Source organism: Podarcis vaucheri (assembly GCF_965113315.1).
Source record: "Podarcis vaucheri genome assembly, chromosome: 12".
NCBI classification, from domain to species: Eukaryota; Metazoa; Chordata; class Lepidosauria; order Squamata; family Lacertidae; genus Podarcis; species Podarcis vaucheri.
Window position 1 is genome coordinate 13,932,703 of NC_138750.1, and position 142,316 is coordinate 14,075,018.

A 142,316-nucleotide genomic window follows, 5' to 3' on the forward strand; every position below is an offset into this window, starting at 1 on the left:
CCTGTGATAAAAAGCCTTCTGTTTCGAGTGCCAAACCTTTCAGGAGAGCATTTTCAAGCTTTTGGCACCATTTTTGAGTGAACTGCCAAAAGTCAGATTTTTGCTGAAATTGTGACCCCGGGGCTTAGGGATTTTTTAAAAAAAAAATTTTCTGCCGGTTAAGTTTTTTAGGGCTGATTTCTTGTCCTGTGATAAAAAGCCTTCTGTTTCGAGTGCCAAACCTTTCAGGAGAGCATTTTCAAGCTTTTGGCACCATTTTTGAGTGAACTGCCAAAAGTCAGATTTTTGCTGCAATTGTGATTTTTTCAAAAAAATATTTTCTACCGGTTAAGTTTTTGAGGGCATATTTCTTGTCCTCTGATAAAACTCCTTCTCTTTTGAGTGCCAAACCTTTCAGGGGAGCATTTTCAAGCTTTTGGCACCATTTTTGAGTGAATTGCCAAAAGTCAGATTTTTGCTGAAATTCTGTCCCCGGGGCTTACGGATTTTTTCAAAAAAATATTTTCTGCTGGTTAAGTTTTTGAGGGATGATTTCTTGTCCTGTGATAAAAAGCCTTCTGTTTCCATGGCCAAAGCTTTCAGCGAAGCATTTGCAACCGGTTGGCACCATTTTTGAGTGAACTGCCAAAAGTCAGATTTTTGCTGAAATTGTGACCCTGGGGCTTAGGGATTTTTTCAAAAGAATATTTTCTGCCGGTTAAGTTTTTGAGGGCTGATTTCTTGTTGTGTGATAAAAAGCCTTCTGTTTCCATCGCCAAAGCTTTCAGCGGAGCATTTTCAAGCTTTTGGCACCTTTTTTGAGTGAATTGCCAAAAGTCAGATTTTTGCTGAAATTGTGACCCCGGGGCTTAGGGATTTTTTTCAAAAAAATATTTTCTGCCGGTTAAGTTTTTGAGGGCTGATTTCTTGTCCTGTGATAAAAAGCCTTCTGTTTCGAGTGCCAAACCTTTCAGGAGAGCATTTTCAAGCTTTTGGCACCATTTTTGAGTGAACTGCCAAAAGTCAGATTTTTGCTGAAATTGTGACCCCGGGGCTTAGAGATTTTTTCAAAAAAAATATTTTCTGCCGGTTAAGTTTTTGAGGGATGATTTCTTTTCCTGTAATAAAAAGCCTTCTGTTTCCATCGCCAAGGCTTTCAGCGGAGCATTTTCAATTTTTTGGCACCATTTTTGAGTGTACTGCCAAAAGTCAGATTTTTGCTGAAATTCTGTCCCCGGGGCTTGCGGATTTTTTCAAAAAAAATATTTTCTGCCGGTTAAGTTTTTTAGGGCTGATTTCTTGTCCTGTGATAAAAAGCCTTCTGTTTCGAGTGCCAAACATTCAGGGGAGCATTTGCAACCGGTTGGCACCATTTTTAAGTGAATTGCCGAAAGTTAGATTTTTGCTGAAATTATGAAACCGGGGCTTAGGGATTATTTCAAAAAAAATATTTTCTGCCGGTTAAGTTTTTGAGGGCTGATTTCTTGTCCTGTGATAAAAAGCCTTCTGTTTCGAGTGCCAAACTTTCAGGGGAGCATTTGCAACCGGTTGGCACCATTTTTAAGTGAATTGCCGAAAGTTAGATTTTTGCTGAAATTCTGTCCCCGGGGCTTAGGGATTTTTTCAAAAAAAAATTTGCTGCCGGTTAAGTTTTTGAGGGCTGATTTCCTGTCCTGTGATAAAAAGCCTTCTGTTTCGAGTGCCAAACATTCAGGGGAGCCTTTGCAACCGGTTGGCACCATTTTTGAGTGAACTGCCAAAAGTCAGATTTTTGCTGAAATTGTGATCCTGGGGCTTAGGGATTTTTTAAAAAATATATATATTTTCTGCCGGTTAAGTTTTTGAGGGCTGATTTCTTGTCGTGTGATAAAAAGCCTTCTGTTTCCATCGCTAAAGCTTTCAACGGAGCATTTTCAAGCTTTTGGCACCTTTTTTGAGTGAATTGCCGAAAGTCAGATTTTTGCTGAAATAGGGATTTTTTCAAAAAAATATTTTCTGCCGGTTACGTTTTTGAGGGCTGATTTCTTGTCGTGTGATAAAAAGCCTTCTGTTTCCATCGCCAAAGCTTTCAGCGGAGCATTTTCAAGCTTTTGGCACCTTTTTTGAGTGAACTGCCAAAAGTCAGATTTTTGCTGAAATAGTGACCCCGGGGCTTAGGGATTTTTTCAAAAAAATATTTTCTGCCAGTTAAGTTTTTGAGGGATGATTTCTTGTCGTGTGATAAAAAGCCTTCTGTTTCCATCGCCAAAGCTTTCAGCGGAGCATTTTCAAGCTTTTGGCACCTTTTTTGAGTGAACTGCCAAAAGTCAGATTTTTGCTGAAATTGTGATCCTGGGGCTTAGGGATTTTTTTAAAAAAAAATATTTTCTGCCGGTTAAGTTTTTGAGGGCTGATTTCTTGTCGTGTGATAAAAAGCCTTCTGTTTCCATCGCTAAAGCTTTCAACGGAGCATTTTCAAGCTTTTGGCACCTTTTTTGAGTGAATTGCCGAAAGTCAGATTTTTGCTGAAATAGGGATTTTTTCAAAAAAATATTTTCTGCCGGTTACGTTTTTGAGGGCTGATTTCTTGTCCTGTGATAAAAAGCCTCCTGTTTCGAGTGTCAAACCTTTCAGGAGAGCATTTTCAAGCTTTTGGCACCATTTTTGAGTGAACTGCCAAAAGTCAGATTTTTGCTGAAATTGTGAACCCGGGGCTTAGGGATTTTCTCAAAAAAATATTTTCTGCCGGTTAAGTTTTTGAGGGATGATTTCTTGTCCTGTGATAAAAAGCCTTCTGTTTCGAGTGCCAAACTTTCAGGGGAGCATTTGCAACCGGTTGGCACCATTTTTGAGTGAACTGCCAAAAGTCAGATTTTTGCTGAAATTGTGACCCCGGGGCTTAGGGATTTTTTCAAAAAAATATTTTCTGCCGGTTAAGTTTTTGAGGGCTGATTTCTAGTCCTGTGATAAAAAGCCTTCTGTTTTGAGTGCCAAACCTTTCAGGGGAGCATTTTCAAGCTTTTTGCAGCATTTTTGAGTGAATTGCCAAAAGTCAGATTTTTGCTGAAATTGTGACCCCGGGGCTTAGGGATTTTTTCAAAAAAATATTTTCTGCCGGTTAAGTTTTTGAGGGATGATTTCTTGTCCTGTGATAAAAAGCCTTCTGTTTCGTTTGCCAAACCTTTCAGGAGAGCATTTTCAAGCTTTTGGCACCATTTTTGAGTGAACTGCCAAAAGTCAGATTTCTGCTGAAATTGTGACCCCGGGGCTTAGGGATTTTTTCAAAAAAATATTTTCTGCCGGTTAAGTTTTTGAGGGCTGATTTCTTGTCCTGTGATAAAAAGCCTTCTGTTTCGAGTGCCAAACCTTTCAGGAGAGCATTTTCAAGCTTTTGGCACCATTTTTGAGTGAACTGCCAAAAGTCAGATTTTTGCTGAAATTGTGACCCCGGGGCTTAGGGATTTTTTCAAAAAAAAATTTTCTGTCGGTTAAGTTTTTGAGGGCTAATTTCTTGTCCTGTGATAAAAAGCCTTCTGTTTCGAGTGCCAAACTTTCAGGGGAGCATTTGCAACCGGTTGGCACCATTTTTAAGTGAATTGCCGAAAGTTAGATTTTTTGCTGAAATTGTGACCCCGGGGCTTAGGGATTTTTTCAAAAAAATATTTTCTGCCGGTTAAGTTTTTTAGGGCTGATTTCTTGTCCTGTGATAAAAAGCCTTCTGTTTCGAGTGCCAAACCTTTCAGGAGAGCATTTTCAAGCTTTTGGCACCATTTTTGAGTGAACTGCCAAAAGTCAGATTTTTGCTGCAATTGTGATTTTTTCAAAAAAATATTTTCTACCGGTTAAGTTTTTGAGGGCATATTTCTTGTCCTCTGATAAAACTCCTTCTCTTTTGAGTGCCAAACCTTTCAGGGGAGCATTTTCAAGCTTTTGGCACCATTTTTGAGTGAATTGCCAAAAGTCAGATTTTTGCTGAAATTCTGTCCCCGGGGCTTACGGATTTTTTCAAAAAAATATTTTCTGCTGGTTAAGTTTTTGAGGGATGATTTCTTGTCCTGTGATAAAAAGCCTTCTGTTTCCATCGCCAAAGCTTTCAGCGAAGCATTTGCAACCGGTTGGCACCATTTTTGAGTGAACTGCCAAAAGTCAGATTTTTGCTGAAATTGTGACCCTGGGGCTTAGGGATTTTTTCAAAAGAATATTTTCTGCCGGTTAAGTTTTTGAGGGCTGATTTCTTGTTGTGTGATAAAAAGCCTTCTGTTTCCATCGCCAAAGCTTTCAGCGGAGCATTTTCAAGCTTTTGGCACCTTTTTTGAGTGAATTGCCAAAAGTCAGATTTTTGCTGAAATTGTGACCCCGGGGCTTAGGGATTTTTTTCAAAAAAATATTTTCTGCCGGTTAAGTTTTTGAGGGCTGATTTCTTGTCCTGTGATAAAAAGCCTTCTGTTTCGAGTGCCAAACCTTTCAGGAGAGCATTTTCAAGCTTTTGGCACCATTTTTGAGTGAACTGCCAAAAGTCAGATTTTTGCTGAAATTGTGACCCCGGGGCTTAGAGATTTTTTCAAAAAAAATATTTTCTGCCGGTTAAGTTTTTGAGGGATGATTTCTTTTCCTGTAATAAAAAGCCTTCTGTTTCCATCGCCAAGGCTTTCAGCGGAGCATTTTCAATTTTTTGGCACCATTTTTGAGTGTACTGCCAAAAGTCAGATTTTTGCTGAAATTCTGTCCCCGGGGCTTACGGATTTTTTCAAAAAAAATATTTTCTGCCGGTTAAGTTTTTTAGGGCTGATTTCTTGTCCTGTGATAAAAAGCCTTCTGTTTCGAGTGCCAAACATTCAGGGGAGCATTTGCAACCGGTTGGCACCATTTTTAAGTGAATTGCCGAAAGTTAGATTTTTGCTGAAATTATGAAACCGGGGCTTAGGGATTATTTCAAAAAAAATATTTTCTGCCGGTTAAGTTTTTGAGGGCTGATTTCTTGTCCTGTGATAAAAAGCCTTCTGTTTCGAGTGCCAAACTTTCAGGGGAGCATTTGCAACCGGTTGGCACCATTTTTAAGTGAATTGCCGAAAGTTAGATTTTTGCTGAAATTCTGTCCCCGGGGCTTAGGGATTTTTTCAAAAAAAAATTTGCTGCCGGTTAAGTTTTTGAGGGCTGATTTCCTGTCCTGTGATAAAAAGCCTTCTGTTTCGAGTGCCAAACATTCAGGGGAGCCTTTGCAACCGGTTGGCACCATTTTTGAGTGAACTGCCAAAAGTCAGATTTTTGCTGAAATTGTGATCCTGGGGCTTAGGGATTTTTTAAAAAATATATATATTTTCTGCCGGTTAAGTTTTTGAGGGCTGATTTCTTGTCGTGTGATAAAAAGCCTTCTGTTTCCATCGCTAAAGCTTTCAACGGAGCATTTTCAAGCTTTTGGCACCTTTTTTGAGTGAATTGCCGAAAGTCAGATTTTTGCTGAAATAGGGATTTTTTCAAAAAAATATTTTCTGCCGGTTACGTTTTTGAGGGCTGATTTCTTGTCGTGTGATAAAAAGCCTTCTGTTTCCATCGCCAAAGCTTTCAGCGGAGCATTTTCAAGCTTTTGGCACCTTTTTTGAGTGAACTGCCAAAAGTCAGATTTTTGCTGAAATAGTGACCCCGGGGCTTAGGGATTTTTTCAAAAAAATATTTTCTGCCAGTTAAGTTTTTGAGGGATGATTTCTTGTCGTGTGATAAAAAGCCTTCTGTTTCCATCGCCAAAGCTTTCAGCGGAGCATTTTCAAGCTTTTGGCACCTTTTTTGAGTGAATTGCCGAAAGTCAGATTTTTGCTGAAATAGGGATTTTTTCAAAAAAATATTTTCTGCCGGTTACGTTTTTGAGGGCTGATTTCTTGTCCTGTGATAAAAAGCCTTCTGTTTCGAGTGTCAAACCTTTCAGGAGAGCATTTTCAAGCTTTTGGCACCATTTTTGAGTGAACTGCCAAAAGTCAGATTTTTGCTGAAATTGTGACCCCGGGGCTTAGGGATTTTCTCAAAAAAATATTTTCTGCCGGTTAAGTTTTTGAGGGATGATTTCTTGTCCTGTGATAAAAAGCCTTCTGTTTCGAGTGCCAAACTTTCAGGGGAGCATTTGCAACCGGTTGGCACCATTTTTGAGTGAACTGCCAAAAGTCAGATTTTTGCTGAAATTGTGACCCCGGGGCTTAGGGATTTTTTCAAAAAAATATTTTCTGCCGGTTAAGTTTTTGAGGGCTGATTTCTAGTCCTGTGATAAAAAGCCTTCTGTTTTGAGTGCCAAACCTTTCAGGGGAGCATTTTCAAGCTTTTTGCAGCATTTTTGAGTGAATTGCCAAAAGTCAGATTTTTGCTGAAATTGTGACCCCGGGGCTTAGGGATTTTTTCAAAAAAATATTTTCTGCCGGTTAAGTTTTTGAGGGATGATTTCTTGTCCTGTGATAAAAAGCCTTCTGTTTCGTGTGCCAAACCTTTCAGGAGAGCATTTTCAAGCTTTTGGCACCATTTTTGAGTGAACTGCCAAAAGTCAGATTTCTGCTGAAATTGTGACCCCGGGGCTTAGGGATTTTTTCAAAAAAATATTTTCTGCCGGTTAAGTTTTTGAGGGCTGATTTCTTGTCCTGTGATAAAAAGCCTTCTGTTTCGAGTGCCAAACCTTTCAGGAGAGCATTTTCAAGCTTTTGGCACCATTTTTGAGTGAACTGCCAAAAGTCAGATTTCTGCTGAAATTGTGACCCCGGGGCTTAGGGATTTTTTCAAAAAAATATTTTCTGCCGGTTAAGTTTTTGAGGGCTGATTTCTTGTCCTGTGATAAAAAGCCTTCTGTTTCGAGTGCCAAACATTCAGGGGAGCCTTTGCAACCGGTTGGCACCATTTTTAAGTGAATTGCCGAAAGTTAGATTTTTGCTGAAATTCTGTCCCCGGGGCTTAGGGATTTTTTCAAAAAAATATTTTCTGCCGGTTAAGTTTTTGAGGGCTGATTTCTTGTCCTGTGATAAAAAGTCTTCTGTTTCGAGTGCCAAACATTCAGGGGAGCCTTTGCAACCGGTTGGCACCATTTTTAAGTGAATTGCCGAAAGTTAGATTTTTGCTGAAATTGTGACCCCGGGGCTTAGGGATTTTTTCAAAAAAATATTTTCTGCCGGTTAAGTTTTTGAGGGCTGATTTCTTGTCCTGTGATAAAAAGCCTTCTGTTTCGAGTGCCAAACCTTTCAGGAGAGCATTTTCAAGCTTTTGGCACCATTTTTGAGTGAACTGCCAAAAGTCAGATTTTTGCTGAAATTGTGACCCCGGGGCTTAGGGATTTTTTCAAAAAAATATTTTCTGCCGGTTAAGTTTTTGAGGGCTGATTTCTTGTCCTGTGATAAAAAGCCTTCTGTTTCGAGTGCCAAACCTTTCAGGAGAGCATTTTCAAGCTTTTGGCACCATTTTTGAGTGAACTGCCAAAAGTCAGATTTTTGCTGAAATTGTGACCCCGGGGCTTAGGGATTTTCTCAAAAAAATATTTTCTGCCGGTTAAGTTTTTGAGGGATGATTTCTTGTCCTGTGATAAAAAGCCTTCTGTTTCGAGTGCCAAACTTTCAGGGGAGCATTTGCAACCGGTTGGCACCATTTTTGAGTGAACTGCCAAAAGTCAGATTTTTGCTGAAATTGTGACCCCGGGGCTTAGGGATTTTTTCAAAAAAATTTTTTCTGCCGGTTAAGTTTTTGAGGGATGATTTCTTGTCCTGTGATAAAAAGCCTTCTGTTTCGAGTGCCAAACCTTTCAGGAGAGCATTTTCAAGCTTTTGGCACCATTTTTGAGTGAACTGCCAAAAGTCAGATTTCTGCTGAAATTGTGACCCCGGGGCTTAGGGATTTTTTCAAAAAAATATTTTCTGCCGGTTAAGTTTTTGAGGGCTGATTTCTTGTCCTGTGATAAAAAGCCTTCTGTTTCGAGTGCCAAACTTTCAGGGGAGCATTTGCAACCGGTTGGCACCATTTTTAAGTGAATTGCCGAAAGTCAGATTTTTGCTGAAATAGTGACCCCGGTGATTCGGGATTTTTTCAAAAAATTATTTTCTGCCGGTTAAGTTTTTGAGGGATGATTTCTTGTCCTGTGATAAAAAGCTTTCTGTTTCCATCGTCAAAGATTTAAGCGAAGCATTTTCAAGCTTTTGGCACCATTTTTGAGTGAACTGCCAAAAGTCAGATTTTTGCTGAAATTGTTTTCTGCCGGTTAAGTTTTTGAGGGCTGATTTCTTGTCGTGTGATAAAAAGCCTTCTGTTTCCATCGCCAAAGCTTTCAGCGGAGCATTTTCAAGCTTTTCGCACCATTTTTGAGTGAACTGCCAAAAGTCAGATTTTTGCTGAAATTGTGATCCTGGGGCTTAGGGATTTTTTTTAAAAAAAATATTTTCTGCCGGTTAAGTTTTTGAGGGCTGATTTCTTGTCGTGTGATAAAAAGCCTTCTGTTTCCATCGCTAAAGCTTTCAACGGAGCATTTTCAAGCTTTTGGCACCTTTTTTGAGTGAATTGCCGAAAGTCAGATTTTTGCTGAAATAGGGATTTTTTCAAAAAAATATTTTCTGCCGGTTACGTTTTTGAGGGCTGATTTCTTGTCCTGTGATAAAAAGCCTTCTGTTTCGAGTGTCAAACCTTTCAGGAGAGCATTTTCAAGCTTTTGGCACCATTTTTGAGTGAACTGCCAAAAGTCAGATTTTTGCTGAAATTGTGACCCCGGGGCTTAGGGATTTTTTCAAAAAAATATTTTCTGCCGGTTAAGTTTTTGAGGGCTGATTTCTTGTCCTGTGATAAAAAGCCTTCTGTTTCGAGTGCCAAACCTTTCAGGAGAGCATTTTCAAGCTTTTGGCACCATTTTTGAGTGAACTGCCAAAAGTCAGATTTTTGCTGAAATTGTGACCCCGGGGCTTAGGGATTTTTTCAAAAAAAATTTTTCTGCCGGTTAAGTTTTTGAGGGATGATTTCTTGTCCTGTGATAAAAAGCCTTCTGTTTCGAGTGCCAAACCTTTCAGGAGAGCATTTTCAAGCTTTTGGCACCATTTTTGAGTGAACTGCCAAAAGTCAGATTTCTGCTGAAATTGTGACCCCGGGGCTTAGGGATTTTTTCAAAAAAATATTTTCTGCCGGTTAAGTTTTTGAGGGCTGATTTCTTGTCCTGTGATAAAAAGCCTTCTGTTTCGAGTGCCAAACTTTCAGGGGAGCATTTGCAACCGGTTGGCACCATTTTTAAGTGAATTGCCGAAAGTCAGATTTTTGCTGAAATAGTGACCCCGGGGATTAGGGATTTTTTCAAAAAATTATTTTCTGCCGGTTAAGTTTTTGAGGGATGATTTCTTGTCCTGTGATAAAAAGCTTTCTGTTTCCATCGTCAAAGATTTAAGCGAAGCATTTTCAAGCTTTTGGCACCATTTTTGAGTGAACTGCCAAAAGTCAGATTTTTGCTGAAATTGTTTTCTGCCGGTTAAGTTTTTGAGGGCTGATTTCTTGTCGTGTGATAAAAAGCCTTCTGTTTCCATCGCCAAAGCTTTCAGCGGAGCATTTTCAAGCTTTTCGCACCATTTTTGAGTGAACTGCCAAAAGTCAGATTTTTGCTGAAATTGTGATCCTGGGGCTTAGGGATTTTTTTAAAAAAAAATATTTTCTGCCGGTTAAGTTTTTGAGGGCTGATTTCTTGTCGTGTGATAAAAAGCCTTCTGTTTCCATCGCTAAAGCTTTCAACGGAGCATTTTCAAGCTTTTGGCACCTTTTTTGAGTGAATTGCCGAAAGTCAGATTTTTGCTGAAATAGGGATTTTTTCAAAAAAATATTTTCTGCCGGTTACGTTTTTGAGGGCTGATTTCTTGTCCTGTGATAAAAAGCCTTCTGTTTCGAGTGTCAAACCTTTCAGGAGAGCATTTTCAAGCTTTTGGCACCATTTTTGAGTGAACTGCCAAAAGTCAGATTTTTGCTGAAATTGTGACCCCGGGGCTTAGGGATTTTCTCAAAAAAATATTTTCTGCCGGTTAAGTTTTTGAGGGATGATTTCTTGTCCTGTGATAAAAAGCCTTCTGTTTCGAGTGCCAAACTTTCAGGGGAGCATTTGCAACCGGTTGGCACCATTTTTGAGTGAACTGCCAAAAGTCAGATTTTTGCTGAAATTGTGACCCCGGGGCTTAGGGATTTTTTCAAAAAAATATTTTCTGCCGGTTAAGTTTTTGAGGGCTGATTTCTTGTCCTGTGATAAAAAGCCTTCTGTTTTGAGTGCCAAACCTTTCAGGGGAGCATTTTCAAGCTTTTTGCAGCATTTTTGAGTGAATTGCCAAAAGTCAGATTTTTGCTGAAATTGTGACCCCGGGGCTTAGGGATTTTTTCAAAAAAATATTTTCTGCCGGTTAAGTTTTTGAGGGATGATTTCTTGTCCTGTGATAAAAAGCCTTCTGTTTCGTGTGCCAAACCTTTCAGGAGAGCATTTTCAAGCTTTTGGCACCATTTTTGAGTGAACTGCCAAAAGTCAGATTTCTGCTGAAATTGTGACCCCGGGGCTTAGGGATTTTTTCAAAAAAATATTTTCTGCCGGTTAAGTTTTTGAGGGCTGATTTCTTGTCCTGTGATAAAAAGCCTTCTGTTTCGAGTGCCAAACCTTTCAGGAGAGCATTTTCAAGCTTTTGGCACCATTTTTGAGTGAACTGCCAAAAGTCAGATTTTTGCTGAAATTGTGACCCCGGGGCTTAGGGATTTTTTCAAAAAAATATTTTCTGCCGGTTAAGTTTTTGAGGGCTGATTTCTTGTCCTGTGATAAAAAGCCTTCTGTTTCGAGTGCCAAACTTTCAGGGGAGCATTTGCAACCGGTTGGCACCATTTTTAAGTGAATTGCCGAAAGTTAGATTTTTGCTGAAATTCTATCCCCGGGGCTTAGGGATTTTTTCAAAAAAATATTTTCTGCCGGTTAAGTTTTTGAGGGCTGATTTCTTGTCCTGTGATAAAAAGCCTTCTGTTTCGAGTGCCAAACATTCAGGGGAGCCTTTGCAACCGGTTGGCACCATTTTTAAGTGAATTGCCGAAAGTTAGATTTTTGCTGAAATTCTGTCCCCGGGGCTTAGGGATTTTTTCAAAAAAATATTTTCTGCCGGTTAAGTTTTTGAGGGCTGATTTCTTGTCCTGTGATAAAAAGTCTTCTGTTTCGAGTGCCAAACATTCAGGGGAGCCTTTGCAACCGGTTGGCACCATTTTTAAGTGAATTGCCGAAAGTTAGATTTTTGCTGAAATTGTGACCCCGGGGCTTAGGGATTTTTTCAAAAAAATATTTTCTGCCGGTTAAGTTTTTGAGGGCTGATTTCTTGTCCTGTGATAAAAAGCCTTCTGTTTCGAGTGCCAAACCTTTCAGGAGAGCATTTTCAAGCTTTTGGCACCATTTTTGAGTGAACTGCCAAAAGTCAGATTTTTGCTGAAATTGTGACCCCGGGGCTTAGGGATTTTTTCAAAAAAATATTTTCTGCCGGTTAAGTTTTTGAGGGCTGATTTCTTGTCCTGTGATAAAAAGCCTTCTGTTTCGAGTGCCAAACCTTTCAGGAGAGCATTTTCAAGCTTTTGGCACCATTTTTGAGTGAACTGCCAAAAGTCAGATTTTTGCTGAAATTGTGACCCCGGGGCTTAGGGATTTTCTCAAAAAAATATTTTCTGCCGGTTAAGTTTTTGAGGGATGATTTCTTGTCCTGTGATAAAAAGCCTTCTGTTTCGAGTGCCAAACTTTCAGGGGAGCATTTGCAACCGGTTGGCACCATTTTTGAGTGAACTGCCAAAAGTCAGATTTTTGCTGAAATTGTGACCCCGGGGCTTAGGGATTTTTTCAAAAAAAAATTTTCTGCCGGTTAAGTTTTTGAGGGATGATTTCTTGTCCTGTGATAAAAAGCCTTCTGTTTCGAGTGCCAAACCTTTCAGGAGAGCATTTTCAAGCTTTTGGCACCATTTTTGAGTGAACTGCCAAAAGTCAGATTTCTGCTGAAATTGTGACCCCGGGGCTTAGGGATTTTTTCAAAAAAATATTTTCTGCCGGTTAAGTTTTTGAGGGCTGATTTCTTGTCCTGTGATAAAAAGCCTTCTGTTTCGAGTGCCAAACTTTCAGGGGAGCATTTGCAACCGGTTGGCACCATTTTTAAGTGAATTGCCGAAAGTCAGATTTTTGCTGAAATAGTGACCCCGGGGATTAGGGATTTTTTCAAAAAATTATTTTCTGCCGGTTAAGTTTTTGAGGGATGATTTCTTGTCCTGTGATAAAAAGCTTTCTGTTTCCATCGTCAAAGATTTAAGCGAAGCATTTTCAAGCTTTTGGCACCATTTTTGAGTGAACTGCCAAAAGTCAGATTTTTGCTGAAATTGTTTTCTGCCGGTTAAGTTTTTGAGGGCTGATTTCTTGTCGTGTGATAAAAAGCCTTCTGTTTCCATCGCCAAAGCTTTCAGCGGAGCATTTTCAAGCTTTTCGCACCATTTTTGAGTGAACTGCCAAAAGTCAGATTTTTGCTGAAATTGTGATCCTGGGGCTTAGGGATTTTTTTAAAAAAAAATATTTTCTGCCGGTTAAGTTTTTGAGGGCTGATTTCTTGTCGTGTGATAAAAAGCCTTCTGTTTCCATCGCTAAAGCTTTCAACGGAGCATTTTCAAGCTTTTGGCACCTTTTTTGAGTGAATTGCCGAAAGTCAGATTTTTGCTGAAATAGGGATTTTTTCAAAAAAATATTTTCTGCCGGTTACGTTTTTGAGGGCTGATTTCTTGTCCTGTGATAAAAAGCCTTCTGTTTCGAGTGCCAAACCTTTCAGGGGAGCCTTTGCAACCGGTTGGCACCATTTTTGAGTGAACTGCCAAAAGTCAGATTTTTGCTGAAATTGTGACCCCGGGGCTTAGGGATTTTCTCAAAAAAATATTTTCTGCCGGTTAAGTTTTTGAGGGATGATTTCTTGTCCTGTGATAAAAAGCCTTCTGTTTCGAGTGCCAAACTTTCAGGGGAGCATTTGCAACCGGTTGGCACCATTTTTAAGTGAACTGCCAAAAGTCTGATTTTTGCTGAAATTGTGACCCCGGGGCTTAGGGATTTTTTAAAAAAAAAATTTTCTGCCGGTTAAGTTTTTGAGGGATGATTTCTTGTCCTGTGATAAAAAGCCTTCTGTTTCCATCGCCAAAGCTTTCAGCGGAGCATTTTCAAGCTTTTGGCACCATTTTTGAGTGAACTGCCAAAAGTCAGATTTTTGCTGAAATTGTGACCCTGGGGCTTAGGGATTTTTTCAAAAAAATATTTTCTGCCGGTTACGTTTTTGAGGGCTGACTTCTTGTCGTTTGATAAAAAGCCTTCAGTTTCCATCGCCAAAGCTTTCAACGGAGCATTTTCAAGCTTTTGGCTCCTTTTTTGAGTGAATTGCCAAAAGTCAGATTTTTGCTGAAATTCTGTCCCCGGGGCTTAGGGATTTTTTCAAAAAAATATTTTCTGCCGGTTAAGTTTTTGAGGGCTGATTTCTTGTCCTGTGATAAAAAGTCTTCTGTTTCGAGTGCCAAACATTCAGGGGAGCCTTTGCAACCGGTTGGCACCATTTTTAAGTGAATTGCCGAAAGTTAGATTTTTGCTGAAATTGTGACCCCGGGGCTTAGGGATTTTTTCAAAAAAATATTTTCTGTCGGATAAGTTTTTGAGGGCTGATTTCTTGTCCTGTGATAAAAAGTCTTCTGTTTCGAGTGCCAAACCTTTCAGGAGAGCATTTTCAAGCTTTTGGCACCATTTTTGAGTGAATTGCCGAAAGTCAGATTTTTGCTGAAATTCTGTCCCCGGGGCTTAGGGATTTTTTCAAAAAAATATTTTCTGCCGGTTAAGTTTTTGAGGGCTGATTTCTTGTCCTGTGATAAAAAGCCTTCTGTTTCCATCGCCAAAGCTTTCAGGGGAGCATTTGCAACCGGTTGGCACCATTTTTGAGTGAACTGCCAAAAGTCAGATTTTTGCTGAAATTGTGACCCCGGGGCTTCGGGATTTTTTCAAAAAAATATTTTCTGCCGGTTACGTTTTTGAGGGCTGATTTCTTGTCGTGTGATAAAAAGCCTTCAGTTTCCATCGCCAAAGCTTTAAACGGAGCATTTTCAAGCTTTTGGCTCCTTTTTTGAGTGAATTGCCGAAAGTCAGATTTTTGCTGAAATTGTGATCCTGGGGCTTAGGGATTTTTTTTAAAAAAAATATTTTCTGCCGGTTAAGTTTTTGAGGGCTGATTTCTTGTCATGTGATAAAAAGCCTTCTGTTTCCATCGCTAAAGCTTTCAACGGAGCATTTTCAAGCTTTTGGCACCTTTTTTGAGTGAATTGCCGAAAGTCAGATTTTTGCTGAAATAGGGATTTTTTCAAAAAAATATTTTCTGCCGGTTACGTTTTTGAGGGCTGATTTCTTGTCCTGTGATAAAAAGCCTTCTGTTTCGAGTGTCAAACCTTTCAGGAGAGCATTTTCAAGCTTTTGGCACCATTTTTGAGTGAACTGCCAAAAGTCAGATTTTTGCTGAAATTGTGACCCCGGGGCTTAGGGATTTTCTCAAAAAAATATTTTCTGCCGGTTAAGTTTTTGAGGGATGATTTCTTGTCCTGTGATAAAAAGCCTTCTGTTTCGAGTGCCAAACTTTCAGGGGAGCATTTGCAACCGGTTGGCACCATTTTTGAGTGAACTGCCAAAAGTCAGATTTTTGCTGAAATTGTGACCCCGGGGCTTAGGGATTTTTTCAAAAAAATATTTTCTGCCGGTTAAGTTTTTGAGGGCTGATTTCTTGTCCTGTGATAAAAAGCCTTCTGTTTCGAGTGCCAAACCTTTCAGGGGAGCATTTTCAAGCTTTTTGCAGCATTTTTGAGTGAACTGCCAAAAGTCAGATTTTTGCTGAAATTGTGACCCCGGGGCTTAGGGATTTTTTCAAAAAAATATTTTCTGCCGGTTAAGTTTTTGAGGGCTGATTTCTTGTCCTGTGATAAAAAGCCTTCTGTTTCGAGTGCCAAACTTTCAGGGGAGCATTTGCAACCGGTTGGCACCATTTTTAAGTGAATTGCCGAAAGTTAGATTTTTGCTGAAATTCTGTCCCCGGGGCTTAGGGATTTTTTCAAAAAAAATTTTGCTGCCGGTTAAGTTTTTGAGGGCTGATTTCCTGTCCTGTGATAAAAAGCCTTCTGTTTCGAGTGCCAAACATTCAGGGGAGCCTTTGCAACCGGTTGGCACCATTTTTGAGTGAACTGCCAAAAGTCAGATTTTTGCTGAAATTGTGATCCTGGGGCTTAGGGATTTTTTTAAAAAAATATATATTTTCTGCCGGTTAAGTTTTTGAGGGCTGATTTCTTGTCGTGTGATAAAAAGCCTTCTGTTTCCATCGCTAAAGCTTTCAACGGAGCATTTTCAAGCTTTTGGCACCTTTTTTGAGTGAATTGCCAAAAGTCAGATTTTTGCTGAAATTCTGTCCCCGGGGCTTAGGGATTTTTTCAAAAAAATATTTTCTGCCGGTTAAGTTTTTTAGGGCTGATTTCTTGTCCTGTGATAAAAAGCCTTCTGTTTCGAGTGCCAAACCTTTCAGGAGAGCATTTTCAAGCTTTTGGCACCATTTTTGAGTGAACTGCCAAAAGTCAGATTTTTGCTGAAATTGTGACCCCGGGGCTTAGGGATTTTCTCAAAAAAATATTTTCTGCCGGTTAAGTTTTTGAGGGATGATTTCTTGTCCTGTGATAAAAAGCCTTCTGTTTCGAGTGCCAAACTTTCAGGGGAGCATTTGCAACCGGTTGGCACCATTTTTAAGTGAACTGCCAAAAGTCTGATTTTTGCTGAAATTGTGACCCCGGGGCTTAGGAATTTTTTTAAAAAAATATTTTCTGCCGGTTAAGTTTTTGAGGGATGATTTCTTGTCCTGTGATAAAAAGCCTTCTGTTTCCATCGCCAAAGCTTTCAGCGGAGCATTTTCAAGCTTTTGGCACCATTTTTGAGTGAACTGCCAAAAGTCAGATTTTTGCTGAAATTGTGACCCTGGGGCTTAGGGATTTTTTCAAAAAAATATTTTCTGCCGGTTACGTTTTTGAGGGCTGACTTCTTGTCGTTTGATAAAAAGCCTTCAGTTTTGTCAGGGAACTGACATCAGAGGGAAAGGAGGTGATAGGGCTCCCAGAGACGGGGAGAGACTCAACAGCCAAAGCAGGGACCAGCAGGGGGAGCGCGGGGTCTCTGGAGGAGGATCTCAGTAATACTGAGAGAGACGCAGCAACGCAGGCAGGAAGCAGGGGAGAGAAAGGGGTGAGAGACACGTCCAGCGAAAATAGTGGGGAGGTGTCAGAAGCAACTGCAGGGAGACCCATGCTTCGTCGGAAGCTGTCACGTCGTGAGTCCAGGAGACGTGTTTCCGTTAAGGAACTTCGTTGTTGGAGGCGTTTCCGCAAACATCCACTGTCGGACTCTAATAGTGACTAGAGCAGACATGTCTGAGGAGCTCTGTTACACACAGAGGTTTGTGGGGCCGCACAAACTCTGAAGGGGCACCATTTTAAGCACAAGCAGCTAATCATCCCCTGATAGCAGTCCGACAGTCTCTGTACGCTGCCTGTGCAGGAGAAAGCATCATGAGCGACCCAGCCGGAGCCGGAGTAGCAGGGGGAGGAGCTGATCCAAGCTTGGAAGAAAGATACCGAGCATTGGAGGTCCAACTGGCGCTGCAGACGGCGAGGCTCGAGGAGAGGAGGGCTCAAGATGCAGACAAGAAGGGGAGAACCACTCAGTTCCCCAGAAAGGTACCAGGATTGGTGCAGAAGTTTGGGGGGGACCCCAAGGATTACCATGCCTTTAGGACTGAAATGCAATATGCCCTGAATGTCCAGTTTGATGAGTTCCCTGATGAGGAATCTCGAGTTGCTTTTGTAATTGGGCATCTTGAGAAGGGCGCGCGAGACTGGGTTCGACCCCTGATGGCAACGCACAACGATATCCTAAAGGACACTATGAAATTCTTTCGTGCAATGGATATCATGTTTTCCAGCGACATTGAGGAAGGGGCGGTGCGCAGACAGTTAATGGCTTGCAAGCAGGGAAGCAGATCTGTCCGTGAGTACTGGACTGAATTTACCATGCTGATTCACAGATTGGGGTGGGATTTATCGGCAGCACCCATTCAGATGCTATTTGAAGAAGGTCTTTCTTCAGCTGTGAAAGACGAGCTGGCCAGGAGCCCCAGGGCGGTGTCTATGGATCAGCTGACCAAATCTGCGCTGACCATTGGAGCGCGCCAGGAGGCAAGAGCCTTGGAGAGGCGGGAAGGGAGAGGGGAACGTTGGAAGGAGTTACGCATTCCAGACATTCCTGAGCCAGCTTTCCCGCCGGCAGAGCCGATGGAAATCGGAACAGCCCGCGCGCGCGCAGTTTCAAAGCCCAGTGAGGGGGCGAAGAAGGAGGGAAAGGGAGCCCGGAAATGCTATCTCTGCCAACAGCCAGGCCACTTTGCCAGAGTCTGCCCCCAGAGGAAGGAATGGCAAGGAATGGTGGGAGCTGTTGAGGGGGAAGAGCAGGGAGAAACGGAGCAGGTAAAAGCCAACGCCTGGTTGCCATCAGGGCACTGCAGCCAGGTCAGAGCAGTGAAAGTGCCCCTTCCCCAAGTGCCAGTGCCAGAAGCTCCTCGACCTGCTCTAGTGATTGAAGTGTCGCTAGAGCTGCAAAATGGACACCCCCTAAAAATAAAGGCACTGTTGGACTCAGGCAGCTCCTGCAATTTTATGAGCAAGGAGTTTGCTGCTGAACACCAGATACAGACTATCCCTTTAAGCAACCCCCTGCAGGTGACCACGATCGATGGCAGGGAACTGTTGGGAGGAGGAGTCAGCTTGCAGACCATCCCAATGATAATGAGGGTGGCAAGGCACACAGAACTGATAGCGTTTAATGTGGCCACCTTGGGAGGTGCTCCCATTATTTTGGGAATGAGCTGGCTAGCCCTACATGATCCGCTGGTGGGCTGGCATCAAAGAGTGGTTTCCTTCGGTTCCGCACATTGCTTAGAACACTGCAGGGGGGAAAAGGGGTCAGCAGGGGCCCAAGCCACCCTGGCAGGGACTGAAGTAATGGAGAAGGGGAAGGTGCCACCACAGTATGCTGATCTCAGCGACGTGTTCAGCGAGAAGGAAGCTGACCAACTACCTCCGCATAGACCCTTTGATTGCCAGATCAATTTACTCCCCGGAGCACAGCTTCCTGTAGGCAAGTTGTATGCCATGTCAGACAGGGAAATGCAGGAGTTGCGAGCGTTCATTGACAAGAACCTGAAGAGAGGCTTCATCAGAGAGTCCAAGGCAGCGGGGGGTAGCCCAGTGTTTTTTGTGGACAAAAAACACACGGACAAGCCGAGGCTGGTATGTGACTTTCGGGCCTTAAATGCAGTGACCGAGCCGGCGGCTTTTCCTATGCCCAGGATTGATGATATTTTGACCAGGGTGCGGAAGGGAAAGATTTTTACAAAGCTGGACCTAAGGGGGGCGTACAACCTGATACGTATAAGGAAAGGGGATGAATGGAAGACCACCATGTTCACCCCTTTGGGGGCATTTGAATACTTAGTTATGCCTTTTGGATTACAAACAGGCTCCGCGTGTTTTCAAGCTTTCATGAACCACGTACTGGGGCCTTTGCTCTACAAGAATTGCGTGGCCTTCTTAGATGACGTGTTGGTGTATTCGGAGAATGAGGAGCAACATGTGAGAGACGTCAGAGAAGTGTTGAGCAGGCTGCAAGCCAACAGACTGTGGGTGAAACTGGAGAAGTGTCAGTTTCATACCAAGGAGGTGGAATTCCTGGGGTACCGCTTGTCAGATAAGGGGTTGGCCATGGACCCCGGCAAGGTTCAAGCGGTGCTGGAATGGAAAACACCCAAGACCAAGAAGGATGTGCAGAGGTTCCTAGGGTTTGGAAACTTTTATCGTAAGTTCATCCGAAACTTCGCCCACCTGACGGCGCCCATCACGGACTGTCTCAGCAGCAAAAAGAAGTTTGTTTGGACGGGGGAGGCGGAGCGAGCGTTTGAGGAACTGAAAAGGGCCTTCGCCTCTGACGAACAACTTCTACATGTGGATTTACAAAAAAAGCTGAGGGTCGAAACAGACGCGTCGGACAGAGCCATAGGGGCGGTGCTTCTTCTGCAGCCGGGGAAGGAGGGGTCAGAGTGGCGACCGTGTGCCTTCTTTTCGCGAAAGCTGAACAAGTCTGAGAGGAACTACACGGTGTACGACCGGGAACTTCTTGCAATTTATGAGGCCTTCCGGAGATGGAGGCACCTACTAATTGGTGCACAACAGAAGGTGCAAGTGTGCACGGACCATAAGAATCTAGAGTATTGGAGAACTGCGCGAGTGCTCAACCAACGGCAGTTGAGATGGGCCCAGGAGTTCTCCAAATTTAACTTTGAGATTTGTTACGTACCAGGCCCGGAGAACGTTAGGGCGGACGCTCTCTCACGCAAACCTGAATATTTGGAGGGAGAGGGTGCACCCGAAGAGACCCATGTCATTCCCGAGGACCGCTGGGTGTGTGGGGCGGCATTGGTGGGGCAAAGGGAACTGGTAGAGGGAACGGGGCAGGATGAATACGCCCAGGACAAACTCAGGAGTCTTAGGAGGGAGGGAGACAAACCCGGGGGTTTTGAGGAGAGAAATGGGGCGTTGTACTACAAGGGAGCGTTATACATACCTGAAGGGGAATTGAGGGAAAAGGTACTCAAGCAACTGCACGATAACCCCACAGCAGGGCATTTTGGGCAACACAAAACCATGTGGCTGGTTACCAGGGAATTCTGGTGGCCCAAGGTTAGGGAAGATGTACGGGAGTATGTGAGAGGGTGTGACCGATGCCAACGAGCCAAGGGGGAGAGGCGGGCGCCGGCAGGTTTATTAGAACCACTACCCACGCCGGAAAGACCGTGGGAGGCAGTGGCAATAGATTTCATGACTGATCTGCCCAGGTCCAAAGGGAAAACAGCCATTATGGTGGTGGTAGATCTGTTAACCAAGATGGCCCACTTTATAGCCTGCTCACATGCGGTCACAGCAGAAGAAACCGCCAAATTGTTTGTGGAAAATGTGTTTAGGTTGCATGGCGCCCCCTTGAGGGTGGTTTCGGACCGAGGGAAACAATTTACTTCCAGGTTCTGGAGGAAGCTCATGAGCTTACTGCATGTAGAGGTTAATTTCTCTACTGCCCGTCATCCAGAAACCAACGGGCAGGCGGAAAGAGCTAATGGTGTCCTCCAGCAATATTTGAGGTGTTATGTTAATGACAGAGAGAATGATTGGGTGGAGAAGCTGGCGTTGGCAGAATTTGCTTACAACAATGCAGAGAACGTGTCCACGGGGATGAGCCCTTTTTTGGCCAATCACGGGTGTCATCCCCGAGCCTTCCCAGGGGGGGAGGGGGAGAACTGGAGCGTTCCAGCAGCAGAACAGTTCGTTGAAGAAATGGAAGCGATCCATCGCCAACTCCAACTTAATTTAAACCGGGCGAAGGAGGAATATAAGAGGCAGGCAGACAAAACCAGAAGGGAAGGGGAAAGCATTAGGGTGGGAGACCAGGTGTGGCTGTCCACCCAAGGGTTACCATTTAAAGGAGGTTGTAAGAAGTTAAGACCCAAAAGACTGGGCCCATTTGAAGTCACGCAACAGGTCAACCCAGTGGCTTTCAGACTCCGGTTACCGAACCACATGAAGTTGCACCCAGTGTTCCACAGATCGTTGCTGTCACCGTATATAGGGGACAGAGAGGGGAGGGTCAATAGGGGACCAGCGATGGAGGAAAAAGAACACAGCTACCATGTAGCGGAGATTCTAGATTCCAGGTGGAAGGGAGAGCAAGTAGAGTATTTGGTAATGTGGGAAGGGGAACCGGAGTCGGAAAACACCTGGGTCAGGGCAGAGGATGTAGATGACGAGGTTCTAATTGAAACTTTTCATCAGAGATTCCCTCGTAAACCCCAGCCAGTGGCGAGGTTCCGGAGGGAATACTTCGCCACCACCGACGAAGAAGAGGAGTTGGAGGGGTTCTCTGATTCCGAGGTGGAGGAGGATTCAGCGAGTCGGAACGAAGACCGATGGAGGGAAATGTTCGAGACGTCTGAAGATGAAGAGGATTCGTTTCGGGGTTTCAGCTCCTCACCGCCCAGAGGAGAGGGAGGGGGCGGGGGGGAAGGGGGCCCTGGAGGGGAGGTGGATGTCAGGGAACTGACATCAGAGGGAAAGGAGGTGATAGGGCTCCCAGAGACGGGGAGAGACTCAACAGCCAAAGCAGGGACCAGCAGGGGGAGCGCGGGGTCTCTGGAGGAGGATCTCAGTAATACTGAGAGAGACGCAGCAACGCAGGCAGGAAGCAGGGGAGAGAAAGGGGTGAGAGACACGTCCAGCGAAAATAGTGGGGAGGTGTCAGAAGCAACTGCAGGGAGACCCATGCTTCGTCGGAAGCTGTCACGTCGTGAGTCCAGGAGACGTGTTTCCGTTAAGGAACTTCTTTGTTGGAGGCGTTTCCGCAAACAGCCACTGTCGGACTCTAATAGTGACTAGAGCAGACATGTCTGAGGAGCTCTGTTACACACAGAGGTTTGTGGGGCCGCACAAACTCTGAAGGGGCACCATTTTAAGCACAAGCAGCTAATCATCCCCTGATAAGTTTCCATCGCCAAAGCTTTCAACGGAGCATTTTCAAGCTTTTGGCTCCTTTTTTGAGTGAATTGCCAAAAGTCAGATTTTTGCTGAAATTCTGTCCCCGGGGCTTAGGGATTTTTTCAAAAAAATATTTTCTGCCGGTTAAGTTTTTGAGGGCTGATTTCTTGTCCTGTGATAAAAAGTCTTCTGTTTCGAGTGCCAAACATTCAGGGGAGCCTTTGCAACCGGTTGGCACCATTTTTAAGTGAATTGCCGAAAGTTAGATTTTTGCTGAAATTGTGACCCCGGGGCTTAGGGATTTTTTCAAAAAAATATTTTCTGTCGGATAAGTTTTTGAGGGCTGATTTCTTGTCCTGTGATAAAAAGTCTTCTGTTTCGAGTGCCAAACCTTTCAGGAGAGCATTTTCAAGCTTTTGGCACCATTTTTGAGTGAACTGCCAAAAGTCAGATTTTTGCTGAAATTGTGACCCCGGGGCTTAGGGATTTTTTCAAAAAAATATTTTCTGCCGGTTACGTTTTTGAGGGCTGATTTCTTGTCGTGTGATAAAAAGCCTTCAGTTTCCATCGCCAAAGCTTTCAACGGAGCATTTTCAAGCTTTTGGCTCCTTTTTTGAGTGAATTGCCGAAAGTCAGATTTTTGCTGAAATTCTGTCCCCGGGGCTTAGGGATTTTTCAAAAAAAATATTTTCTGCCGGTTAAGTTTTTGAGGGCGGATTTCTTGTCCTGTGATAAAAAGCCTTCTGTTTCCATCGCCAAACTTTCAGGGGAGCATTTGCAACCGGTTGGCACCATTTTTGAGTGAATTGCCAAAAGTCAGATTTTTGCTGAAATTCTGTCCCCGGGGCTTACGGATTTTTTCAAAAAAATATTTTCTGCCGGTTAAGTTTTTGAGGGCTGATTTCTTGTCCTGTGATAAAAAGCCTTCTGTTTCCATCGCCAAAGCTTTCAGGGGAGCATTTGCAACCGGTTGGCACCATTTTTGAGTGAACTGCCAAAAGTCAGATTTTTGCTGAAATTGTGACCCCGGGGCTTAGTGATTTTTTCAAAAAAATATTTTCTGCCGGTTACGTTTTTGAGGGCTGATTTCTTGTCGTGTGATAAAAAGCCTTCAGTTTCCATCGCCAAAGCTTTCAACTGAGCATTTTCAAGCTTTTGGCTCCTTTTTTGAGTGAATTGCCGAAAGTCAGATTTTTGCTGAAATTCTGTCCCCGGGGCTTAGGGATTTTTTCAAAAAAATATTTTCTGCCGGTTAAGTTTTTGAGGGCTGATTTCTTGTCCTGTGATAAAAAGCCTTCTGTTTCCATCGCCAAAGCTTTCAGGGGAGCATTTGCAACCGGTTGGCACCATTTTTGAGTGAACTGCCAAAAGTCAGATTTTTGCTGAAATTGTGACCCCGGGGCTTAGGGATTTTTTCAAAAAAATATTTTCTGCCGGTTACGTTTTTGAGGGCTGATTTCTTGTCGTGTGATAAAAAGCCTTCAGTTTCCATCGCCAAAGCTTTCAACGGAGCATTTTCAAGCTTTTGGCTCCTTTTTTGAGTGAATTGCCGAAAGTCAGATTTTTGCTGAAATTCTGTCCCCGGGGCTTAGGGATTTTTTCAAAAAAATATTTTCTGCCGGTTAAGTTTTTTAGGGCTGATTTCTTGTCCTGTGATAAAAAGCCTTCTGTTTCGAGTGCCAAACCTTTCAGGAGAGCATTTTCAAGCTTTTGGCACCATTTTTGAGTGAACTGCCAAAAGTCAGATTTTTGCTGAAATTGTGACCCTGGGGCTTAGGGATTTTTTCAAAAAAATATTTTCTGCCGGTTTAGTTTTTGAGGGATGATTTCTTGTCCTTTGATAAAAATCCTTCTGTTTTGAGTACCAAACCTTTCAGGGGAGCATTTTCAAGCTTTTGGCAGCATTTTTGAGTGAATTGCCAAAAGTCAGATTTTTGCTGAAATTAGGGATTTTTTCAAAAATGTTGTTCAGACGTCGAGGTCTAATTCTGTTTCCAATGATAAAAACCCATCTGTTTCCACCGAAAAACATTTCAGGAGATCGTTTGCAACAGTTTAGCAACATTTTTGAGTGAATTGCAGAATGTCAGATTTTTGCTAAAATTGTGACCGCGCGCTTTTTCAAAAAAAGTTTTTCAGACATCGAGGGCTAATTCTGTTTCCAATGATAAAAACCCATCTGTTTCCACCGAAAGCTTTCAGGGAATCGTTTGCAACACTTTGCGACCATTTTGGAGTTAATTGCAGAACGTCAGATTTTTGCTGAAATTGTGAAAAATAGTTTTTCAGATGTCGAGGGCTAATTCTATTTCCGATGATCAAAACCCATCTGATTCCACCGAAAAACATTTCAGGGGATTGTTTGCAACAGTCTGCCAACATTTTTGAGTGAATTGCAGAACGTCAGGTTTCTGCTGAAATTGTGATCGCGCGGCTTAGGGATTTTTTCCAAAAAAGTTGTTCAGACGTCGCGGGCTAATTCTGTTTCCGATGATAAAAACCCATCTGTTTCTGCCGAAAAAAACATTTTAAGGGATCGTTTGCAACAGTTTGCCAACATTTTTGAGTGAATTGCAGAACGTCAGATTTTTGCTAAAATTGTGACCGCGCGCTTTTTCTAAAAAAGTTGTTCAGACGTCGAGGGCTAATTCTGTTTCCGATGATAAAAACCCATCTGTTTCCACCGGAAAACCTGTCAGGGGATCATTTGCAACACTTTGTCACCATTTTTGAGTGAATTGCAGAACGTCAGATTTTTGCTGAAATTGTGAAAAAAAGTTTTTCAGACGTCGAGGGCTAATTCTGTTTCCGATGATCAAAACCCAACTGATTCCACCGGAAAACATTTCAGGGGATCATTTGCAACAGTTTTCCAACATTTTTGAGTGAATTGCAGAACGTCAGATTTTGGTGAAATTGTGACCGCGCGGCTTAGGGATTTTTTCATAAAAGTTGTTCAGACGTCGAGGGCTAATTCTGTTTCCAATTATAAAAACCCATCTGTTTCCACCGGAAAACCTGTCAGGGGATCATTTGCAACACTTTGTCACCATTTTTGAGTAAATTGCAGAACAGATTTTTGCTGGAATTGTGAAAAAAAGTTGTTCAGACGTCGAGGGCTAATTGTGTTTCCGATGATAAAAACCCATCTGATTCCACCGAAAAAGCTTTCGGGGGATAGTTTGCAACAGTTTGGCACCATTTTTGAGTGAATTGCAGAACGTCAGATTTTTGCTAAAATTGTGACCGCGCGGCTTGGGGATTTTTTCAAAAAAAGTTGTTCAGACTTCGAGGGCTAATTCTGTTTCCAATGATAAAACCCCATCTGTTTCCACAGAAAAACATTTCAGGGGATCGTTTGCAACAGTTTGCCAACATTTCTGAGTGTATTGCAGAACGTCAGATTTTTGCTGAAATTGTGAAAAAAAGTTTTTCAGACGTCGAGGGCTAATTCTGTTTCCGATGATCAAAACCCATCTGATTCCACCGGAAAAACTTTCAGGGGATCATTTGCAACACTTTGTCGCCATTTTTGAGTGAATTGCAGAACGTCAGATTTTGCTGAAATTGTGACCGCGCGGCTTACGGATTTTTTCAAAAAAAGTTGTTCAGACGTCGAGGGCTAATTCTGTTTCCAATGATAAAAACCCATCTGTTTCCACCGAAAAACATTTCAGGGGATCATTTGCAACAGTTTGCCAACATTTATGAGTGAATTGCAGAATGTCAGATTTTTGCTAAAATTGTGACCGCGCGCTTTTTCAAAAAAAGTTTTTCAGACATCGAGGGCTAATTCTGTTTTCGATGATAAAAACCCATCTGTTTCCACCGAAAAACTTTCAGGGAATCGTTTGCAACACTTTGCGACCATTTTGGAGTTAATTGCAGAACGTCAGATTTTTGCTGAAATTGTGAAAAATAGTTTTTCAGATGTCGAGGGCTAATTCTATTTCCGATGATCAAAACCCATCTGATTCCACCGAAAAACATTTCAGGGGATCGTTTGCAACAGTTTGCCAACATTTTTGAGTGAATTGCAGAACGTCAGGTTTCTGCTGAAATTGTGACCGCGCGGCTTAGGGATTTTTTCAAAAAAAGTTGTTCAGACGTCAAGGGCTAATTCTGTTTCCCATGATAAAAACCCATCTGTTTCCACCGAAAAACCTTTCAGGGGATCGTTTGCAACAGTTTGGCACCATTTTTGAGTAAATTGCAGAACGTCAGATGTTTGCTGAAATTGATTGATTGATTTATTGATATTTATTAAGGCCATTGGTCCGTCACATGACAGTTTCCCATACCAACATAATGTACTTAAACCTCCAATTTTAAAACCGCCAAAACTTACAAAAAACAGACAAGAACCAAAGCAGAACAAAAACAAAAGACCAACATCATACATTACAATAAATTTGCAACATAAACATCGCCCTCTGCTCATAAATTAATAAAAGACATCAATGGTGATATCACCTAATTACATCCTAAAACATAGATCATGGTTTAAAAGGGTTATCCGAGCCGCACAGGAGTCCGTTTTTCTTCTTTAGGGATAGGACGCTGATCAAGAATCTCGCAACCGTGAGTGATCTTAGGGGGTCTTCATCATTTAATAGATATCTCAGTTTGGCTTCATTCGTATCATCGGTGATTCCCTTTAGATATTGAGCAAGAAACTTGCTCCTGGCCGATGAGTGAAAAGCACAATCAAGAATTATGTGATGCCCCACAATTACAATCACATAAGAGCGATATCTGTTCATTGGAAAATCTATTTCTCAGCACGTTCGATGGGAAGGTGTTGAATCTTGCCTTTATAAAGGCATATCTATGAGCCGAAGAAGTTAAGGAATTCAAATAATTTGGGGGCCTTAAGAGGGGTAATAAACCAAGGTTTAGAGGTGAGCAGGTACCATTGCCCACGGACATTTTCTGCTGCAAGTCCATCTCCTCTAGTTTACAGGTTACTGTTCTTTTATCTGGAACTATGTCCTGCTCTAGTAATTTGGATGGGGAGATTCCCATTGCCGTAATTTTCAGCTGTAAAATTTTTACCCATGGGCTCTGGAAATCATCTCTCCACATACATTGTATCAAGTACAAGTTTGGGAGATTGTGCCATAGAGATAACCAGTGACAAAGTATGTGCTTCCACAGGGCGTTTTCCAGGGATACAGTATTAAGTTCCATGTGTAACGCTGTATTACTTACACAGCTGGGCAGTTTCAATATCCCTCTTAAAAACTGATTTTGAATAACCTCTAGGTGAGATAGGTTGAGAAAAGTCCCCCAAGTTGAGATGGCATAAGCAATTGTCGGGATCACCTTGGCCTTGAACACTTTCAACGCCGATGGGATGTGAAGGGCCCCATCGGTGAAGAAGAATCGCAAGATCGCCAAGGAGATAGCTTTGGCTCTATTTGTAACATAAGCTACATGGGCCTTCCATCTAAGGTTATGTTGTAACCAAACTCCCAAGTATTGGAATCTATAGACTTGTTCGATGACTCTCCCATCAATTCTCCAATTATGGAGTTTCCGGCTCTTTGAGAAAATTAGGATCAGGGGCGCCGACTTATAAAAAATATTGGGGGGGGCCATACCGGGGTCCTGTCGCTGCTTCGCTCAGGTAGCCGGGAGAACGCAGTTCGAGGTGGCGGTGTTGGGGAGAGACCCTCGCTCAGGGCGCCACGAGACTTGGCGGCCGGCGGCCTATCTGGGGGGTTTTGGAGCGTATTTCGGCGGAGCGATTGGGGAGGAGGGGGCTTGTTGCCGGATTCTTCAGCTGGGCCGGAGATCCGCTGCTGGGGGGGGTCCCTGGGCCGAGTTGTGAGCACCGCCTGCTGAAGGGAGATCCAGCCGATTGCACGACGGGGACGGCCGGTGGCTCTCCGGCTAGGGCGCGCGGCTGGCTGGCTGGCTGGCAAGGGAGCAGGTGGGGAGGAGGCGGGGGTTCTGATACAGTCGGGGCGGAGGCAGACGGGGCCGAGGGGCGAAGAGGGCAGGCGGGGCACGGGGCGCTTGCTCAGGAGCTCAGCTAACCTGTCCCAAGAGACATAGCCTAAGTACTCCTTCCTTCCTTTTTTTCCTTCCTCTTCCCACTGCTCCCCTTTCTTTCTTTCTTTCTTTCTTTCTTTCTTTCTTTCTTTCTTTCTTTCTTTCCTTCCTTCCTTCCTTTGTCTCATTCCTTCTTATTTCATTCATTTTCTTCCTTTCCTCCAACCCTTCGATGCTCCTTCCTCCCTCCCTTCCTATTTCATTCCTTTCTTTCCTTTCCTGCAACTCTTCCCTGCTTTTTCTTTCCTTCCTTCCTTCCTTTGTCTAATTGCTTATTTCATTCATTTTCTTTCCTTCCTTCCTTCCTTCCTCTCATTGCTTCTTATTTCCTTCCCTTCCTTCCTTCCTTCCTTTTCCACCCCTCCCTCAATCTCCCCCTCCCTCCCTCCCTCCCTCCCTTTTTCCTTCCTTTCTTCCTTTCTTTGCTCCAACCCTTTCCTTCCTTCCTTCCTTCCTTCTCATTGCTTCCTGTTTCATTCATTCCTTTCCTTTCCTCCAACCCTTCCCTGCTCTTTATTTCTTTCCCTTCTTCCTTCCCTCTCTCTCTTTCCCTCCCTCCTTCCTTCCTTTTCCACCCCCTCCCTCAATCTCACCCCTCTCTCTCTCTTCCTTCCTTCCTTCCTTTCCTCCAACCCTTTCCATCCTTCCTTCTTCTCGTTGCTTCCTGTTTCATTCATTTCTTTCCTTTCCTCCAACCCTTCCTTCCTTCCTTCCCCACCCCTCCTCCCTCCCCCTCTCTCAATCTCACCCCTATCCCTCCCTCCTTCCTTCTCGCCTTCCCCACAGATTCACACTCTCCCCCCCCTCACTGCCCGCCCTACAGCCCAGCTGAAACTCTCGCTCACCCTCCAGCCGCAATTGATTTTATATCGCTATTCTCCCTTACTCCCTGCTGCTGCTGCCGCCTCACCCCCCCCCGCTCACCCCCGCCCACCTCCCAGCACTCGCCTTTCCCTGTGGTGTGTGTGTGAGAGAGAGAGAAAGGGGGGAGAGGGAGAGAGAAAGAAAGGGGGGCACACACCCTTGTCGATGCCTTCTATACACAGAGAGGCAGAAATCACATTCATAATAGGAACCAGAGAAGCCACACTGAGGCTGGCAGGTGGGCGCTCGTTAGGAGCACGCTGGGCAGGTTGTGTGTGTGTGTTTGGGGGTGGTGTCGGTGGAGGGGGGGCGGACAGACCGTAGCTGGGCGCCGTGATGTCAAGGTGAGAGGGAGGCTGAGCCGAGGAGCAGAGCCGTGCGATCGGTGGCGGCGCTTTGCTGGAGGGGTGCCCGAGATTATTGGGGGGGCAGAGCCCCCCCAAACAAATTTTTGAGGGGGCTCGGGCCCCCTCAGGCCCCATGGAGTCAGCGCCTATGATTAGGATCTTAGATTTTCCATAATTAATTGTAAGGGAATTTGCATTACAATATGATCCAAAAAATTTTAGGGCCCTCTTGAGACCTACTCTAGAAAAAGAAAGGATGACTGCGTCATCCGCATATAGTAACAAAGGGCAGTGTTAAAGTGCCAGGCGGGGTGCATGAATCCTTTCTTGAGCCTCTATTAGGAGAGTCCTCATGTCGCTTATGAACAAATTGAACAGGAATGGAGCCAATATACAACCCTGTCGGACACCTCTGTTAATGGGAATTGAATTGGTGAGATCACCCTCCGGGGTGAGTCTCACTCTAGCTGCTGAGTTCTCATGGAGTTTGATTATTAGCCAGAGAAGCCTTCTGTCGATGCCCCAACGGGTGAGTTTTTCCCAGAGGATGATCCTGGGGATACTATCGAATGCTGCCTTTAGGTCAATGAATGCCACACAGAGTTGGCCACCCTTTGGTGTGGAATATTTCCAGGCAAGATGCTGTAAAATTAGAATATGATTAATTGTTGACTGTTTTGGGCGGAATCCAGCTTGTTTGGGCCCAATTAATTTTTTCTCTTCGGCCCATTGGATAAGTCTGTTCAACAGGAGGCGGGCATACCGTTTCCCCACTATTGAGAGCAGACTGATATTTCTGTAATTCCCTGGGTCATCTGGTGAGCCCTTTTTGTGGATTGGAACGATAATAGCATCCTTCCATACTTCTGGGATCATTCCAGAGTTGTTAACGGCATCGAAGATGGTCGCCAGGACTTTGGCCCACCAGTCCGCATGGTATTTTATAGCTTCTGCCGGGATCAGGTCTGGCCCAGGCGCTTTCCCTGTTTTGAGTTTAACGATCAAGTTATGGATGTCTTCCAGATCGGTGGGGGGCCAGAGGGGAAGCTGTTCTTGAAATTCATCTCTTGTGTTAGCAATACAGTCAGTTGTGGCAAAGTAATTTTTTAAGTAAGATTCCCAAACCGGGGCAGGAATAATAGTTAAAGGGTATCTTTTAGTTCTTTTATTTACCAGGAGCCAAAATTGTCTGGAGTTCCGTGATGATGAGGCTTCTATGATTGCCCGCCATTGATTCACTTGCCATTCCTGTCTAGCTCCCTTTTGAATTTGCTTGTAGGCCGATTTTGCTTGGAAATATTCTTTTGGCAAGACCGTTGCCCCGGAGGCTTTATACTCTTTGTAGATGTTACCAAGAAGTTGTCTAGCCTGTTTACAAGCACTATTGAACCACAATGCACCTATCTTCCTTTGTGTTCGATTTATTTTATGCGTCGGGACAGAGAAAAAAAACGTTAGATCTTCCGACAGATTCGAGAATAGTCTTAGAGTTTGGTCATAATCGTAATAATCCTCGATTAAGCCTGAATATGCTTGTTTTAGCCCTTGTTGGAAATATGCTGAGTATTTTTGGGCCTGTAGTTCGGACCATTTTACACTTTTGATTTGCAATACTGAGTTTGTAATCAGATGTGTTGGGTGCCTGTCTCCATCTGGGGTCCAGTCTGTAGTCATTGTGGCGACCAACGGTAGGTGGTCGCTCAGTTGAATATTTTCAACTTTATAATGGAAAATTTGGGGAATATGTCATGAGATACTAACATATAATCCAGGACACTGTTTGCAGAGGAGCTTATGTGTGTAAAATCACCCGGTACGTCTGGCGGGCAGTTCCCGTTTCGAATCACTAAGTTTAGACGTAGTACCAATTGGTAAAGAAGGGTTCCTGCTTCATTTACCCTTTTGTCTTTGGAAAGTCTTTGATTATGGAGGGAGAGGTCATTAATGAATTCTGGGGTTATCCACCATTTGGCTTTGATTAAAGACTCCCAGTTTGTTGCAATGCGAGCATTGAAGTCCCCTGCTATAACATTGGGTATATTGGGGTATTTGGAGTGACAAAGAGTGAGATGTTCCTCCAAGATTCCCCATTTATTGTATAAGTCTGCAATGTTGCCTCCAGGAGGAAGATAGACATTTGTTATAACAAGTTCAAAGTTCTTCCTCGTAATCAGGGCTGTAATTGCAAAGGTGGAAGCATTTACAAGCGTGAGTTTTGCCTGTATTTTCAAGGAAATTGCTATAACTAATCCTCCACTGGACCGGCCTCCTTTAGTAGACGGGCATGCCGGTAATGATGTAACATCAAAACCATTAATATCTACTCTGCCCTCTTCCCATGTTTCCTGCAAGAGAATTACTTGGTGTAAGTTTATTAGTTTTACAAAGTCCGGGTCAGATTTTTTCCCCTTCCAACCTGCTATGTTCCAGCTTAAAAAGGAGAATGGGGGAAGATTTGACTGAGGTTTGGGTAGTCACAATGGAGAAGGGGGGAATACTGATCTTGGTGGGTTGTCAAATTTAAAGAAGTCAGTAATTTTCCTTTGACTAATAGATGACTTCTCTCCTTTTGACGCAGGTGTGCCTCTTGAGCTGTTTGTAATTATGCTCTGCTCGCCCGATCCTGTAGGGGTAGTGTCCTGGTTTGGTCTAGTCTCCTCTCTGAAATCCCTTGTTTTATCAGAGATCTTATCACCTAGGGGAGCAGAGATTAAGTCGGTACAAGTTTTAACTATTATTGGATTTTCCTTCCGTGGGTATATCATCTTATTTATATGGCCCAAGGGGTCTTCTGTCCAGTCCGTATCGATAACAGATTGAACTTCTAAATCATCAGCTAGAGATTCTGTCCAATAATGATGATTCCAGGTCAGGCATTGAGGAATGTGTCGAAATTTTGTTTACATTTTGCTGTTCTTTAGTAGGTATAACCATTCCGGCTGGTGCAGGAAGAACTGGTTCCAGATTAACTAATAAGGGTGGCAGGACGATTGTCTGTATCGTTGCCTTGGATTTTATAGACCTATTTTGGGGCTGTGGGCTAAATTTGAGAAGGTCCACTGAGCCTTCAATGGCCCTGTTGGTTTGAATTTCTTTGTTTCCTATTTTACTTTTTGCCTGAACCATCTTCTCTCTTAATTTATCTAATTTATTTATTGTTTTTTCTTTTTCTTGTGACTGTAATTCGTCAAATGAATTCATAAGGGCGCTTTCATCATTGGATATTCTGGAACCACCCAAGTTCGTTCCTGGTTGTGGACTGCAGGCGATCTCCTCCGTTCTCTGTGGGGAAAGCAACATCTCTTTGTCTGGCGATTTTGTAGAGCTTGTTTCTGAATCTAATATCTCTTTCTCTTTTTCCACAAGTAGTGGTTTTACTATGCTGTCCGCAAAAACCCTTGTGGGTATGATTTTTGTTTTTATAAATTTCCATTTTTGTCTTATTATTAATAAGGGTAATCTCAGCAAACGGAAGGCTAAAATAACTTTGTAAGGGCCATTTGATTGAGTTAGCGGAAGTAAAGCATTAAGATCAATATGAACTATACTTATTCTCAGGATTTTACTTAGGGCAATTTTAGCTCCTTCCAAGCTTGACCAGTCCCATATCTCAGACCTTATCGTTAGACACACCTTCTTTGGTTGCAATGTTAGATTTTGCTTACACATGAGATTGTTTAGTTTGTATTTTCTCATCCCCTTTGCCCCAGATTTTGGTGGGGCTATCACTGGAGGCCCCCTCTGGTAGTTATTTTTGAGGCAATTTTGGCATCCATATCCATCACTTTTTCAGTTAGCTTGGAAATTGAGCACGTCAGAAAGTCTATCTTTTTAAATATGCAGTCCAGTGTCCTAATGACTAGTTGTAAATGGGAGGACTCATTTCCCAGCTGGTTCTCTTTATCCCGGATCTTTTTCCCATCCACATCAGGCCCACCCTTGATGGGAGTGCTCATTAGATTAGTGTGTAAGATGGTATTTTGGGACTTGGGAATGTTATTAGCTACATCCAAGTCACTTAGTGGAAGAAATCTATTGTATGTGGTAACTGCTGCTTGAAAATTTGACTGGTCTCTTCTTTCTTTAGCTTGTAGCTTGGGGCTAGGGAGAAGCAGTAATTCCTCTGCTTCTCTGAGGCGTTTCCTCTTGCCCATAGCCACAGTAGATATGAGCTAAATAATGTAAATAATACAGGAGAGAAGAAGGGGACTTCCTACCACAGTAAATGATTTAGCTATACAGCTGAGTATTTAACTCCAGGGATTTCTCCACAGTTTGTTGAAGAGCTATAATAAGAGTAAAATTCCGATAGAGATTTACTCCTGTTGAGGGATCATCTCCAGCTCAGCCCTCTTCACGATTAATTGTTCAAGGGAAGGGCTCTCAATTTGAATCTTTATCCAGTCCCCCATCCCTCCCCTATTCGGTCTCCGGGAAAAGTGCAGGCAGGCTTTACTTAAAACAGAAAGGTCTCACCGCTTTGTGAACTTCCAGGCTTTTGTTTTGTTTAATTTAAACTGACAACTGGGAGAGGCCCTGTTCAGTTGGTAGTCTTTCCAAGCTCTGCTCTCTGAAATCCTTTAAATTAGAGATTCCAGGGGTTGAACCCGTAACTTTCTGTATGCAGATCCTATGCTAACACCCTACTGTAGGTGCAGCCTGACTAAAAGGAGGACTTGCCTGCAGCCCTGGCTTCTTGGTTTGCGTTGTTAGATGGTCATTTTTCAACAGCTCATGGCCTCCATACACACTGCCCAAGCTTGCACCTCAGAGAGCTGATTTCAGTGCTTCTAATGCAGCAAAACAATGCAGGAGGAGCTGTGATAAGTTACCGGTTTCTGCAGCCACAGCTGGCGCTGTGATTCTCCAGCAGTTTGACTTCATACCTAGAGATGCTCTCCACCGTCTCTCAAGAAAGACGGATGCCAATGACAGTCACCCAGAATAAAAAATGATCAGATAAATCACACCTCGTCATCAACACTCATACATTGCAGAAAAATGGCTGTTAAATAATTCTTTAAGGCACTTTATTGTTTCAGGAAGTAGCACTTGGGTTGCCCGAATCAAAATCAGGCACAAAATACAGCACCAATCTCACAAGGACCAAAACCAAAATGAAATGAAACAACATTCCTACTTTAGGCAACTCACAGTCTCTAGATAGCAGATGAAATGGAAGAGCAGAATGAGAGAAAGCCAGTTAATAATAAGGGGGGGGGGAATCACAGGCGTAGTACCGTATCTTCTGAAAAGACACACACCAAATATTTTGAAAGGTGAACCGAAATTAAGAAGAGTGTAAAAATATTTAGGAATCTCAGGGACTCTTCCCCTAGAGATCAAAGAGTCACAAGATCTTAAACACCCCCATTATTGAATTCATTTATATCATGCAGACCAAATGCTCTTCCCTTTCATCTTTCTGCAAGCTAGCAGTTAACAAACCAGTTTCCTCCCTGCAAATCTTTCATCTTTAACTGGCATATAATGAGCAGATATTCAACAGGTGAAGCTTGTCCCCCATCATTGTATTTACACATCAGGAATTTTTTTGGTTGAATTCTGCAGTAACCTCGGCCAGAATAACTGTTGGAAACTCTAGCGGGAGCCCTCAGCAGATTAAGCAAGATTAATGTGTCTTTGAGCAGTAACTAGAAATGATGTTTTACTGGAATGGGAGCTGAGCCCTTAATGCTACAGTGCCACACAGAGAAATGAGAATTACTTCTGCCTAGCTTAACATGTCTGATAGCTTGCATTCAAGGCTACTGTCAATATTAGTTCTACTTACAGCAGACCCACTGAAATCAATAGGTGTAAATGAATCTGTTAATTTCAATGGGTTCACGCTGTGTATTCCTTAGTTTCATTTCATCCTCAATCTCCAGCTCTAGTTGCACTCATCTTGTGGAGTAGTATTTCAGAACAGGTGCCAACAGTACTGATATTTCATCACCAGGTAAAAACTTACATTCATTCAGGCCTTCCTGGGCCTTTGATATTGCTTTATTGCTCCTTAGATATGGCAGGCATTTTATACTCTAAATGCCTACGGAAATTTGTTTTAGTGGATTGTCTTACGTTGTTATGCCTTACATCACCTTGGTAACCTCTGTTTGGAATGATTTATTTTAACAAATAATTAAGAAACAGACTCTACCAAAAGCACAGTTGCTGTTTCCTGAACCAGAGAATTCCATAAAGCACAGCAAAGTGATAATTTCACCAGCTGCAATTCAAAATATGTTAAATTGTTGTACTCTAATGCAACTTGTTTGCTGGGTTTTTGGTTTCTTTTTCTTTTCCACTTCCTCTTTAGCACATAAATTTGGGATAAAAAGGTAAAGGGACCCCTGACCATTAGGTCCAGTTGCGGACGACTCTGTGGTTGTGGCGCTCATCTCGCTTTATTGGCCGAGGGAGCAGGTGTACAGCTTCCGGGTCATGTGGCCAGCATGACTAAGCCGCTTCTGGTGAACCAGAGCAGCGCACAGAAATGCCGTTTACCTTCCCGCTGGAGTGGTACCTATTTATCTGCCTGCACTTTGACGTGATTTTGAACTGCTAGGTTGGCAGGAGCAGGGACCGAGCAATGGGAGCTCACCCCGTCGCGGGGATTCGAACCGCCGACCTTCTGATCGGCAAGTCCTAGGCTCTGTGGTTTAACCCACAGCGCCACCCGTGTCCCTAAATTTGGGATAGCCAGACGCAATAGAGAACAAAGTTCCTATACCATTTATCTCAAAATTAGGAGAGGAAATTTATGCAGGTGATATTTGCATGATAAGCTACACCTTTTAATTTTTATTATTATTAAATTTGTCAGTCCTTTTATCTAGCCCAAGGCAACCCAAAGTGACTTACAGCCAATCCACCAATCAACTCCCCACACACATAGAGACATTAAAACCAAGGGGGGTGGGGAGGGAGAGAAATAGCATTAGGAACCTCCCACTTGCTTCCAAAAGGCCACAGATAGTTGAAGGCTAAAGGCCTGGTTATAAAGGAAAAGTCTTGCCTGGCAGCTAAATGATGGTGCCAGGTGAGCAGCCCTGGGGAAAGGATTCCACATATACCTGTTGAAATTCCTCTTCTACACAACTATTAAAGGTGCAGAATCCCAGTCCTCCTTTGTTTCTGACCGCCCTACAAGCATTTCAAATATCAAAGCACAAAAACCAAAATGTTGCTTAGGCATGAGAGGTTCTGATGAAAAGTGTTAATAGCTAAGCAGCTACCGTGGTACCTCTGGTGACGAACTTAATTCGTTACAGAGGTCCGTTCTTAACCTGAAACCATTCTTAACCCTTTAGCTAATGGGACCTCCCACTGCCGCCGCAATTCCTGTTCTCATCCTGAGGTAAAGATCTTAACCCGAGGTACTACTTCCGGGTTAGCGGAGTCTGTAACCCGAAGTGTCTGTAACCCAAGGTACCACTGTATAATGGTTGTTCAACTGGCACTAGAAAAATGAGGGGACATTTGTTTGCTGGGTTTTTGGTTTCTTTTTCTTTTCCATTTCCATAAAAAGCTCTGTACCCAGGCTTCCACTAGGAGGCACTGTTAGGTTTGCCAACCAGGCAGAAAAGAAGACTGGCCTGCTGCTGTGCCTTTTATAGCAGCTTGATGTGCAGAAATCAGTAGGTGATGTTTTCAGAGTTTGGAGATAAATATTATCACCTAAAAACGGCTCTACATCAAGCTGGAGTTAAAGGCAGAGAAATAGGGGCTAGGGTTTTTTTTAAGTTAGCAACCCTGGGTGAATTTCCTATGTAGTTAAAGAAATAAAGTAAATCCACACACAATATTACAATAAATAAATGTTTGCACCATAATAATTACGAGCATAGGTCTGTAACATGTTCCACACTGAAGCATCAATAGGGAGGGGACTTAGATAAATGGCATTGTTTCTGTAGGGAAACCTGATAGGATAATTACTCCTAAACCCATTGTTTGCTCTGGTGTACCCAAGTACTGAATTTGGTCCCATAGATGTAACTGATTTTCATTCCTTATTCAACAAGAATCACCATTCAAATAAATGGACAGGTATAATTAAGGCGAACCAGTCGTGCAAGTAAACAATTGTTTGCAGGACTAGATTCTAACGGAAGTTGCTCCTGCCACGATAGAGTCCAAAGAACTCTTACCCATGAGGACAGATGTGTTTCTGTGCATTTGATCCATGAAAGACAGCTTGGTTCTAACTATGTTAATCTCCAGCAGCTAAAAAGAGGGATTCGTTTGTTAGTTCCCAAGCGGGGAGGAGAATGAGTTTTGATGCTGTATACATCGTGTGAGGGGTGTGAGAGAGAGATGTATACATATGGCAAGTATGTCTACACATTCTGTCATTCTAGTCACACTCACTGCTCAGGATAAATAAGGTTAGCCACTCCTGGTTTAAACACAGTACGGTCACAATCTTGTTTTCTCCAGGGATCTCACTAAGTTGATTTAACTACTTCAAAGTACGTGCTTTCAGCTGAAGGGCGATTTGAGACTTCATAAACCATGGTTAATCTCAACCTCTAGCCGCGGTGCTCTCATGGTTTATCACAAACCATGGTTTATGAAGCTGGGAGTGTGTATCAGGTGATATTCTTCTCCCTCCCTAGCTCCTTTCCTCTCCTTTTGTTGCATGCTGACTTTAGAACAAAGACTTGAATTGTATTAAACCAGGATTCCATATTACAGTGGTACCTCGGTTTACAAACTTAATAGGTTCCGGAAGTCCATTCTTAAACCGAAACTGTTCTTAAACCGAGGCGCGCTTTCTCTAATGAGGCCTCCTGCTGCTGGTACCCTTCCACCGTTCGGATTCCATTCTTAGACCAAGGTCAAGTTCTCAAACCAAGACACTTTCTGGTTTTGCAGAGTTTGTAAACCAAATCGTTCTTAAACCAGACTGTTCTTAAACCGAGGTACCACTGTATCTTCTAATTCAGGCTGAATGTCAATCAACAAACCAGAATAAGCCACCGTGCGATGGAAGCAGTGGAGGGGTGATTGAGGAGGGCCTAGTTTATGGAAAGCCATGGTTTGACTGAGGTTATGAAGGGGTCCACTGTGCCAATTTGTCAGAATAAAAAAATAAAAATGCTACGTGCAAAACAACATAGCATCCTTTCAATGCTACTCATTTCTCATATTATTCGATTATATTCTATGAAAATAATGTTTGTGCTTCATCCAAGCTGCGATGAATCTGCTGAGCTAAATGAACAGAGGGGATCTTTGTGATAGCTCAAAAATAGCAACAATATTTTTTTAAAAAATCATGTTAAAGATGAAGGGGATACAGGTGCACAACATGATGGAAAACTCACAGGAGGATGCAAGTGGCAGAAGAGCAAGTTTAGGAAATATCTGAGGTATTTTTAAACTCCTGAGTAAAGGTGACACATGGAGATATGAAGGAACAAGGGTGAGCAGTCACTTCTTAAATCTCTTTTGCCTTTTCAGTTGTTAAGAGTCACTGTGTTCCGCCATCCACTTCCAAGAGTTCATCAAGGAATTCTACTACTTCACCCTAGAAGAGATTACAACAGAAGATAGGTTAATTCTGTGCCGTGCAAACCTATAGGGAGAATTTCTTTTTTTTACAAGTATCAGGTAGAGTTGAAAATGTAGCCAGCTAAGCCTAGTTCAACCGGATAGAAGATTCTCCTGATGAATAGCTCATTAGCTTCTGATGATGGACCTGAGCGGATAATATTTTCCCAACCTTTAGGAATGAATGAATAAATAAAATTAATAAAATAACTTCCAAGATGGCGTGACTGACAGCTGGTCTTTGCGGTGGATATGCCCTTTTACAATAGCCTACTGCTGAAAACAGAATTGTAGCTAATTCCTGGAAGCCGCAGCCACAAAACACAGGATTATCCCGGCTTCCCATTGGAATCACTGGAATGCCAAGAGAGAGCAAAAAGGGCAATATTTGCATCTGTATTATAGACAGATACATAGATATAAGTTTTCACATTTTGGTTTATTTTATACCTGCAATTGCTTTTAATTGTTGCATATCTGGAACTGTTTTAACACATTTTTTGTTTTATGGTTGTAGCTGTTTTGTTTGTTTTATAATTGAATATGCTATAGTTGTAACCCACTCTGGTAAAGGGCAGCTAACAGTCTAATAAATAAAATGTTCACTCATTCATTCAATTTATAGGCCACTTCATATAAAAAGATCTCTAAGCAGTTTACAAAGTAAAAACCATACAATCACATGGCTGAATGAAATACGTATGATCAGTATCACAATAAGATGGATGGGATGACATGCCGCTATTCCTCCTTTCACCACAAGCTTGTTGGCCCTTCGGTAAAAGTGCAAAGTGGTTTCAACAGCTTCTGGAAGGACAACTGTTTGCTTTGCGTTCAGCTAACTTGACGCGGGTGGCGCTGTGGGTAAAACCTCAGTGCCTAGGACTTGCCGATCGCATGGTCGGCGGTTCGAATCCCCGCAGCGGGGTGAGCTCCCGTTGTTCGGTCCCAGCTCCTGCCCACCTAGCAGTTCGAAAGCACCCTTAAGTGCAAGTAGATAAATAGGTACCGCTTTATAGCGGGAAGGTAAACGGCGTTTCCGTGTGCTGCGCTGGTGCTGGCTTGCCAGCTGCAGCTTTGTCACACTGGCCACGTGACCTGGAAGTGTCTGCGGACAGCGCTGGCTCCCGGCCTATAGAGTGAGATGAGTGCACAACCCTAGAGTCTGTCAAGACTGGCCCGAACGGGCAGGGGTACCTTTACCTTTACCTAACTTGAAACCTTTTAAGAAGTTAGGTCAATAAATATTCTCATCGCCAAGTATTATTTACCAAAACTAAGCCTTTGCCGTAACAGAAGCGGCCTTCCAAACGCTGCAGGCACGCATAAATATTTGTGGAAGGAGAGATTACTGTGAAAATAATGAGGCTTTTTTCAAACTAGTGAAAATAAGCACTCACGTTCTCATTCGGCAACTTTGATTTGTTTTTCCTCCCAGCACGGAAGCATGTGCAAAGGTAAAAACAATTGCTTGTTTTTTTGCACGACTTTAGGAATTCTACAGGAATTTGTCATAAGATGCTCTTGCAATTCTGTACCTGTAATGCTGTTTTTCCTGGTGCGACTGACCAGGAGAAGTAGCGTTCCAGTCAAACCAATAACCGGGTCGCTACATTCTTAGCAATGTAAGCACCAATGTAAAAAATCAGAGCAGAACAACCCATTGACACTGAGATATCGCTTGTTGTGAGCTGGACAAATCAGGATGATACAGATAGGAGGGTTTGCTGAGGACCCGAAATGCAGGGCAGCTTGATAGTGAGGATCCTGAGTGGGGGGACCTCTCTCGCTTCACCTGTCTCTGCAACGAGAGCCACAAGCCCTGCCTCCCACTTCCTAGCTCTGCCACCTAACCTGGCGTCATCAGACATTGGGAACAGCTCTGCCTCTCTGGCCCTGCCAGCTTCTGGCCTATCAGGGAACTGCCACCGGAACCAGAGGGAGAGGGAGGGCTCCAGAGGGATTCCGGAGAGCGTCCCGGGAGGGAGAGAAGCAGCACATCTTCTGGGGAAGGAAATCAGTGTAACACCAGTGGAGAAGGGGGGCAGATGGGGGAATCGGCGAGGTGGCTCCAAGACTCTTCGCCGGGAACCAGTGGGGAGAGCTCGGGTCCTCCGATGCCCACACCCTCCCTGCGCAGAAGGCTTCCGGGCAGGGAGGCTAGGAGGAGACTAAGCGTCAAAGAGCTTCTTTGCTGGAAGAAGTTCAAGAAACGCCCACTAACGGATTCTGCCAGCGATTGAGACAGCCACGGGCGTGTGGCTGTCCAGACAGAAAGGGTTCATTCAGGTAACCAGCCAAGAGTGGCTTTGATTTACACACAAGCAACCCCTAGAACCATTACATGGCCCTTGTCAGCTAAACCCAGGAAGTGCCAAAGGAGAACAGAAGGCTCTGCCTGCTAGGCGTAGTAAGAGACTGCAGAAAGTTGAGGCTACCCCATTATTATATATAGAATAACAAGGGTGTGTGTCAGTCAGATCCATGTCTAAAGCATTGGGAGTTTGATCACCTGCCTTTGCTGTAGTTGTACTTGGAAGGATTCTGTGTATTGCCTGCAGTGTATATGATTTGCATATCTTTCATAGCAATCTAAACATTAAAGCCTTTCGAAAGAATCCTCCTTTGAGTCTTTGTTCTGCAGCAAATGCGAGCACTGCTAGACAACCCTGTTTTTCCTCTTTTCCCTGTAACGTTTAAGTACAGATACCTGTGTCATTTCCTCATATTTTCTTGACTGCAGCAGCTATTAATATACGGAAGCAGGGAAACGCATTATGTGGCAATGTAAAAACATAGGCAATTCTGCCAAAACTTTACGGAGAGGAGGTCCTGAATTCAAGGGCAGGCCTGTGTCAAGCATAAGGTCTAGTCCTGCCCTCAGAAATTAAAAGTTTTCCAACAAAAATACTTTGGGATCTGTTGTTTTGTAAAACAGTTTCTCTGTTCCATATATTTTCACAGATATACAGGGTGAGTCCTTTAAAAGAGGCCCCGTAGATACAGAGTACAGTGGTCCCTCGGGTTAAGTCTTAATTCGTTCCGGAGGTCCGTTCGTAACCTGAAACTGTTCTTAACCTGAAGCACCACTTTAGCTAATGGGGACTCCTGCTGCTGCCGCGCTGCCGGAGCACGGTTTCTGTTCTCATCCTGAAGCAAAGTTCTTAACCCAAGGTACTATTTCTGGTTTAGCGGAGTCTGTAACCTGAAGCGTGTGTAACCTGAGGTACCACTGTACACATGTTCCACGGGGCCTCTTTTAAAAGACTCACCCTGTATATTCTGGACCACAAACAGTATCTAGATGAAAATGCTACTTTTGATTCATTGATATGGTAGTAGAATCAATCCCACTCCCTCATTAAAGGATGAGAATTTGCCATCATTTCCCCATTAGCACTTTCATGATGACGCAACACCACCCCTCTCTTGGGAATGCAGAATGGAAACTGAGTAATTTGCAACGAGCCAGCAAATACTTCACAAGCATCAACTACAGAAAAACAGCAAAGCCAAATTTGCTTGGTGCCGATTGGCCAGCCATTTATATCAATCACAAAGTCGTTTCACCCCACTCAGAGTAGCCACAATGCTACACTGTGCAGGTAACAGTGCAGGAACACAAAGGGAAGAACACACACTACAAACCAAAAGCACACTGGTCAGTTAACCTTCGGCATGGGGTGGTGGACAGCATTGGTTCTGGACACCCTAAGTGTGCCATTACAGGAACAGAAAGTACCCTGGAGCAAAAAATACTAGGCCTGTTCCCAATGTAGATGGCTGATGGGCAGACAACGACGACACAGTAGTCCAAGATGATGTGCAGGTTCCTATTCACAGAGAGTGGGTGCACATCGCTGATGTGTGTGGTGGTGGTGAAGAGAGTGTCTGCTGATAGTGATTCTCTTGCTGGTGGTAGTTGGTGTATGGCCCTGAATTGACAGGTTCTGGGAGCAGAAATGGGCCAGCCATCTACGCCCCCCCAGCACCACCGCATCTTCTACCTGGGCAGCAGGGCTTCAACTGCAGTAGTAGCTATGCCACTCCAGGCTGCCCTGGGGTGGGTTAGAATTGTTCAAACACAGCCAGGTAAGTGGTATTTATGAGCCTAGATCATGGGTAGGCAAACTGAGGCCCGGGGGCCAGATCTGGCCCAATTGCCTTTTAAATCTGGCCTGCGGATGATCCGGGAATCAGCATGTTTTCACATGAGTAGAATGTATCCTTTTATTTAAAATGCATCTCTGGGTTATTTATGGGGCATAGGAGTATATTCATTATTATTTTTTTCAAAATATAGTCCGCCCCCCACAAGATTTGAGGGACAGGGGACCGGCCCCCTGCTGGAAAAGTTTGCTGTCCCCTGGCCTAGACTATGCCTCAGTTCCTCTTCTCACAGTCATTGCTACCAAGCTGGTGAAAACCCCCCCACTCCGTTGTCAACCTGAGTGCATGTGGAAATTGCTTTTCTTACACCAAACCTGAAACTTCCACCTACTCCCCAAAATGCCAAAAATACTATGCAAATCAGGACGAATGCACAATTTTAGTTAAATGACAACTGCGCTAGCTTTTTAGTGAAGTGAGTGCTACGGAAACAAAGATGAAAGTCCGTGTCTCACAGGGATCCCTTATAGGGATGTTGGGCACCAGTTAGGATAGGGCCCCCTGGCATGCCATGAGATGCTGCAAACATGGCCCTATAGACAAACACTGTCCTTGCTGATTCATCTCATCGGCAGAGCCACTGAGGCGGCTAATGGAGAGAGAGAACTAGATGACAGGGAGTCTGGTTCCATTGCCACGGCAACAGAGACATTTTCTCCTCTGCTAGGATGCCTGGATAACTCAGGTGGGGAGGGGAGCCTCACACGCCTATAACCAGCTGTTCATAAGCCAGCCAGGCACAGGCGAATTTTTCCTGATCTGGAGATACAACAAAAGTGTCACACGCTTAGTTTCTGCATGTCAGGCTGCTTTTGTCAGGTCCCAGGTCGCAAGGTGGTTAGACTGGTCTCAGCTAGGGCCAGGGCCTGTTCAGTACTGGCCCCGACTTGGTGGAACGCTCTGTCACAAGAGACTAGGACCCTGTGGGACTTGACATCTTTCCACAGGGCCTGCAAGACAGAGCTGTTCTGCCTGGCCATTGGTTCGGACTCAGTCCGACCCTTATGTTTCCCTCCCCCTTATGGTTTTGATCTATGAGCTACTTTTAAAATGAGACTGCATTTTAAATTGCATTTTAACCTGTATTTTAAATTGGTTTGTCCCCCCCCCATTATGTTTTTACTGTAATTTTACTGGTGTTAGCCGCCCTGAGCCCGGCTCTGACCGGGGAGGGTGGGGTATAAATAAAAATTGTTGTTGTTGTTGTTATTTGAAAGCAAAACAAACTAAAAAAAAAGACAACCCTACTATCACATTACAACTGGCCTGAAATATCCTTAAGCCGCCATTAACTTTTACTTAAGAAAATGGTATTGCGCTACTCGACTTACTTCATCATCATCCATCACGTGCTCTTTAGCAAATTCATACATTTCCCTCTGAAGTGTTGTTATGTTGTAATACCGAACAGCTTCCTAGAAAAAGAAGGGCGAAATTCCACGTCACATTAACAGCAGAACAGTGCCTAAAAGCTCCTTTTTAGCACAGCCTCATGCATTGCATGGAAGAAACGTTTCTTACAGAGTCATAGAACCATAAGAGTTGGAAAGGACCACGAGGGTCATCTAGTCCAACCCCATGCTGTGCAGGAATCTTTTTGCCCAACGTGGGGCTTGAACCCACGACTCTGGGAATAAAAATTTCATGCTCTACCAACTGAGCTATCTTTTCCCAGCACATCTAGTACCCTCGATGACTATACCAGAGAGGGCTCTACAATTTTGGGGATAGCGCGGTGCGCAACCCGAAAACACGCAACCAGAAGTGTCTGTAACCTGAGGTGTGACTGTACCTTCTTTTCAGCAAGACAGCGTTTTGCTGGCCTTTTCTACAGGAAAAGCCAGCAGGGAGCTTGGTGGCTTTGATACTCCAAGGCAACTCAATTTCAAGCAGTCAAGGAAGCTCCTCACCAGCCCCTTCTCTAAGAAAGCTGGCAGGGAGCATGTTGGGCACTCTTGCCTCTTGAGCAGCTACAGAAGCGATTTGGTCAACCATGAAGCTGGAAGGCATTCTCACACAACTATTGGGACAGACCCCACCCACCCGCACAGCTTCAAAGTCGGAAGGAAGGTCAGTTGCTCCTCATAAAGGCAATGGCACACCTCCCATGGCAAGCGTAAAGACTGAACATGTTGAAGCATATCTATTGAAAAGGCTGCAAGGCTGAATGCACCGACTGCGACCGGTTCAACAATTCAACTTACAGGTCTAGGCTGGAAGTCTTCATCTGTGAGTCCCCATTTGTCTTTATGGTACTGATAATAGACTAGATTCTGTTTCATCACTCCGTCCGTCTGGTCAAAGAGCAGGTAGCTAACAACGCACGAGGCGGCATTTCTCAGATCGTTCACTGAATGAAGATTAAACAAAAGAGTCAGCTTCTCAGGAGACCGTTAGGAAACAGCTGTTGCTTCTTGCAATCTGAGCATGCAGTATTTCTTAATTCACAAAATCTATACGCTTGGCGAGCCTCAAAATCAGAATGCAAGGATTTGTCTTCCTTTCCCTTCTTTCTTGAGTATGCAGATAGAGATAGTGGTAAACTATTTTCTCAGAAAGCGTTAATTCCCATTCTTTGTGTATTATGTGTGCCAGAAATGGGAAAAAAGAGCCTTTCTGCTTCCAGTTTTGCAAATCTAAAAATAATTAGCAAAGCCAGGACTTGGTGAGAACTTTCAAGATCCTGTGCAGATGCTGGACACCTATTTTAAATATATTATAATGATGCTAAGAAGCAGCTTTGCTAGCACAGCTTTTCTTCTCCAGTGAAGAGAAACATTTTAAATAAGTGAAATGGGCATATATGTTTTTTAAAAGATAGAACCAAGCCCAATTTCAGGAGAGCGCAAAACCTCTTACTTACATTTATAATAGGCAAACTGTAAGTAGTGATACATAGTTGCTACAAATTTCTCCACAACATAGCCTCCTACGACTGGCGTGAGATCAATTTCGCACTTCAGTTTGCACTCCAGAACTTCAATGTAGTGATCTGAAGAAGAATGCACACACGTTCTGAGCATTACACAGTTGTTTCTTGAATTCAGTTTAGCAGCCGGCAGTCCTGCTGTAGAAATCTGTGCGCTGAATTTCAAAAGTGTTCTGCTACTTTAGCTCCAAGATCAATGCGTACGTTTTTCAGCATGCAGGAAGAAACCCTTAACAGAGAACTATTTTATAATAAAAAGTTGCATACTGTTCCCAGTAAAAAAATTCACTTGATTGTAGTGCCACCTACAGTAATTGCTAATTTATTGCTAAATCCTGGGATTAACATCTTGGCGTTCCATGGCTTTGTTTACTAATTGGGGTGGGAGGATAAAATAGGCTATCATGCTGTTTAGCCACAGAGAGTATTCTAAGAAGCAGCTAGGTAAAGGTAAAGGGACCCCTGACCATTAGGTCCAGTTGTGGCCAACTCTGGGGTTGCAGCGCTCATCTCACTTTATTGGCCGAGGGAGCCGGCATACAGCTTCCAGGTCATGTGGCCAGCATGACTAAGCCGCTTCTGGCGTACCAGAGCAGCGCACGGAAATGCCGTTTACCTTTCTGCCGGAGTGGTACCTATTTATCTACTTGCATTTTGATGTGCTTTTGAACTGCTTGGTTGGCAGGAGCTGGGACCAAGCAACGGGAGCTCACCCCATAGCAGGAATTCAAACCCCAACCTTCTGATCGGCAAGTCCTAGGGTCTGTGGTTTAACCCACAGCACCACTCGCGTCCCTATAAAACAGCTACATGTTATCTAAAGTGTCAATGCAGGGTTGCTGCTTCTGTTTTTTAAAAAAAGAAAGTCATCTCTAGGCAAAGTAGGCAGGGGCCGCTTAAGCCTTTCTCGGTCCACTGATTGACCATCTGTATGAACCCTAATATGGCTCTTCTTCACAAAGGTTAGGCTATGCATTGAACTGTAAGGGAAAGGCCATGGGGGTACTTTAAAGAGTAGAAAATTTGGGGGGAGGGATTAAACCCATCATCACTTTCTCATTCAATCTTCCATCCTCTCTGCAGCTGCCTTTCTTTAAAAACAAAACAAAACTTATCTGCATTTGCACATAACAGGGCTGGGAAATTTTGGGCTCCACAGTCTAGATCAGCCTCAGGTGCCAAATCTGACAGGTGGATGTATCCCTCTTCCATTTAAACATGGGCCTGAGAAGGCAGGAAGTGGCAGGGTGGAGCAATATTTAAAGGATGGGGTAGGTGGCTTCAAAGAGCACCTTGCAGCTTTAAGACAGTACCCATGCTCCCAAGGGGAATCTGGTGACTGTCTTAGAGTGCTTTGCAAAATCACCTTTTGAAGCAGACTCCCTACCCCTCCTTTAAGCTATCTGGCAGGCAGCAGTGAGGGTGGGAGGGTGGGAGTGAGCTAGAATGGGTGGCTGCTTCAAATAGCACTTTTGCTGCACTTCTCCTTTAAGTGGGCAAGTGACAGTAGAAATGTGGCAGTCCCCCCCGCCTCCCCCCACTAAAAGGAGAAGGCAAATGGCTTTAACTTTGTTCATCTACTGTTGAACAGAGGGATTAAATCTTGCTGCCTAGGCTGCATGATCCTGTTCTCAAAAGGATGTCAACCTGGGATGTCAGCTTGTGGGTGGGTGGGGTGGTTTGTGGAAAATGGACTCAGGGGCCAAATCAGACCCTGGATTGGCAAAAATTGCCCCATGGGCCGGAGGTGCACCCCCAGACGAAATAGTTAGCTCTAGGGGCTGTGTAACAAGGCTTTCTTGCTTTAATGTCATTGTGTTCCTCAGTTTTATGCAGATAATTATATATTACAATGCATAATTTCAATTATATTGGTCAGAAAACAATGAAAGGTTTGCTACTAACTTCAGTCAAGGACTGATTTCCCAGATTAATTTCCTGGGTGAAAAAGCTTACTAAATTCAGATTTACAGATATGAAACCACTTGCTGTGTGGTCATCTGCTAGTCTTGCATGACATCATAAATATTATTATTTATGCAGAAAGGTGATTTAATATAACTCGAACTCTGAAACACACATTCTATCCATTTTCCCATAGTTTATTATTTCCCATAGTTACCCATCTATATGATCATCTGGAAAACAAGCATGTAGATTTGACACCACCTGCTATGTTATGAATTCTCTCTCTCTCGCTCCCTCCTTCCACAGCAATCTCCTACTGTTTAAACACACACCTCTGACAGCTAGTATTATCAGAAAGGAAATCCGCAAACAGCACACGTCAAGCAAAATTATTTTAGGAGACCAAGGTATCCTTCAGGAACCCCTTCCCAAATGCTGGCACCCAGCTCAACACTTACCTGCTATGGACAGATAGAACTCTTTAAAATCCGTGATCTCCCGGGAGCCTTCACAGGCAGCTATGCAATCATCATAGGCTTTGTAGAAATCAGGAATTGCCAGCTCCATGTCTGTGATGGAAGTCCTCCAATTTTCTCCATTGTAGGCCTTTACTGCCCTGATAAAGAGATTCTGAGGAGACCGGGGGGGGGGGGATGTAAGGAAGTAGCATAGGTTTGATTTGACTTGATTCAAGGCTGCATTGCTGTGTCAAAATGGACAGCAGTCCTGGATGGTTAAGTCCAGTTGAAGGCGACTATAGGGTTGTGGTCTCATTTCGCTTTCAGGCTGAGGGAGGCAGCGTTTGTCCACAGACAACTTTCTGGGTCATGTGGGCAGCATGACTAAACTGCTTCTGGCGCAACGGGACACTGTGGTGAGTGCCAGAGCTCACGGAAACGCTGTTTACCTTCCCGCCACAGCGGTACCTATTTATCTACTTGCACTGGTGTGCTTTGGAACTGCTAGGTTGGCAGGAGCTGGGACAGAGCTTGCCGATTTGAACCGCCAACCTTCCAATCAGCAAACCCAAGAGGCTCTGTGGTTTAGACCACAGCGCCACCTCTTCCTAGTTTCATTGCCACCACCCAGTCAGAGTCCTTTTTTAGCTGCATCCTCGAAGATACATTCTCCAATTCAATGTGACCCAGTTCACACATAATGCTAAGCCAACCATGGATTAGCGTGAACAAGCAAAGCTGCAGGTTCCCAGAGAGAAGACTGGGGCTGGTGCACTCCTCTTCTCGTGCTGAAACACTCCGTGGGGCTAAGCTATGGTTTGGCTTGATGTTATGTCTGAACCCAGACTCATGGCTTGCCTCACTCCAGACAAACCGCGAGCTGTAGCCACAGTTTCTTCTTGGTTTACCATTCACGCTTTGTCTGGGGGAAACAAACCATGAGTTTGGGTTTGGAGCAACGCTAAGCCAAACCATGGTTTAACCCTGAATGGCGTGTCAGCAGCAGGACCAGAGTACAGAGCACACCGGCTGTGTGTGGTGGTGCAAAGGAAAGGGAGGAAAGACTTCCTCCTACTTTATTTATTCCCCTCTTCTCTGTGAGTGCCAGCAGGATCTTAGAACTGGTGTGAGTTGTGAAGGGATGAGGCAATATGGGCAAGCTCTGTGGGGATGGGGATTGGCAATGGGGTGGCAGCAGTGGATAGGCAAGATGTGGGGTTTGAAGGAGCTGTAAGGGGATTGGGGGGGTGAGGTGTAGAAAATTGTTGAGCAATGCAAGTAGTGGTGACAGCCCCTAGTCTATATAATAACCCAAACCCTCACAGTCTTCAATCTCCCTATTCACTCTGCCACAACTTTTTTCAGCTGTCGCTTTCCAACAGTCTCTCTTGCAGCTCCTCCCAAGATTTTAAAAGCGCTTTCGATACTTCAGTTCAAAACTATTACTTTTGCCAAAAAGGTACATGATTCTAAGTTATTTTCCCACGAATACAATACTCACACAAATAAAATGTTAAATATTTGAGCTTCCTCGGTCTGCTCATATGTAGTCATGCACAATGAATGCAAAGAGTTCCATGCGCAAATACAGTATCTAAAACATTTGTCTTTGTGAAATAGTTCAAAAAGTGGCATATTTGTAAACAGGCTGTCTATACTTTATTAAGGAGGGAAACAGTCCAATCTGAAAGTCGTATTAGCACAACACTGCAACAGTGGATAAGAAGTGATGTTCTACTAAACAATTGGGCAGAGAAAGGAATATTGTGCAGAAGGAACAGAGGAATGGCTAATATGATTGGGATCCTATAAACAATGACAGACTCTACCTTACATTGGTAAAGTGCTGAGCAGTGAATTCTTTAATATTTATTTCCAGGTAAGCATGGTTAAGACTGAGCTGTAAGTAGAATGAAAAACTATAGGCAAAGTAAAATTAGGAGAACAAACAGACCTTAGCTTCTGGGCTGTTTTTTTTACAGAGCTCTTCAGGATAAAAAATAAGATGGGGAACATACCTCATATGATTTCATTTCCAAATCTTTAATATGGTCCTCAGCATCAGGCATGCTTTTGTAGTATGCCATATTCCTTTTCATCATCTCATCTTCAGGATGTTTCAGGAGAAATGTGTGTGCTGCTGCAATGGCTTTTGGGAAGTTGTTTGCCTAGCCAAAAAGGATCAAGAAAAAGAGACTTCTGAAACCATCACTTACATTTTATAAACTTTTGTCCTAGAGCTTTGATTTCATGGCGTTGTTCTCAAGAAGACCGATGTCACGAGCCTAGGTGCCAACTCCTAAGGTTCGATGGTCCTTCAGTTTTCAATAAATTAAAAACGGAGAGCGTAATGCTGGTGGTCAACAAGAGGTTTAAAGACTCTCTCAAGGCATTTTTTTTAAAAAAAATGTAGTATAAAAACCGACAACTGAGAAACACTGGCCTGCGAGCACTCCAATTGGAGAGCAGCCTTTCTGATCAACTCTTGCCCAGAAACCTGTGGAAGGACATGTGGATCCAGAATTGGCCTCCACAGTCACTTACGGACTCACTGTTAAAACCTTGTTTATGGAAGACAATCTTACTCGGCTACGAATGATCGCCAAAGAGATGAAGTCATTGAAAACTAATAAAAATTATTATCAACATATCTATGATGTCTTGATGATGCTTCTGAAAACGTATTATGGGAAACTTTATGGGAAACTTTGGGAAGTTTTAAAATACTGGTGCGACCATTGTTCGGGGCTTCATCTTTGTGGCAGTGGGAAGTCTTGTTGCAACAATAATGATCAGGCCTACTGACCACTGTTTTGCTTCTATCTCCTGGCTGAAGTCTCTCCCTTGTGACCCCCTGACCTGAACCTATGGGATCCAATTGCGGGGTGCTCAATAATCAGATTTTTTTTAAAAAAAATTAAATCGGATTTTTTTAAATTTAAATCGGAGTTTAAAATTAAAATGCTTTGGAGGAAAAACCTTTCTAAAGATAGTTTTCTATTTAAGTTACATTATGGTCCAAAGGCTATTCATCAGGAAATAAGGCTTTGTTTTAAGTTTTTCATGTGTGCTAAAACTCAGTCTGAGGTGTTTTTTATTTAAAGAAAAAACCCGTTTAACCACATGAGTTAACAAACATGGATACATATGCTATAATGTTATTGTTTTAGTTAAATAAATAATTTAAATTGTTATTAAGGAAATGATTATTTTTCTCCTTCCGATAAAGTGCAGCAGAAAAGCTGCCCAAATATAAGCAGTTAACTTATGAAACCTCACAATAATTTCATAATTACCTGTCTATGTATTTCTAACTAGTACAGTGGTCCCTCGGGTTAAGTACTTAATTTGTTCCGGAGGTCCGTTCTGAACCTGAAACTGTTCTTAACCTGGAGCACCACTTTAGCTAATGGGGCCTCCTGCTGCCATCGCGCTGCCAGAGCACGATTTCTGTTCTCATCCTGAAGCAAAGTTCTTAACCCAAGGTACTATTTCTGGGTTAGCGGAGTCTGTAACCTGAAGCATCTGTAACCTGAAGCGTATGTAACCCGAGGTACCACTGAATAACCAAATCAGTAATTTTTGATGTGACTGTAGAAACGGCTCTGAAAATTTTGTTGTTGTTTAGTCGTGTCCGACTCTTCGGGACCCCCTGGACCAGGAAAATTTATCCTTCCAAAAATAGTGTATCTGAAGAAGTGTGCATGCACACGAAAGCTCATACCAAGAACTAACTTAGTTGGTCTTTAAGGTGCTACTGGAAGGAATTTTTTTATTTATTCCTTCCAAAAATGAAAACCTTCCTCTGGTTGTTGCAAAGATTAAGATTATACCAGCAGGAATGTGTCTTCCTGTTGAATCAAGTCTTACCGATTGGCGATATAAATCGTGATTTCAAATCGTGATTTCAATGGGTTTGATTTCAATCGAACCCACCCCGGTTCCCACCGCCCGGGCCCCTCGCTCCGAGAAGCGGGGAGGCGCTACCTTGAAGTAGGCGAACTGCAGGAACTTGTAGGGCTCCCGCTGCTGGAACTCGGCCAGCACCTCCCGGCTGGGCTGCGACTGGCGGAAGGCCGGAAGGCCCTGCTTGCAGCGCTTGAGGCACTGCGCGCGGCGCAGCAGGTCGCCGAAGAAGCGCAGCTCCGCGAAGCCCTCGAAGCGCCCGGGCTCGCCGCCGCCGCCGCCGCCGGCCTCATAGTCCCGGGCTCGGGCCGAGCTGCAGTTGACGTGGCAGAAGGCCTCGCTGTCCCTCAGCAAGCGGTGCAGCCTCAGGCTGACCTCGAGGTAGCTGACGCTCTCGGGCCACTTCTCGGCGCCGTACTGGTCCAGGCCGTAGCGGTAGGCGGACTCCAAGGGCATCAGCTCGTCGCGGGGGAAGCTGCGGAAGCTGTAGCGCTCGAATTGCGCCCGGCAGCCCGGGGCGCGCAGGCAAAGGAGCAGCAGCAGCAGCAGCGCCGGCGCCGCCAGAAGCAGAAGCGGCGGCGGCCGCCGCGCGCAAACGAGGCGCCACATCTCCCTCCTGGAAGGCGCCGGACACCACGTCGCAAGAAGAAAGGGGGGGAAATTGGCGAAGGAGAGGAGGAGATGGCGACGCCTCTCTCTCACCAATTCGGAGGGGCCAGGCGGGGAGAGAGAGGTCTCCTCCTCCTGCCCGGATGAGGGGCGGCGACGAGGGGCGAGGGGAAGCCGCTTCCTCAGGGAAGGGCAATATATATATATTTGGTTTTTCACATTAAAGTTTCACAATCACATATCCAACCAACATACAGCATTAAAAGCAAGATTCCAAGGACTTCCCTCCTCCCCTTCGTGGGTCTCATTGCACATCATTTCCTCCTGCGTCTTGTATAACACTCCGGATCTTTTACATCTCCGTTATATCCAATATTCACCATTAAACGACAAGGGTTATTCCAATCCTATTTTTGCTGTTTATGATTGTGTTTAAGATAAATGATAAATTCTCCCCCAATCCTTATTATAGCTGTCAACATTTTCCTTTTTTTTAAGGGAAATTCCCTTATTCCAAATAGGATTCCTTGCAAGAAAAGGGAAAAGTTGACAGCTATGTTCCTTATTAAATTTTTGGTCTTCCTGATTTCTGATTCTTCCAGTCATTTTTGCCATTTGGGCATAATCCATCAAGTTAATCTGCCATTCTTCTCCGGTTGGGACTTTTATCTTCTTTCCATCTCTGGGAAGTGCTGTTAAAGCGCAGCCACTTCGGGCTGAACCGACGTTCCCAACTCACTCTACGTTTTGACTGCGGACATTAAGAATGCTTAGGTTTCAGTGTAGTAATGTTTAGCTGTCTAAGAGGCATGTAGCTTGGGAGAGCACCTCTGTGGATTTCTGCAGAAGGCCCTGTGAAAGTGTTCATCCTGGTGTGCAGAGGATATGTTTGGTAATCAAGGATTGTTCAGAGTTACTTCCCAATTTGGAAGCCTTTGAATCAAATCAAGAAGACACTACAGCTGACTATATGGGACTGGCCGAAATGACTGGCAGAATCCGTGACCAGGGGAAAGAGACGGCGGAAGAAGACTGGAAGAAATTTAAAATTTATCTTAAGAAACATTGTAAAATTAATGAAAGCTAAAATGTCGAGGTTTTAGGAGGGGAAAGGGGTTTACAGCTGTAAAAGATTAAGTAAAAGAAAAGAATAAGGGATAAATCTGATAAAATTAAGTGTTAGGATTTGCTGAAATAATTTTGGGAATTGGGATGTAGAAAGGGGAGGTTTGGGGGAGTCGACGAAGTAAGGTTTATGAAAAAAAGGCTATGAAATTATACATGTTTTTTTGTTTCTTTATTTGTATTGTCTATAAAAAATTCTTGTAAAACCAATAATTTTTTTTTTTTTTAAAGAATACACTACGGCTGAATTTCTAGACTGGTGACCGGGAGTGGCTTCCAGGCATAGCTGTCAACTTTTCCCTTTTCTTGCGAGGAATCCTATTCGGAATAAGAGAATTTCCCGTAAAAAAAGGGAAACATTGACAGCTATGCTGCCAGGACCATATAACACTGGTCCTAGAGGATCATCATTGCCTCCCAGTGCATTTCCAAGCACAATTCAAAGTGTTGGAGCTGACCTTTAAACCTCTAAACAGCCACAGCCCAGTATACCAACGGGAGCGTCTCCATCCATTGTTCACTGTTCACCCATTGTTCATTTTTCACTGAGGTCCAGCTCTGAGGGACTTCTGATGGTTCCCTCACTGTGAGAAGTGAGGTTACAGGCAGCCTCCCATCAGACTTTTAGAATATGGTTACCAGATTTCCCCGTTTCCAGGGGACAGTCCTCGGATTTACAAATCTGTCACCGGACAAAATCCGTCCCCGGATTTCATTCAGTGTCCCCAGACTTATATTTTAAGTGTTGTAGATTTAGTAGTAGGGAATGAATGTTGTGTAATTGGTTCAACAGCACGAGACACATCATATGAGGACTTCCGGCGAAGCAAAATGGCGGGCACAACGGCAGTAAGCAGCTCCTAAAGCCAGCCAGAGCCAACTGCGCTACCAGCTGCTAAGACTGCCGCTGTTGAGGGGGAACCGGGGATGGCCGGCACGTCAACTGGGGAACCGCTGACACCACATCGCAACCCAAATCGAGCCAGGAGTGAGAGCACCTGGCCACCCAGCTGACTGCCCAGTGGTGCTCCGGGGCCAGGAAAACCCTGGAGCCAATGCAGGGAGAAGGAGGAGAGGAGGAGAAGGAAGAGAGAGAAAGAGGAAGGAGAAAAAAGAGGGGAGCCCTGACCTTGCTGCGCTGCTGCCACTGCCACTGAGGAGAGGTAGGAGGGCAAGGACACGTGGCTGAGCCCAGGCCTGGTCTGAGCCCACTCCACGGCAAGCTGGGACCCAGAGGAAGGCCACACAACAGAGGAGACCACAGAAGAGAAGATATTACTTCTTAATCTTTAAAAAAAAATTAAAAAAACTTTTTTTCTTTTTAAAAAAAAGTATCCCCAGATTCTTTGAAAAAAAACATGGTAACCTTATTTTAGAAGATATCTGAAGGCAGCCCTTTATCAGGAAATTTTCAACGTCTGATGTTTTACAATTTTACACACACACACACACACACACAAAGCAATGCAGGAATTTTACTGCTTTCAGTTGCAGAATAAAAATGTGTCGTCCCCCCCTTCATTGCAATGGTATTTTATTGCAAATGCCTTTTGGGTGATTTACGTCCTTCAAGGGCAGCATCGGCCATGAATAGACATGATGAAGAAAAATAATGAAGCTGGCAAATGGTTTGAAAACCTGCGTCACATTTTTCCTTTTCCTCCCTCTCCCCTCCCCACCTCTTCTTTCCTTTTTTCCCGCATTGCAATTGGCTGGTTTGGGGAAACCGAGGCGGAAGCTCCAGTCAGCTGACTCCAAAGTCAGGCGGTTAGAGGGCTGAAGCTGGAACGACCATCCTTTTCCCATCATCTGGGTTTTTTTGGGTTGCCGCAATGTTTGCTCTGCTCTTACTGCAGCTTCTGCACGCGGGATTTGGATCGCCTGTAAGTTGATATTGCTGCTGCTCTATCCCCCTCCCCATTTCCCCGATCGTAGCCTTGGTTATTTCTTGCGCAGGAGAAAGGCACTCTTTTGCATTTCCGCACTGGGCTCCCCGGAGCAGTGGAGGGTTGTGGGTCTGCTGCGTTATGGTGAGCGCAGTGCCATTCAATTCCACGCACCGCCATCTCTGAATGCAAGTGGGTCTCCTGTACGATGAGGGCTGGGTCGGGTGTGTGAAGAACAGGAGGGAACCGAGCCTTAGCAGAGGGATCTGCGAGGACTGCATGGGGTTTTGAGCAGAATTCTGATTGAGGAAGCGCACAGAAAATAGCCAGAGTTGCAAAAGGGTGTGTTTCGCTTCGGCTGCTTTGCTCTGTGTACATGGAAACACGCCTAGCCCAGAGATCCACACAAGATTGAGGCCGTGAGCTCCCAAACAGCGTTACAACACGAATTGCTCCTACTGCTTTTCCTCTGTTGCTGAACTCCCAGAGTGCTCTATAAAACGAATTTACTCCCCTGTCTCTAGCAAAGGAAGGGAGCGAGCCAGAGTGGACTTTGGAAAGCAGGTGACAGGTTGAAAGACTTCCTGTTGCATTTTAAGTGAAATAAATCAATGCTAGCCAGTATCGCATTGTATAAGGGACGGGGTGGCACTGTGGGTTAAACCACAGAGCCTAGGACTTGCCGATCAGAAGGTCGGCGCTTCAAATCCCTGCAACAGGGTGAGCTCCCATTGCTCGGTCCCTGCTCCTGCCAACCTAGCAGTTCAAAAGCACGTCAAAGTGCAAGTAGATAAATAGGTACCGCTCCGGTGGGAAGGTAAACGGCATTTCCATGCACTGCTCTGGTTCACCAGAAGCGGCTTACTCATGCTGGCCACATGACCTGGAAGCTGTACGCCGGCTCCCTCGGCCAATAAAGCGAGATGAGCGCTGCAACCCCAGAGTCGCTCACGACTGGACCTAATGGTCAGGGATCCCTTTACCTTTTACCTTATCGCATTGTATGGTAGTCTGGGAGAGAAGTTCTGGGACCCTTGAGCTTCATGTAATCTCAGGACTTACAAGTGGCTGGGTGGTTTTGCAGCAGGACTGATGGATCAGCAAAACCACGCAGGGGTTGTCAATTCCCCATGTGCTTTACTAATCCAGAGGTCTAGCTAGGTAGTCTCAACAGACTGACCAATGTAGTTCCAAACACCTTGCTAGGAAGTGCCCCTTCTTTAAGCTGCTTCCCCCCCCCCCAAGCTTCCTATATTGGAACTATGGCTGATTGAGAAACTACCTTTTGGAGTTGCATTCCTTCTTAGTTCTTCACCTGTAAAATGATTTTATGACCCTTTGCACATTCTGTATTTTTTGTGATGTTACATACTTTTAAAAAATTGAGGTAAATTAGGAAACTTTGAAAATACGTTCTACCTAAATTGTCCCATGGCTTTTCCTTTCTAGAATTGCATGTCTGCGAAAGATTCTGTGATGTTTTTATATGTTTAATTGTTGGTTAAAATCTGTAGCTTCCACTTTTTAAAATATTGAATTTTGTTTTATTCTTCTGTATTTGTGTAGTCCTGCCTGATTCTTTGGTTCAATTTATTTTATTATTTATTGGATTTATCTACACAGGTCTTTATCATTCTACTGTGTTGAAATATTTAAATAATAATGCAGCTCATTAGGTAAAGGGACCCCTGACCATTAGGTCCAATCGTGGCCGACTCTGGGGTTGTGGCGCTCATCTCGCTTTACTGGCCAAGGGAGCCGGCATACAGCTTCCGGGTCATGTGGCCAGCATGCTTTCAAACTGCTAGGTTGGCAGGAGCTGGGACCGAGCAATGGGAGCTCACCCTGTCGTGGGGATTTGAACCACCAACCTTCTGATTGGCAAGCCCTAGGCTCTGTTCTAATGCAGCTCATTAGCAGTAACATAAAAGGAAGCAAGACATCTGTTCACCTGCTACTTTACATACAGTATGCATTTTTAAATCCAGTATTATGTAACCTTTTGCTAGAGGCTATTAGGTGTTGCTGTCAGTGATTAGAATAAGCAAGCAGATAGTGTTGTAGTTTTTAACAGCAACCAACTTTGACTCTTAATAGTATTTGATGTTGCACATTGCTATTTCTAGCCAGTTTACATGGACGCAACCACAGCATAATTTTTTCCTACATTAGTTTTAGGAACAGGAATTGCCGCTTTGTTAGTACAAGTGCATGTTACATTATCTTGCTTTCATGAGCTTTGCTACGATGGAAAGTATAATTTTGGACAATCCCAAAAAACCATTGGCATGTTTGGGCAAAACAGTAACTAACAAACAACGTTAAGGTCCCCAAAGCATTACGCATGGGAAACAATAGCTTAAACAAAGCATCCTTGTTGAGAAGAGTGGAATCACAATGGCTACAACCATGTCAAAGATCTGAACCTGTGAATTACAAGCATACTCTTGTCTGCTATATTGCCTAATTGTAAGGAGCAGTCTTCTTGTTCAGAGCCGGCCCATCCACGACACTAGATGAGGCAGCCGCCTCAGGCGGCAGAAATGAAAGAGGCGGCGCTCACATGAGCACATCGCCCCACTGCCACTGCAGTGGCAGAAGGGCACTGTGTTCTCCTGGAAAGGAACTTAGGAAAGTACTTCTCCTTAAAGAGCAGCACTTTCTGAAGTTCCCCACCCCTCCCTCGGCACAGCCTGGTGAGCAGGCAAGGCTTGAGGAGATGGAGAGGGGCTTCCAGAGCTTCGTGCCCCCTTCCATCATGGGGGCGGCAGGGGAAGTTCCGCCTCAGGCATTGACAGGTCTTAGACAAGCCCTGGTCATGTGCCACAAATGAGACCACAAAAAAGTTCACGATTACAAGATTTTGTCAAGATTATACTGGCCAGGGTGGACAACATAACATTTGTGTTTGTGTGGCTGATGTGTTCGTGATGTTTTGTTTTTTTTTAAGTTTTCTGAGTTTGTGCCATTTGGGATTGTGTTGGCTGATGCTGCAGCTGCTGTGGGACAAAAACATCATGCAGGAACAGGAATTGACTCACCCTTTGTAGCAATCACCCCTTTCCTTTCTCGCCTCACCTAGCTGTGATGTGTCATTTTGGTGCCACTGCTAACCAGGACCATCTGAACAATATGAGATGCATTCCTCACGCAAGATGCTTGCCTCGCAAGACGGAAAACTTGCTAGACGAAAGAGTTTTCCGTTTTGGAGGTGCTTGGCAAAACGAATTTCCTATGGGCTTGCTTCACAAGACGACAATGTCTTGCGAGTTCCTGCTGGTTCCCCCCCCCTTTTCTAAGCCGCTAAGCCGCTTATCAGCTGATCCGATCAGCAGATAAGCCACTAATAGCGCTAATCCGTCAATGGGCTTGCTTCGCAAGACGAAAAAACCGCTAGACGAAGAGAATCACAGAACAGATTCTTTTCGTCTTGCGAGGCACCACTGTATCAGTTTGTGGTGCTGAACCCACAAAATGAGACAATATTTCCGAAAGCTGAGTAAACTTTGAGGGTGGGAACACTACTTATGAACTGCTAGCTGTAGTTGAATTGTTTCAGAGAAGGATCGTTTCTGATTCTTGTGGAAACTGGTTATACACCTGACGCCTATAATTTACAAAGTAAGAATACATTGTGGACATAAATGTTCTGCACAGAGTCGCTGGATGCCTCTTCTTGGAAGCCGGCTGGTACGCGTGAGTACTTCTGAGCCCCAAGGGAGGACCGGGGGAGGAGATGGCTGAACTCCAGGATGTGCCGTTTTTCTCAAAAAAAAAAAGTCCTCCCTTGGGGCTCAGAAGTACTCACGCGTACCGCTGGCTTCTGAGGAGAGGCCTCCAAGGGAGGGAACATTCCAGAGCCCTGTGGCCAAAAACCACCCCCTTGCTCTTCTGGACCAGATCTCCCAGTTCTGGCCGATGAGCTTCTCAAACGGCACAATAAATGTGGAGGTTTTTGAATCGGACGGTTACACTTTCTGAAGCTCAAAATTCTGCTGCTGCATATGCAGTGGTACCTCGGCTGTCAAACGTAATCCATTCCAGAAAACAGTTTGACTTCCAAAATGTTCGACAACCGAGGCGCAATGAGCGGCCGGCAAATTCCATTGAGAAAATGGAGAAATGCGCCTCAGAAGTTGTTCGACTTCCAAGGCGCGTTCAAAAATGGACGCATTCACTTCTGGGTTTTCGGCATTCGTGTTCCAAATCGTTCAGCTTCCAAGATGCTCAAAAACCGAGGTTCCACTGTACTTCTAATTCAACGTGTTTTGAAAATATTTTCAAGACAGTAATAGTTTTTTTAATCATGAAATGTAGTGTCACAATTGCTGTGTATCATTGGTTCCTTTTTCCTGGTTTCTACACTAGGGAATGTTCTTTATTATCCAGAGCTGATGGTATTACTGGGTTTCAGACCAAGAAATTCCTCCAGAGCTACGTTGTTGCCTACTGGAAAATATTGTAGAAGAACAAGGAAGAATCTTGGGACCATTCAAGAATAAAGATGATCTTCAAACAGTTGTCCCTTAAAACTAAGGCTGCAGCAGTTGCTGGAATTGTCTTCTTCTCCATGATAGCATCTCGGACACTTTTGGCTGACAGGATTGAGGAGAAGCGTTTGAGGTGGCTGGTCAGACTGCAGATGTTACTATTTGCTAACGCCCTGATGTTCATAGGATCGCTTCACATATGGAGAAGCCTTGTGACCGTGTTCTACAGATCACCAACTCCCATGTTGTCCTGTTTCACCTTATGGAAAACAGCTGTGTTAATGTTCCTGATTTTGGCACACTCGAGCTTTTTTACAGTTCTGCTGCTTGTTGCAGAGGAACCGTATTTATTTTCTTTAGCTGCTCATACCTGCCTTGGAGGGTACATCCTCCTTATATTCTGCCTCTTCGTCCTAGGCTCTTTGGAACAAGTTTATAATCTCTTGCTCCAAAGAGAGGCAAAGATGGGCAGTGCCAGTAAAAATGCCAAACTGGCAATAAAGCCAGCTCTAGCGGTTGTGTTGACAGTTGTGTTGACTGTTCTGGGACTCCTCAATGCTTCCCAACCACCTGCAGTGAAGTCAGTAGTGATTCCTCTTCACAAACTGCCACCGTCTATGGACCAGTTGAAGGTGGTCTTGCTTTCAGATATTCACCTGGGGCCAACCATTGGCAAGACCAAACTGGAAATGGTTGTAAAAATGGTTAGGGCCTTGAAACCGGATATCACGGTGATTGTGGGTGACTTGACTGATTCTGACGTGGAAGGCCTTGGGCATGCTGTGAAACCTCTGGGCATGCTTAACTCCCCACTGGGAACTTATTTTGTCACAGGAAACCATGAGTACTATACCTCTGATGTCAACAGTTGGTTTGAAGTGCTGAAATCACTAAACATCCGCCCTCTGCATAATGAGAACGTCAAGATTATGTCCCCCAAGGGTAGGAGCACCGATTGGTTTTGTCTGGCAGGGGTAGACGATATTGAGGCTACCGCAATGCATTACCCTGGCCATGGGATGGATTTAAATAAGGCTCTTGGAGACTGTGGCACAGATCATGCCATCATTCTTCTTGCCCACCAGCCACTTGCTGCTAAATGGGCTCTCCAGGCTCGGCCAGATATAAATTTGATCTTGTCTGGGCATACTCACGGAGGGCAGATATTTCCTCTGAATATTGCTGCCTATTTCTTGAATCCATTCTTTGTTGGCTTGTACAAGGTCGGACAAAACACTTTTGTGTATGTTAGCCCGGGGACGTTTTATTATGGAATGCCAATGAGATTGGGAAGTAGAGCAGAAATAACTGAGATAATTCTGCGTTCTCACGTCATCAGTATGAAATAATTTATTCCATTTGGCTTGTGCAGTGCATCGTCTTGTTCATAAAATGCCACAATTTCTCTGGGATACTGCTGAGCAGGTGCTTAGACCTGCAAGTCATTGAATCTTCTATTACTTCTGTTACCAAGCCCTGTTTTGAAATTAAAGTGGTATATAAATTAATAAAGAATGATTATAATGAATAAGATGAAGTACAAAATTTAACAGCTTATTGGGATGCTACCTTTGAAACGCCCCTGAAACTATAATGAAAACTCTGAGAATAGCCTACGTTTGGGGTGTGTAACATTGCCCCAGGTAAGAGACGGTGAAACAACAAGGTTGTGAGATAAGTTGTCAAACCAGAATGTTGTGTTTTTAAAAATTCCCATTATTTTCTGCTTTTGTATGGTGGCACTTTCATATTTATCCAGAGTTCTTGCATTGATTTCTGTATTGGAGTGTTATGTTTTGATCTGTGAATTGCTGTTGAAATTGTTGAAATGCATTAAAAAGATTAAATTAAAACATACTCAATATTGTGGCTTTTGGTGTGTTGTGTATTGCTGCTTCTGCTTTGTGTATTGTGACCTACTCTGAACACAATCTCCTTTTGTGGAAAGTGGTATACAAATTAAAAGAAGACTCAGATCTAGCCCTGACTACAAAGAGGCGTCTCTTCCCCAGCGACATACATTCAACTTATTACTAAACTGAAAACTATGGAGAGACCTGGTCTGAATAGAGATATTGGATATTGGATTCTTGTCTCATGACATATGCTAAAGCTATTTTTAGTCGCCTGCTTACTATCCCTTGCTTTCCCCCCACAGGACTAAGTGTAGTTGTTAACAGTCCAACAGTTTACCATACCCATTGAGTCAATCACCCATCTCCTACTTCTGAGAAAAACCCCACCCCACCCTCCCACTATATATAAGGGTCTAGTGACTTCTCTTTCAGTGTATCTGAAGAAGTGTGCATGCACACAAAAGCTTATACCCAGAACAAACTTAGTTGGTCTCTAAGGTGCTACTGGACGATTTTTTTATTTTTAAAATATTTATTCTGTACCTGCTCATCCCAAGTGGACCTTGCGGTAGGATTGCTATCTTGTCATGCTGTGGAAGAACTTAAATGAGACTGTTTTGGTGGAATTAAAATCTTATTTTAGTACATGACCAAAGGACAGAACTTGCAACTTCTGCCTGAAATGGAGAAGTACGGTAGAGTGATTAGTAAGTAGATATTTAATTATATAGCACTGTCCGTGTGCATGGTGGTGGATGGAATGCAAGAGGAGGACAGGTCTCTGACTTGAGTTTACAGTCTAAAAATCAGTACAGGGATCAACAAAGAAAGCAGAGTCGGGGAAATGGGGAAGCAATCTGTGATTATTTCAGTTATGTTTACGCTTAGCTACCTGTAGGGCATGGGAACTAGGGGATTGTTCCAAAGATGTCATAGAAAAGTTGGCTTTTAAACCATGACAGGTGGCATCAGGCAGGTGTTCTGAGAAATGGGTTCAAGCTAAACTGGGCAGCGAGGGCGGAGCTTTTAAGGCTGGTGGGATGTGAAGATCAGGACGTAAAAAGATCAGGGTTGGGAGAGAGAGGACAGCTAATATAGACCTAAAGGCATGCACCTATAGAATAGGGTTATGAAAGAAAAATATTAAAATAAGAGGGTTGAAAGAAAAAGTGGAAGGTAGCAATGTGCAGTGGTACCTCAGGTTACAGATGCTTCAGGTTACAGACGCTTCAGGTTACAGACTCTGCTAACCCAGAAATAGTACCTCAGGTTAAGAACTTTGCTTCAGGATGAGAACAGACGTGTGGTGGCAGCAGGAGGCCCCATTAGCTAAAGTGGTACCTCCGGTTAAGAACAATTTCGGGTTAAGAATGGACCTCTAGAACGAATTAAGTTATTAACCCGAGGTACCACTGTAATTCTTTTTTTAAAAAAAGAAATGCTGATTTTGTAGAGATAATTGATTTATAGGTGTTTCTTTTAGGATTGAATAGTTCAGTGCTGGTACCCAAAGCTAATGATTTGGCAGAAATAATGATGCCGGGGCAGGTGTTATAATAAATATTCCCTACCACAGGGGTGGCTAACCTGCACCCCCTAGATATTATTGGACCCACAACTCCCATCAGCCCCAGCTTTCGTGTCCAGTGTAACATTTGGGGGGCTGCATGCTCCCCACTCCTGCTGTAAAGGTTAAAATAGTAGTTCTGGTAATGTTTTATCAGCACAGCGGTGCATTTTGGCTCTTGTATGTGCGGTGGTCAGTTTGAATTGTTACAGTGCTGTTACTATTTTGTATTAAACGAATAAATTCTAGACCGGAGGTGGCAAAATGTGGGTTAGAGGAAAGCGTGCCTCCCTCTCCTAGCATGGAAGGGCCATGTCTCTGCTTGTGTTAAAAAATAAAATAAAATAAAAATTGATTTAGGATTAAGATATGTTGAATTGTAGAATACTATGGGTTGAGATTATGATGAAAAGGAAGGAAGTTAGTAATTTGAATTAGTTAATTGTATTAGAAAAGGAGTATTGGAAAATTGCTAAAATGAGATTTAATGAAAATCAGTTAGGAAGGATTTGAGGAAGTCACTTAACAATGGAAATTAGCTTGGATTTTGATTGGAAGAAATTGTCTATGTTTGTTTGTTTTCTATATGTTTTGTTTCTTATGTTATGTTGCATTTGTTAAAAATTTGGAAAATCAATAAAAAAAATTGGGGGGGGGGGGAATTATGTTCTTTCCCGAAAGCTAAAGCTCCTGTCCACCTAACATATCTTCACAGGTCACATCCCAGAGAAGCTTTGGGATCGATTATGCCCACAACTGCTTCCTCAAGGATGGGAAACCATTCCGTTACATCTCGGGCAGCTTCCATTACTCCCGAGTTCCCCGGTACTACTGGAAAGACCGCCTCTTGAAGATGAAGATGGCAGGTCTTGATGCCATCCAAACGTAGGTAGCAAGAGTGGTTCTCAGGCAACCATTAAAAGGGGTGAGGCATCCTCTGAAGATACGATATATTGACTTCATTGGCAAAGAGCCAGAAGGTGTAGCAATACATGAAACTCATTATCATAGAATCATAGAATCATAGAGTTGGAAGAGACCACAAGGGCCATCGAGTCCAACCCTCTGCCGGAGTCCAGTTCTCGAGAGATGTTGCCCATTTCCCAACTAAAAGGTAGCCAGGAACACATTCTGAAAGCGGTGTAATACAGTTGTTTACTCTTGACTTCCATTTATTCCAGAGCAAGGTACTGCTACCTAAAATGAGCAGATATATACCGTATTTTTTGCCCCATAGGGTGCACCGGCCCATAGGGCGCACCTAGTTTTTTTGGGGGGGTGGGAAATAAAGGGGAAAAAATAATTTTTTCCCCAGGCACAGGGCTGGGGCAGGGGAAGCCCTAGCTTCCCCTGACCCCAGCCCCCAGAACAGGCTGCTATCCGCAAGCCTAGGGAGCCTGGCGGGAAGTCACGCCAGTCTCCCCAGGCTTGCGGACATCTTCCCGAAGTCCGGGGCGCGTGGCTCAGCACACCCCAGGCATCGGGCTGCAGGCAACTCCCATCGCCAGCCTCCAAACCAGGTCGGGGAACAGCGGGAAGGTGCGCTCCGCCTCCCCGCTGTCCCCTGAGCTTGTGGGGCTGGCGGTGGGGAGAAGCACTGCTTTCCCCACCGCCAGCCTCCAAACCAGGTCAGGTTTGGAGGCTGCTATCCACAAGCCTTGGGAGCCCGACGGGAACGCCCGCGGAGCTCCCAAGGCTTGCGGATAGCTTCCTGAAGCCTGGAGAGCGAGAGGGGTCGGTGCGCACTGACCCCTCTCGCTCTCCAGGCTTCAGCGAAAGCCTGCATTCGCCCCATAGGACGCACACACATTTCCCCTTCATTTTTGGAGGGGGGAAAGTGTGTCCTATAGGGCGAAAAATACGGTATGTGCATCCAGCTTATTGCTTCTGCCTTCCTTGTGCTGTGGCAGTTCAAGATGTATTGGCGCAGTCATGCATTTCTGCCTATTTACTTCTTCAGGGGGGAAAAAAAGCAGAACAGTATGCTGTGCTTTAAAGTAAGTCAAAACGCTTCTTAGAATAGAATAGAATCATAGAATCATAGAGTTGGAAGAGACCACAAGGGCCATCGAGTCCAACCCCCTGCCAAGCAGGAAACACCATCAGAGCACTCCTGACATATGGTTGTCAAGCCTCTGCTTAAAGACCTCCAAAGAAGGAGACTCCACCGGGGTAAAAGTTGCTTCTCCGGGGTAAAAGTTGCTTTCTGCAACTTGCATAAACTGCAAATTAAGAAAAGTTGGATGCACTTGATCATTCTGCTTATTATTATTATGACATGGGGAAATTCTATGCTATCTATCAAGATTTACCAAGCTTTGCCCATTTGTTCTCCAGACTATTTTTGCAGCTTCAACAACTAGAAACTCGCTGCATCAAAAAAGAAACAATACAGTGGTACCTCAGGTTACATACGCTTCAGGTTACAGACTGTACTGGTGTTCGTGTGACACTGTACTGGTGTTCGTGTGACACTGAATTCTATGTCCCATCACCTTTCCTTGGTGACAGATTTTGTTCTGATACCTTCTCCATGAGTAACGGCATTCTTATTTAGAGCAGATATAATGACAAACCTTTTTTAGTGTTACGCTTTTGTGAAAGCCTTGCTGCTTTTGCATCTCTAAAACAGCAATATCCCTATCAACAGCAATATCCCTCCCAAAGTGTGATTCTAAGATAGAGCCACCAGAGAGAGCTAGATTCATGTGCTCTAACATGCTGAAAAGCTTGTCAGAAGTAGCCAGCAGCACAATCGCTTCATCATGCATGAGAAAAGCACAGTCTGTACTAGGGGCCAGCAATCTTTTTCAGCCGTGGGCCGGTCCACTGCCCCTCAGACCTTGTGGGGGGCCGGACTTTATTTTTTTGGGGGGAAATGAACGATTTCCTATGCCCCACAAATAACCCAGAGATGCATTTTAAATAAAAGCACACATTCTGCTCATGTAAAAACACCAGGCAGGCCCCACACATAACCCAGAGATGCATTTTAAATAAAAGGACACATTCTACTCGTGTAAAAACACGCTGATTACCGGACCATCCGCCGGCCCAATTGAGAAGGCGATTGGGCCGCATCCAGCCCCTGGGCCTTAGGTTGCCAACTCCTGGTCTATACTGAAAGGTTCCCCTGCACGAGCCTTGTCAAAGCGAATGGCAACCGTACAAGAGCTTTGCTCATGTTAGAGAACTTTCCCCCCGAGTTGTGTTAAGAATCTACGGAAAAACAAATCCTTTCGCTTGGATCCAAGGAGCCACGAGCAGAGGAAAAAGTACGGTGTGCAGTTCTGTGCACGGAAGCACAAATCAAAACACACAAGCATGGTGCACAATTAAGAGGGAGAGGCACGCTTTTCACATGCAGGAGAGTCTTTGCATGAATTCCCACCCAACTCTGAACCCTCTGGTGCGAAGGCCTGTTCATGCATTCAGGAAAAGGAACACCTGCACTTCATATCCCACCTGGCTGTTAGGTGTCATTCCTTCGGGTACGATTATATTGCTGCTTGTGTCATTTTTGTAATTCTAACGTAAGAGGCGTATGTGGTATTTGCAGGTATGTCCCGTGGAACTTTCACGAAGTTGAGCCAGGAGTTTACAACTTCGCTGGTGATCGAGACCTTGAGAGTTTCCTGCGGCTTGCCGATGAGATTGGCTTGCTCGTCATCCTGAGAGCTGGGCCATATATATGTGCAGAATGGGACATGGTAAATATTTATCCTCATTTGTTGGTGGGGAGGCCGGAGGGCATTGCACGAGAGGACGTGTTATCCCACGCTTTCCAGTGTATTGCAAAAAGTCTGATCATTTGCAGAAGCAGTTGTGTTGCAGGTTTGTTGCTCAAGCTTTCCCAATTGGCTATAACTGCACAGCCTGAATTTGCCAGGGTGGGATAGAATCCTAATAATAATAATAATAATAATAATTTATTATTTATACCCCGCCCATCTGGCTGGGTTTCCCCAGCCACTCTGGGCAGCTTCCAACAGAATATTAAAATACAATAGTCTATTAAACATTAAAAGCTTCCCTAAACCCAAGAATAGGGACGCGGGTGGCGCTGTGGGCTAAAGCCTCAACGCCTAGGGCTTGCCGATCGAAAGGTCGGCGGTTCGAATCCCCGCGGCGGGGTGCGCTCCCGCTGTTCGGTCCCAGCGCCTGCCCACCTAGCAGTTCGAAAGCACCCCCGGGTGCAAGTAGATAAATAGGTACCGCTTACCAGCGGGAAGGTAAACGGCGTTCCGTGTGCGGCTCTGGCTCGCCAGAGCAGCGATGTCACGCTGGCCACGTGACCCGGAAGTGTCCCCGGACAGCGCTGGCCCCCGGCCAATAAATGTGAGATGGGCGCACAAACCCCACAGTCTGTCAAGACTGGCCCGTTCGGGCAGGGGTACCTTTACCTTTAAACCCAAGAATAGTGACAGTCTGGAAACGCTCTTGGTTTTCACGTTTGACAGACATTCACAAGATACTGGACATGGAATACCGTGATGCCCTAAATGCAGCTTGTCATTTCCATCCCAAAACTGGTCCAATCCCACCTGCTCCTTCAACTATAGTCTTGGTTCAGTTCCTTGGCCATGCTGGAGTCCAACAAAAAGAAGAGAATCAAGAAAAGCCATTTTAAAATATGGTGGTTTTAAGTCAATATTGGAATCAGTGCTTATATAGTTGCTTATATGAGTTTGGGTGCTAGGATTTTCCTGCATAATGTGATGCTATCATCAATCATGGTATTGAGCAGTAGGGCTGGCCGATATCTGATTTTCAACATCGTGATGTATCACCAGCTAAACATCAGAATACTCCAGTATATATCACAATGCCTGAAATAAGGATGGAGCTATGTAGAGGCATTGGCTGGCTTCACGGTTTTCCCCACATTGTGATTTTTGCATAGCGCGCGCACACACACACACACACACACACAGTATATTGCCAGGTCAAAAATTATGAAACCAATATAATGAAATGGACTTCAAACCAGTTTTGGAAGATACATTAATATATCACCCAGCTCTAACACCCATCATGATTTGTGATATATTGCCAAGTCAAAAACTATGAAACGGATATAATGATATTATATGGTATTACATATGATATTATATTCAGACCAGTTTTGGAAGATAAATTAAAATATCTCACCCAGCCCTATTTGGCAGATTTTAAAGGATGTGATCTTGATAATGTCAAAGGGAGCAGAGGCTGGGCCATCTATCAAGATTTTACCAAGCTTTGCCCATTTGTTCTCCAGACTATTTTTGCAGGGTCAGCAACTAGAACCTTGCTGCATCAAAAGGAAACAATACTGGTTCTTGTGTGACGCTGAATTCTATGTCCCATCACCCTTCCTTGGTGACAGATTTTGTTCTTCTACCTTCTCCATGACCTGCTCCTCAGTTCTGCTCCACTTGCCCCTGATAGATTTTTAAGACCCACTTGGTACCAAACATGGAAGGGGCTGTTTGACCAAAGCCTTCCTTACATCGGTTGCATGGCAGTGCCCACAAAGCGGCAGCAGCGGGTTCCCTGCAAGATCTCACGAGACCTTGCGAGATTTGGGCGACATATTGGTGAAAGCTGGCACCACTTCAGGTTGCTAAATTCCTAACAGCTGTCCTCTCGTACAAGAGACGGAATGGAATGTTAGCCAATTATTGATAGTTATAAGAATTTTCTACAATGACATCAGATATTGATTTTAGCGTAGTGCCTAAATCTTAATCTTAATCTTAATTTTTTCTTTTGAATTGCTAATATCTGTCCTTGTGAGCTATGAATTGTGTTATATTACTGGTGGCTTGTACGAGTCCACTGTTTTATTTGATTTGTTTTGTTGTGTTGTGCTTAATAATAATAATAATAATTTATTTGTACCCCGCCCATCTGGCTGGGTTTCCCCAGCCACTCTGGGCGGCTTCCATAGAAACCAAAATAACACTAAAATATCATACATTAAAAACTTCCCTGAACAGGGCTGCCTTAAGATGTCTTCTAAATGTCAGGTAGTTGTTTATCTCTTTGACATCTGGTGGGAGGGCGTTCCACAGGGCGGGCGCCACTACCAAGAAGGCCCTCTGCCTGGTTCCCTGTAGCTTTGCTTCTCGCAATGAGGGAACCGCCAGAAGGCCCTCGGCGCTGGACCTCAGCGTCCGGGCAGAATGATGGTGGTGGAGACGCTCCTTCAGGTATACTGGGCCGAGGCCGTTTAGGGCTTTAAAGGTCAACACCAGCACTTTGAATTGTGCTCGGAAACGTACTGGGAGCCAATGCAGGTCTTTCAAGACCGGTGTTATATGGTCTCGGCGGCCGCTCCCAGTCACCAGTCTAGCTGCCGCATTCTGGATTAGCTGTAGTTTCCGAGTCACCTTCAAAGGTAGCCCCACGTAGAGCGCATTGCAGTAGATGGGCGTAAAGCCGAATAAACATTTTCAATTGCTGGCGCCACTTCGCCGGTGGCAGAGGTGCCTCTTTGGCTTCTGCTGCCCAAGGTGGCAGCCTCAGCCTGCTTCGGGTGTGTGCCGGCCCTGATACCACCCCCCTCAAAGTGTCGTGCTGTGCCACCTCTGAGGGTATGGAGCCATTTGGGTGGCCCTCAAAATCCTTTGAAGAGGCCACTGTCCATTTGGGTGAAGGTGGTGCAACACAACTCTGCTGGGGGCAGAGCCATGGCTTCATGTTGATTTTAGGGTTCTTTTACCCAGCTCTGAGCACTAGGTCAGGCCACGCAGCTCATACGCCTGCATTGTCAAGTAGTAGATGAGGACTGTGAATTCAGCATAGTAACCCCAAGATTGTGAAACTCCTCCCAATAGATCAGAAAGGTTCCTTCCTTCCTGCACGTCACATGCATGACTAAGACTTCCTTCTTCCTGCAGGCATTTTAAAATAATGTTTGTTTTGATGATAATAATAAAAAATAGCGTTATTGTCCCGCTTTCTGTGGATTGTCTTAATGTACACCACTTAGAGTTAATTTGGATATGCAGAAAATATTAAAAATAAATTTAAGGAATTTAAGGAACCACAGAAATAGGGGGAAGGAAGTCAAGTTTTGGAATGTTAAAATGACTGTAAAATTATTGAAATGTATAAACCTGAAAATAATAAATTATACACACACACACACACACACACATATAAATAAATAAATATAAAATGAACTCTGATGACAAAAATGTACACCACTAGAAATTTAAATAATTAAATTAAATTATAAATATATAATTTATATATAATTTATATACACACACATATATAAATAAATATAATATGAACTCTGATGACAAAAATGTACACCACTTAGAAATGTGAATTAAGGAGTATAAAAATGCCTTAAATGAACAAGTAATACTATTCCTGCTGGCTGGCTATTATAGTAGATGCTTCCAGCGGGTGGAAATCCATATATTTTCTGAGGCAAGTATCTTTATATGGTTTTGCTTTCCAAGTATATTTTATAGTTTTCTTTTTTCCTTTCTAGGGAGGTCTACCTGCCTGGCTATTAGAAAAAGAAACCATCATCCTTAGATCTTCTGATGCAGGTAACGAGTTCAAGAAAATGCGGAGTGTTGAATATGATTACTTAAGACGACATTGCTAGAAGTCAAATGTGAAGTTCATACCTGTGAGCCGGTTGTTATCCTCCCTCCCCCATGTGCCCATGTGATCTCATGGCTTACCTCAGGTATGTGATTAAGTAGAGAAAGGTAACTTTATAGTTCTCTAGCCTATATCCAGGGATAGTTGGAAATGATGGCATGAAGGGGGGCAAATGGAAGACACACCTTGAATGTGTGAATCAGCCCATAAAATGCTCTTTACACATTTTGGGGGAGCAGTGATGGAAGAGTTTAAGAGACAAGCAAGGGCTACTCCCATTTTTGAGCATCTAAACCATGACTGTAACTCATTTCTGGCTCACACTTTAAGCAAAATATGGAGGTTTTTGGTTTGGCAGAGAGCTGAAGTAAAGAGAAACATGGCGGCCTTCATGTTAGCAACGCCAGGAATTTGAATGATTTGCGTACGTTTAATTATTTTATAGACATTCAATAACTAAGCAATGGGGAAATAAACAACTTTTGCATAAAACAATTAATAACTTTCAATGTATGCAATCTCTCTTTTATATTTTTCCAGATTACTTGGCAGCTGTAGAAAGATGGATGGGGGTCTTACTACCAAAGATGAAGGTTCATCTTTACCAGAACGGAGGCCCAATTATTATGGTGCAGGTAAAATTATGAAATTGAAATAAATACATGCATGGAATTTCCTATAATATACCGTATTTTTCGCTCTATAACACGCACCTGACCATAACACGCACGTAGTTTTTAGAGGAGGAAAACAAGAAAAAAAATATTCTAAACGAAACAGTGGATGTATGATTTTTGTGGTTCATGCTGTGGCCACAGACATGTGATCTGATGGTGAGTTTGGGGTAGCCCAATGCAAAAATCCTGAGGATCTATGTGAATCCATGCTTTGTAACCACGTTTTAAGTGGGGAGGGAAGGAAAAGCACTCAAGGGACAAGGAGCATGCATGGGGTGTGTGGAGAAGGATGCTGCTAATAATGCAGAAGAGGGGTATAAGGGGAGAAGGCTCCTCTCCTCTCCCGCTTTGCGCCTTTAAAACAAGCAGGCTCTGCTTCTCTCCCTCCTCCCCAGCTTAGAGAGCTGAAAAGTTTTGCTGCTATTTAGCGAGCTGAGTTGGGAGGAGAGAGGGACAGAGAGCACGGTTTAAAGCAGCCAACCAGACAGGAGCTGCTGTTTCAAAGCGAGCCACGGAGGAGGGAAGGAAGGGGAACCATGGATCCTCTGCTCATGACTGCAGCAGATCCCCCCTGCCACCTGTAGGCATTCGCTCCATAACACGCACAGACATTTCCCCTTACTTTCTAGGAGGAAAAAAGTGAGTGTTATGGTGCAAAAAATACAGTACATGAAAATGAAAAAAAAAACCACGAAAACCTGAATGCTGTTAGTGCCAAGAATTAGGAATAAAGATCTTATTTATTGAACATGGCGAGAACGACCATAGCCAGTACATGGAAAACATTGCAACTGTTGACCATGGATAAGTGGTTTCAAGCAGTCTGGCAGACAGCTTTGTTGGAAAAGCTAACATGGAAACTGCAGATAGCAAGAGGCCAAAAGAAAAATGATAACTTCTATACAGTATGGGGCGATTTTATTGGACACACAGGTAGTGGGGCCCATAGGGGAGTAGTGTTTGGGGTGGGTAACGCAGTTTGGAATACATGAAGCATATGTTTTAACCTTTCAGATTAAATGTGTTCCTTTTAATGAGATTCGACCACACGATGTGTTATTTTATGGTTTTTAAGATTATGAGAAATATATGCTACTTTAAAATTTAAAAAACAAGCAAGAAACAGTCCTCTTGAGAATGTGGGCCACACCACCTCATTCCTACAATTTATTTCATTCATATATGTTTAGGTCTCATTGAACAAATGGCTCACTTGCACATAGTGGCATCTAGATGGTTAGGATACTTCGCAGTGTGTTTGAGCCCTAAATTAACATACACCTAATCTAAGACTCTGGTGAGTAAAGAAGACAGAAGAGGGACTATTTCTACCTATCCTCTCAACCTCAAAATGGAGGCCTCAGAATGTGGTTAAGCTGCTTCCAGGCAACCCAGGAAGTTGAAACTTGCTCTAACAGCAGCCTACGTTTCACTGATTACTAGGAAAGCCTTAAAAAATGGAGCATTTTTGCATCTAATAGTCAAAACGTGAGACACGAAGTTTTCCTCACCAGGGGGCCATCACTCCAGCACATATTGAGCCTAGCAGAACGTGGAGTGTTTGGTTATGAGACTCCATTGGTTTTTCACACACTTCAGGCCGACCAAGGCTACAATCCTATATATGCATTTTCTCGAAAGTAAATATCATTGGCATGCATAGGTTTGCAGAGAGGGTTTAAAGAACACACCCAGAGGTAGCTTGGAGCCTTCTTACAAAATTCAAGCTTCATTCACTAGTAGCGAATAAGCTTTTTACTTTTCTTCTAAAATGGCTCCACGTTAATGCAATGCAGTATTATGTATCACAGTCAAATACGGCAGCAGCTTTGATAATTCAATACAGGACTTTCAGAAAATAGATCATACTGAAAATTACTCCAGATATAATTGCTACTGCTAGACATCTTCCTGGGTCCACTATTATGTGAGTGGCACAAACTGCTTGCAAGGCAGAAGTCTGATAAGGAGATCACTATAAATTAGTATTAAAAAGCAATGTTATTGAATAGTATTTTAAGCTGCTCGCATGGATTTAAGTCAATATTTTTTGTTTCCTATGAAAAGAGGGTATTTAAAGCAGTTAGCATGTCGGGACTTCCGGGGTGGCGCCATCGGCAATGGCGGACTCCCTCTGAACCGGAGGAACCAGCTCCGCGTGAAACAGGTCCTTTCCACTGCGGCGAAGTGGGGACCCTTTTAGAAATCACCGGCAGATGAAGCCTGTGACCGTGGGACTCGGCGGGCACTCTTAGCGCCCCCCCAACCCGCAAAGGAACCCACTAACGGGCTCCGAAGCGAAGAGGGGGAAGTGGAGCGGTGCTGTGAGTCAACTGCTTTTTCCGTGGAGTGAAGCCGCATAGCCGTTGCCGGAGAGCGCTGCCTTTTTCCTGGGACAATTTGGCATCTAAAATAATCACCCATGAGTACTTGAACATTGAACAATTGGACTTCAAATAAGAACTGGCGATTAGAAAGGAATTGGACTTAAAAATTCACCTTAATTTGGTACTGAAACGGGAAGGTCTAAACAGGAGGTCAGCCTTCCGTTTCCTTGTAGTCAGAAGAAAGCAAAGATAACGTACACTAGAGCTTAGAAAATCACTTTTAAAGGATCGGTTTTCACCATTTAAAATCGTTGAACCCCCCCCCCCTTCGGTAGCAGGAGAAGAAGGGGGATCTTTTTTGGACTGTTTAAACCTCCAGAAGTGAGTTTAAAGTAAAGTAACTTTCCACCGTCCTGACCCTGGAGCGGGGTGTCAGAATTAACGTTTTGAAGCTCATTGACCAGAGACAAATGTTTTTGACAGATAGTTAAACGAAGAGTAACATTGTGATTCCATTGTTTCCTTTTGCATTTTAAAGGAACAAATATCGACAAAATATCTAAAAAGAAACTGTGTTGCTATTGTCCTTAAAAGAAAGAACAACCAGAAGTTTTCCCCCTAGAGGGGGACTGTGAAACTGTAACAAGTTCTAGGGAGCTTGCAGCTGCCACAGATTACAACCGTGGGAAAGGACTTGTGACCTTGCAGGACAATGTTTTCAGAAGCACTGTTGGGTGCTTTCTGTAAAATGAATGCCTCAGTTTCTGTAAAATAAATGGATCAGTTAAAGTCAGAAGACGGATTTAATGACTAATGCGGCCAGAACATTTGAACAGGTAGTGGGAAACTATTTGGAGCCCACCCAGGAACTTAAACAGGAGTGTGTCCTGACAGAGCAGATGAGAGAAGAGGATGCTGCAGAATCTTGGGCGCCAGAGATGGAGGGACTTTTGGCCCAGCAGGAAAATGAGCTTTTGGATTTGACAAATGAACTTGGAAAAACCCAGATTTGGAAAGACAAAGTTTGGATTGATTTGGAAATGGGGGGTTGGACTGACCCCCCTATGCAGGGATGTTTGGACTTTCCGAGTCTGGCAATGGGCCGTCAGAGGTTTGGAGTTGTTGGGGCTTCCAATTTTGGAGGGAATTTGAAAAAATACCACATGGAGTCTAGTTTGGACTATGGGAAAGGGGCTGATTTGTTGAAAAGGGTCAAAAACACTACCAAGCTGGAGTTCCCACGAGTGAAAGGAAAATATGAAGAAGAGCTGCGGAAGGGACATAGAAGAGATTTGAAGGCCTCGGATATAAGATCACCAGGTTAATGTGCCAGACTAAAGGGAAGCAGAAAGGACTGACAACCCCGGGACCGGGGGGAGGGGACGCTGGAAGAAGATTGGATTGTTTTTATTTCTTTTTTTCTATCATTAGGAATGTTTTATAAAATTGATGAACGTTGGAGAAATGTTGAAATGAAATTACTTGGCTCTTGTAAAAATGTTTAAAGAATTAGGTTAAAAGGTAATGGTTATGAGAAGTTGGTAAAAATAAGATTTAAGTCTTAAGTTTTAAGGTTTTTTATAAGATAAGATGAAAATAGAGTAAGGTAATGTAATGATAGAATACTATGAATTATGGAAAGGATTTGCTGTGATAATTATCAATTAAGATACAAGAGATGGGAGGAGGAGGAGGTCATGGACAGAAGGTAATGAAAGTGGAGAATTTGAAAATGATGGTTTTAATTTTTTTTCTTTTTCTGTTCTTGTCTTTTTTCCTTGTAATTTTAAAAAAAATCTTTTTTCAATAAATATCATTTAAAAAAAAGCAGTTAGCATGCCTTGGGGACATCATAATAAAGACTGCTACTTTGGAAAAATGTTCCCCCAGAATTCCCAAAAAGATCTGTGGGAGAGGTTTTTAATTGTGGAAATATGATCTTATTTTAGTTGGGGTTTTTTGTTGTTTTTTTTGTATGATTATTTGAACTTCTCTTGTTTTTCTACACATTATAATATTTCTATTTATCGGTTAACTTCCACGCTAGTTGACGGTTGTCAGCGGTTTTTCCTTACTAATTTTATGTGTATGTTTGGTTTAGGTTGAAAATGAATATGGGAGCTACTTCGCCTGCGATTTTGATTACCTTCGTTACCTGCAGAGCCTTTTCCGTCAGCACCTGGGGGATGAAGTGGTGCTGTTCACCACAGATGGCGCAAGCAAGTTTTTATTGAGATGTGGGACTCTTCAAGGCCTTTATTCCACTGTGGATTTTGGACCAGGTTGGTTGTCGTCTTGAGCAGCGCAACTAACTGGAAGCAAGCTTGTGGGAAATTTACTCGCAAGTACTGTATGGTGGAATTTATTCCCAAGTAAAGATGCAAAGATTTGGGCAAATATATATTTTTTCATTATTATAGAAACATAAGAAGTTACTGAGGCTAGTGGGATTCAGTTACTGGTGTGCTGAAAATTTAGATCGTGCAGTTATAGTCGATGGGGAACTCGTACACAACAAACCTACTTCTCCCAAAGAGTGGTGTTTCTATCAGGAAAATATTGGGGGAAAGCACATTAGAGTACCATTTAGATCAGTGTTTTTCAACCTTTTTTGGGCAAAGGCACACTTGTTTCATGAAAAAAAATCACGAGGCAGACCACCACTGTGTGCGGAGAGGGAGATGTCAGAGCCCCGCTGCTCTCTATGGGGAATCGGATGAGAGCGGACCGCCTGTCCGCTCTCATCCGATCCCATCCGATCTGATCCCCACCCAGGATGGATGGAAAATAGGGTGGACACAGTCCGGCGCCCGCGTAGTCGGCGAAAATTTGACTTTTTTCTTTTAAAAAATCTTTCGAATTTTTCAATTTTTCCCACGGCACACCAGGCAACATCTCGCGGCACACTAGTGTGCCGCGGAACAGTGGTTGAAAAACACTGATTTAGATGTTCGTCTGCTTTTCCTTCCTTGAAATTCGACCAAAGTAGTCCACACCTGCACACATTTGAATCAGTGCACATTATTATTATTATTATTATTATTATTATTATTATTATTATTTAATCCAGAAGGTATGGTGGTTTCTCCATCATGGATCCTCCATTTTAGGATTGCCTTTCCTAAATATTTTTTATATCTCTGACCCTTGACCCCTTTTATTTATTCAGTTTATCAACTTTGGCAAGATGTCCTGGTCCTGCTGTTTGGGTTTTCTCTAGAGACAGGGGCTGACGCTGGGGAATTTTGAAAAGCGTAGTATATAGAGTTAAATTATTATAGTACGCCTTTCACCAGTATAATCCTGTGATGTCATTCTGGGGTGGGTTTCTTTGCATTGAGCTTAACCTTGTGAGGGTTTTTTAGGTCCCATGCTTGATAAACCTATGGCTAGATACCCAAATGAATGCCCCTGTTATGAATGAGTGTGCTTTTTGTGTTCTGTTCAACAAGTCGCCTCAAATATGTCTCTGTTGTGTTCAATTGTGCAAGTTTCTTTTTAGGTTCACATATTCCCAGCCTTCTCTTCTTCTTTAATTTGCTTTATGTAGTTATCCAGGCTCTCCTCTCATTCTTCTTGCACCTAGATTCTGTCCATTTCTGTTTTCTGTTTTCTTTAGAAAGTTTCCTGTCATGATTGATGGACTCTAGTTTCCCCTTTTCAATTCTCCAGTGAGTGTGGAATGCAGAATGCTTTTTCATTGACAGCACATGTGACTTTGTGTAGATATGTTTGTGCACAGGGCTTTTTCCCCAGCCGGAACTTGCCAGAACTGAGTTCTGGCATTTCTCAAGTGGGCGCCATTGCTATTGTAAGAGAACAAGGCAGACATTAATGGTGAGTTCTGGCACCTCTTTTTCTAGAAAAATAGCACTGGTTCTGCCTTAAGAAAGGCACGCTTTTCCATTTAAACAGGGCCAGCTGGGTGTATTACAGATGAGGCCTGTAGTAGCAGAGAAACGGCAGAGCATAGGAATCAGTTTTGACACCCTTTTTTCTTCATTTCTTTGTAGGTGCTAATGTCACAGCATCGTTCTTAAATCAGAGACACGCTGAACCTAATGGCCCCTTGGTATGATTTCGCCTTTTCCCCTTATGTTCATACAATACTGCTGATATGAGTGCATAACAATACAAAGGCGGTTATAGTAAGTTGATATTAGTAATGGGTTGAACTGAAGTACTGTAGGGTATACCAGATACATAGGCATATTTATGTGTTTCGTTGTTCTTTTAAATGCCCCCAAAGAACTTCTTACGGACAAAATACAAGGCAGCAGGGATAATAAACTGAGGGAGTTCAACATATGTAGATGGGGAAAGTTTATGGTGGATGAGGAAGAACTGCACTACAAACAAACAAACAAACAAACAAACAAACAAACAAACACAAAGCTTAATGCATGGGATTCTTTTGTATCTTCAGTTTGAGGTAATCTTGGGTCCCTTTTGTCCAGATGTTGGGCAATTGGGTAACTGGTTTAAGTACAGTGGTACCTCGGGTTACATACGCTTCAGGTTACATACGCTTCAGGTTACAGACTCCGCTAACCCAGAAACAGTACCTCGGGTTAAGAACTTTGCTTCAGGATGAGAACAGAAATCATGCTCCAGAGGTACGGCGGCAGCGGGAGGCCCCATTAGCTAAAGTGGTGCTTCAGGTTAAGAACAGTTTCAGGTGAAGAACGGACCTCCTGAACGAATTAAGTACGTAACCCGAGGTACCACTGTAGTCTGAGAAAGCAGGGGCTTGCTTGGTGGGTGGGGGGAATCACCTATGGAAACGGATGAAGTGGCAAGCAGCGATCAGAAGTTGATTCCCTTCATCTCACGACATCAAAATCCAACTCCTTGTCACAAGAAAGAGCCGACTAATATTCAGATTCTGCGCGGTCCAGTGAGATACTGCAGACATATGCAGGGTGGAATGGAGTGGCCGTTGTCAGAGTTTGGAATCAACAGGGATGACTTCTTCAGATGGCCATCTAGAGCCAATGTAGTATGTGACTTGGACCAGGGGAAACCAGGTTCAAATGCTTCCTCAGCCATGAAGATCACTAGGTGACCCTAAGTCAAACACAGTTCTGTGCTTAGGCTGCTATTGTTTGGGTCAGGGTTTCCCAAACTTCGATCTCCAGCTGTTTTGGGACCGCAACTCCCATCATCCCTAGCTAGCAGGACCAGTGGTCAGGGATGATGGGAACTGTGGTCCAAAAACAGCTGGAGACGCAAGTTTGGGAAACCCTGGTTTGGATGAAGCAATATATAGGTGTGGACTAGTTTTCAGACTTCGGGAATCTACTTTCTCGTTTACTGTAGCACCAAGGTTCACAATCTCAAGTGAAATGCAAAGTAAGGTTGGTGCTGGTGCAGAATGGTGATTTGAGTGGGGTGGGGCATCCGTTACATACGACACCCTATGAGGCATAAAGTTCAAGGACTGCCTCTTCCATATAAACCTACCTGGACCCTCAGATCTGTTGTTATTGCAGAGTCCTTTGCACAACGGAATGATGAACAGTACGTGCCACATGCTTAAAGTTGCTTTATTTTCAGTTCATTGTTGAGAAATTACAAACATGCATCTTGCCTCTGCGGGAGCAGAGAAGCAACCGTCCTTCTCCTCGGAATAAAGAACACCGAGAGACACGTGAAAAACAGGAAACCAGAGTACGTCACATCCAGCTTCCCATTCCCGTGGGAAAACCCAACAGTACTCTGACTGTGGAATGTAAACATTGTCTTGTGACAAGCACTTTGCTGCACAGTGAAGAGAGCAGAAACCAACAAGATCATCTTCAGGGGCCTTTCTTCGTGTGCCTCCTCCTTGAGAGGTCTTAAAGGTGGCAACACGAGAACGGGCCTTCTCTGCAGTGGCTCCCCATCTGTGGAATGTCCTCCCAGGGAAGTTCGCCTGGTGCCATCATTATACATCTTTAGGTGCCAGGCAAAATTTTTACTTTTTAACCAGGCCTTTGGTTGATCTGATTGACACCCTATGCCCTTTTATAACGTGGCTCTTTTTTGGGGTGTTATTGGGTTGTTTATTTTGATTATATATAGTGTGGGTTTTATGTTGATCTTTTCTGTGAACCGCCCTGAGACCTCCGGGTATAGGGCAGTACTGTATACAGTGGTGCCTCGCAAGACGAAATTAATTCGTTCCGCAAGTCTCTTCGTCTTGCAAGTTTTTCGTCTTGCGATGCACGGTTTCCCATAGGAATGCATTGAAAATCAATTAATGCGTTCCTAGGGAAACCGCCTTCAGACCAGGTCCGGGGACAGTCTGTCCCCGGACCTCTTCTGAAGGCTGGGGGGGGGGACAAGGGCTTTTCTTCCCACCCCCAGCATTTTAAAAAACCCCGGGACAGCGGAGGACTTCTCCGCTGTCTGGGGCGATTTAAAAGCCCCTGGGAAGGCAGGCAGGGGGGACAAAGACTTTCGCCCCCCGCCCGCCTTCAGAAGGTGTTCCCGCCCCCCGCCCGGCTTCGGAGCAGCGTTCTGAAGCCCGGCGGTGGGGGCAGGTGTTCCCGTCCCCCTGCCCGGCTTCGGAGCAGCGTTCCGAAGCCCGGCGGCGGCAGGAGGAGGCGTTCCCGCCCCACCGCCCGGCTTCGGAGGAGGTCCGAGGACAGTGGGGAAGACGCGCTGCGCTTCCCCGCTGTCCCGGATATTTCCCTATGGGCTGTCGTCTTGCGAAGCAAGCCCATAGGGAAATTCGTCTTGCAAAGCGCCTCCAAAACGGAAAACCCTTTCGTCTAGCGGGTTTTCCGTCTTGCGAGGCGTTCGTCTTGCGAGGTACCACTGTATAAATAATAAATAAATAAATAAATAAATAAAGTTAGCGTTGCCTGCATTTGCTAGTAGAAATATACATCTGAAGAAATACAGGTGGCAGAGCACTATTTTGCTATTGCTATTTTAAACCATTGGGAACTAGAAACCCATGTCAATCATCCTGTCACAGACCAGTTGATCCTGATCTGCGTACATCTCTGTAATGAGTGTGGGGTTGCTCGTGCGTAAGTTACCGCCACTCCTGGCTCTGTTGCCTTGTTAAACCTTTCTGTCTGGACAGCCCTTCACTTCGTGGCTGCCTCAGTCGCTAGCAGAATCCGTCAGTGGGCGTTTCTTAAACCTTTTCCAACATAAAAGTTGTTTGACGCCAAGTCTCCTCCTACTCTCCCTGCGCGGAGGTCTTCTGCGCAGGGAGGGCGTGGGTAGCGGAGGACCCGTGCTCTCCCCGCTGGTGTCCGGTGAAGAGTCCTGGAGCCCTCTCGCCGATTCCCCCATCTGCCCCCCTTTATCCCTGGTGTTGCGCTGATTTGCTTCCCCATCTGCTGAGCTGCTTCTCTCCCTTCTGGGCCCTTCTCCAGCATCATTTGAGAGCCTTCCCTCTGCCTCTGGCTCCGATGTCAGTTCCCTGACAATCTCACTACCCCTTCCTTTCCCCTTTGGTCTTGTAAGAAAGGCAGGAAATGACTGATAAATGGTGGTGATAAATATGAGCCAAACCACAAGCTATGCCTCAAGCACAAACACAGCCTCTTCATATGGTCATTGGTCAGATCTTTAATATTAGCAAGTTTTCTTTGCTCATTACCACTAGTGGTAACATGGCACATTGTGCCGGCGGTGGGCACCTCAGTGTGCACGGCAGCCAACAATGTAAGAAAAGGCACAGCAGTTGTGGAAGAAATGTGAAGGAAGCTTAATAATCTTTAGTATCACCCTATCTAAAAGCATTTTGCGCTTGTGCTAGCAGTACACATGAAAAGGATCTAGGGGTCTTAGTAGAGCACAAGCTTAACATGAGTCAACAGTGTGATGCAGCAGCAAAAGAAGCTGATGCTATTCTAGGCTGCATCAACAGAAGTATAGTGTCCAGATCAAGGGAATAGTACACTATTCTGCCTTGGTCAGACCACACCTGGAATACTGTGTCCAGTTCTGGGCACCACAATTTAAGAAGGATATTGACAAGCCGGAATGTGTGCAGAGGAGGGCGACCAAGATGATCAGGGGTCTGGATACCAAGCCATATGAGGAATGGTTGAAGGATCTGGGTATGTTTAGCCTGGAAAAGAGGAAACCAAGAGAAGATGATAGCCACCTTCAAATATCTGAAGGACTGTCACATGGAAGATGGAGCAGGTTTGTTTTCTCCTGCTCTGGAGGGTGGGATTCGAACCAATGGTTTCAAGTTCCAAGAAAGGAGATTCTGACATCAGGAAGAACTTTCTGACAGTAAGAGCTGCGTGACCGTGGAACAGACTCCCTCCGGAGGTTGTGAACTCTCCTTCCTTGGAGGCCTTTAAGCAGAGATTGATGGTCATTTGTCATGGATGCTTTTGTTGGGATTTATGAATTGCAGGGGTTGGACTAGATGACCCGTGGGGTCCCTTCCATCTCTACAATTCTATGATTCTAACATGAACTTTATACCTACATTGGCAGAATCTATTTTATGTACCATGGGTTGGGTTCGCTCAAAGATGTTGATGTGGAAAACATGTACAAAAGCTTCTCTTTCTGTTGAGTAGCGTGAACATGGTAAAAAAAATAGCTTTTATCACTGACACTCTGCTGCTTAGATGTCTTCTTAATTTTTTAAAATTCTTTTTTTCCCCATTCTACAATACAATGTAATTTTTTAAAAATTAAATAAGAGCCGGATAGATTTTGTTAGCTGCTTTTTATTGCATGAGCTATATAATTTCCCTTAAATGCAAAACTTCTTCCATTGTTTTATTTCTTCTTTCAGGTCAATTCTGAGTTCTACACTGGCTGGTTAGATCATTGGGGCCACCATCATTCCGTTATATCATCATCACTTGTAGCTAAGACTCTTAGTGAAATTCTGGCACATGGAGCAAATGTTAACATGTAAGTTCATCAACATCTATTTAAATGAGAGCTTAGGTTTTTAGTACAGCATCTTTGACTGCCCATTTGCCTCTCTTTTCAGGTATATGTTTATAGGAGGAACTAATTTTGGTTATTGGAATGGTAAGAAGTGTGTGTTGTGTGTGCGCGAGTACTTATTTTTTTATAATAACAATAGCTGGTTTTTATTTTATTAAGCTGTTTTGGGTTATCTCAAGTACTGGATTGTTTTTTAATCTTTGAAATAAAGGAAAAAGGATTTGAGGAAGGCAAAATGGGACCTACTTTTCCTCCTTCCTTGAAACAGAGGGAGCAAGGAAACACGATATGCTAAAGTGGTAGAAGGAGGTCTTACTATATAGTGGGTCATCATAGCCTCACAGCCTACTTTCAGTAATACAGTATGGGTCAGATAAAACAGAGGAGTAGCCAGACAAGTTAGACGGCTGTATTTATTGCCAGCTTAATTTATGATAGTGGCTTGGGAGAAAGAGGTCCTTCAGATTTACATTCAGCCTCTGAATACAGTGGTGCCTCGCAAGACGAAATTAATCTGTTCTGCGAGTCTCTTCGTCTTGCGGTTTTTTCGTCTTGCGAAGCACGGCTATTAGCGGCTTAGCGGCTATTAACGGCTTAGCGGCTATTAACGGCTTAGCGGCTTTAAGAAAAAGGAAACAAACTCGCAAGAACTTGCAAGACTTTTCGTCTTTCGAAGCAAGCCCATAGGGAAATTCGTCTTGCGAAGCAGCTCAAAAAACGCAAAACCCTTTGGTCTAGCGAGTTTTTCATCTTGCGAGGCATTCGTCTTGCGGGGCACCACTGTACTTGGGTCATAGTTTAGCCTTTCCATACTGGAAAAGCCAGCAGCGTCCACTGTTGGAAGACAAGACAGCAGTGCATATGCGCCACCTTGGAAATGTAGGAATGCAGCTGATGTCCCTAAATCTGCACATCTGTTTTATTAGGCAATACAGATGTTTGGGCTTGAGAAAAACAAGCCTGCTTTGGGATAGTTTTGAGAAGAGCAAATGTATTGTTGGGAGCCGCCCAGAGTGGCTGGGCAACCCAATCAGACAGGCAGAATATAGATGATAATAATAACATTATTATTATACTTCCTCCTGTGTTCATTTTCCTCCCTGCAGGAGCCAACATGCCTTATGCAGCACAGCCTACTAGCTATGATTACGACGCCCCGCTGAGTGAAGCCGGAGATCTCACAGAGAAGTACTTTGCTATTAGGGAAGTCATTGCCATGGTGAGTTTCTCCCAAAGCATCACCAAAGTATCTATTCCTGCATTAGCCTTGGCTTCCATTGTGTCACAAGGACTGAAAATGATGGCTGCTGCTTGATGTTTTTGAGCTCTGTGGCGTCCAGATTCAGTGGAGCAGGAATTCCCAGATTTGATTACGCATCTGAGAGTTAAGCAAAGTAGAGCCCTTGGAACATAGTCTAATTTTACCAATTAATTTTTATTGGTTTTCCAAATTTCCCGCAAATCCATAACAAATTGAGCAAATTTAATGCAACTTTTTCAAAAAACAACTCCCCACCCCTTCTTAGATGTGCGCATAATTAACCTTTATTGCTGCTTATATTTCATAGTTATCTTTACTTCACATTCCTTTTTTTTCTTTTGTCCTTATTCATCAGCTGTCTGTTTGTTAATTCCTGCTCGTACCTTAGTTAACATTTCCAATATTATCGAGTGAGGATCACTCCTCCATTTTTTAATCCACAGTAGTTCATTAATTATTATTTCTGAAATAAAACTTTCCTTTCCCTCCATCTGTGCATATAAACACCTAATAATTCCCCCTCTGTAATTGTTTTCCGTTTGATTCTTAGCTGCCCAGATCTTCATTAGCGTACAGTCCATGTATCTCTTCACAATGCTTTTCATCTGTTGTCGGTTTTATAGTTTTGGGGTTGGGTTTTCAAGGACAACCATCTTGCCTGGCATTCATTCCCACAGGTGGGGTCTTAACAACCAACCCATAAGATCAGGGAGATGTATAGATGGAACATAGTCTAATGGCCAACATCCCCCTTCTGTTTGGGATTTTGTGTGGACTGGGTTGAGTACCAAAACTCAATATACCCCACAGTTCATAACTTTACCTACTCCTTTGTGGCTTAGTGTGCAAGAGAACCGTACTGAGAAGCCGTATGTTATCTAATCCACGTAGTTTTTAATGCCACGTAGAGCAAGTGTCACTGCCTGAGGCTCATACAGACAATAAACACAGTCTACTGGGGGAGAGTTCTTTTGCAGTGTTCCCATTTATTTCAGTGGAGTTTGTGGCGTTTGCCCATTGTTTTGAAAACGTACAGGGGGAGAAAAAGGGTTAATAGGTAGACCAATAGAAAAGCCAGAGGTGGAGTCTACCTGTTTATAAAAAGGCTTAGCCTGAGGTTTTGAGTGGGTAGTTGGTTGGAGTTTGGTCGGTTGGTCGGTTGGGAAAAGGCAGTTGGGAAAGCAGTTGGCAGACAGTTGGAAATAAAGAGACAGCTATTGCAGTTGGTTCTTGTGTGAGGGGAGGTAGAAGAGTTAGAGACAGAATAAAACAAGACTAAGAGGGTAAAGAGTAACAACGTTTTGAATGCAGTTAAAGTTTATTTGTGTTTGCAATAAACTGCACTCTTATTTGTTAACTTAAGAACCTGACTGAGACTAAGTGATTTGCTGGGGTGGACCTGGTTGGTGGCAGCGGATTAGTGGTGTACGGGTCAATAGTCCGTGAGACGACCGGGGGCTCCGTACGAACGCCACAGAGTTGTGCAGGACAGAAGCCAGTTGTGCTTCTGAAAAACTGCATGTGGGCGACCACCGCTTCTCAGTTGAGGGAACGCTGCTTCCCAGCAATTTGACTTTCCCCACGACGCTGAGCAGGGCAGATCGGCCGCAGCGAACAAAAGCAGATCCTTCTGAGTCCTAAAGAAAACTAGAAACCAAGCGAAGCAGAGGAAAACCGCAAAGCAAACAGGCAAAAAGGTCCAGCGAGGAGGCGAAAGAGGGAAGCCCCTCAGCTGTGCCGCAGTTTAAATCTTCCGCAGCCACGCCCCCTGCCGGTACTGATTGGCCATTGGGGGGCATGACGCAGCTGGGGCTCAGCGCGAGGGGGGCATCGCCCCTCCGTCCCCTAGCCCCAGAACACTGTGAGGACCCGGGTGCCTGGCCGCAACACCCCCCCCCCGGGGAAGGTGAGCAGACTTCCCAAAGGATTGCGCCCCAACCATTTAACTGTGCCAGAAGCAGAAACTGGTGAGAAATTCAAATCGCCAACACCACAAACCAAACAAGCCCCGGGAGCATTTGTGCAGTGGCTTCAAAGCAGTGTCTCTTCAATGACATGATGCAATGTGCCCGTGGAAGGAGGCAGTTGGTTCTTTAAATCACAAAGCTTGCTTTTTTAAATCTTAATTGCTTGTTCCTGTTTTAGTACAAGACAGTACCACAGGGCCCTATTCCGCCCTCGACCCCCAAGTTTGCCTATGGAGAAGTTCCGCTGAAAAAGGTAGGTGGATATTGTATATTGTATAGTAGATTAATATGCCTAGGGCGGGCGCTTCCGCCTTGCGTTTATTAAGGACAATTTTTGCAAAAGGCTTAAATACCCATTTATAATATAATAATAATAAATTAGTATTTGTATGTCATCCATCTGACTGGGTGGCTTCCAACAAATTAAAACACCAAACACAGAAAAACATCAAACATTAAAAACTTCCACAGCAATTTTGTAAATGTGATGGGGGGTTGGGGAAGCACACCTCTAAGTTGGGGGTTTGATTTTGAGCTCGGAAATGGGTATTTGTAGCTTTGTGACTGAAGCTGAGGAAATTCATTTAAGCTGTTTCTTATGGTGACATTTGCAACGTATTAGTTGAGGAATACTGCCGAATGTTCCATTAGGTGGAACAATTTCTGGGAAATCTGGTTCTTGGAAGGAAGCACGTCATCAAGATTGTGGAACCATAAGAAAGTACACCTATGCTATGAGGGTGGCTATAAAGTTGATCGTAAAATTTGGGGTGCTTTTATGATAAGCAGACTTTCTCACCATATGCATAGTTGCTATATTAATGTGGGATGGAACTGGCTGGTGATAGGCAGTTGCATTGAATCTGCGTGAGAACAAAATGAGGACAGCAGCAATAAGCAAATGGCTTACCTCTCTCGCCCTGACCTAGCCACTGTGATCCACGCGACAGTCACCTCCAGACTGGATTATTGTAACTCGCTCTACGTGGGGCTGCCCTTGAGACTGACCCAGAAACTCCAGCGGGTGCAGAATGCCGCAGCGAGACTCCTTACGGGGTCTTCGCTGCGGGATCACATTCATCCGGTGCTATACCAGCTGCACTGGCTCCCGGTGGAGTACAGGATCAGGTTTAAGGTGCTGGTTTTGACCTTTAAAGCCCTATACAGCCTAGGACCCTCGTACCTACAGGACCGCCTCTCCTGGTATGCCCCACAGAGGAACCTACGGTCTGCAAATAAAAACATCCTGAAGGTCCCAGGCCACAGAGAGATTAGGCTGGCCTCAACTAGAGCCAGGGCTCCAATCTGGTGGAACGCTCTGTCACAAGAGACCAGGGCCCTGCAGGACTTGACATCTTTCTGCAGGGCCTGCAAGACAGAGTTGTTCCACCAGGCTTTTGGTCAGGGCACAGCCTGACTCCCTCCTCTGGCAACCTGCACAGAATTTTGCTTAACGGTTGCCATTAATTTGATTTTAATTAATTTTTATAATGAAATGTTTTTAGAATGTTGGATTATTTGATTGTTTGATTATTTGATTGCTGTTAGCCGCCCTGAGCCCGGCTTCGGCTGGGGAGGGCGGGTTATAAATAAAAATTATTATTATTATTATTATTATTATTATTATTATTATTATTTCACCTCTCCCACGCAGTATTAATAGATGGCAGTGTTAATAGTTCTATTTTTGACAATTTTTTTTTTTAATAAAAACCAACCCCACAATGTTATGTATTGCCTCTCTGAGCCCAGCTTTGGCTGGTGAAGGCAGGATATAAATACAATTTTATTATTATTATAGGTTGGGACCGTAAGGGATCTTCTGAAGGACCTTTCACCATCGGGACCAATTAAAAGCACCTACCCTTTGACATTTGTTCAAGTGAAGCAGGTAAAAGTTGGTCGTGAAAGAGTTTTGAGTTAGCATTTTGCACATTGTGTGTAATTCTCACCCCCCCCCAACAGTTACCTAACAGTTAGGTAAGCACTAATACAAACTTTGAAAGCGAGTATGACTCACCTAGGGACACGGGTGGTGCTGTGGGTAAAAGCCTCAGCGCCCAGGACTTGCCGATCGAAAGGTCGGCGGTTCGAATCCCCGCGGCGGGGTGCGCTCCTGTTGTTCGGTCCCAGTGCCTGCCAACCTAGCAGTTCAAAAGCACTCCCACGTGCAAGTAGATAAATAGGGACCGCTTACTAGCGGGAAGGTAAACGGCGTTTCCGTGTGCGGCTCTGGCTCGCCAGATGCAGCTTGTCACGCTGGCCACGTGACCCGGAAGTGTCTCCGGACAGCGCTGGCCCCCGGCCTCTTGAGTACGATGGGCGCACAACCCTAGAGTCTGTCAAGACTGGCCCGTACGGGCAGGGGTACCTTTACCTTTTTATGACTCACCTAATCTTAACCAAAATAATTGAACCTTCAGTAGCTAATGTATCTATTTTGATTTTTAAGCTTGAATTCTTGAAGCCCTTGCATGAAATACATGGAGATGTTTAAGTTAGAGGTATTTGTAATCTGATTCTGACCTTTCAGAAGTAACACTTTCTTCTCACGGCTTTCTCCCCACTTTCTTCTTCAAGTACGTTGGGTATGTATTATACAGAACTAAGCTACCAAGAAACTGTACTGAAGAACCGCTGTATTCAACACTTAATGGAATTCATGATCGCGCTTATGTCGTTGTGGACGGGGTAAGTGAAGAACTTCCAACTTTCTTGTTTACCTCAGCGATGCTAGATAACTGTGGCTCAGGGTTTCCCAAACTTAGGTCGCCATCTGTTTTTGGACTACAGTTCCCATCATCCTTGATCACTGGTCCTGCTAGCTAGGGATGATGGGAATTGTAGTCCAAAAACAGCTGGAGACCCAAGTTTGGGAAACTGCTGTAGTTGTTTCTTCAGCTTGAGTTTTGTTTTGTTTTGTTTGTATGATCGAGAGTTTGTTTCCCACTATGAGTGTCCCACACCAGTCCATCTTGATAAGCAGAATATGCCAAAAGAACAAGCCTATGTCTCTGTCAGGAGTTCGGCCTATGCTCGAGTAGGACCCTGGCAGAGACACATGCCCGACTGGCATGTTCTCTCCCTCCTGGTCGATCGTTCGGGAGCTTCAAAAGTTTTCTTCTGCCTGAACATCACAGCGACTGATGCCAACCGACATGGGCACACTTAGGGATCCGCAGAGTCTTCGCAGCTTGCGTGACAGACCTCAGCAACTCAGCATTTTGGCTAATCTACTTTATTTACATACAAACACACACGGAGCACTGCAACACGGCTCCCTCTCTCTCTCTCTAGCATCAGACAGCAAAGAGAAAAGAACAAAGGACAACAGTCCCACTTCATGGAACACAGTAACACAAACATCCCGTCTCCGTCACTTCCCACTCTGTGGAGTCAAAACACATAGCGTCATGTGACAGACAACAATCCCATGAATGCAACCATGGAGCGGGAATTCTAACAGTCTCCCTCTGTGAGTTGAAGCTGCCGAGGTGGCAGAATGTTGCCAGCGCAGCTGTGCTGTGCTTCTGAGGGGCTGTGAGCACCTTGAGAAGCACAGCATGAGAAATACACACCCCAGCTCTCCTCTCAAGCTTGGAGCTAGAGAGACAGTGTGGGTGGAAGTGAGTTTCCCCCCGCAGTAGAGGTTGTGCTTTGGAGGTGGTTAGTGGGCTTTCAAAGCACGATGCCACTTCAGAGGTACTTCAGAAATGCAGTATTGCAGCATGAACGATCCCCCTGCCCTTCTCTCTAGGTCCAGACTTCTGCTTAAAAGTGCATCACAAGGTCCAGGCTGATAGTAGATTAAGACTGATAGACATTTATTGGGGACTGAAACCGGGAAAGGGGGGGTGGAGTTTGGGAATCCAAAGGGTACATAATTATAATTTGTTTTGTTTTTATTTTGTTTTGTTATTTGTATGAAAGTTGGGAAATTTGTGGAAGGGAACTTGGATCGACTTTAGAAAAAATGTTTTAAGAATGAGTATTGATGTATAAGTATTGATGTTTAAGTTTGGATAAGGTAATATTGGTTTTTTAAAATGAACTAAATTAAATGAAAATAAGGTTAGCAAAAATAAATTGAGGAAATGGATGAAAGAGAAAAAGTAAAATAATAACATGTTAAATTAAATTATTAAGTTAAAGTTGAGAAATAAGTAATAAGGATTTGCTGAGCTAATAATTTGAATTGGAATACAAGAAGGGAAGGTGTGAGGAGGTCTGAGAAATAAGTTAAAAGAAATAAGCAATTGAAACTTTATGTGTTTTTAATTGTTTTTAAGTTTTACATTTTTGTATGTTGGTTATATTTTTTCTTTTTTGTGTGGTTGTTTATTTTTGTTGTTGTTTCATTATAGAAAATGCTAATAAATATATAATAAAAATAATAAAAAGTGCATCACAAGGTCAGGACCAAAACACCATCCCTTGAGAACGAGTTAGGTTCTTTTGAGCACAATGCCCGCCAACATTTGAAGGCACCTGCGTCTCATGGTCGGCTGGGGCGCTTACCTGGCCCCTTGTCACTAGCATCGCTGCAGTGTGTCTGGAAGGTGAGGGACAAGATTGGTGTGTTTCAAACGCCCTGTTGGCATTTTCACCACACAGACCTCAATGCCCCCTTGCACCTTTTCCTCTTGGTAAGGCGCAGCAATGCTCGTGATAAGAGGTCAGGTACATTGTACATGCACACAGCAGAGCTCTGCCTCTCTCATGTGTACATGAGTATATCTCTTATGAGTACAGTGGTGCCTCGCAAGACGAAAAGAATCCGTTCTGTGATTCTCTTCGTCTAGCGGTTTTTTCGTCTTGCGAAGCAAGCCCATTGACGGATTAGCGGATTAGCGCATTAGCGCTATTAGCGGCTTTTAGCGGCTTGTCAGCTGATCGGATCAGCTGATAAGCGGCTTAGCGGCTTAGAAAAAGGGGGGGAGGGGGGAAAAAACAGCAGGAACTCGCAAGACATTGTCGTCTTGCGAAGCAAGCCCATAGGAGATTCGTTTTGCGAAGCACCTCCAAAACGGAAAACTCTTTCGTCTAGCGAGTTTTCCGTCTTGCGAGGCATTCGTCTTGCGGGGCACCACTGTATATCTCATCAGCTGGTGGCTTAAATTGCAATTTGTGAACCATCTCCATTGAAAAGTATTGCACGCCAAGTGATGTTAACCTGAGAGTTTTGTCTCCAGCGTTGGAGATGTGAAGTCTGATTCATGCGTACAAATAATTAATCTGATGATGCAGCCACTGAGCGATGTATGAACTCCTTGTCAAATATATTCAAATACCTTTTAGGTTTCAGATGGTTAAACACTAGTGATGGCAATGTGCTTCAGCCCATTTTGTTCCACATTACCATGTGCACAGTAAAATTAAGAGGCATAAAGACTCACTCTGTATCTGTCTGCTTTGACTTGCCTACCACAATTCATAATAAAAACCCATGTGGAATAAGGTTGCCAGAAGAGCCAAAAACATACCAGAATTTTGAGCTAGCATAAACTTAGACTTTGAAAACTTGCATTGTTGAACAGTTCCCAGGCTCTTTGCATAACCATACAAATCCGTACTATGAGTTGACTGCAAACTATTGACCTCAGAGCAGCAAAAATGTTTTTACTCCATCTCTCCAAAGACTCGAGGTAGCGTATAAGAAATAAAGCCTAAAGTCACACAACCCAAATACCAGTCAATAGCATTGAGCTGAAAATATTTTATCCACACAGTATCACTTCTGTTGTAATCAGATACCCTCATGAACAGATAAATTTTGCACCTGCTCCTCAAAGCTCGGAGGGGTGCATTTAAAGAATATTTTATCAGAGGTTGTTTCTTCACTGCCATGGGGTAAAGCCGTGCTCTTCAGTGGCAATGTTCTAACGTCACAACTTTCCTGCTTTGCTTCTCCTCCTGAAATGTGGGTGGTTGGGGGGCACACAATCACTGGCTTATAATTGCGTCTGAAACCAGAATCCATGTTTTGGTTGACTCCAGAAAAACCACAATGGTTAGCCAAGGTTTGTTCTTTGCTTACCAGTTGTGATTTGTTTGCGTGAAACAAAGCACAATTCCTGCATTTGACGTAGCAGAAGGACAGGGATCACGCTTTGCTTCCTCTGGGGAAGAACAGAACAGAACAGAACAGAACAGCATGAAGCTGTACATTCAGTACAAACCATGGTTTATTGTCACCTGCGAATTGAGCTGATGACAAAGTTGTAGCCTTGCACATCAAAGGCTCACAAAGCAGATAATCTGTGGTTTGACGTCATGGCTAGAAGTGAGTTTTCAAGCTCGTTGAGCCTAGCCATCATTAACGTTGGCATCAGTGCCAATTTAGTGTGGCAACATGGTTGGCTCTGAAAATGGAAATGGAGTTCAGATGGAGGGGAAAGGAAGGCACGTGTAAGCCTGGGAAGTGCTCCTCCTCCTCATATTCTAAGAATGGTTGAAAAAGTTATGTCTGCACTGGGCCTTGGAAGACCATGTACAGTAGTGGAGTGGGAGAAGATATTGGGGGAATTTAAGCACATAATTACATGATATACACTAGGGATAGTATCTAAAAGGGCTGGGTGAAGCAACTCTCTAGCTTGTGATTCATTTTGACGTGATTCCATCTAAGGGGTTCACTCTCATGCTACATTTCACCTGCGTGTTTAACTTTTTTTGCAGACGGGGAAAAAACACCATCAAGAAAACAATGAATTGTTTCAACACTTACTTGACTACATTACAAATCTTACAAGCTTTAAATCAGCCATTTAGACTTCCTGACCACAGAGGGTGGGGAAATTTTAAACTTCACGGGAACTGGTTGTTCTGTCATCAGGGAGGAAAAAACCCTGAAATGTCTTGATTCACTTTGAATGAGGATTACGAAGTTCAGCTGATTCAAATTATGAGTTAACACAGTTGGGGGAAAATGAATTCTTACTAAATCCCCTTGCAAAAATACAGAAAAAAAATCTAAAAATAGGGACTTTGTAAAATGCATTAAAGTTGTTTGTGTTCCGTACCCTGTTTCAGGTTTAGATTTTAAGTATTGATATTATTTGTGCAGATTCCTCAGGGAGTTCTTGAAAGAAGCCGTATCGTAGCGCTAAATATAACTGGGAGTGCTGGAGCGCATTTGGATTTGCTGGTGGAAAACATGGGCCGAGTAAATTTTGGAAGATACAACAATGACTTCAAGGTACATCTCCGTCTTCCTTAATTATACAGCAAAATGTAACATAGCCCATGAATCGCTTTTCGAGGGTAGAATAGGTGACTTTGTGCTAATGCAAGCAAAACCTTTACATGCAATGTATTTATAATTAATTAATTAATTCAATTTATATACTATACCCACAGGTCTCAGGGGTATTGAAAGGAAAGATCCTTTTGAAAGGGCCCTCCCTTTAGAAAGTGCGAGTGCTGCTTGGGTAGTTTGGGCTTGCTGGCATGGTTCAAAAGGCTTCCTGTAGAAATATACATTTATCTATATATTGAGATCAGCCACAAGACACAGTATGGACCTTTGCCCTTCTTCTCCACTCTAATGATTGTAAAATGGGAGGTTGTGCTCTTCCCACTGTTGTTACTGACTCGCTGCAGAATAATTTTCTACCTCTGGGCTCCTTAATACCACTCTTTAGGGAACATTATGAACCCATGTTGATTTGAAGACCGCCTAAGAGCGAGCTGCCTCAAGGAGTCCTCTTAGCGTCAGCTCACACGTGCTTATTTTCCGCACGCGATCTCTCGCATATGTGACGTTGTCTGCTTTGCCACGAGCAAGTAGCGTGCTGGTGCATACGGCTGAATGGTCCTCATTTTGTTCATCCCTGCTTTGAGCCAAGGTCTGATTGGTAAATCATGGCTTATTTGGAAGAAAGGAACCACAAATGCTGGTTGGCTTGCCACATTAAGCCCAGGGTTCATAGTGTGTTGCTCCCAGCTCAACAATGGGAGCACAGCAGAAGTGCTGCTCATTCATATTGAGGAACAGTTTATGGCTTATTGAGACACGTGAGACCTGCAAATGTGTGTGAACGCTTCCTTTGTTTGTTTTGTTGTTTATTACTTACACCTATAGTCCACCCTTCACCCAACGGTTCCAGGGCAGGTTAGAAAAATATCACAATAAAAAACCCAGGTTACATCATAATCAAAACATGAAACCACAAAACCTCTGTGTGGATTGACTGTACATGTATGTAGCCTGCAGCGGCCATTAGCCCAATCTGTAATTGTGGCAGCATTTCCCCCCAAAAAGCAATGACAAACCTAGACAGCATATTAAAAAGCAGAGACATCGCCTTGCCAACAAAGGCCTATATAGTTAAAGCTATGGTTTTCCCAGTAGTGATGTATGGAAATGAGAGCTGGACCATAAAGAAGGCTGATCGCTGAAGAATTGATGCTTTTGAATTATGCTGCTGGAGGAGACTCTTGAGAGTCTCATGGACTGCAAGAAGATCAAACCTATCCATTCTGAAGGAAATCAGCCCTGAGTGCTCACTGGAAGGACAGATCCTGAAGCTGAGGCACCAATATTTTGGCCACCTCATGAGAAGAGAAGACTCCCTGGAAAAGCCCCTGATGTTGGGAAAGATGGAGGGCACAAGGAGAAGGGGACGACAGAGGACGAGATGGTGGGACAGTGTTCTCGAAGCTACCAGCATGAGTTTGACCAAGCTGTGGGAGGCAGTGGAAGACAGGAGTGCCTGGCGTGCTCTGGTCCATGGGGTCACGAAGAGTCGGACACAACTAAACGACTAAACAACAACAACATCACCAGTTTAATTCTATAGAGCAGGGTTTCCCAAACTTGGGTCTCCAGCTGCTTTTGGACCAAAATTCCCATCCTCCCCAACCACTGGTGCTGCTAGCTAGGAATGATGGGAGTTGCAGTCCAAAAACAGCTGGAGACCCAAGTTTGGGAAACCCTGGTGTAAAGCAGGGATGGGAACCTGTGGCCCTCCAGGTGATGTTGCAGTCGAACATCCCCAGCCAGCATTACCAATGGTCATTTGAAGCCACCACAGATTCCACTTCCCTTGTGGAAGGTAAAAAGGTAGAGGATCCCTGAACTGTCAAGTCCAGCCAAAGGCGACTATGGGGTTGCGGTGCTCATCTCGCTTTCAGGCCAAGGGAGCCAGGGTTTGTCCACAGACAGCTTTCCGGGTCATGTGGCCAGTGTGACTAAACTGCTTCTGGTGCAACGGGACACCGTGACAGAAACCAGAGCACACAGAAACACTGTTTACCTTCCCGCCACAGCGGTACCTCTTTAACTACTTGCACTGGTGTGCTTTCGAACTGCTAGGTTGGCAGGAGCTGAGACAGAGCAACAGGAGCTCACCCCATCATGGGGTTTCGAACCGCCAACCTTCTGACCGGCAAGTGCAAGAGGCTCGGTGGTTTAGACCACAGCGTCACCTGCGTCCCTTGTGTAAAGCCTGTCTCGCACTGTGGTTTCTCTTTAAGAACCCATATGCCAGAGGGGTCTAATGCAGAAAATCAAAATATCTGAACTGGTCTTTAGTTCAATGAAGGGAAGTGGGGCAGTCAAATGCAAAGGAGGACAGGTTTCCTGTGGCTGATACATTCCCTCTTCTACGTCCCATCAAAGGTGAATTCTTTTGCATCTGGAAGTTACCTTTGGTGCTTCATTTGAGAAAGCCCCCTATGATGTTACAATGTGTTGCAGTGGAAAAAACTTTTCAATCTATTATAGTTTTTTAAAGAGGTTTAAATAGAAGTTCTTTAGTGTCTAAAACTTGCATACAGGATGTGGAAACTTGTGTATGTGAAGAATTATGTATCATCATGTTTAAAGGTGAGATCAAATCCTAGATAAATTTTATCTTGCAAAACATCTCTAAAAATGGAGCTTCAGAAAGGAAGTTCTCAGGTGCTGAGCTGAGAGCTTTAGAACTTGGTTCTTCTCTTTTTAGATCTTTGAGCAGGTCACTTTTGAATGTTCATCTTGACACCTGTATTTGCTATTCAAATAAAGCAGCTTCCGAGTTTGTGATACTGACTTCTGGTTTAATTTGCTCTTAAAAGTGAAATGAGGTTGCCACAAATTTGAGAAAGGTTGATGAAATATAGCCCTAGTGTTTTGTTGAATGGCAAAAAAGAGGAAGATCTGCTTATGTGACAAACATGTATTAGCATGTCATTTGGGTCCAGCAAGAGAGTGTTTGGTCTGACACAGCTTTGGATAGACAGTATTACTTCTTAGATTCTACATCTATTTCCTGGAGCAAACCCAGGAATTCATTGCTGGGACTAGCTTTTCAGTAAACATGTATAGAATTTCACTGGTTGTGTAGTGCTTTTAGCTGATGACAGCATTCAGACCTGTAAAGTTCTGAAGAATAGCAATAATTAGCTGCAAAATAACTTTGTAAGCACACTGCAAAATTGAAGTAACTTGTAGTTTGCTCTAAAGGTTCCCTAGGATGGTTGTTTCTGCTTTTTAGTGTATAATTTGAGTTCCCAGTTTAGAAACCGCTCATGAAGTACAAAAAAAAAACCAGAAATAGCACAACGTAAGGCCGATTAAAACAAGACAACCTTTTATTGAATGAAGTAATTTCTCCTTTTTAAATGTTATTTTATAGCCAACACTAACAACAGCGAGAATCTTTTTAAAGGCTCATTTCTGCTTTCCTCTCTCTGATTGTATTTATGACCAATCTGTTTGCAGGGCTTGGTTTCGAATTTAACTCTGGGCAATGAGACACTTGCTGACTGGGAGATATACCCCCTGGACATAGACACAGCCGTGAGCCAGGGTCTTAAGAACGAGAGGTCTGGTGGAAACGGATCGAGCAATGAAGAACCTTCTTTTTATACTGGCAGTTTTTCTATTCCTAGTGGAATCCCTGACTTACCTCAGGATACATATATTGCATTTCCTGGGTGGACGAAGGTACTTTCCCCTCCCTTTCTTTCATGAAAAGTTCAGTAAATATGGTTGCTGACTCCAAGGCCCTGTTACTTAACGAAAAGTTCTTAAAAGATACAGTGAGAGAGGGGCTTTGAGTCAGAGTTTGTTGACAGAGTTGATCAGGGCCAGACCTTCCATTGGGCAAACTGGAGTGACTGCTTCAGGTGTGGCAAAGGGGCATCCCTCCCGGCTCTCCAATTGCCTTTTCTGGCTTTCTCTGGCCCTTCTGCCTATCTGCCTTGAAGTGAGACTCCCCACCTCCTCCCCCCTTGCCAAGGGGGTCCGCAAAGCCAGACATTCAGAGTGGCATAGTTGCAGAAGTGCCTGTGCCACGGTTGCACTTGGCCGCAGCAGCTAATGATGCCTAAAATTGGGCAAAGGGGATTGTTTAAAGTTACAATCATACCTTGGTTTGAGAACGGCTTAGTTGACGAACAAATCAGCTCCCAAGCGCTGAAAACCTGGAAGTAAGTGTTCCGGTTTTCAAATGCTTTTCAGAAGCTGAACGTCCGACGCGGCTTCTGCTTGAGTGCAGGAAGCTCCTGCAGCCAATCGGAACCCACGCCTTGGTTTTCGAACGACTCAGGAGTTGAACTGACTCCCGGAACAAATTAAGTTTGAGAACCAAGGTACCACTGTATTGTACAGTGGTACCTTGGGTTAAGAACGTAATTCATTCCGGAGGTCTGTTCTTAACCTGAAACTGTTCTTAACCTGAGGTACCACTTTAACTAATGGGGCCCCCCGCTGTCGCCGCGTGATTTCTGTTCCCATCCTGAAGCAAAGTTCTTAACCTGAGGTACTATTTCTGGGTTAGCGGAGTCTGTAACCTGAAGCGTCTGTAACCCAAGGTACTACTGTAATTCCACACTCCCTGCACCCTAATTTTAGGCATTGCCATTATTAAAAGCAGTACCACCTTCACCCGCCACTCCCTGCAGCTAGATATAAAAGCAACACAAAATGAAACATCTAAGGCAAGAGGCCTTTTCCTCCAGTTGTTGGGAAAGCTTGTTTTTTTAACAACAACAACAACAACAACAACTTTATTCATAGGCTGGACCTCTGGCTGGGTTGCTCCAGCCACTCAGGGCAGCTTCCAACAAATTAAAGCACCATAAGACATCAAACATCAAAAACTTCCCTATACAGGGCTGCTTTCGGATGTCTTCTAAAACTCAGAGAGTTGTTTATTTCCTTGACATCTGATGGAAGGAAGTTTCCACTTAGAAGATCCTTTGCTTGGTTCCCTGTAATCTCTTTCCCACAATTGATCCCTGTCAGTGTAATTATTTGAAACCAACAATTTACAAAAGGTTCACAGGGCTTAACTTATTAATTCCTACAAACGAGAACAAATTCTTATTAGAGATGTCCTCCTCCTAAATGTACCTCCCAGGGCCCCTTAGATTTGTGGGAGAGGTCCTGGGCTGCTTTTCCGTACAGAGGTGAGGGATGTGAAATTTTGGGTCCGCCATGTAAAATGCTGTACCAATGCTATAAAGTGCAGTCCTGACACTGCCGATCCGGTAAAAAACTTGAGCTTTAAAGAATTTTTCTTCTATAGGTAGACTGGCTTTTAAATGACTGTGTTGTTTTTCTTTTACAGACAAACTGGCTATTCTTATGACTTGTGTAGCTGTGGTTTTTATTTTTGCATTTTCTGTAGCGTTGTGTGCCGAATTCATAGCACAGAATGCAGCATACTTTAGCCTTGAATACAGAAATAAAAAACTGGCGCTGCTAAATATTTTCCTCAGAAAACCTCTTCCTGCAGAAGAGAGAGTGGTTCATTTTAAGCCTTGGCAAAGCAAACCACAGCCAGAGATGCTTTTGATAAGGATGTTTCTGAGGCTGAAACCCATTCACACCTTGTGGAAAGTAACTGATAATTATCTCAGCCCAGTGCTACACACCTAACAACTCGGTTCTTAAAATGTACAAATTAAATGTTTGGGCAGAGTGGTTTTGGAAAATAAAAGTGAGTGCATTTTGCAGAGGTAGATGTGTAGCATAAGTTCATCAGTGGGATACATTTTTAGATCATGCCAAGCATGACTCCATATTTCCTCCCCACTTCGCATTTTACCTAATTTTTGGCCTGAGGCGGTTATGCTGCAGGCTTGAATACTGATGCCTAAAGATGGAATGGACAAAGCTATTCTGCAAGCATTCATTATAGCAGAGCCCTTTTAATGCCACACTTGTGTCAGTGCAGTGCAAAATGAATTTTTAAAGAGAGCACTGAATTCTCAGTTAAGGATGTCAGGTTTGCCAAATTTCCGGAGTCAGTTTCTTCTAATGGTTTATTTCTTTGCAGGGACAAATCTGGATCAATGGCTTTAACTTAGGACGCTATTGGCCAACCCGTGGACCTCAACTTACACTGTTTGTTCCAAGCAACATCCTTGTTTCATCCTTTCTAAACAACATTACAGTTCTAGAGTTGGAGAAGTCTCCATGTGGCGCTCAGAAGTGTTTTGTAGAGTTTGTAGACAAACCCATTCTCAATGCAACTCTTCACTATGAAAGCAGTACCGAGAAATTGTTCACTAAAGATTTATGGCCGAACCATAGATGATTGTATTAGAATGCCTCTTTACTTAGTTTATTCTGCAGATCCTTCATTTCCAATGCTATTGGTTGTGGGGGGTGGAAATCCAGTGTTTTTAAAATCAGTGGAAAGTGTCAAATTTAATTCATTATTTTGAAAGTGAAAATAATGCCTTTTTTATCTGCAACAAAAAAAATCATTCCTATGCATGCCAAAGGGTTTCAACAAACGAACAGGCAATCAGTTTGTTTAATAAATTGTTGAACATGTTTCAGAATCAGATCTTTTTCCTTATGAATTTTGGGGTGCTGCAATTTTACCTATTGCCTATTTTACCTATTGCCTTTGCAGTCAGACCACTAATGCTTAGATTCATAACTTGTGAAAGGCTGAACGGCTTTTACTACATGAAAGTGAACAAAACATTTAAAGGGCTCATTTGACCACCATTTTGTTTAGGGTTACAATTAACATTTTTACCAATTTTTCCACATTTGAAAGAATATGCATAAGAAACACTTGGCATTTCATAGGAGTTGGGCTATGGGTAGTGAGCCTTCAACATTTGGGCAGAAGCTGGTTTTAATCACCCTTTTTTTTTTTTACTCCTGCCACAAAGTTTGGGCCCCACTTCCAAAACTGAAAATATTACAAAGAGTTATAAAATGGGGAATGCCAACATGGTACTACTACTACTACTACTACTACTACTAATAATAATAATAATAATAATAATAATAATAATAATAATTTATATTTATATTTATACCCTGCCCATCTGGCTGGGTTTCCCCAGCCACTCTGGGCGGCTTCCAATAAAACACTAAAATACAATAACCTATTAAACATTAAAAGCTTCCCTAAACAGGGCTGCCTTCAGATGTCTTCTAAAAGTTTGGTAGTTATTTTTCTCTTTGACATCTGATGAGAGGGCATCTGTTGGGAGGGCATTCCACAGGGTGGGTGCCACTACCGAGAAGGCCTCTGCCTGGTTCCCTGTAACTTGGCTTCTCGCAGTGAAGGAACCTCCAGAAGGCCCTCGGCGCTGGACCTCAGTGTCCAGGCAGAACGTAGAAACTATTGCACTTGGAATAGCTTTCATTGGCACGCCAGACTCCAAGCTCTTTTTTAAAAAAAAAAATAAGTCTGTAGCCCTCCTAGAACAAAACTCATGAAGCAAAATGTGATGGTCCCCCTTCTGTGAAATGAGCCTGCCTCACTGCTACTGAGTAAAGTCAGAGCTGTGATAATGAGTTGTTTGGATACCAGGTTATAGGAATCTCTGGAGTCCTAAAGAGCTGCTGTTTCCTCCTCTGCTTTGATGTGCTTTTCCTGCTTATGTCTTTATTTTCTCGTTCTTAGCATCTCTGCCATTTCCCCTCCTGTTTTCCTGAGCAACTAGGATGCATCATTCCTGTGGTGGATTTGTCTGAGATCAGTCCCTAGAAGTTGTTTTCTGCAAATATCACCACCGAATAAATGTGGGTGGATGTTAAAGGATTCCCCTCGCCCCAAAATGTGAAAGTGAAAACTTTTCGTGTCACTTGCTATGCAGGAGCTAAAGAGCAGGCAGTCCTTAGGGATTCACTGTATAGTTAACTTACACTACAGGGTATCCATGCCTATGCAAAAGTAGCTCAATATTTAATGGGTTTAGGGTTTAACAATAAAGCAATGAACAGGGTGGTGATACAATGACTACGGCAATCGATGCAATATAATATCACCAAGGCATCTGTAAACAAACAATAAAGGTCCATAAAAATGGCGAAAGTAGTTTCTTTCCCAAATCAGTTTTATCTGAAACAATAGCAATCGCCGTAAATAAAGAGTTCACTTGTAATATGTCAGTGGTTCAGTGCTCATTTCTTCTCTTTCCAAAATAGATTTTATCTTGAACAATTGCAAACACAGTAATAAAGAATCCATCTACTGTGTTTGCTCTTGTTTAAGAGAAAACTGATTGGGGAAAGAAACTACTTTCGCCATTTTTATGTATGTTTATTGTTTGTTTACGGATAGTTGCCTTGGTGATATTATCTTGTGTTGATTTGGTTTAGGGTTGGCATTGGGTGAAAACAGAGTTCTTGCGCCTTTAACAGCTGTATGGCAGGCAGAAATTCATCATATGAGCCAACCCATCATTTGTGATCATCATCTGAGGTCCTTCTTTGTGTTCCTCATCCTCAAGACGTCTGGAGGGCAGCAACACGAGGACGGGCCTTTTCTGTGGTGGCTCCCTGGTTGTGGAATGCCCTCCCCAGGAAGGCTCGCTTGGCACCTTTGTTACATATCTCTAGGTGCTGGCAAAAGCATTTCTCTTCTCCCAGGCCTTTGGCTAATTAAATCTACAGCCTTTTGAACTGTGAGCGGGTTGTTATTTTTGTTTGTTACAATGGTACACATTTTTGTGTTTTTACATGTAAATGGCCCTGCGATCCTCAGGTGTATAACTTTAATAAATACATAAAGCCAGGCTACACATTTTCCAATATGGAAGTAGAATTATGGGGAAAACTTTGCCATGACTGCACTGCCTTGTGTTGTATTATGTCGTGCCTCCCACAGTGTCCATGTTGAGTGGGAGCCATTTTTTGACTGGCGCCCACAGCCGACTGATCCAAAAAGATTGATGGCCCCTCATCTGGTTTCAGAGTACAATGCTGTGCCAATCCGAAGTTTTGAACTTTGTTTTGAAAGTATAGTAGTCATTAGTGTTTAAGTGAGTAGTATATGTGGCTGCTCATCCAGTAAGCATATTGGATACAGTCGTGTGTAAATTGGGATTTATTTTAGGTGGTTCCAGACTGCCTTATTGCCTGACTCTGAAAGAATACCCTTATTAGACACCTGTTTCCCTGTTTCCAGAATAAGTCGCTCCATATGTTATCTATCTATCTGTCAAGTGCTGCAACTGAGGTATTAGTTACTGTTCCACACAACAGTGCTCCTCTGTGGCCTTTCAAGTTAAAATTTCCAAAAAAAAGGACACATGAAACCAACTCCAGTATAGGGTCCAGTTCTTGGATCTTGTTCTGCAGCTGATTGTGTGCCTCATTTACCATTTAGACAATACATTTTTTCTTTTCTTTTTAGACTTTTAGACTTGGCATAGCATAATCTGCTGAAGTCATAATGTGACCCATGGCCCTTAGCAAACAAGCATTGCATGGCCAACATATTGTTGTTTGTGTTACTACCCAGGTGGACTCATAGGGAAACTTGAGTGGTTGTTATGATAACTGCAAATTCCTGGAAGATGCTTTTTCCAATTCATACCAGGATTTCCGAGAGAGGGGGACATTCCCTTTCTTGCCAGCTTATACATTTGCTTAGCTCCGTGCTGGATGGTAAAGATGGCTCCATTTTTGCAGTGCCTTAGCAGTGCTAAAGGGCTCTGGTATGGAAATAACCTCTGTTTCTGTCCTGATAATATCAAAGTGCCTAATCATCATTGCTGCAGGAATTTGTATTGTCCATAATTTGTATTGTCCCCCCTTTTTTTTTAATTTCTGTAACAGCGGGTTGGCTTTTCCGGCTTTTATAAGGCGAGTCTTTGCATAATAATAGTAGATCAACACTGCGACAATAAAATATTTTCATAAGAGTTTCTAGTCTTCTCGTTTGAATTTATCCAAAACGGCAACATAAAATGTGGTGGCTTTTGACAGAATGATTTCCAACCACCCCATAGTAATAATGTTGTGTGTGTGTGTGTGTGTGTGTGTGTGTGTCTTAGAACCAGGCTGCATAAAGTGAGGACACAGGGAATGACCCACTGCACGTTTAAGAAGCCTAAAGTGATTTCTGTTATTCCCTACGATGCAGAGTTTATTTTCCAATAACAGAGATGGACATACCAAGTCCCAGAAAAGTGGTCGTTTAAATCAGTTAAGAATACATATGCACCTTCCCCAACAGCTAGGGTAATGTTATCAACAATAGAGAACTGCTATAATTGACAAAGGAAGCAACTACAGAAGTCTTTTTTTCCTCCCTCTTCCCTGGATATACAATGGAAGGAAAACTGAGCACCATTTCTGCCTTTGATTCTCACTGTGTGTCCAGAATCCTGAGGGGCAGAATCACTTTTAATGAACCGAGCAACTGGCTAGAATATTGCTTGTGTGGTCTTTCCAAGCTAAACTAGAGACATAACAGTGTGAACCTAACCCTTTCTACTCAGAAGAAAATCCTATTTAATTCAGTGTGGTTTACTCCTAGATAAGTAGGATTGCAAGCCCTAATCAGGTTCCTCGGTTATTGTAGCAGCTGTAGACAAGCTTGTGAGGCTGCCAACTCATGCGTACACCCCCACCCCTGTATTTGAATACTGCACAGGGAAAAGTTCCATTTTCAGTGAAGCTGGGTGGGTTCACAATAACCCTAGAATAACCTTATTTGTCTGAAGGCAAATTTGCTACACAGAGCTAGAAATCCATTCTCTTTGTCAGCATTAGAGTAGACCTCAGCGGTGGAGCGGTACATGCCATAAATACTCCCATGTGGTACCTTTTTTAAAAAAATAATCTGGGTACAAAGAGTTTCATGTACAACCATTCTGTGTTGCACCATTAGCTTCTTTGTGGAACTGCAGAAAAGAAATCAGTGGGATAGAGGGACATTAGTAACTTCACCAGTGCTATTTTTCTAGAAAAAGAGGTGCCAGAACTCACGTGAACGCCTCCCTTGTTCTCTAATGCCAGTGGTGCCCACCTGAGAGGTGCCAGAACTGAGTTCCAGCGTGTTCCAACTGGGGAAAGAAAAGCCCAGGTAGATTTCATTTTACGCCGGTTTTACACACGTGATCACAGCTTTATGTGGATCGCAGGAAAATTTAAAAATAAAAAGGGGCAGGGAAGCAGGGAAAACCCACGAGAAGGACTCTCTGAGATCTTGTGAGAAACCCTTGTGTGATGTTCCCAGAGCCTGGCAAGCAAAGCAAGGGCCTTTGTGGAGTGAATTTAGTGGGGAAAGTTATCAAACCTCTGGCACTTTTCTCAAAAAAAGAAGAAGAAAAAGAATGGAAGAAGTGTAAATGGTAGGGATAATTTTTTTCAAAATCAGGATGGAAAGCCATGGCAAATACGAATGGAATCAGAAGATACAGAAGTAGTGCAAATTACCGTAGTGAATGCATAACAAGAAAAGAATTATGGTATAGTGTATCGGTGTATGATCATGATCGAGAGACTGTTCTATGGACAAAGATGGAAAGATTTATTGTTCAGTATGGAGGAATGTCAAAGCTATTGGAGGCAAAGTTGATTGGAGAAGAAACTGCTGCCATTTGTTAACAGCAGCAGCAGCAACAACAACAACAACAACAAACTCCACTCATAGTTATTATGTACTGTCGATGTTAAACAGCATGGGAGATAAAATAAAACACTGAGGCACCCCATACTGAAGGCTCTTGAGGGCCGAATAACACTCCTCAGGCACAGTTCCTCTGAAGACGATCATCCAAGTTGGACTGGAACTATGGCTAAGCTGTACTGTCAGCGCCCAACTTAGACAGCTACTCCAGAAGAATACAATGGTCAATGGTATTGGAAGCCATTGGGGAACAAGGAAAATTAATAGGGACACACATCTCCTGTCTCTCTCAAGAAGGCCACCATATAGGCAGTTTCCATGTCAAAGGCAAGCCTAAAGCGTGAAATGGATCTAGAAAATCAGTTTCACCCAAGAAAGACTTATGACCATGCACTCAAGAACTTTGCCCAAGAACTAGTCATTAAAAACCTTGTTTCTACTAGGTTCATGAGACATGTACAAGGAATCCTATTCCTGACACCACCATGGAAATAATTCGTTGGTAAGGTACAAAATGTTGCTTCCTCCCAAATTAGCTATATGTTAATTCAATAACAGGAAGGTTTCTCTGAAAGCTGCTTGTAGTGGTTTAGTGTTGCCAATATATGTTTATCATTGTTAATGATATGAGCATACAGCAAATCCTACAGCAAAACTGGCCCTATGTGTTATTTTAAATAAACAAGCTCTGAATAGTGTTCATTGACTTTCCTCAGTACACAGACATTACAATGAAGTTTTACTGAAAACCAGTACACGTTAATTCATGGCAACTGAAAGTACATATTTTTAATTTAGCTTTCTAGCCCATCTGTATCCAAATTTCAAATAATGAAAATCAGGCATAGGCAAACTCCGGCTCTCCAGATGTTTGGGACTACAATTTCCACCATCCCTAGCTAACAGGCCCAGTGGTCAGGAATTATGGGAATTGTAGTCCCAAACATCCGGAGGGCCGGAGTTTGCCAATGCCTGATGAAAATAAACTCCAGATTGTATAACATACAAAATGCTTAGATTATAAACCCAACATTCCAGCAAGATTGAAAGACTGTCCCAAAAGGGGATGCCCCACTGGAGAAGTCATTCCTCCTCCCTTCCACTAGTCTAGACAAACCAGACAACCTCCCCTCCTTCCTAAACTGTAACCTGAATTACTCAGCCAGCCCGCTTTTACAGTAAATGTTTGATGACTGTTGCTTCTCTGACTCAAAACACGTCTTTCACTAGCAAGGCGTTGCCTGCTCTCGAAGAAACCCAATAAATGCCACTGGTTGTTAGTATAATTATGCTGATGTATTTCTCAAATAATGTTAGTGTGCCTAGCTCTGTCTATCTTACATAGGTAACACCACAAGTGATGTCGGTTGAGATACTGTCAGGAAGCCATCGGCGGTTCCCGGCTGGTTGCCCAGGGAAGTATAAAGACAAGGAAAAGTTCCTTACCATTTTTTCTTCTTTCAAACTCACAGAGAGAGACTATAGAACCCAGCCTCTTGGATAATAGTGCATAAAGGGGGTTTGTGGGGGGGGGGTTGTGTGGGAGGGTGGGAGGAGGGAGGAAAAATGGGGGGAATAAGGATGATATGTTTTTGGATAATACGTTTTGTTTTAATTTTGAATAAAAAAAATTAAAAAGAGAGAAGTTGCAGTCAGTGTTCTTTATTTTTTGTACAAGTTAGTTGAAAGTCAGTACAATTTAGTTTAAAGTTTTAGTACAAGTCAGTTATTTATAATTTTGTTTTTTTAAAATGCTTAAACTTGTAGCTTATTTTTACACCAGATGTTAGGAACTGTTGGCCCTCCAGATGTTGCTAAACTACACTTCCCATCTGCCCCAGCAAGCATGAGCAAGGGCATGAGTTGGTGGGAGTCCAGCAAGATCTGGAAGACCAAAAGTTCCCCACACATCCTACACGGGCTTCACAGAGGTTTCTTATACAAGAGTGCAGTTAGGCTCATACCTCCTTAACTTCAGCTTTTCATCAACATCAGTTGCTCTCATTCCACTCACCCAATGCCCTTCCTTCTCACGAAACAAAAAACTATGCCAGTCACTTAGTTCAAGGTGTTTGTAATTCATTTCCCATTATTCTTGCACAAAGTCTGGACAAATTCATCCATAAATCTAACTTTTTCAAGGCGTTTACTTAAGAAAGATGGCAATTATAAGTAGGCAGAAACACAAACGTTTGTGAATAGATGTTCATTCAACTTATACTTTTCTTATGTTATCAGTTCATAGGTTAAAATAAACATTTCTGTTGAATGACAGGAATGCTGGCTATGAGGAAATCACTAAATATGCTTAGCTGTTTATTAATAATATTTGTTTTTAAGTGAACACAAACAATCAACATTTCTTATTTCAGTTTCTGAAGAGGCAATCTGGGTGGTGGTGGAAGAAGAGAAAGATCAACTATGCATGCAAGAAAGTCTTTGTGTGCAGAGCCAAACTGTGTCCATAGAGAGAGCATCTTGTACCAGTTCTAAGGTTATTTCTATGGACTTGTCCACACCAGAGCAAAATGTGGATTTCCACTGGCCTATCTCCTCATTAATATAGGGGTGTCCACATGACATCATCCCCATTCCAGTGTTATCCCAGACCTTGACCCCTTTAAATGGAGGGTTTCCTAAACCTTGGCAAGGATGATGCCTCTTTGAAACATATGTTTATACAGTGTTCTATGCTTACGTTTTGGAAGAAAGTGCTGGACTGTGTAACTATGACTATGCAGAAAAAGTTAAATCTTTCGTTGGAGAATATCTTATTGAAGTACCGTACTTTTCTGTGTATAAGACGAGGGTTTTTTACTCTAAAATAATGGTAAAAAACGGGGGTCGTCTTATACATGGATAGTGCATAGGGAAGACTGGTGATTGGTTGCAGCCATGAGCAGGAGCTTGTCAGTGGCAATTTGGTGGGTGATTGGTTGCTGCGGCAAGGGCTGCTGTGGATTGGCTGCCGCTGTGTCAATTGGGCATGAAACTGCCGGCTGCTGTTGGCTTTGGCGAGCCCCCCCAAATACATGGGAGCATCTTATACACAGAAAAATACAGTATATACCTGCAGTGTAGAAATTATCAATGGGACAATGGAAATGGATTTTCCATGCCCTAATGGTGGCCAAGAGATTGATATTGAGGATTTGGGAAAAAATAAAGGTATGATACCCTTCAGTCAATGAACTGACAATATGACATCACTCGCAATTCATGAATGGATATTTGGGATGAGCTTATACAAAATGTAGTAGGCTCTTAACATTTACATAAGCACTAGGACAATAAAACTATACCAGTTTATACAAGAATGTATTTTTATATGTATCTTTGTTGTTGCTGTTGTTGTTGTTTTCCCTCTCATTTTCCCTTCTTTTTTTTCTGTAGCACTTTATTTCTTTTAACTGAAATAATTTCAATAAAAGTCCAAAATGACCAACACACCCACCCACACCAAGGGGAACAGGTCAGGGACAACAGGGGAGTACATGTAGATGACCCTATATTAATAGGGAGACAGTCTAACCTGGAAACAGCGGCAATACCTAGTGAGTCATATGTTCCCATGGACTTGCATTTAATCACATACTGATGCAAAAGAATGCAGTTCATATTTTGGGCAGTTGAGAGGTATGAATAAGTCGACAGTTTACAGAGCCAACATGGGCAAATAAAATAACTTTAGATTATACAGCCAGACCTGAGATACAGAGCAGTGCAGATCACATTTAGAAGTAGTATAGCTAATAACATAATCATAATAAAAAACACAACCTGTTAGAGTTATGTTAAGCTGTAAGGCAATTCTGAGATGTACAATCTAGAATTGCCTTACAGCTTAAAATGACTCTAACAGGTGGTGTGTTTCTTTTAGAAAAAGAATAAACTATGAGGTGGTTTAAAGCGATCCTCTCACTGAAAGGAGGTGGGTGGAAGCCCAAAAAAGACTTGGGAAGTAGATCTCATGTGATGACTTGAAAAGAAACTCATAAGATGATGAAGAGCGATGGCATAGAAATTTGATTCAGTTTGCATTTGAAGGCAAGTTTGAAGAATTTGCATTTTACGAAACAATATGTCAACTGAAACACCACCATCTCTTGAAATTTGCCCTTTTCTGAATTTTGCAACACGGTTCCCCAGCTAAGTATGTGTATAAAAATTGAATTCAACAATTGGGTACTGAGGGAAATTCATGCCAAAATCCTGATGAATTTTCATGAGTACTTTCTTCCAAGGCGTTTCTCAGAACATTCTGGAAACCTGGAGAAGTAGACTTAAGATAGGAAAAACAATAAACAGATATTGAGAAATTTGCCTATCCCTAATGCTCAGGTGCTTAAGTTGACTGCAGAACTGAAATGGAGTAAAATGAGAATTCTTGTTCCCAAGATGGCTTCCTCCTTTTTCTTTTCCATGTCCAAAGCTTTACGATTAGGCTGTGCTTATTTGTCATCACACAGCCTCTGGTTTCCGGCAAAACAAACTCACAATTGTTCTGATACCTGAGATAGCATCACATTTTGGCCTGATCTCACACGAGACCACCTCAGGCTTTTCAGAGGGGCTCTTCGTCACTTGTGGACTGAGTGTAGATTGAGCCTGATGACTCGGAGGTGAATGTATCGGGGCGTCCACAAGATTTGCAAAATATTTTCGAGAAGACACACTTCTTAAAGAACAATCTGATGTACTTCTTGAACTTCTGTCCCATGAAGAAGTAGATAACAGGATTGAGACAGCAATGGAAAAATGCTAGAGTTTCAGTCACCTGAGCTGCGTAATCCAAGTTTTTGCCGGCCAGGCAGCCTTCCAAAATGCCCACTTCAGCCAAACATTGTAGGAATTGTACAATGCTATAAGGGGTCCAAAACACAAAAAACACAATCATAACAGCAAAGATCATCTTTACAGCCTTCTTCTTCTTTTCATTTCTGCAGTGGAGCAAGGTCATGACTATCCTTGTGTAGCAAAATAACATGACAATGAATGGCATCAGAAGGCCTAAAATGTTGATCTCCAAGGAGGTGAGAAGGTTCCAAGTTGTGTCGTTCCTAGGATATTCTGCCCTGCACTTGGTGTAGTTATAGTAGCTAACAGACTTGCTAAATATCAGCTCTGGAACAGACGCCGTGACGGCCACTAGCCACACAACAACACTGGCAAGGCTGCCGTAGCTGACGGTTCTTGCTTTCAAGGCAAACACGACGTGAACGACGGCCAGATACCGGTCGATGCTCATGAGCATGATGAAGAAGATCCCGCTGAAAAATCCAATCTTGTACACCCAAGAGACAAATTTACACAAGCCGTCTCCAAACACCCACTTGTCGGCCACGTAATATGACCAGAAGGGAAGAGCAAAGACGAAGAGGAGGTCAGAGATGGCAAGGTTGAGCAGGTAGATATCCGTCATGCTTCTGAGCCTCTTGTATTTGAACAGGACCAAGACAACGAGGGCGTTCCCTGCCAAGCCAAGCAGGAACACGAGTGAGAAAAACATGGGAAGGAACCAGGACCCAAAATGCCTCACTTCACCTTTGCTGCATGGTTCAGGATCATCCTCGTAGCTATCATAGGTGGAAAATGATGTGTCCCACCCTGTGGCAGCCAATACTTCATCAGTAGAGGTCATTTTCTTTTTGGAACCTAAATAGAAGGATGAAGTGAGTCAAAACTGAAAGGTTTCCCCCCCCTACCCAGGGTAACATACAGCACAATCCTTGTCTGTTCAGAAATATAACCTTATTGAATGCAATGGGACTTACTGCTAGATAAATGGGGTTATGGCTACAGCCATAAATTGCAATTCTGTGCACACCTATCTAAGAGGTAATCCCATGGAAAGTGGAATTTACTTCTGTATAAACTTCTAAAGATTGCACTATTAATGATTATTTTGAGCAAAGATTTAAAAAACAGAATGAGAATGCAGGAGTGAGAAGCCTACAGCTCCAAAGAGAGCTGATTGCCAGGGATTCTTAAGGATTTCTAAAAAAGAATTTAGATTTTTTAAATACCGTATTTTTCGCCCTATAAGACGCACTTTTCCCCCTCCAAAAATGAAGGGGAAATGTGGGTGCGTCCTATGGGGTGAATGCAGGCTTTCGCTGAAGCCTGGAGAGCGAGAGCGGTAGGTGCGCACCGACCCCTCTCACTCTCCAGGCTTCGCGGACCTCTCCTCAAGCAGCGGGAATGCTCCCGCTGCTTGGGGAGAGTTGCCGGCATCCCGAAGCCTGTGCGCGCTGATCTCAGCGCGTCCAGGCTTCGCGGATCTCTCCTCAAGCAGCGGGAGCCACCGCTGGGCTCCCACGGCTTGCAGAGAGCTGCCTGTTTGGGGGCTGGGGTCGGGGGAAGCTCGGGCTGCCCCAGCCCCGCGCCTGGGGGGAAAATAATTTTTCCCCCTTTATTTCCCCCCAAAAAAACTAGGTGCGTCTTATGGGACGGTGCGTCCTATAGGGCGAAAAATACGGTATTTCTTTTAAATAAAACAATAGAAACTTGGCAATAGATAAATGTCTCTTTGCGCAATGGCCAGTTTTTGACCAAAGAAGGGCTAAGAAACTTTTAGCTTATCTTTCTTAAACTTATGCTTCTCGTTGCTTTATAGGTTGGCAATTATTCTCAGGAACTTTTCACCTCTTTCATATCTAGAGCATAACTATTTCTAGTGCTGAATCTTACTGAGAGATAGAGCATATGCAATGGCTAACCCACACAGACTGCTTCTAACTGCTCCTACTTGGAGCTTATTTCAGGGCTCGCAATTTTGTTTTGAAGGTTCTGCCAGACAGAGAAACAGTCTGATGTCTGTCATTAATTCACCTTGCTGTACTCATAGTTTTTACCACCAAGCAGTATATCCATTCTATGAAATAAAGAAATAAAGCTAAGAACAGACGGAGATACCCAAGGGCATATTACCATGTGGTAAGGATGTCCACGGGTCAGATAAAGGATTTCTCCAGAGCCTGTAGCAGAAGGTTGACATGTAGGACTCTACAGATCAAAACTTTCAATGGCACGGAAATTGACATTGTCACATACTAATATTATAAGCATGTCAACCTGCTACCACAAGTGCAGTTCAGAAACCAGAAGCAGAAGCTGTCCATCCGCTGCATGGGGGAAATCTGTGCCTGATAATCCCCTCCTTGTGAAAAGGATGTCATGTGCATCCACTGCCAAATGCAGGGTTCGTGGGTGTTTGGAAAACGCTGTTTTTTTCCAGAAGCTAAAAATCAACTGCTATGCATGACAGTTTATGCACATGACCAGGTGAGTACAAATGGTTCATCAGAGGTTACGGCTACCATGTGCAGATTTTTCCAAATGCTTTTTTTTGCGTGGATACTCACAAATCACCCACTTATCAAGTGAGTAGACTTAACTGTCTTTTTCCTTGCATGCACACTTTTATTTTATGAACAAAGAGGACCAATGTACATAGCAATTAAGTAGTTGTTAACCTCGAGGAAGTGGCTCTGTAAAGGAGCTTTGCTATGCTGAACTGAACTGTGTATCTGAAATAGATGTAATTCTCAGGTTTTGTCCACTTACCCTGTGCACACTTACATATGAATAAGGCTGCAATTAGGGATAGAAAGATCTGCCACTTTTAGTACTCTCCGTTTCTCATTTCTCTGCATTTTAAATCAATTACCATAGCTTTTTTTTAAAAAAAAAATGGCCATGAAAATCCACCCATTTATGGGTTTGAATTTCTCCTAATAAACATTTTTTATATGCAGTTTTGACTCATGTGCACATTTTTGCAAGCAGTTTTTGCTAATCTAACACATTTTTATACACACCTGCCCCACCTGTGGGCATTTTTGTAAACCTTGTTTGCTCCGAAAACTGCATTGTAAAATTCAAATAAGTGTGACTTTCGAGGGATAGCTCTTCTTTCAGTTGGCATATTGTCTTGGAAAGTGCAGATTTGGCAGATTTGACTTTAAACACATCCTGAATCAAATTTATATGCTATCCCTAGCTGTATTCCTTGACATGCCTACCTGGAGAAATAAGTCTGACTGATCTCAGTAGGTCTTACTTCTCAGTTGACGTGCATTGGATGGCACTGAAAACCCCCATATTTCCAAAGGAACATGAATAGGATCAGGCCGCAAACAAAAAATAAAAATCCATTTACATACATTTCAGTTAATACAATTACAGCATAAATATCCCTTGCTGTAAGTATATTTACATTTGCAAGCTTCCCTTGCTCCATCCCACATCATTATATACAATTATGTGTATAATTTTAAGTAATTAAGTAATGCAGCAGCATAAAAATTGTGCAATCATCTTATGACAGCAATGGTCAAAGTACATATGAGGCATATTTTACACATACCTTTTTGTCTTTCTTAGATGCTGAGAAGTGTCTTGCAGGAGGGTGATGTACCTTCTGTTCTCTAAGGAAGTGGTGTACTTCGTGAGATAAACAGAAGTCAGCGAATGAGGAAGTGTAGTGGCATGGAATGATCCACGTAATTGCTTCTGGTTCTTGTGAAGATTAAATTATAATCTGACCTTTTAAAATTAGTCGTCATAGCAAGCATCACCGCCCACCTCTGAGCCCGCTTCTTCAAGCCCTTTAGCACTGCGGAGGCACTGCTTTTCTGAAATTGGCAGGAGGTGGAATGAAAACAGGGGTTCAATAGGTTGCACCTTTGCCATGAGTCCTGTTGCCTAACATTTTCTTATAGCATATATTCAGAAATAGTTGAATTGAACAAATGAAAATGCCTTATAGTTCACAGCCTTCACCATACTCCTTTGGGTGCCTACTGAAAACATTTTTGTTTAGACAACCCTATCCAGACACGTAGCATGTTTCAATCCTTTTTTTGTTTATGGATGATTTTATCTTTCGAAGAATTGGTTTTTAAAAAATTGGTAGACTGAGTCTAGCTGGAGCTACTTAAGGCTTTCTACGAGACTTTCCAGGGCTTTCTCTAAAACTTTTAGCTTAAACTTGTGATTATAAGAAAAAGATACCAAGCAATAAAATACTAGAACTGATAAAAGCTAATAAAAAGCTGATAAAACTAGTAAAAACTAATAAAAACCTCATAACAGACTCGGAGCTCAAATTGATGCTTTCTCTAACGACCCCAATTAATTATGCAACCAATCTGTTTTTAGTTTATGGGTGATTTTATCTTTCGAAGAATTGTTTTTTAAAGAATTTGGTGTTTTTAAAAAACGATTTCTACTGATGATTTCATTCTTTAGTTCTCTCTGAGGGTTGGTTTGTTTGACAAATGAATGACTAGTTAGAGCCGTTAATTTCCATCGTTCACCTTTATGTGCTGTGATCATCAAAATAATAACGATGAAGAGGATGAAAAAACATTCATTCAACAACACTGTGTTTTATTGTCCGATGATGATAATGATGGAACAACAAAAGCATTCAGCAAAGCGCACAGACCGCAGTACTACAATGATTATTGATTATGATATTGGTGGCAACGTCTCCAGAGTAAATGAGGAACTGAGAAACACACACACACAGAGGCTACAATTCTAACCCTACCACTACAATGATGATGATATTGTTAAAGAATCTCTTTCAAACTAAACAGGGAATTGTGCAACTCGTATCAGAGAGCAACAGCAGCCCTGAGCAAGGCACAACCACCTTCTCATTTCAGCAGAAGCCTCCAAAATTATCTCTCCTCCCACCACAAGTATTCTGACATAAGTGGGTGGTATTCAATGCTACTTCCACTCAGAGCAGATCCTTTGGTGTCAACAGTGGTGTAGTGTGGGGGAACCCACAGGTAAGGTTGTCCTGGGCGCGAAATTGTTAGGGGCACAAAACTTCAACACCCGGTGCTACCTCAATACAGCTGAGCGATTCCGTTGCTGGGCTCCATTCAAAACAATTTCAACATACGAACCAGGAAGTGACCTTTCCAAGCAACAGAACGACTCTTCTTGTCTTATCTCTGCAGCTACGATCTCCTGGGTGACATGGACACCGTTAAGTAGCTGAATATGCATGTGTACTCGGTCTGAAACCCTCCCTCACACACACCCCTCCATGCGGCCCCGAGAGCTGGCAACACATGCTACATCACTGGACGTTAATAGCCATGAAGTATGGCATCCCGATCAAGGGAAAATATAGTTCCTCTCTATTCTGCCTTGGTCAGACCACGCCTGGAATACTGTGTCCAATTCTGGGCACCACAGTTTAAGCAGAATGTTGGCAAGCTGGAATGTGTGTAGAGGAGGGCAACCAAGGTGATTTAGGGTTTGGAAACCAAGCCTTATGAGGAACGGTTGAAGGATCTGGGTTTGTTTAGCCTGGAGCAGAGGAGACCAAGGACATATGATAGCCATCTTCAAATATCTGAAGGGCTGTCACATGGAAGATGGAGCAAGCTTGTTTTCTCCTGCTCCGGAGGGTGGGACCTGAACCAATGAATTCAAGTTACAAAAAAGGAGATCCTGATTAACCATCAGGAAGAATTTTATGGCAGTAAGAATGGATTCTCTTGGGACTCTCCTTCATTGGAGGTTTTTAAGCAAAGCTTGGGTGGCCATCTATCATGTATGATCTGGTTGAGATTGTTGCATTGCAGGGGTTGGACTAGATGACTAGGGTCTGTTCCAACTCTGCAACTCTATGATTCTCATAGGTTCATTAATTTCAATGGATTTTCCCCAAGGACTTAGTATAATAGTACAGTGGTACCTCGGGTTAAGTACTTAATTCATTCCAGAGGTCCGTACTTAACCTGAAACTGTTCTTAACCTGAAGCACCACTTTAGCTAATGGAGCCTCCTGCTGCTGCCGCGCCGTCAGAGCACAATTTCTGTTCTCATCCTGAAGCAAAGTTCTTAACCTGAAGCAATATTTCTGGGTTAGCGGAGTCTGTAACCTGAAGCGTATGTAACCTGAAGCATATGTAACCCAAGGTACCACTGTATAGGAGACCTCGAAATTTCAACAGCATTCCCTTCCTGCCTTCTCCATTTGGAGAACTGTCCATTTATTACTACCCATTGCTTGCTGAAACTTAACCAATTCCTGATCCACAAGAAGACCTCTCCTCTTATTCCTTGGCTGCTAAGCTTACTCCGGAATCTTTGATGAGGTACCAAGTACTATGTACCAACACAATCTCTTGTATCTGTATGTTTGCTGATACCCTCAAAGAATGCTAATAGTCCTTGCAGAAGTCAAGCTGCCTCTGTCTCATTAACGGTTGTTCTTCAATATGCATAATTATTTTATCTTTAATAGCCAGGGCCTGCTTACCCATGAGGCAAGACAAGGCAACTGCCTTGGGCAGCAGGAGCCATGGGGACAGCAGATCCAGCCTCCAACGAAAACCCTGTCCACTACTGCCACTGCTCCTTGGTAGCCAGATCAGACCCCCTGTTGGTCTTTATTCCACACAAACACACCATGATGGGGATCTTTACTTTCCTCTTCTTTGCTGGAGAGAAGCACCCTTCAGGGTTTTGCCTCAGGTGCCAAAAAGTCTTGGGCTTGCTTTGTTAAGAATATTTCCCATCAGTTTTCCTGGGACAGATGTTCAACCAACTGGCCTGTTATTTCCAGGATCCCTTGACCCCCCCCCTTTTAAAAATGGTGTTACATTGGCTGCTTTCCATTCCTCAGGTATAGAGGCTGATCTGAGAGGCGAGTTATTTTTCTTAGAAGACAAGCAACTTCACACGTACGAAACTCTAGAACACTGAAATGCTATGTGAATGGGTTCTTTTAAAAACTCTGCGATGCCTCACTTTTTGGTTTTTGTCTTATTATGTCTGTCAAATTGGCTAAACCAAAAAGTGAAGTAAAAAAAGAATGGGAGTGCCTAAATGAATACCTCAAAAGTCAAGGTTCGAGGACAGAAATCTGGCTGAGATTGGAATAACCTTGTGACGTGAAAGGATAAGAAAGAGGGATTTATATTTAGATGTTAGGATAGAGATGATAAGGAAAACCGGAAAACAGGAAGACACAATGAGAGATAAAGGAGGTGCTGTGGGATTGGTGGAAGTCAATGTCTTGTTGTTTTAGTGTTTATAGTAGTAACTTGTAAGATATGGATTTTTTGTTTTTTAGTTGTTGCTTTCTTTAGTTTTCGAAAGTTGGTTTTTGTGTGTTGTGTATTGTTATTTTTCGATATTTTCCATGTTGTTGTTGTTGTGTGGAAAATACTAATAAAATTTATTTTGAAAATAAAAGATAAAAACTCTGCGATGCTGGATTAGCTCATGGAATCATACAGCTGCTGAGTTGGAAAGGGACCACGAGGGTCTTCTAGGATCTTTTGGCTCAACGTGGGGCTCAAACCCACAACCCTGAGATTCAGAGTCTCATGCTTTACCAGCTGAGCTGCTAGCTATTTGCAGATTGTGATGTGTTGAAGAGAGGGTTGAATGTTCTCTCCCTTTGCAGGATCCAGAAGGCATCACACACCATTACCATTCAGACTGAAAATTTGTGCAGCGATGACAACCAGAGTTGGATTCCTGGAGTACCTCCTTCAACACAAGAGGTGTAAAAGCCAAGAATGTAAGCATCTCTTGCTTTGATTATGCTGGGTAATGTGTGGTATGAACTGAGGTTGGGTAGCAATGGCTCAAGCGTTCAAGCAATGTGCCCCTGATGTTTGGATAAATTGTACTGCATTTTTAAGAACCACAACAAAAATATAGACTATATGGGATTGGCAGAAATGACTGGCAGAATCCGAGACCAGGGAAAAGAGACGGCGGAAGAAGATTGGAAGAAATTTAAGAACTATCTTAAGAAACATTGTAAAATTAATGAGTGTTAAAATGACGCGGCTTTAGAAAGTAAGTGGATTACAGCTGTAAAGCTTAAGTTAAAAGGGAAAGAAAGGTTAACAATTAGATAAAATTAAGGGTCAGGATTTGCTGAACTAAATATCTGAAATTGGAATGCAGAAAGGGGAGGTATGAGGAGGTCGGGGAAGTAAGTTTTAAGAAAATAAGGATTTGAAAATATACTTGCTTTTTTCTTGTTTGTGTTTGTTTGTATTGTTGTGTTTGATTATATAATTTGTGAAACTTTAATAAATATCTTTCTTTTTTTTAAAAAAAAGAACCACAACAAAAATAATTCAATTGCCACTGCGGGCCATTGAGGACAGGGGCGGAGGAAGGGGGTGCGGTGGGTGAGGTCTGTCCTGGGTGTCACCACTGAGGGGGGTGACAAAATGGCGGGCAGCACTCACTGCGGGGTCTGCAGCGCGCCCGAGCCTCGCGTCTCTCCTGGGAGTGACGTGGTGGCTTGGGCACCCCCAGGCTCCGGACTGCCCCAAACGGTCCACCCGCCGCCTCCCCCTCAGGTGTAGGGCGGCTGAGTGGGAGGAGGCAGGCAGACTCCTCAGAGGCCCTGCTGAGCGTCCTGTCCTGGCTCACCCCACAGGTGGCTGGCCCCGCCCTCGGAGGCGACTGGCTCCACCCCATGTGCCCAATTGGCTTGCTCCGCCGCTGATTGAGAAGGCAATGACTCACCATGGAACACAGCTGGATCCATTCTCTGCTGTTTGAGTGCTTTGGAGGAAAGCATGCATCCAAAAGCGACAGCAGCGGAAGGGCACTCATCCCTAGAACGGAACAGAAATTAGAAGCGGTGCTGCAGATTACTTAGTAACATCCCAATTTTCTTTGTGGTTTGCCAATGCAGAAGAAAAAATAAGGAAGCTGTAATTATTTGTCCTGTAATTAAGATGTCCATTTTTCCCCTCCTTAAAGAGATCTACCTGTGCATTGTTTGTACATTATACAATTAGATGACATTCATTTTCTGTCCTATTGATGACATTTCTTCTACAGGACACATTTCTGTTGTGTTAAAAAGCGCCTGCTCATGTGAATGTTTTTAATACAGTTTGCAAGATGAGGATAGGTTTTCTTTCAACGTTGCCTCGGAATTTTTTTTTTAATGGAAAAAAATGAAGCGTGGTCGGAGGGCAAGGTGCTGTGAGGTAAGTTTGCACTCCTTTTTTCAGGCTTGATCAGGATTTTTTTTTTGTTGTAATTTTTATTATTATTTATCCTTACCCCTCAACCATCCCAAATTGAGTGAAACAGCCTGGAATTACAGAAGCCATCTCGGCTTCTAATTGGATCCCAGAATGTCCCATTTTTTGGTCCGGCACTCTGGCACAAGTCAACTGGCCAGACCGAAAGACACCTTTTTTTGTCTCATGCTCTCATGCGAGTCACATGGTTCCCATGAGAGTTAGAGACGAAAAACGAGCATCCCGATTTTGATCAGTGGGATGTTGGAGGGTATGTTTGTCCAGAATTGGGCTTTTAGGACACAACATCCACAGCTGAGCACTAAATAGATGTTAATTGTAATCTATCTCTTTGCATGTACTTGCAACCCAATAAATAATAATGTGTCATCAAATAGTGTTCATCTGCATTGGAGAAATGTAGTTGACAATTCTTTGAAGTTATTTTTATTTATGATTATGATTATTACTTATTAACTAAATCTACATATTGCCCTTCATCCATAGCTGTCAAGTGTCCCTTATTTGAAGGGACAGTCCCTTATTCCAGTGCCATGTCCCGCTGCTGTCCCTTATTGATGGATGTCCCTTAAATGATGTCCCTTAAATTTCAAAGGAAGCAGCTCCTCTCCCTCCCTCCCTGCTGGCCAGGGATGAGGGAGGCTCCAACTGTGTTGCTTGGCTGTGTTGCTCACCCAATAAGAAGTCTAAGAACGACTGGGGGGTGGAGCTTGCATGCCTTGTGTGTGGCTAGTTAATGCAAGCTGAGGGGGTTTTTGGATGCTGGACGCCATTTTGTTGCACGTGCTGCTACAAACTTTGCAGTGCAAAGCCAGGCCGGGGAGCCATCTTAAGTTGAGGCTGCATAGGCCTTGTGGTGCATGTGATTTAGATTCTATTCAGTTGAACCTCTGGTTACAAAGTTGGTTGGACAGTGTTCTTGAAGCTACCAGCATGAGTTTGACCAGACTGCAGGAGGACAGGAAGACTGGAGTGCCTGGAACAGGTGAGGCTGCAGGTCCCTTATTTTGGCTGCTGGTCCCTTATTTTCAAGGCTGCTGGTCCCTTATTTTCAAATCTGTAAGTTCACAGCTATGCCAGAGATCGCAGGGCAGCTTACAGTAGAGAAACACGCAATTCATAGTGTAACAACAACAACCCCTCCTTTCCTCTAAGGAGCTCAAAGTGAGAAATACTGATCTAATCTGCCAATTCATACCTAGGCTCCAGAATGCCTTCTTCTGCCCCTTTAGCTGGAGAAGCTTTGCGAAAAACACGATCCCCGTTCTGCAAGGCTGTACAAATCCTGAGGCCCACAAAAGACCCACAAAACCACAAGGTGTTTTCAAGCAGCAGAAGAGCAGGATGGTGCCCTTCCTGTTATTGCGGCTTCCTCTTAGCAGCAAAAGTCTTAACACAGCAAATGCAGCGCTTTGAGTTGTCTCCACTAGATGGGAGGCTTGCATCACACCTGAAGCTCAAGCTACCCCCAGTTCCTTTCTTTCTTCCAAACCATTACAGTTGTATATTTAGGCCAAGTACATATTAGTTGCTTAATACACAGTGAGCTCATTCCCCCCTGTTGTGTTTTAAGCTGCATTAGTACATTGCTATGCACACCAAGGGACGCGGGTGGCACTGTGGGTTAAACCACAGAGCCTAGGGCTTGCCGATCACAAGGTCGGCGGTTCGAATCCCTGTGACGGGGTGAGCTCCCGTTGCTCGGTCTCTGCTCCTGCCAAACTAGCAGTTTGAAAGCACGTCAAAGTGCAAGTAGATAAATAGGTACCACTCCGGCGGGAAGGTAAACGGCGTTTCCGTGCACTGCTCTGGTTCGCCAGAAGCGGCTTAGTCATGCTGGCCACATGACCCAGAAGCTGTATGCCAATAAACTGAGATGAGCGCCGCAACCCCAGAGTCGGCCACGACTGGACCTAATGGTCAGGGGTCCCTTTACCTTTATGCACACCAAAGAGAGAGAAGGAATCTCTCCCTCTCTCTCTCTCTCTCTCTCTCTCTCTCTCTCTCTTTTGCCAAATCTCCTAAAAAATCAAAGTTTTTGAGCAACTTTTTAGGAAATTCGCCAAAAAACCAACACTTCCAAAATGGGTTGCCATACACACAAGTTTTCCTAGGCATTTTTACCAATTTTCTGCCTGGATGCTATTTCTGATGGCCGAATTCCGGCTACGTCTGGGAAATTCCAGATGTATGACAACCCTAGGTTCATACACCTGCTACAACACTGCTGTCCTCAACTCCTATCCATGAAGCTGTCATCTGCACATGTGCAATGGCTGTCTTAGATGTACACACCTCAGCTGAGGTGTGTACATCTAAGACAGGACACAAAGTGATTGTGGTTTACATTTTCAAAGCATATGGAAGCTGATTGGGGGGCTGGAATGCATGTAACAGCAGTATTTCTCTAGAAACTAACAGGGTAGATATAGACTGTGGTCTAAAGTCATGTGTACACAGCTTCAAACACCAGGTGGGAGTGCACAGGAGCTGGAGTAAACAGAAATGTGTATATAGCCATGATAAATATATCAGTGCTCTAAGTACATAAAACATATTAAATGTACATTTTAATTACATAATATGGAATGCTGCAGAAATGTCACTAGAATTTTAATCAGATGCAATCTGCCAGTGATTGTTGCAAGTAAATTACATATTTGAAACATAAAGGATGCCCAGGTTGAGCAATACATTTGATTAGGAAAAACAAAATGGCGAGCAAACTTTTCACTTCTCCAGAATGCTGCTGCGAATGTAACGTTTTAAGTGCATTATACAAAAGCGACACTAGAAGCGATGGTGAGCCCTCTGGGAAGCAGTCGGCAGCCAGTGTCATGGACATTTAGTGGTCAGAGAGAAAACAGAGACAAGTTCAGAATCAGAGGCAGAAGTTGAAGCAGGAGAGTGGGAGGAGACAGGCCAAGAGGCGGAGTTATGCCACGCTGGTGAAAAGTCGCAGGTGTTGCCCCCTCCTGCTGAGAACAGCTCCCTTGCCCCTGGTCTCTCAGAACCAGAAGAGGTATGAAGAGAGCAGAGAAGTTAGCTTCACGCAAGCGCAGTCTCGGATTGCTTGGGGGAAACCCTGGAGACAAGGGGATTTAGGACTCAGCTACATTAATAAAGAAGCCATGATTTGAATGCTCTGTAAACATGCAACACCAGATGGTGCCAGAGAGCAGGAATTTTAAAGTACGGTTTTCCATAGAGATTGTTTTCTTTTGTTAAAATGACCTAATTTCTGACCTATTTATAGTATCCCCGCCCCTGTGCTTAGATCCACCCTTAGACAACTGTGGGGAGGTGGGGACTGTCAGTCTCAGCAACTGATCCATGGGGCAAGACCTGCCAGGGGATGAGCTGCTATGCTCCTTAGGCCTGACACTTGGCCACGTCTGTGCAGATCATGTTCTTGCTAATAAAGAGTTAACTTGCATGGTGTGATTTACTGCTGGCTCGCTCCTGTCAGATGGGCTGACTGAGCAAGAAATCACCCAAATCCTGAACCATACCTCATATACCTGTAATCAATAAAGTTGTGGCCTGTTTTGATCCTTGTACTGTGTATGCAGTACATACCTTGTACTGTGTATGCAAGGGTGAGGCACCAGGCAGTGGCTTGAGCATGCAACTGATGCTGCTTTCAAGGCAAACACAGTGTCTGGATCTCACTCCTTCCTTGGGCTCAGCTTAAACGCCTGTAAATAAACAGAATGTAGAAGAATGGAAATTGCTAAGTCTCGTGCACTTGCTGCTTGTCGACTTTAATAGCCTGGGTACTTCCTTCTGCCTAGGGAAGTGGAAGCCCTCAAATAAGCTGCATTTTCTGGAAATGTTAATGAATTCACAACAAAGAAGTTAAAACACACACACCACACCCATGGCTGATGAGAAGTTTTTGGCCATCACACTTCGCAGAACTCATTCGGCAAGTCTTGCTTGGGTGGGCCTTCATTGGAAACCTCAAAGCTGAAGCTGGGTTTATAAATAACTACGAGCTGGTGGCACTGGGTGTTGTATGTGTGAAAGCAGTGCCAATATCTGCATCTTGATGTTGACACTTCTGCTTGTAAGACTGCTGACAGATCTGCATGAAGAAACAAGGAGAACATTTCTGAAAGTATCAGTAAGCTGTTTCCTAGTTCTGCTGGATCTCTCAGCGGCTTTTGACACCATCAACCATAACATCCTTCTGGACCATCAAGAGGGGCTGGGAGCTGGGGCCACTGTTATATAGTGGTTCCGCTCCTTCCTCCTGGGCCGTGTCCAGAAAGTGGTAGTGGGAGATGAGTGTTGAGACCCCTGGGCTCTCACTTGTGGGGTGCCTCAGGGTTCCGTCCTCCCCCCCATGCTTTTCAACATCTACATGCAGCTGCTGGGAGAGATCATCAGGGGGTTTGGGCTGGGTGTTCATCAGTATGCGGATGATACCCAGCTCTACCTCTCTTTCAAATCAGAACCAGTGACGGCAGTGAAGGTCCTGTGTGAGTGTCAGGAGACGGTTGGAGGATGGATGGCAGCTAACAGATTGAGGTTGAATCCTGACAAGACAGAAGTACTGTTTTGGGGGGACAAGAGGCGGGCAGGTGTGGAGGACTCCCTGGTCCTGAATGAGGTAACTGTGCCCCTGAAGGACCAGGTGCACAGCCTGGGAGTCATTCTGGACTCACAGCTGTCCATGGAGGCGCAGGTCAATTCTGTGTCCAGGGCAGCTGTTTATCAGCTCCATCTGGTACGCAGGCCGAGACCCTACCTGCCTGCAGTCTGTCTCACCAGTGTGGTGCATGCTCTAGTTATCTCTCGCTTGGACTACTGCAATGCGCTCTGTGTGGGGCTACCTTTGAAGGTGACCCAGAAACTACAATTAATCCAGAATGTGGCAGCTAGACTGGTGACTGGGAGCGGCCGCCCAGACCACATATCACCAGCCTTGAAAGACCTACACTGGCTCCCAGTACGTTTCTGAGCACAATTCAAAGTGTTGGTGCAGACCTTTAAAGCCCTAAACGGCCTTGGTCCAGTATACCCGAAGGAGCGTCTCCACCCCCATCGTTCTGCCCGGACACTGAGGTCCAGCACTGAGGGCCTTCTGGTGGTTCCCTCAATGCGAGAAGTGAGGTCACAGGGAACCAGGCAGAGGGCCTTCTCGGTGGTGGTGCCCAGCTTGTGGAACTCCCTCCCACCAGATGTCAAATAGAAAAACAACTACCAGACTTTTAGAAGACATCTGAAGGCAGCCCTGTTTAGGGAAACTTTTAATGTTTAATAGATTATTGTATTTTAATATTTCGTTGGAAGCGGCCCAGAGTGGCTGGGGAAACCCAGCCAGATGGGTGGGGTATTATTAATAATAATAATAATAATAATAATAATAATAATAATAATAATTTTATAAGACACTTGGTCATATGATTGACTCTACATGCTGTGGTTTTAGTGTCGTAATTCTGGATAATGTTAATGACCTACCAACACACTTATCAGCACAGTGGAACCTTGGTTCTTGAACTTAATCCATTCCAGAAGTCCATTCAACTCCTGAAACGTTTGAAAACCAAGGTGCAGCTTCCAATTGGCACAGACGCCCCAGAAACAAGAGCTGAAAACTGCATTGGACGTTCAGCTTCCAAAAAACATTTGAAAACCAGAACACATACTTCTGTTTTTTCGTCGGCTAAGCCGTTCGAGAACCAAGGTTCCACTGTAATGTTTAATTGTGGATCATGCTAACCATTTACACACAAACACAACTTCATGCCCTCAGTTGCCTTAGAAACAAGAACCCTCTGATGTGCTAATTTTCTTACATGATACTTTCATGTTGCATGGAATTATACAGGTAGAAGAGGAACACTAAGATACAATGAGCATATCTTAGAATGAGCAACCATGATTGAGATGACCGGGGGTTGCATTAAAGCACCTGTACACTTTTTGTTTTGTTTCTATCTGAGAGTATTACCCTTGGTTCTTGTCCGGGAAAACAGTAGTTTAAATATGCCCTCTTCCAGAAGCTCCCTTCTGCAAGGAACTCTGCAAATGCCCTGAAAACCTAGTCTATGCTCAAGCAGGTAACTAACTACTACAATAGGCTTCATTTTAAGTTTGCGTGTATGTGTTCGTGTGTGTGTATGTGTTGCCTTCCGTTTCCCTTCATTCCCCCCTGATTTCTCCAAATAAGCTTCCATTTATATTTGGACATTTGGCTTCATTGGTTTCAAAAGGAATTTCTCATTCAGATCTTCCCCATGTGCTAAAACCACACAGCTAAGAGTTAAAGCTGCTCATTGCATCCTAAGGTTGTTTCAAAGGGTCTTGCAAAGGTCTGCCTCATACATATGCTTCAGGTTACATACGCTTCAGGTTACAGACTCTGCTAACCCAGAAATAGTACCTCAGGTTAAGAACTTTGTTTCAGGATGAGAACAGAAATCGTGCTCTGGCGGCGCAGTGGCAGCGGGAGGCCCCATTAGCTAAAGTGGTGCTTCAGATTAAGAACAGTGAAATATACTCAGAGTCGCAAAGTGATTTCATGCTCTTTATTCAGCTCATAGTGGTGAGGAGGAATGAATGAAAGTCCCCTCAAAGTATCTGCTTTATATACATTATTTACACAATGGGCTGCACATGATTGGTTAATTCTGGAATTCTACTGTAAGCCAATCAGGTTGTGGATTCACTTATATCTGGAGCATGATTGGGTGGTTCCTGCCAACCAATCATACTGCTGCATTGTTCTCGGACCAATCAGACTGCTGCATTCTGAATCCTATTGTTCTAGGACCAATCAGACTGCTGCAATTTGGATCCTATTGTTCTAGGACCAATCAGACTGCTGCAGTTTGGATCCTATTCAACTCAGTACATAACAAACAGTTTCAGGTTAAGAACAGACCTCCAGAATGAATTAAGTTCTTAACCCAAGGTACCACTGTACTGTACAAAGCTTCTTTGTTTGTTTTCTCTAGAGGTGGGTGAAAGAGAGGAGTACCGGGCAGTTGGGCTCAGAAATTTCAGAAACCGCTGAACAGCCTGGTCCAAGGTAGAAGCTCACCTGTCTGGTATAAGCCCATGGTAATTCAATTGGGGAGAACTCTTATACAAAAAACAGGGAGCGGTCTGCCAGTAAGCCAAACCCCTCTGCCTCAGATCCATGCCCCTACAAATGCATTTTCAAAGGGGGAAGAAAGCTACAAAGTCCCCTGTCATGAATACAATGCTTGCTTTGAGCACACCACAGTGAAACTTGAGGCATACATTTACAGCAGGGGTCAGCAACCTTTTTCAGCTGTGGGCCAGTCCACTGTCCCTCAGACTATATGGTGGGCCAGACTATATTTTGAAAAAAATAACGAACAAATGCCTATGCCCCACAAATAACCCGGAGATGCATTTTAAAGAAAAGCACACATTCTACTCATGTAAAAACACGCTGATTCCTGGACCATCCACGGGCCAGATTTAGAAAGTACACTGGTGCCTCGCAAGACGAAAAGAATCCGTTCTGTGATTCTCTTCGTCTAGCGGTTTTTTTCGTCTTGCGAAGCAAGCCCATTGAAGGATTAGCGGATTAGCGCTATTAGCGGCTTTTAGAGGCTTTTAGCGGCTTATCTGCTGATCGGATCAGCTGATAAGCGGCTTAGCGGCTTAGAAAAAGGGGGGGAAAGGGAAAAAAACCAGCAGGAACTCGCAAGACATTGTCGTCTTGCGAAGCAAGCCCATAGGAGATTTGTTTTGTGAAGCACCTCCAAAACGGAAAACTCTTTCGTCTAGCGAGTTTTCCGTCTTGCAAGGCATTCGTCTTGCGGGGCACCACTGTAATTGGGCCGCATCCAGCTACTGGGCCTTAGGTTGGCTATCTCTGATTTACAGCATACTTCTTTCTTTCAAGAGCTTGACCCCAGTTTGTTGGCGAGGCCAGAAAAGAGGAAAGAGTCGAAGAGAGAGAAAGAGAGGTTTCGTGGCCTTACGCAACATATGCTTTCTTCGTTTTCTGGAGCCAGGTTCCTGCGTGCCGCGGTTTCAAAGTGGAAGATCATTATTAGTCTGCTACGGGACAAAACCAGAAGTGGTTGCCTTTTGTCTTGTCTACCCGCTTTGTTCAGCAGTTGCCAAAACCTCATGCACATGGTAGGGGCTCAGTGCTTGCCTAAGAAGTTTATTTTGTTTCTGCTTTTGCTGACTTCCTTGGTTGTGGCATGGATGGAACTTCTGCCTTTGTCTTCCTCTTTCATTTTATAAAAGCAACTACGTGTGTGCGTGTGTGTAGGTAGGTAGGTAGGTATGTAGACAGATAGATAGATAGATCTAGATAGTTACATGGCACCCCGATCTCCACAGCTGTGTGACATCCCAGGGCTGCCTGTGTCTTACCCATGGTTTGTGTTTCCTTTGGAAATGAGGCACAGTGCTGGTTTGGGTCGGTTGTTCATTTGGTCAGTGTCATTTGGCTCTGTGCCTCTTTCTTGAGGTGTAAAATTTTCCACTAGAGTCAGAAGTAGCCCATTTGTTATCGTTAGAAATTTTTTTCATGCTGGAGAGGTCCGTACATATCAAGTGGAACCGGTCCTGAAGACAGCCGTCTCTCTCCTCTGTTTGAGTACATTTGGAAGTAACCTGTTGACTTTGAAAGTTTTTTCCAAGCTCAGAAGGTAGCCTCTGGGTCATTGTATCAGTTATATTTGCCTTATAGGATTTCTCAGCGAAGGCCAGTTCTTGAGGCAGGCTTGTTGGGTAGTTAATATTTTCGGAATCTTGTCGGAGCCCTTTAAGATGAGTTGACCAGTCCAGAACAGTGGAAGGAGGAGGAATGGTCAGCTCCCTCTTACTCTCCTCCTTTTGGAGAAAATAATGTGTGATTTCGCTCCGTCTCCTTCAGCGAATCTGGCATGATTCCCAGATCTTTCCAGTTTTTTCTAGTAAGTACCATAATAATTATGAATATTTGTTGGCAGTTTGCAGAAATCAATTATCTCCAAATGTGGCAGCCTTGAATTTTTGAGTCCGGAGTCGGTGCCATCCAGCAGAAGGGAATGTTTTAGAGACTCTGCAGCTGCCACCTGGGCTCGCTCGTCAACAGTTCTGATAACCAAGATGTTTCTCTTCCTTAATTTATAACTAGTATCATGTATCTGGCTCGACCTTGCATTTGGCACTGCCTAGCAAAGTGCTCAGCCCAGCCCGGCTTCATGCAGCCTCAGAGTTTAGGGGAGTTAGAACAATAAAACAATGAGATAAAACAACAAATTAAAACAACAAAAGGAAGCACTAAAAGGAGTTAAGAAATAAAATGGAAGAGGGGATAAAAACAAATGCTAAGGGTCGGTCATAGAGCAGAAACTTGCCTTAGAGTTGGCCTTAGAGCTCAGAACCCTGCTTCAAGCATTCAGCAGCCATCTTCCTACCCAATGTGGTTTATTTACACACCTGAGCCTACTGTGAAGGGGTTCAAAGCATCACATCCCCATGCTGTGACCTCCACCACTCCCGCTTGTCACTGAGAAGAGACAGAACAGGATTTTTCTTCACCCTACATCAGGCAAACTGCAATCCTGCACATCTCCCTCCTGGACTTTTGTCTTACTTTACTCACTAAATCCAGGGCTCAGGGAGGGGCTTCCCCCATTTGGCTGTATGGCAGTTTTTAAAAAATAAAAATATTTTAAAATTAAATTTTCCATTTTAACAATCCAATCCAATCACATTAAATATTCCAAATTATACAAATACATATCATATAGTCAAGATATTCTGCCAAATTATAATTTTTTATTGGGACTTCCCATGCTTCAAGTTCCGGGGGCTGTATGGCAGTTTTGTTAGGTTAATGATTTCAACCATCATCAGGTTTCCATCCCACTCAGTGAGCTATTTTGAACAGAAGCTGTTTGGCACAGTTTCACTCACCAAACATTGATTAATTCTAACTTTCACCGGAACAAGGAATTTAGGGTGTCTCGCATCAAACAAACCCATCTCTCTCTCTCTCTCTCTCTCTCTCTCTCTCTCACACACACACACACACACACACACACACACACTTGCTGACTCGCTCCTCTTTCTTTCTCTTCCCTTTTGGGCACAGCAGTGCAAAGTTTAATACTGTTCTGAGCTGAGTCAGCTTAATGGCTGCTATTTATTTATTTGTACGGCTGTTATGTGGAAGCAGCTCAGGAAATTGCTGTGTCGTTTACCAGTAATTCGCAGGCTTGTGGCCTCTGGTCCTGCCAAAAGGAGAAGGGATGGAAGAAAGGCAAATACTGCACCTAATCCCTCCGAGGTTTGGGCGATTTGCAGCATGGCCAGGAATTGGTTGACAGGGAGTTACTACAGCTCTCTGCTGTAGCTGCTGCCTTCCCTCTCTCTGTGCTGTGGCTACCATTTTGCGATCCTAGAGGTTCAAGGATAGCGTCCAGTTTCCCCTTCAATAAGATATGAATAGAAGAAATTGTCAGACACAAGTTAAGGAGATAACTGCTTTAAACAACCTAATGTTCATTAGTTGTTTATATCTGTAGTGCCGGATTTACGTATAAGCTAAACAAGCTATAGCTTAGGCCCCCACTCTCTTGGGGTCCCCCCCAAAAAATTAAACCCTGGATGTACATTTCCAAAATATAAAATAAAAAATAAATAAAATAAAACCAACATACAGCAACAGTGTTTTGTGTTGTGTAGGCTCCTATGATGTAAGTCAGGGGTCAGCAAACTTTTTCATCAGGGGGCCGGTCAACTGTCCCACAGACCTTGTGGGGGGCCAGACTATATTTTGAAAAATATGCGGTAAATACCCTGCAAACTGGTCCCACAGCTGCCTTCGGACCTGGAGGAAGAACGCACTCTGCACACGCTCAGGAGCGCGTCTCACCGGCCTTGTTGACGGGCAGCAGCTGCTCCATCGGCCCGTCCCAGCAGAGCTTCCAGGCAGCGTGCACCACGTGCTGCGGCCCATCGTCCGAGGCCAGGTCAGCGGGCAGGCTGCGCACACAGAGCGCCGGGCAGGTGGCACACAGCTCACCTCCACCACCGAGCCAGGTGCCAGGCGTGGGACCAGCTGGCGTGCCAAGCTCTGGCTGAAGATCTGCAATGCGCCCAGTGGCGTAGCGTGGGTTGTCAGCACCCGGGGCAAGGCAAATAATTTGCGCCCCCTAACCTGTGGATTTGCGCCCCCTAACCCTAACCCCCAGATGTTGCGCCCGGTGCGGCCGGCCCCCCCTGCACCCCCCACGCTACGCCACTGAATGCGCCCGTCACGATGCCCATGGCGCAGCCCAGACCTGCCACCCGCCCACTCCGTCCATGGCTACGCTGGGTTTACCTCAGTATGCAGGCGGCGAGGCTTCGGATTGGCTGCAGGAACTTCCTGCAGCCAATCTGAAGCCGTGCCACCATCACCGCCTGCCCAGAAGCTGTGCCAGTGTTGCGAAAGTCGAGGTGTCCGTTTGACAAGATGGACTGTTTTAAGAGGTGGCAGAAAGATATTTCGAAATTTGTCTGGCAGGGCAAAAAGCCCAGAATTAAATTTAAAATACTGACAGATGCTAAAGAAAGAGGGGGATTTGCCCTGCCAGACTTAAAACTGTACTATGAAGCAGCAGCATTTTGCTGGCTGAAAGAGTGGATGCTCCTCGAGAACACAGACATTTTGGACTTGGAAGGTTTTAATAATGCATTCGGTTGGCATGCATATCTATGGTATGACAAAATCAAGGTGCATAGGGCCTTTAAAAACCATATTGTTAGAAAAGCATTGTTTAATGTTTGGATAAGATATAAAGATTTGTTGGAAAACAAAACCCCTAGATGGTTGTCACCCTTGGAGGCTAAGGCATTGAAGAAACTCAATATGGAGGCCGGATGGCCGAAGTATTGGGAAATCCTGGAACAAGAGGGAGATAAATTGAAATTACAAAGTCATGAGAAATTGAAACCTAAAGTAACAGATTGGCTTCAATATTACCAAATAATTGAGATTTTTAAACAGGACAGGAAAATTGGCTTTCAGGTGGAAAAATCAAAATTAGAAACTGAATTGTTAGAACCCAATACTAAGAACTTGTCAAGAATGTATAATTTGCTGCTGAAATGGAATACACAAGATGAAACAGTTAAATCGGCTATGATTAAATGGGCACAGGACATTGGTCATAACATTGTGTTTGCTGACTGGGAATGGTTGTGGAACACCGGTATTAAATTTACGGCATGTAATGCCTTAAAGGAAAACGTTATGAAAATGATTTACAGGTGGTACATGACCCCAGTCAAGCTAGCAAAAATCTACCATTTGCCTGATAATAAGTGTTGGAAATGTAAAGAAATTGAAGGTACTTTCTATCACCTTTGGTGGACATGCCCGAAGATTAAGGCTTTCTGGGAAATGATATATAACGAAATGAAAAAGATACTTAAATGTACTTTCCCTAAAAAACCAGAGGCCTTTCTCTTGGGCATGGTCGGCCAATTGGTATCAAAGAAGGATAGAACTTTCTTTATGTATGCCACAACAGCAGCAAGAATACTCATCACAAAGTATTGGAAGACACAAGATTTACCCACCCTGGAAGAATGGCAGATGAAAGTGATGGACTATATGACATTAGCTGAGATGACTGGCAGAATTCGCGATCAGGGAAAGGAGACGGCGGAAGAAGAATGGAAGAAATTTAAAATCTACCTTAAGGACTATTATAAACTTGTTGAAGGTTAAAATGTCGAGGTTTGAGTAAGAAAGGGTTACAGCGATATAAGACTAGATTGAAGGAAAGATTAAGAGGACAGAGGACTGACAGACATATTTAGAGTTGCTAAAAACCTTCGGACATTGGGATGCAGAAAGGGGAGGTATGGGGAAGTCCGAGAAACACGGTCTATGGAAAAAAGGTTATGAAATTATACGTGTTTGTATGTCTTTATATATGTTTGTATTGTCTTAAAATTTTTTGTAAAACTAATAAAAAATTTATAAAAAAAAAGAAAGTTGAGGTGTCTGCAGCACGCAGGGACTGACCAAGCAGGTGGCAGGGTCCGCAGGCCAGATTTACGATCTTGGCGGGTCGCATCCGGCCCCTGGGCCTTAGTTTGCCTACCCCTGATATAAGTAATGGGCCCTGCCTGCTAGCCTGCTCCCTAAAATATAACTGGTTTGCTCATTTCTGGACATATAAAGGGCCCCATTACCTTCAGTAGCTTAGGGCCTCATCAAACCTAAATCCGGCCCTGCATATTTGCTATTTGTTATTCATTGTAAACACATAGTCCCTCACTAATAAGTAAAGCAGGTGTTACAAAAGTGTTGAATATATTTACAACACAATAATATAAAGACGATATGGGACGCGGGTGGCGCTGTGGGTAAAACCTCAGTGCCTAGGACTTGCTGATCGCATTGTCGGCGGTTCGAATCCCCGCGGCGGGGTGAGCTCCCGTCCTTCAGTCCCAGCTCCTGCCCACCTAGCAGTTCAAAAGCACCCCTAAGTGCAAGTAGATAAATAGGTACCGCTTTGTAGCGGGAAGGTAAACGGCGTTTCTGTGCGCTGCGCTGGTGCTGGCTCGCCAGAGCAGCTTCGTCACGCTGGCCACGTGACCTGGAAGTGTCTTCGGACAGCGCTGGCTCCCGGCCTCTTAAGCGAGATGAGCGCGCAACCCCAGAGTTGGTCACAACTGGCCCGTACGGGCAGGGGTACCTTTACCTTTAATATAAAGACGAAGGATTTATTGACTATTCTTTTAGTGGCTGCTCAGCTATCAGTAGCTCAAACCTTGAAGGCTTTACAAGGATTATCCATGGATAAATTTTATGCAGTATGCTGGCCAATTGGTTGGTTAGCATCTGCCTGTCTTGGGAGACAACGGAGATGTGTGCCATTTATCCAATATCCAATATGAAACTATCTGCAGATACGGCTATCTTGAACAGTAAGGCTTTCCCTATATTCTTTCCTGGTAATGACTCTCTATGATGGCTAAAACAAATTTTACAGGACACTATATGCTGCATAGTTTTTTGTTTGTTTGTTTTGAAATAATTTTTATTAAAGATTTTCTTGAATTACAAAAGAACGTGCAATGTCTCTTTTCTTATGCTGGATAGTTGAATAATTTGTATGGCTTAATAAGAATCCTTTATTTAATAAAATATATACACCTCTTGATTATAAACACAACAACCTTCAAAGCAGTTTACTAAAGGATAAAACAATAAAAATTAGGAAGGATTACAACCATACTTCAAAACCTACAAAAGTTAAAATACAGAAATAAATTAAAATTACCTGAACTTTCTAAGCATTAAGGTTAATGCATAATCAGATACCAGTTTGGGGGGGCATGCTATATGTGTGTGTATATATATTTCTTTTTTGTTGTTGTTAAGATTTTATTGATTTTCCATTTTCAAAACAAATATCCACTATCAATACTAAACATTAGCTTTTCATCCCCCCCATTGACTTCCCTCAGCTTCCATTTCTGGTTTATTACATCAAATGATACGTTCTGCTGTTTATATACAATACTATGTTATCACAGTGTTATATTCCTTGTTTTATGTAAATATAATTGTAAATGTTTATTTCAATCCTGCCAACGAGTCCATTTTTTTTGGTGTTTCTGCAAAAATATTGTAATAGGTTCCCATTCTTTTTCAAAGTCCCTGTTGTCCTTTTCTCGCAGTTTGTCCGTTAACTTTGCTAACTCTGCATAGTTCATCCATTTTTCTTGCCATTGTTCTTTAGATGGTACTTCTCCAGCAATTCTAACAGCAATTTTGTGCTATTAGGGTTCTTGCTGCTGTTGTAGCATATATAAATAATGTCCGTTTTTCTTTCGGCAGCTCTTGTCCTAAAATACCTAACGAAAAGGCTTCTGGTTTTTAAAGAAATGTTATTTTAAATATACTTTTCAGTTTGTTGTATATCATTTCCCAAAATATTTTGATAATCTTGCACTCCCACCACATAAAATGTACCTTCCCTTTCTTTACACCTCCAACAGTTCTTTTGCTCTGTTTTATACATTTTTGCCAATTTTACTGGCGTGATATACCATCTGCACATCATTTTCATATAATTCTCCTTCAATAATAAACAATCAGTAAATTTCAAATTCACTTTCCACAATCTGATCCAGTCCTCAATATATCAACATGGCGTTTTCCCCATGGACAGATCTTTGGACCCAACCCTATTCGCTCACTCACATCTAGGTCAAATTGTAGGCTAGCATTCAGTATACAAAATATTCTTCAGGGAACAATCACAGAAGGATGGAGCCATCTTGGTCACTGGTGTTCTGCGTATGGTTGCTGGTTATGGTGACCTCTGGAACAGGAATGGGAGCTCTATCACAAGGAGCACAGAAACAAAAGAACGAGACACATCTGAGAGCCAAGCGAGAAAGCTTCTTTCTGAATTTTTCACCAGCAAAAGCATAGATGATGGGATTAAGGCAGCAGTGGCTGAAAGCCAGCGATTCGGTGATTTGCATGGTGTAATCTAAAAGCCTCCTTGAGCTGCAGCTCTGAAAGAAATCGGAGAGCCTCAATATCTGCAGAAAAAGTGATATGTGGTATGGAGTCCAGAACAGGAAGAACACAACAACCACTAATAAAATCAGCTTCATGGCTCTTCTTTTCCGGTGATTTTTGCAGGACATCAAGGTTTTGACGATCATCAGGTAGCAGAAACTCATGATGCACAATGGGAGAAGGAAACCAATGACGTTATATTCTATGTAAGTGAAAATGGGCCAGATTTCCTCAAGGTGTTCTGGATACAGAGAAGTGCATTCTCTACCTATATTTCGGATGAACACGAAATGGGGAGCTGCAAACAAAATGGCCAGGGTCCAGACTGCAAGGCTAGTGAGAGATCCATGTCGGATTGTTCTGGCTTTCATGATGCAAGTTGCCCGGACGATAGCAAAGTACCGATCAATGCTTATGACAGTGATGAAAAACATCCCTCCGTACAAGCCCACGGAATAGAAAGAGGAAACGATCCGACACGGAATGTTCCCGAGTGTCCAACCTTTTACGATGTAAGAAGCCCAAAAGGGAAGAGAAATGACAAAAAGGAGATCACAAATGGCCAAGTTCAGGAGAAATATGTCAGTGACGCTCTTTTGACGCCCACCTTGCACGATGGTCAGAACCACCAGGCCATTTCCAACCAGCCCTACGGTGAACACAAGGGCGTACAGTATTGGCAGAAAGACTTTGCCAAATGCCTGGATGTCTGTTTTCTCGCACATTATGGCCTGCTCTTCATAGAGATACTCAGTGACCACTTCCAGATGGTCCTCAGCCATGATGAATACTTGCCTGAAAAAGGAAAAGGAGAAGCACAGTTAGCTGTGGAAGAGAGAAATAGACTTCTCTCCTGAGGTGTCTGGTGTCCATTGGAATTGGCAGGGAGGCCAACAGTAAGTGGCGCTAGAACCAATGGCAGGCAGAGCTAACTAATTCTGGATTTCATATAATCATAGAGAGAGTCATCTAGTCCAACTCCCTGTCATGCAGGAATATGCAGGTGGTCTGTATGGGGATTGAATCTGTGACTTTGGTTTTACCAGTACCTAACCAACTAAGCTAACTGGAGAAGACAGGCAAGTGTTGGTGGATCAGCCTCTGGTGCTCATTTCAAATGCAAAGCAGCTGTGAACCCGACATTAAAGTCCTACAGTTGTGTTAAATCACCTCTTCACATTTTAAGTAACATTTTTGTTTTTGTCATGTGGCCTGAATGACTAAGCCACTTCTGGTGAACCAGAGCAGTGCACGGAAATGCCATTTACCTTCCTGCCAGAGCAGTACGTATTTACGTGCTTTCGAACTGTTAGGTTGGCAGGAGCAGGGACCGAGCAATGGGAGCTCACCCCGTCGTGGGGATTCAAACCGCCGACCTTCTGATCGGCAAGTCCTAGGCTCTGTGGTTTAACCCACAGCGTCACCCGTGCCCCAGTTCCCTTAATTCTTTGGGCGAAACCCTGTGCATTAAATGTTGCCGCATGCCACCATTTTGAGGGTTTTTGTTTTTTAATGTCTGCATTATTGTTTACAGTTAACTTCCTAAAAAAATTGTGCTATTTCTAGATAGACCCAGATTACCGGAACATAAATTAACTGTGGAAGCACTTTCCCAAGTGCTAGTTGGGGAAATAACATGTGCCTCTTTTGTCCATGCAAAATTGAGATTGCCTGTGAGGCTCGCAAGTCTTTTGCCAGAGAGCCACACTAAGGATTATGGAGCTCTGTGGCAGAACTTCTCATTCCTTTTTCTACATCACAACCCCCGTGTTGTGGTACCAATTGGGCCATGTGGTGGCAGCTCTTTACCAAGAGAAAAAAGAAGACATGGCAGATCAAATCATGGATGTCTTGTTATTTGACATATTCACAGGTATTAAAATGCTTGAGTTTGTTCAGTCTCCAGACTACCATATGTACATTTGTGCCATTTAAGTAGACTCCCAAGGTAACTATCATTTTCTCTGAAAAGGTAAAATTTGATTCTTTTCTATGATAGGTCACCCTGGATGGAATCTGTCAAAAGGTGATTCAAGCCAATTTTCCAGTAGACAGCAGAAACATTTTGAAATATACTCATAGTCAAGAGTGGATTTCATGCTCTTTATTCAGCTCATAGTGGTGAGGAGGAATGGCAGTTCCCCCAGAATGTCTGCTTTATATACATTATTTACACAATGGGCCCCACGTGATTGGCTAATTCCGGGATTCTCCTGTAGGCCAATCCGGTTGCGGATTCACTTCCACCTGGAGGTGGATTGGGTGGCTCCTGTGGACGAATCAGACTGCTGCATTCTGGATCCTATTGTTCTAGGACTAATCAGACTGCTGCATTCTGAATCCTATTGTTCTAGGACCAATCAGACCGCTGCATTCTGAATCCTATTGTTCTAGGACCAATCAGACTGCTGCATTTTGGATCCTATTCAACTCAGTACATAACACATTTCATCAGCCTAAAGTGGTATTTTAAATTTGTGCAGCATGACCAAGACTTGGCGAGGGTGTGTGTGTGTGTTCCTTTTGCAATCCCAGGGTGATATGGGGCTGCAGTCCTACACAAACTGAATTTGAAATAAGGCCGTTTAAATCTGTAAAAGGAACTTTGAGTAAACATTTACAGATGCTTGTCATTTTACAGTGGAAAAACCAAGTACAGCAGAACCCTGGAAGCCAGTGAGACGAAGGAAACGATGGGGGAAAAAATGTGCAAGTGGAACGAGGTTTAGTGGAGAAACAGTTTTTGGATAAAGCTAGAAGCTGTTAAGTCCGGAGGCATCCTTAGATGTTACAAGAAGAGAGAAAAGCCTGTCTTGCGTTTCATATGATGCGCAGTTGCAGCCTCAGCTATCAGAAGCCTGGGAAACCCTTTGGTACCCTCTTCTCTGAGGTTCACTCATATTCACTGAAAAGCAGCTCCTCTGCCACAATACGGAAACCTCAGCAGTCACATTTTGATAGTTCCCACTCATGGTGTTAGTTTCAAGCCAGACCTGATAACCAGACATTAGGTCGCTGTAAGGTAGTGGTTCTCAAAGGGTGTGGCAGGCAAGGGAAGATTCAAGAACAAGAAACAGGCAAACATTTCAGTGTTTTACACACACACACACACAGAGAGAGAGAATATGGGTTGATAGGTTCTCAAAATACAGTGGTACCTCGGGTTACAGACACTTCAGGTTACAGACGCTTCAGTTTACAGACTCCACTAACCCAGAAATAGTACCTCGGGTTAAGAACTTTGCTTCAGGATGAGAACAGAAATTGCACGGCGGTGGCAGCGGGAGGCCCCATTAGCTAAAGTGGTGCTTCAGGTTAAGAACAGTTTCAGGTTAAGAACGGACCTCTGGAACGAATTAAGTTCTTAACCCGAGGTACCACTGTAGCTTTTTTGACAAATATGAAAGATCGGGAAAGGCTTCTTTGTGTTGTTGAGGAGATGAGAGTTTGTCTCAAATGAAACCAAATATAAATGAGATCACCCATACCTCTCATTGAGTTTGTATATAGCCATTTATTATAGTAATTTTATTATTTGTACCCCACCCATCTGACTGGTTTGCCCAAGCCACTCTGGGCAGCTTCCAACATGTATAAAAAGACAATAAAACATTAAACATTTTAAAAGTTTCCCTATACAGGGCTGCCTTCAGATGTCTTCCAAAGCTTGCATCTCCTTGTCTCAGGAGTCACATAACTCCATACCATCCAACATTTCTCTCATGAAAATAGGGGTGTCCTAAGGAAAAGCAGGACATTCCGGGGTCAAATCAGAAATTGGAATGGCTTCTGTAAATCTGGGACTGTCCCTGGAAAACAGGGGCACTTTGAGGGTCTGGGCTTAAGGTACATATGGAAGAGGATTGTTTATCATTATATTTTGGGAACGATTCCTGTTCTTATGTAGCTGCATTGTTTTATACTACCTGGATGTCCCATGATCATATTATAAAGCACTTATGTTCCGTGTTATAAATCAAGCACTGCAAGAAATAGTTTCTTATCATTTTCCAATGGATCTTTTCTCAATAGAAAACTTGGTGTGGCGTGAGCAAATTTTTATTTTGAAAGGGTGACCCGGGGAATTTTTTGCTTTGTTTTGTTTGAGAAGCAACCTGTTAATCCAGCCTTTCTCAACCTGTGGGTCTCCAGATGTTGTTGAACTACAACTCCCATCACCCCTAGCTAGCAAGGCCAGAGTTCAGGGATGATGGGAGTTGTAGTCCAACAACATATGGGGACCCACAGGTTGAGAACCGCTGCTGGTTAATCCTTAGTTCCCCTCCTCGGCTACTCCTTTTGCACAGAAGCAGCCTGCTGCTATCTTATCTTGCTGTCCCAGGCAAGGATGGTTGCAGAAGCCCAGAGACAACAGGATGAGGCTTCCCACGTAGATGGGGCAAGAAGACAGGTGGAAGTGGTAATGCTGCAAAAGGCCTGCGTCTGCTGACCTTTGCGGGAAGAAGATGCATATTGCGCTGAGCTCGCTTTCGTGGTACTTCCGTCCCTCTCTCTTCCCACACAGCAAATGCCACCTCTGCCCCTCTCGTCCCCTCTTGCCCACAGGGGACAGTCCTTGTCCTCTTTTGTGTATCCCCTGCCTTCTCTCGGTATAAATTGGGGTGAGGAGGAAAAAGGAACACAGAGTATTGGAGGGTTGGATGCACAGGAAAACCACACCGTGTTGAAACACCCAAGACTTTGAAAAACATTTAATGGGAATTAAATGTTTCACCATACATTTGAAGCACCGTATTTTTTGCTCCATGAGACGCACCCGACCATAAGATGCACCTAGTTTTTAGAGGAGGAAAACAAGAAAAAAAATATTCTGAACGAAACAGTGGATGTATGATTTTTGTGGTTCATGCTGTGGCCACAGACATGTGATTTGACCGTGAGTTTGGGGTAGCTCAGTGCAAAAATCCTGAGGATCCATGTGGATCTGTGCTTTGTAACCACGTTTTTGCGCCCTATTTTTTTTTTTAAAAGCATGATCTGCTTTTTGCCCCTGGACAATTCAGCTCCAGGGACCACGCATTTGCGCCATAAGCGCACAGACATTTCCCTTACTTTTTAGGAAGAAAAAAGTGCGTCTTATGGAGCGAAAAATACGGTACATTGAAAACACATGACTCTCTCTTAATGCCCCACCCCACCCCCATCCCAAAGAATCCTGGGAACTTGGAAAAGCCTAGAGCTACTCTTCCCAGTACCCGCCGTAACAAATGACAGTTCCAGGATTCCTTGGGGGAAGTCATGTGCTTTGAATGCACTTTAAATGTATGGTCTTTGCAAAAGCTCTTTGCAAAAGCCCTCTTCACATGCGTAGCTGATGCATGAAGGGCATAGCCGGGCCCTGCTGCTGACCCCACACCAAAGGTATGCACACTTTTGAGTCTTGCCTTGACCCCACGATGTCCTTTCCGAGAGAGGACCATCTGGAAGGAGAGACTATGTGCATCAACTCCTCTCCCACATGCTCTTCTCAATGTGCGTGGCATACGAGCATTTTGAGGGCAGGGGAGAATGGGCACTGCCCGGCTCTGCCCTCAATGTGTATAGCATATGTTGGGGTAAGGCCTTTGGGGTACGTAGCTAAGTCACAGAGCACAGGTTTGAGCCCCGGCGTCTCCAGATAGGACTAAGGGGAAAACCCTGGAGAGAGACTGCCAACGAGGGCTGCCATATTTCAAAAAGTAAAATTTCTGACACTGCCAACCACCAAAATTGTTGAAGGTATTTTTTAATAAACCTACCCAAACTGTTGAGCTTCATTTGGGAACAAACCCAAATTATTGGGTGATTTTAAGCTTTTGGAGCTGCTTTTTTCCAGCACATTGCCATACATCTGGGTTTTCCCTGACATTTTGCCGGTTCGGCAAAATTCCTTCTCGACACCATTTTTACACCCAAAAACCAGGACATGTCATGAATTTTTGTGACATAGCGCAAGCCTATGGAAGTGAGAGCTGGACCATAAAGAAGGCTGATCGCCGGGTCAGGGTCTGGAAACCTGGATCAAGGGTCAGGGTCTGGAAACCAAGCCTTATGAGGAATGGTTGAAGGAGTTGGGTATGTTTAGCCTAGTTAAAGCTATGGTTTTCCCAGTAGTGATGTATGGAAGTGAGACTATAAAGAAGGCTGATCGCCGAAGAATTGATGCTTTTGAATTCTGGTGCTGGAGGAGACTCTTGAGAGTCCCATGGACGGCAAGAAGACCAAACCTATCCATTCTGAAGGAAATCCGCCCTGAGTGCTCACTGGAAGGACAGATCCTGAAGCTGAGGCTCCAATACTTTGGCCACCTCATGAGAAGAGAAGACTCCCTGGAAAAGACCCTGATGTTGGGAAAGATGGAGGGCACAAGGGGACAACAGAGGACGAGATGGTTGGATAGTGTTCTCGAAGCTACCAGCATGAGTTTGACCAAACTGCGGGAGGCAGTGGAAGGCAGGAGTGCCTGGCGTGCTCTGGTCCATGGGGTCACGAAGAGTTGGACATGACTAAACGACTAAACAGCAACAACAGGGCAAGCCTACTGCCAACCAGTGTAGATAAGAGTGAGACTGGGCCTGTAAGGCAGCTTACTATGGGTAGAGATCCTATAGGTCAGGCCAACATGGGAACCTGCAGATGTTGTTGGGCTCCCATCAGATCCAACCATCAGGTTCGGGGGTGATGGGAGCTCTGGTCTAACAACAACAAGGCTACACCTTCTCTAGATCCAGAGAAAAAGCTTCCTTCTTCACCCCCAAGTCACTCCTTTTATCAGCCTTTTGAGGACAGGGACCGTGTCGCAGCAATCATGCTTTCCCCACTTCACCCATTAATTGCACAGCTAAGCAAAAGACCATCTCTCTGACTACGATGGCTGCTGGATCTTTCTTGACAGCAAAAGAAATGGGCTGGAGGCCCTTTGGTGGAACTGATAGATTGCCAGCAACAGCTCAATCATGGCTGCTGTTTGGAAAAGTCAATTGTTACGAGAGATTGAAAGCTTCACTTCCCGTGGCGGGCTCATTTATTGGTTTTTATTAAAATCAGTGATACAAAAAGTGGAAGAGTATACAAACGCCACAAGCCACAATACAATATCCTGTTTCTTTCAAGCTACCTTCGGTTCTCAAAAAGGTACACCCCATCTCCAGCCTGTCAGAAGCATCTACTGTTAAATAGTTATTTGGAGCCAGTCATTATCATGTATGATCTAGCTGAGATCCCTGCACTGCAGTTGGTTGGACCAGATGAGCCTTGACATTCCTTCCCAAGTCTGCAATTCTATGATTATTTCATTGGCCTGCATCTAAGGATGCTTCCAGATGGGACTTAACGCTGAAGACAGATTGCTGGGATTTCGCAAATGGGTAATGCGCAAGAAAAGACAAGAGAAAACCTGTCCCAAGTGGTGTTTATAGGAAGGCCGTAATACTAAACAATTTTCAGCCACAGCTAAGGAACTATGATTACCTGGTTATACCTTAACACCAAGAGAATGTAATACAGTGGTACCTCTGGTTACGTACTTCATTTGTTCCAGAGGTCTGTTCTTAACTTGAAACTGTTCTTAACCTGAAGCACCACTTTAGCTAATGGGGCCTCCCGCTGCTGCTGCGACGCCGTCGTGCGATTTCTGTTCTCATCTTGAAGCAAAGTTCTTAACCCGAGGTATTATTTCTGGGTTAGCGGAGTCTGTAACCTGAAGCGTATGTAACCTGAGGTACCACTGTATTAGAGATGCTTTAGAAAAGGAGATATCCAATGACCAATGTCAGTCAAACCCACATAGAACCACTAAAATCAGAATACTAGTT

General features: G+C 43.6%; 5 protein-coding genes and 1 long non-coding RNA gene across 9 annotated transcripts in view; 2 read left to right on the forward strand and 4 right to left on the reverse strand.

Moving 5' to 3' along the window:
- Window positions 1-33,884: 33,884 nt before the first annotated feature.
- CRTAP (cartilage associated protein) lies at window positions 33,885-52,540 on the reverse strand. Its single transcript, XM_082193055.1, has 7 exons — window positions 51,885-52,540; window positions 49,916-50,065; window positions 47,898-48,069; window positions 45,466-45,594; window positions 44,807-44,952; window positions 43,934-44,017; window positions 33,885-38,409 (listed from the first exon to the last, which is right to left on the reverse strand). The coding sequence occupies exons 1-7, from the start codon at window positions 52,410-52,412 to the stop codon at window positions 38,353-38,355; spliced, it is 1,266 nt and encodes a 421-aa protein (XP_082049181.1). The 5' UTR covers window positions 52,413-52,540; the 3' UTR covers window positions 33,885-38,352.
- LOC309515385 lies at window positions 38,418-41,883 on the reverse strand. Of its 2 annotated transcripts, none has more exons than XR_014212445.1 (3): window positions 40,777-41,883; window positions 39,642-40,338; window positions 38,418-39,270 (listed from the first exon to the last, which is right to left on the reverse strand). It is a non-coding gene; the product is annotated as an uncharacterized lncRNA (long non-coding RNA). The 2 variants fall into 2 exon arrangements; XR_014212446.1 differs by having other exon boundaries at window positions 40,762-41,883.
- A 2,742-nt stretch (window positions 52,541-55,282) lies between the features above and the next one.
- Window positions 55,283-61,770, forward strand: TMPPE (transmembrane protein with metallophosphoesterase domain). Its single transcript, XM_082193053.1, has 2 exons — window positions 55,283-55,420; window positions 59,792-61,770. The coding sequence occupies exon 2, from the start codon at window positions 59,928-59,930 to the stop codon at window positions 61,260-61,262; it is 1,335 nt and encodes a 444-aa protein (XP_082049179.1). The 5' UTR covers window positions 55,283-55,420; window positions 59,792-59,927; the 3' UTR covers window positions 61,263-61,770.
- GLB1 (galactosidase beta 1) lies at window positions 55,286-99,867 on the forward strand. 2 transcript variants are annotated; one of them, XM_082193028.1, is made up of 16 exons: window positions 55,286-55,420; window positions 64,052-64,221; window positions 66,896-67,046; window positions 70,826-70,886; window positions 71,485-71,579; window positions 76,050-76,230; window positions 77,962-78,020; window positions 82,710-82,831; window positions 82,914-82,954; window positions 83,977-84,089; window positions 86,277-86,351; window positions 87,900-87,989; window positions 88,679-88,789; window positions 93,165-93,296; window positions 96,804-97,028; window positions 99,367-99,867. In XM_082193028.1, exons 1-16 carry the CDS (start codon window positions 55,370-55,372, stop codon window positions 99,625-99,627), a joined length of 1,938 nt encoding a protein of 645 aa, XP_082049154.1. In that variant the 5' UTR covers window positions 55,286-55,369; the 3' UTR covers window positions 99,628-99,867. The 2 variants fall into 2 exon arrangements, with proteins under 2 accessions (XP_082049154.1, XP_082049155.1); XM_082193029.1 differs by lacking the exon at window positions 55,286-55,420 and adding an exon at window positions 62,360-62,476.
- Window positions 99,868-108,244: 8,377 nt separating this feature from the next.
- On the reverse strand, window positions 108,245-113,426 carry CCR4 (C-C motif chemokine receptor 4). Its single transcript, XM_082193260.1, has 2 exons — window positions 113,288-113,426; window positions 108,245-110,574 (listed from the first exon to the last, which is right to left on the reverse strand). The coding sequence occupies exon 2, from the start codon at window positions 110,558-110,560 to the stop codon at window positions 109,484-109,486; it is 1,077 nt and encodes a 358-aa protein (XP_082049386.1). The 5' UTR covers window positions 110,561-110,574; window positions 113,288-113,426; the 3' UTR covers window positions 108,245-109,483.
- Window positions 113,427-132,718: 19,292 nt separating this feature from the next.
- LOC309515341 (CX3C chemokine receptor 1-like) overlaps window positions 132,719-142,316 on the reverse strand; it is a 12,183-nt gene continuing 2,585 nt past the window's right edge. Inside the window, exon 3 of one of the 2 annotated variants that reach the window (XM_082193122.1) lies at window positions 132,719-135,297. In XM_082193122.1, the coding sequence (XP_082049248.1) occupies window positions 134,232-135,284 (1,053 nt within the window). In that variant the 5' untranslated portion in view covers window positions 135,285-135,297 and the 3' untranslated portion in view covers window positions 132,719-134,231. The remainder of the gene's footprint in view (window positions 135,298-142,316) is intronic. The other variant, XM_082193121.1, reaches the window with a different exon arrangement.

What these genes read in the sequence shown, in the direction of transcription:
- GLB1 (XM_082193028.1), top strand. Translation starts at nt 55,370, where the DNA reads ATGTTTGCTCTGCTCTTACTGCAGCTTCTGCACGCGGGATTTGGATCG. An exon ending in CACTGTGGATTTTGGACCAG is followed by an intron (nt 76,231 to 77,961) that starts GTTGGTTGTCGT and finishes ATTTCTTTGTAG; the next exon opens with GTGCTAATGTCACAGCATCG. An exon ending in TAATTTTGGTTATTGGAATG is followed by an intron (nt 82,955 to 83,976) that starts GTAAGAAGTGTG and finishes TCCTCCCTGCAG; the next exon opens with GAGCCAACATGCCTTATGCA.
- CCR4 (XM_082193260.1), bottom strand. Translation starts at nt 110,560, where the DNA reads ATGACCTCTACTGATGAAGTATTGGCTGCCACAGGGTGGGACACATCA.
- TMPPE (XM_082193053.1), top strand. Translation starts at nt 59,928, where the DNA reads ATGATCTTCAAACAGTTGTCCCTTAAAACTAAGGCTGCAGCAGTTGCT.
- CRTAP (XM_082193055.1), bottom strand. Translation starts at nt 52,412, where the DNA reads ATGTGGCGCCTCGTTTGCGCGCGGCGGCCGCCGCCGCTTCTGCTTCTG. An exon ending in GTTCTATCTGTCCATAGCAG is followed by an intron (nt 45,595 to 47,897) that starts GTAAGTGTTGAG and finishes ATTCTTCTTCAG; the next exon opens with ATCACTACATTGAAGTTCTG. An exon ending in ACAGTTTGCCTATTATAAAT is followed by an intron (nt 44,953 to 45,465) that starts GTAAGTAAGAGG and finishes ATCTTCATTCAG; the next exon opens with TGAACGATCTGAGAAATGCC.